Consider the following 144,179-nt stretch of genomic DNA (forward strand, 5'->3'; position numbering starts at 1 on the left):
CAAGAAAACAATTTTCTGAGATGTATGAGTGGTAAATTGACTATATGTGGATCAAATAAAGGGCACGATCCAGTAAAAGTTAAGCACTATGTTTCATTGATTTCAATTGAGGAAGAGTTAATAGGAGCCCAGAATCTATATTCCCAAGATCTAATGGAATTATTTTCTTTTTACATTATACAGTGTGAACAGGCTGTGGAATTTTATAGCTGTTTCAGTGTCAAGAACATGAGATTTATCTTACTTAAAAAGTAATTACCACATCAGTAACATGGTAATTATTAGAACAAGCAAGGGTAATGATAATGCCTACAGTTTCAATTCTCAGCCCTCTGCAGTAATATTTTTATAACCTGGGTCTATAAACCTGGGTTTATTGTACTGGTAAACAAATACTGTAATAAAAAGTGAAAGCTTGAATACAAGTAGAAGTATATATGTTCTCTGTCTTAATTGTGTTGACATGAGGTTGAGATTATTTTCTGCGGCAAATTGTTTGGAGTAGATTCTAGCCATATGAGAGAATCTGGTCAAAACATTTTGCCCTCTTTATTTACACAGTGGGATCTAGGGGACCTTGGCTGTTTCTATGTCCCCTTGGAATCTATGGGTCTACAGTGCACAACTCTGCCTAATTAATTTCAGTGGGCCCTTTTAAGTCATTGTGACATTAAAATATTTAAAGGGGGGAAATGACTTTGGGAAGATCCACACCACAGGCATTAACTAATACAGCGGAGATTCCCTTTCTGCAGAGAATACTACGAACTGCAATTGGGGGAGCGGGGGACTATAAATCTCTAACAGTGTCTTATTAAACTGCATGATTTGGCAGTAAATACGACAGTTATAGTGGTGGAAAAGGAGGGATGGGCTAAGGAGCTCATTCTTTCTGATTTCAGTCTCACTGGCCTTTAATCATCAATCCATTGGGTGCTGTTCTGTCCCGTTCTGTCCCATTCTGTGTTTGTTTGTGGGCATCCCTGTGTTGGGTTGTCTGGTTCATGCCCCCTCAAAATTGTGTATCCAGGGCTATGTCCCCCCCCATGCTATGCCCCTGGGGATGTGGCTTTCTGGCAAGTAGGGTGCAGCTAGAGAGGTTTACCCTACCTGCAAGTCATAGGAACATAGAAAGCTGTTTTCTACCAAGTTAGACCCTTGGTCCATCCAGCTCAGTATTGTCTACACCAGGCATAGGCAAACTCCACCCTCAAGATGTTTTGGGACTGCAACTCCCATCTTCCCTGACCACTGGTCCTGTTAGCTAGGGATGATGGGAGTTGTAGTCCCAAAACATCTGGAGCGCTAAGTTTGCCAGTGCCTGGTCTACACTGGTTGGTAGTGACTTTTCAGTGTTTCAGACAGGCAGCTCTTGTACTAGGGATTGAACCTGGGACCTGCTAGTTGGGACCACTAAGGTACAGCCCTTCTCCAGTCACAGTGTCTCATGCCAGTGTTAGTGCCACTGCAACTAAAGCCTTCCGGAAGACAATCATATAAGCTTGTAGTTGGGCTCTGAAGATCTATCTCAATTCATTTTTCAACTGTTGCTAGAGCCTTTAGGAATGGCTGTCATCTTTCCTCAAACTGTCCCTCACTGAGCAGCTGGGAAGAGACATAACGCCATTTGGAAAGAGATAAAAGAGGAACAAAAACACAGCTGCAAGCTCCGGTTCTCTCACACGGTGCCACAAAGACTCAGAACTGCAGTAAAGTTTAAAGCATTTCCTGACTGTGCAGCTTCCAAAGCTTGATGCATTGCACAAAGTGTGAACCCAAGAAGCAAAACTTACTGTGTAAGGCCCATCTAAATTGGTCAAAAGGGTTTTCAGATGAATGCCATCACAGACTAACACTTTGCAGTTCAAGAACGTCTATGCATGAATTATCTTGAGAGCACATCATTGTATGCAACGCAATATGCTCTCCTTAGGCCTCTGACAGTTCTCTCTTATAGCTATCCATCAGCCTGATTCTCTCCAAGCCCCTGGTGTACAGCATATGTGCAACTCTCTGAGGCGCAACCTCTGCACCTGGGGCCAGAGGAACAGCAGGATGTTTGGTGCAGGAGAGGCCCAAACAAGAATAGCCGAGTACATTGCCTTGTACTTCACTGAGCCCTGAGAGATCTCTGTAAACTCTATAGAGAATTCCCTCCGTGTAAACAAAACTGCAAACTTGCATACCCTCCAACATTTCTATTAACAACAACAACAACAACCCATCTGATGGGTTGCCCCAACCACTCTGGGTGGCTTCCAACATATACAAAACATAGTAATACATTAATCATTTAAAAACTTCCCTATACAGGTCTGCCTTCAAAGGTCTTTTAAAGGTTGTGTAGTTACTTATCTGCTTGGCTCAGAGGTCACATAACTTCATACCTTCCAGAAATTTCCCATTGAAAATCGGGACGTCCTACCATACCCTCCAACATTTATCCAATGAGGGATGTCCTAAGGAAAACCAGGACGTTCCAAGATCAGATCAGAAATAGGGAGACTTGGAGGGTCTGAACATGTAGAAGAAGGAGCAGTGCCTTGCACATGAATATCTCTTGTCAAAATATGTTTTTGTTCTCATGTTTTTGACACTGAAATTGAAAATAGCAAGATGAGGCCAAGGTCATGTGTGCTGCTGTCGTGTATGTACTATGTAGAGTACTATGGGAGTCCAGCCACTTCATTTTACCACTACAGTTAGATCTACCCTGAAGTATACAAATAATATAAAGCTGCCCTGCCACCTGCTGAATTAACTGGGTCCTTACGCATTAGGTGAGGAGGTCAGAGTGAGAACTCTAATTGAGCTTCCAGTCTCTGCCTACTCTAGAACATTAGCTCACACTTTTATAGTACCTTGATGAAGAGGACCAAGGCTATGTACACACCACACATGCGAAGCACATTCAAAGCACCCACCCTCCAAAAAGGATCCAGGGAACTACAGCAAGCTAGCATGGTTTCCTGGATACTTTGCAGGGATGGTGTGCTTTAAATGTGTTTGAAATGTAGAGCCCAAATCAGTAGCATGAGGTGAGGAGCAGTGACATGTGAGAGAGGGCAAAGCAGCCATCCCTAGCTGTCTGGTACTGCCACAAAATGCTCATTCTGCAATTCTGGACCATGCAGATATATCTACTACAACAAAATATAAATGTGGTAAATATATTAAATTAAAATATGCCAGAATACTATCTTTTGAGGCTCATGTATTTGATATATGTTGATTAACTGTGTTTTTTGAGCCTTCATTGTTCAAGCTAGCAGAATATATATATTTTGAATTGCAAATCAGACCATCATAAGTCATAATCAAGAGTGGACCATTAAGTCCATTGATTTCAGTGGATCTGCTCCGGCTATGGCTTAATCAGATGCAGCCCACTGTGAGGGAACTGTAGACGTAAACAAATGGCAAAGAAATTAGTTTCTCAGAAAAAGAAAAAGAAATACTGGATAGAATGCAAGATTTAGTATGACCCATTTTGCGGAAACAAACACATAAAACACCAGAATTGCTAGCCAGCTTCTAATGTAACAACAGCACAAAACTAAAAATGTAAACAATATATGCAGTATATACAAATTATTTCCAAATTAAGTTGCTGGCATAGAAATAAGATATTTATTATTTATTTATTTGTAAAACTTGAGTTAATTTGTTCAATTTTATTGATATTTCCCAACATGAGGTTAGGATTTATTTATTTGCAATTTTTCCATGGTTACAATATGGAACAATATGGAACACTGTACAATACACATAAGCTGAACTTAACCTTCTCTAAGCTAACTGGCAACGTTGCTCTTCAGACTCTATTCATCTTAAATATACAGCAACATTTATCAGTATGGGGGGGGGTGTCCGCGTGCAAAGGGGACTGCAGAATAGGAGAGAGAAGGATGCATGGAAATGGGGGTGATCTGAGTGCAAGGGAGAGTTGAAAAAAGGAGAGAGGATGAAGGGGGTAACTGTGATAACTGTGTGCAAAGGGGGCTGCAGTGAAGAATAGGAGAGAGGATAAGGCATTGAACAAGGGTGATCTTTTGTGCAAGAAAGAGCCGAGGAAAAAATTGCCACAACTGTTTAAAATTCTAGTTCCATTTTCTATCATCTGGGGGTGATAAAGTTGGAGGCTGGATCTTCAATCAGCCTCTCAGCATGCTGTTGCAGTATGGAAAGTATAACCCTAGGAGGAAAACGACCATATTCGCTATAAGCAGCAACAGGCACTTTCGCTGTAGCAAAAGTGGAAAATGCAGCTTCTTCCTAGAAAAAGAAAAGATGGTGTTTTGTGGATGATAAAAAAATACCCCAACTAAATAAATGACTTGAAATTATAAATACAGTGGTACCTCGGGTTAAGTACTTACTTCCTTCTGGAGGTCCGTTCTTAACCTGAAACTGCTCTTAACCTGAGGTACCACTTTAGCTAATGGGGCCTCCTGCTGCTGCTGCGCCGCCGGAGCGCAATTTCTTTTCTCATCCTGAAGCAAAGTTCTTAACCTGAAGCACTATTTCTGGGTTAGCAGAGTCTGTAACCTGAAGCGTATGTAACCCGAGGTACCACTGTACATCTAGAACTCTAGATAATAACATTACAGCTATTTGGTCGGAGACAATTATCCTTTAATAGGTCATATGTTGGGCTGCCTTTGAAGGCTGTTTGGAAACTGCAGCTGGTGCAGAATTCGGCAGTCAGGTTGTTGATCGGGGTCAGATGATCAGAACATATAACGCCAATTATGGCATGACTGCACTGGCTACCAGTTAGTTTCCAGGCTCAGGTCAAAGAGTTGGATTTGGCCTATAAAGCCTTAAGCTGCTCAGGAACCCTGTACCTCAAGGGCCACCTCTCTCCACATGAACATGGCCCTTCTTCATCCACCCACTCCATGAGAGGTTTGGAGGGTGACAGATGAGAACAGGCCTTTTCATTGGTGCTCCCTAGCACAGCTTGTACAATGCTCTCGCCAGGGAGGCATGACTAGAACCATTTTTAACCTGTTATAGGTACCAGACAAAAACTTTAGTTTCCCCCCAGGATTTTGGCCTTCTTCTGAAAGATATTGTGGCCTATTTTAAAGGAGTGGGATTTATAGTCCTGCTTTTTGATTAGCTGTGTGTCTCCTATTTGAATTGTTGTGTTTTTAGGTTTTTATTTTATTTATGGGGAAAGGGGGCGCGCACACACAAAAACCCTTTTGGCACCACAGTGCAGAATGGCATCATAGGAATGGGTAAAGGAACGAAAAACTAAAAGCAATAATACACTGTCATTTTTAATAACAAATTGCAAAGTCTTTGGGGAGGGGATTTTCTTGGGAGGGGGAATATTAAAGACAGAGCTATATAGCTACCATAACATGTAGTGTGGCCATGATTTTCTAGGCTCATCTAGATTTTTCTAGTTCATCTGTCTCTAAACTTTTTATAGCAATGTGATTTTCAGGAGACTGTTTCTCAGAAAGAGCAATAATTTATAACAGAGGTGACTAATCTGGGACCCATGGGCTATATATGGCCGCCAGAAGGTTTTTTGTGATCCTTAAAAATATATATCCAAAAATGTGGTTTTTTATTTAAAAAAATTACTCATATACCATGACACACGTATCTTGAAAAATCAGCTTATTTTCAACAGACAAGTGAGATGTTCACACATTTCCACATTGTCATCAGTGGTGGACGTTGACGTCTCAAATTTCAGTGGTGCCCTGTGTGATGCTCAAAACCATCACCCCATGCCTCACCTCCCACCTACCATTTGATGTCACAATTGTGACGCCCCCTGTGGCATTCCAGAAGCTCTGCACCCACCTCACCAATCATGCTCCCCTTGATCTGCCTTATCTGTTGTGTCTGCTTTTGCCTCTATTGTTTTTGGAAAGAGAGCATTAGTATGTTTTATACAAAATGTAAAAGATCACATTTCATATATTGTTCTTTTAGAACATATTACTTAGCATCTGGAACTGCATATCTCTAAGAATGTGTCTCTAACTCCTAGTCTAGACAAAATCCTAGAAATCTTTTCATGGGCCAAATGCTTTGGATCAAAATCCAAAGGATGTCAAATATGTTTTTTTTTCCCCTCTCTCTGCCCTTTTTCTGGTTTAATATTCTTTTCTGGTTTAATATCTGACAGGCCTTTTTGAAAGAGATTTATTTTCTATAGCTCACTTAGGAGATACCGTGGCCAAAAGAAGTTTTCTGCTTCCAGGAACTGTTAATAGTACTGAATATATTGTTCATTGCGGGGAATCAAAGTGTACTGAAACCCACTGATTGCTCCATATAGAAATTTGGAACAGAAAATATGGCATGCTCATTTGAGAAAACTTGGCAAGTTTTTGTATGCTTCTTTTCTTCTGAGTTGTGTAAATTGACTTGGGGAAGTTCTGATTTGATTACTAGACCATCCTTATGATAATGTGCCTTAGGTGGGCCTGCGTTGCTGGAAGCTGGCACAGCCTATCCTTGAAAAGCACAGCAAGAAGGAACTTAATGAAAAGCATCTGAGAAGGCTGCCAATTGTGATGCATTCATCCGGCAGGACAGTCAGAGATCTCTAAATCAGTCTGCTTCTACTGTTCATCTGAGGGGGGACCACATCAATAATCAACATGCAAAACAAATCAAGCATAACAAGTGAAGCTGAGCCAGGGCTGCAACAGCATATGCCTCTAAAAGAGTAACACTAATCATGGGCTTAAAGATATGCAACTCAAGGTGGCCAGAGCTGCCAACATGATTTCCCATCATCTGAGATGCCACCATGGTTATGGCTTCACACTGAGTAGGGTTCACTTTTTCTGGCATAATGCTGCTTCCAGTTTCATTTACAGGCAATATTAGATGCCCTAGACCAGACCATGGTCCAGAACCCAGAAAACGGATGTCTTTAGCAATCTTCATCAGCCTGCAAGTCACAGAATTCATTGCCCCACTCAGGTCACCTAGGGCACTATGAGCAGCAAGGGCTTCAGATTTGTTTGGAGCAGTAATGAAGAGCAAGCTTGTTAGCACAGCCACCTTAGCAGCCATCTTCTCAGGAAAACCAATTCTTGTATTCCTCTGAATACAAACGGAAGTGCCAACAGTACTGATATGATCCTAGTGATTACATATCTGACTTGCTGCCCCTAAGCACTAAATTCCTGCCCAGGGGGAAAGGGAACTGCATCCCTTAAAACAGAATTTAAGATTGGAAAAATGTGAAACTGGGGGAACCAAAATTGACAGATTTGTCCATCCCTAGTTACAACAAAATCAATAAAGGATATTTTGGCACCTTAAAGACCAACTATTTTAAATGATACAAGATTTTGTAGGCTTGAGTCCATCTGGTGCCAAGAAATCTCATCCATGAAAGCTTATGCCAGCAGTAGACTATAATTCCCCCCAGCCTCAGTCACTATGGTCAGTGTTGGGGATGGTGGGAGTCCCAAAAATATTGGGAGGGCATCACATTGACTACCTCTGGCTTATGCCACAATAATAATAAAAAGATCTTTAATGTGCCACATAACTCTTTGTTCAAAATGGAAGGTGTTGCAATATTTCACTAATGAACAAAAGTTGCAGGAAAATTTTCTGAGAAGTCAGAGTTCTAGCATTACGTTGTAATACTGGTGTAACTATGAAGAATTATTTGTGCAGCACTTATCTGAACCAATACAAAAGGGCAAAAGTATTCTGTAAACACACCACCACATGATACATTCCTGGAAGACAAGAAGAAAGCAGGAATCAAAAGGACAGCTGCAGCAGGGTGAAGATCAATAGCAAAAAAAAATTTTGTTTGCTTCTCAGTTTCTGTGGAATATGCTTTTTCAGATCTTCATACTGTACTTCCCATTATATTTTACCTCTTTCTCTCTCTGATGCCATTTGTGTGGCTGCAACCATTTGATTTTGTTGTTGTTGTTAGAAACACCAGTCTCCCAAGGCTATATTAACATTTTATGAGGTTTTGTATTCCCGTGGGAGTAAAATGATTCCACAGTTCACCTTTAAAACAGAAGTCTGAAAAACAGTAACTTATAAATAGAAGTTTTGGCCAACCATGCTGTGTCTTCAATCAAGGTGTTTCATGAAAATATTTTCTATTCAAGCTGCTTGATGTTGACATCTATATTGTAGTTTGTTAAGTTGCAGTACCTTGTGAGGTCTGAACCAAGAAACTGTAGTTTGTGCACTATTTGAAAACTAGGTTATCAGGATCTGATTCTGGAAGATCCAGGCTTGATCCCAGTTACTTCCCAGAGAGTCAGAGGCAGCTGTTCATGGTAGGTCTTATATTACTGGTCACCCATTCCTTCAGAAGTAATCTGTCAAAGGCCACATGCCACTTGTATAGGATGAGAGCCCAAAGTGGGCAGTTTGCAGGATTGCATAGCAAACTTGCTCACTGACACCCCATATCTCTCCTCCTTTCTTTGCTCCCCCCTCCCTCTCTCCATCCAGTTTACATTCTCATACTGCCTTTCCCTCCTCCATTAACACAGATTACAAGTGACTGCTTGCAGTTGGCTTTCCTTCCATTGTTTTGTCCATTTCCATTTCCCCCTTTCTACCGTCCCACCTCCCCACCCCGGGCTTCCCCAACCCTCCAGTTTCCTGCCAAGTTTTTTTCGCCCAGCCTTATTGTGTAGCAGCTACATCTTCTCTACCTCTCTACCCCTATCTCTCACATTCACAAAACAGGAGAAGAAATGACCCCAAGGAGGTGAACTGGGCAGCTATAGTGAACCTGCAGTGTCCCAGAGAGCTGTATTAAATTAGACTGGTGGCAACAGGTTCCCGAGCACTGCACTAGGGCATGCATGTAATGGATCGGTTTTAGGACTTATTGGTGTGACCTTGACCATTTATGCTGAAAGTTGCTATGTGTTCTATGTTCTTGAGCAGACTTCTTGAATCCAATTGATCTTGGTTAATCAAGTCACATGAATATTGTCATGCAACCAGACAGGTTTCTTAGGGTCCTTGGAGATTATGGCAAAGAATATGCTGTCAATTGATCCATCAAAGATCCTATAGAGAAGAAGCTTGTCCCTTCCAAACATTATTTCTCTGCAAAGTTGTTTCCAAGCTGAACAAGTGTTGTAAGTCTGCAAATGAAAAAAGCTGATTATTTGGGGTTGCATTTTCCACCTTGCTCAGGATGAAAGTGTAATTCAGATTATTTGCAGCTGGACAGCTGGAAATACGCGCCCCTTCTACCAGCATCCTTTTCTTTGCTAATGCCTACAAGATGATGATACGTTTATATGTTTGAAAAGTAGACTTCTTTGATAAAAAGTATGTTCCACTGAAATTTATAGCTTTCACATGCAGACCAGATGAACTAGAAATAGCAATCTGGCAAATATGATCTCTCTCAAAATAGTGCTTGACTCATTCCGTGATTGTTATTTCAAGTTTCAAACCCCAAATATTTATAAATTCGTTTTTATTGTGCTTCTTGCCATATTGGTACGCTAGCCTGTGTACAGCACATTGTCAAAACAGCCAAAGATGCGTCTTTCAAAGTCCACACCTCTAAAATAGACACCTTTTTAAACTAGGTGTTTTGGGACTACAATTCCCATCATCCCTGACCCCTGGTCCTGTTAGCTAGGGATGATGGGAGTTGTAGTCCCAAAACAGCTGGAGGGCCAAGTTTGGCCATCACTGAGGTAAAGGCATGACTTTACTGCAATATATTTTATTTCTCCTATCAATGGGGAGCCTGGTCCAATCATGTGTGAATGAGTGTGAGAGAGCAAGCGTTCATCTCATTGTCAGAATCTGACAGGAAGAGATGGTGAGTGGGAGACTCCAAATTCACACTCGGAGAAAGGAGTTTGGAAGCCGACAAAAACCACTTCTGTTAAAATGATTTTCATTATAAAGGAGGAACAGAATAACTTTTCTCCGGCATAAAATGCCCTTACAATACCAAATCCTGTCTTGTGCAGTAAACTAATACTGCAGTCATTTCCCCCAGTCCAGTTCCTTAGGATGTTGTGACGTTCCCTGGCTGTTCCTGTGAATGTTATGTTGCTCCTTGGCATCGCTGCTAGCCAAATCTCAATTCACCTTACAGCTCTTCTCTCTCCCGTCATTATTTTTCCTCCCTGACTCTATCTACCACAGTCACACCTGGAACTTGGCTGCAGGGTCCCCTCACTGAATGTGCTTCACAAACTCACAGCAACACTTTCTTCTTCCTTCCTAGCCCACCCTTCCTGCTCTTCTCTTCTCTTCCCCCTTCCCCTGCCTAACTGCCCCATTGTCACTTTCCCAACATTCTGATTCCCTTGGCAACAGTTGCCATGACTGCCCAGAACTCTCTCGCCCTCAGCTAGTGTGTATGTATACACACACACACACACACACACACACACACACACACACCTATCCCCTGTTTTTCCCCAGGTGACTAGCCTTATGAAATACACGAAAACCAAAACAGAAATGTTAAATGTTCAATAAATTTGAAAATATGACTATACCTATGTCATCTGTCCCAGGGCATTTCCAGGTGAGGGTTTCATATTGCAAATAGGTTGTTCAAATGTCGTCACAAGAGTAGCTAGGGGGTGTTGTGTTAGCGTTGAATTATCTGCAGGAAGACTAAATCCAGATTAAATGGGGGAAATCCAGGCTGGCATTTTGATGGCAATGATATCATGTGAAGCCTACAAAAAAGAAAAATGCATGAGGTGTGCCTATCCCACAAGAAACACCCACCTGGAAGCACCCAGAAATACATTTAAAAGTGTGGCTTAACAAAAGTTTCCCAGGTTCTTTAACTGAGCAATTTCTGAGTCCAACCAGAGTGAGCTATTGATTAACACTCATGTTCTGCAACTGTTGCGAGCCTGTTTTTGTAAGCCTGACAGTTTGTTATCTGGATGTGTTTTGCTCATTAGCCTTAGGTCAGTGTGAAGGATCTTTCCAAGATAACAAAACGCACTTTGAAATCTAAAAACCTAAAAAATAGTAAGAGTAGGTTTTATCTCTGGACTCTTTGAAGAAAATTAGGAGAAAAGTATCATGAACAAAATGCGCATAAGCAGAAATCAGGATTTGGCAATCTCTTTTAGAGGTGATGGTTTTTTCCACTTCTGTAAGTTGCAGACCATAAGTAAATTATGAATTTTGTTCCTTGGGCACATTCTAAACACGGCAGCATTAGTTAAGAAGCTCCTTAAAGCAGTAGCGCAGTCCCTCGGGGAAGCAAACAGAACAAGGTTAACTTTCTTGCTTAGATGCTTTGAAGACAAAACTGCTTGTGTCGGCTGTTGCCCATGAAATCTCATGCTAAATTAAAACCAATTTGTCACAAAGATGCTGTAGTCTGCTATAGCACTCTGAAATCCCAAATACACAGGGCTGATATTTCCTTGCGATTTTGGTCAGCTCCTTGAAGATCTTTCGCTTCCTCTCAAATTATCCTGTCAATGCTATGGAACGGTTCACAGGCCAGGAAGGTCCCCGAAGATTGTTTAACGCAACCTCTTCCCTCAGGCAGATTCCTCCAAACATTCTTGGACGTTCCCATTCCACCTCATGATGAGCGTGGTGTATTATGAAGCGAAAGCTAGAAAGGTTCCCTAAGGCAGGGAGGCCTGCTTGATTCAAGGGATGCATTATTCAAGTACAAAAGTGCTTGACTAGAACATCACAGCTACTACTCCATTCTAAGGCAGTTTTTGTATGCCTGTTTTTTGGGGGGGGGCATGTGCAGCATGAGGACAGTCCACCGTGGCTCCCTTTTGAGAATCTATAAAACAACCATCTTGCCTGAGTGATGAAATAATCTTTTCATTGGCACCAAACTTGTGTTAGGGATATTCTGAGTCTGACAGCTTATCCTCACTGAGAGGAAATTACTTGAACCATTAAACGAATTCACCAAAGGATGAGTGCAAAAGAAATATCTTTCATGGGACTGAATGGAATCATTTTTTAAAAACATTGCCATCTGTATCACCCGAACTTTCCACAGCAAACCAAAACTGTTCTGCACATAATTATCTTGGTCTTAGGTAGGTGAGAATGGAGGTGGGAAAGAGGAATGCGGCAACAGAATGGCACATTGTGCTGTCACGCACATGTTTTTTGCTCCCTGGTAATCGACATGGCAGCAGGTGACAGCAACTTATGGCAGGCAATTAAAGTGTGGCTGCAGAGTGTCAAAACTGGATACCTAGCTTGCAGCAGTTATCACTGCCCCAGATTTGATCTCCAGTCTCTGAACTTCAAGAAAATAGTTTCCTTAAGTCCTAAGAAAACTGCTGCGTTTTTCCTTTAAATTCTAGCTTTGGAAGTGTGCTTACTATTCATTTATTCCTAGGGTCCAGGAGAATTTTTAACCATCCTATTTCCCTACTGCACTCCTATATTCAGTGTAGGTGATATCATTCAGTGTAAGTAGGAACAAGCAAAGCATTCCATGCCCCAAACAAGTTTCATTTAAAATAAAATAAAATAAAAATTGCTCCATAGATGAAACCAGGCCACATGTGCCCAAAGTTTAAACAAGCAAAAAGGGATATCAGTCATTCTAACCTGAGAATGTGGAAGTCCTCAAATATGGAGAAATTGCTGAGATGCTTCCAAGTACCATCTTTTTGTGGGGTTTTGTGATCTTTGCTTAGTAGTTTCCCACACACAGTCAGCTGTGATCCCACCTACTGCCTGAATGTGGCCTTCAACGGGGGGTGGGGGGAGTTTCCCACTACTAATCTATTGGCTGCAGGAGCTGTATACTCATTGCACCTCTTCCACTCTGAATTAATTGTAGAAAAGATCAAGCATGTTCGCATTAGTATTATTCTAAAATTCAAAAGCTCTTCAGAGAAGAGCAAAAGCACGTGATCATTCATGCTCCAAAGAATATGGAAATAGCAAGTAAAGACCTTAACTTTAATGTCATGTGAGCTGTAAACATCTTCTACAATTAGCCACATGCTTCTTCTAGCTTACAACTTTAACTCCATGGACCCATATTTTGCCTTTTTCTTTTAAGACTCAGTTCTAGTATGTTGCAATTTAGGTCTGAAACTGAGGTCAGGGGTAAATATCACAACTAAAAGAGAGAGGGGAAATAAACTCTCCTCAGCCCTTTCAAAAGCTTAAGTAAGTTGAATTGTTTTCACCTGTAGCAACAGGAAGGTAAGGAACCAAATGAATTCTGCTGGGAAATCAAAATCTGGGGGCCACCACAGAAAAGACTCTGTTCTTGATGCTGCCGACCTTTCTTCAGATAGTGGCATCTCTTGGAGCAGAGCCTCTCCTAAAGAAATCAGCATTATGGTTAGGTTTACATGGGGTAAGGAGACCACATGCAGCTAAGGTTGTTTAAGGCTTCAAAGATCAGTGTCAGGGATTGAATAGCACTCAGAAACCAACATGAAGACATCAAATATCATTCATCACCAGAGGTATGTACTCAAAATTTTGGGTTCCTATTAAAAGCCTGTTTGCTGCTCGGGGGGGGGGCTGCTGTTTTTAAATGTTTTTCAAGGGCAGTCCTGTGTAAAGTGCATGTTATTAGAAAAAGGATTTTCTTGCTGGTCAGGTAGGGCTGGGGGTAACCCTGATCTGAAATCCTGGAGAGCTGCAGGAGTGTAGAAAATACTGAGCTTGATGGATCAATGGTCTGACTTGGTGGAAGGCAGCTTCCCATGTTTCTCATTTTAATCATTCTCTATATACATACCTTGCTTTGCATGAAATCTGTGTGTGTCAATTATCTATTCTTGCATTAGCCTGCCCTCTTGTGGTATTCTTAGCTTCAGAACTGACAACTCATCTGGCAATTAGGTTATATCCTGATACACTTTAAAATCAATGTTCATTCTTCTTTCTCCAAAAGCTCCAGGCCAAATTTTCACTGACTTTAGAGCCCTTCTAGCAGGTGAACTGATTAACGAACTCAGCACTAATACAGATGTCTTTCCACCTGAGCTTCAGGTGGCCTCTCCACCTTCCTGCATTTGCATGTTTGCTCAGGTTTGTTGGTTTTGGTTTGTAGTCATAACTACCTTTTCAATAGTTAGTAAAACTGCTTGGGGGCAGGGGGTGAACATGTCACATCACAGGGGTCAGTCAGCCAGTGTCCTGTGCAATTGGCTTATGTTGCAAATAGGAAAAATCAGATTTCTGGGTTTTGGTCCTGAAGAGAAGACTACAGTTCCTCTTCTGGTGTCCCACTCATGTGATGAAAAAAGTGGGGAGAGATCGCAGCAGCCCCCACTCATAGAATAATATGTGCACATAGTCCTCTATTGCATGAATGGCAAATATGCCACTGACTGGGCACCTGTTCACCTATACAAAACCAGCTGTACCTTCAGGTGTTTGCATGGGGCCTCCTGTCAGAATCAGTACATGAAAGGAAAGGATCCATAGGGTCATTAATCTTGTGAGCAGGGCCCCTGAAGGGGGTGGTACATATGTGTGGAATATGGCAAGTGGAATTTCTCAGTGGGGTTAATAACTCAAAGTTGTGTATGTCATGCACAGCCTAAGCCTTCAAAAAGAACACTCTCTTTTTTGTTCTCGTAGTAGATGTGTTACTCTCTTGCAGAAAGGGAGGAGCAAATATCCCCATTTCCTTCTGCAATAGCATTTATCTTCTTAATCTTGGTAGAACTGATTTTTCTTTTGTTTCAAACCCATGACGATAAAGTACATAGTATCTCAGACATTTAAAAACAACGAATAAAGTATCTAAACTTGCATACTGTGTAACAGTATGTAAAGCTACTTTTGAATATCATTCACTAGCCAACTACCAGACTGTGGAATGTGACTAAAATAGATTTGTTCCTGTCCTGCATTTGCCAACACAGGTGGGTGGATTAAATTATCCTCTAACTAGCAAGACCAAGGAGCTTTCCAATAGGTCAGAAAAGGTTGCTAAGAGAGTAGGAAGCTGTCCAGCTATAGAGTCACATGGAGCTGAGACAGATAAGATGGTACACCAGGATTGTCTATGCACCACTTGCATTAGTTCTGGCCCAACTAACCCTGCCCCTCAACTCCTTCCTGGAACATCAGCTGGGCCCTGATCAAGACAATGTGTTTGGCCATTGCCCTCTTTCCCAAAAGTCTTGTTCCTTGTGGTCTAAGACTCTGCTTGAGCACCCTTTCATCTCTTTTCTCAGGATTGTGGGGATAATTTGGGGATGAGAGGTGGAACCAACCAGAATGCATTTGCCCCCTAAAATCTGGAATCCCTACAAGTGTGGCACTTTCCTTGGTGGTATATGAGGAGGTTTATGAGTCTCCACTGGCCCCCTCTTGATTCCCATATAGGAATTAGGGCCAACAATGGGACCCTCCTCTGAGCAGGAAGATCTTTCCCGGATTTAGTTGTAGTTCCTGTAGGGCAGAGGTGGAAACTTTTTCCAGCCTCTTGAGCAACCTTGCAAGGGCCATATGCTAGTAGTGGCTGGGGCCATAGGCAAAAGTGGGACAGATATGGCTCTTACATTTATACAACAGGTTGTACATTCCCAAGGCAGAGGTTTCCATGTACACTCACAACTCTCCATACAAGCAAGCAAGAGGCTCAATGACACATTCCAAGCAGGAAGCCAGCATAGCTCAAGGACATACTCCAGCTGGGCCAAAGCTGGTAAGGGATTAGGGGAAGAGGATGTGACATAGGAAGTGGGTGGGGCCTAAGGAAAATCCTGGGATTCAGACAGAAAGTTTTAGAGGATGATGCTGGCCCCCCAGGCCTGAAATTCCCCACCCCTTTAATAGAGCATTACCATTTTGCTGTCATCAAAGTTGGTGGTAACACCAAAATTGCCCTTTACAGTGGTACCTCTGGTTACGTAGTTTATGAAGAATATTTAATGCTCAGATAAGCCTTGGCATCCAGCCCGCTTCGGCTGCGCAGTTACCAGCCAGGCCTCCGGACTTCAAAGGCCACATTCCAAAGGCTCTGAGCAACACGCAGAAATCAGCAGCGGCCAGAGAAAGCTGCAAACTCAAGTGCTTTCCTTCAGTGTGCTTATATAAAGTCCACTCAGGATCTTAGCAGCTAAAAGCAGTTTTATTTAAGCAGAAACTATCCATTGTCAAACAGCATCGTGAAAACACGTCCACTCTTCTCAAAAGCGAAAGTAGACGCAGGATCTCCCCCCTCCCAACTTGTAGGCAGGGCGTACACTCTGAGCTGTTTAACCCTGTAAGCTCAGGTTCTCCTCACACTTTATTCGTTCCAGCGGTCCGTTCTTAACCTGAAACAGTTCTTAACCTGAAGCACCACTTCAGCTAATGGGGCCTCCCGCTACTGCTGCGCCGCAGCCGCATGATTTCTGTTCTCATCCTGAAGCAAAGTTCTTAATCCGAGGTAATATTTCTGGGTTAGCAGAGTCTGTAACCTGAAGCGTATGTAACCTGAAGCATATGTAACCCGAGGTACCACTGTACCTTTTGCTTATGCTTTTGCTTTTGCTTTTGATCAATTTTATCTGTTTCCATTTTATCTTAAGTTGTTTTGAGTTTTGTTTTTTATAAATAATAATAATAATAATAATTTATTATTTATACCCCGCCCATCTGGCTGGGTTTCCCCAGCCACTCTGGGCGGCTTCCAACAAAACACTAAAATACAATAACCTATTAAACATTAAAAGCTTCCCTAAACAGGGCTGCCTTTAGATGTCTTCTAAAAGTTTGGTAGTTATTTTTCTTTTTGACATCTGGTGGGAGGGCTTTCCACAGGGCGGGTGCCACTACCGAGAAGGCCCTCTGCCTGGTTCCCTGTAACTTGGCTTCTCGCAGCGAGGGAACCGCCAGAAGGCCCTCAGTGCTGGACCTCAGTGTCCAGGCAGAATGATGGAGGTGGAGACGCTCCTTCAGGTATACTGGACCGACGCCGTTTAGGGCTTTAAAGGTCAGCACCAACACTTTGAATTGTGCTCAGAAATGTACTGGGAGCCAGTGTAGGTCTTTCAAGACCAGTGTTATGTGGTCTCGGCGGCTGCTCCCAGTCACCAGTCTAGCTGCCGCATTCTGGATTAGTTGTAGTTTCCGGGTCACCTTCAAAGGTAGCCCCACATAGAGTGCATTGCAGTAGTCCAAGCAAGAGATAACCACAGCATGCACCACTCTGGTGAGACAGTCCGCAGGCAGATAGGGTCTCAGCCTCTGTACCAGATGGAGCTGATAAACAGCGGCCCTGGACACAGAATTGACCTGTGCCTCCATGGACAGCTGTGTACTTCTGTCTTATCAGGATTCAACCTCAAGCTGTTAGCTGCCATCCATCCTCCAACCGCCTCCAGACACTCACACAGGACCTTCACCACCTTCACGGGTTCCGATTTGAAAGAGAGGTAGAGCTGGGTATCATCCGCATACTGATGAACACCCAGCCCAAACCCCATGATGATCTCTCCCAGCAGCTGCATGTAGATGTTGAAAAGCATGGGGGAGAGGACAGAACCCTGAGGCACCCCACAAGTGAGAGCCCAGGGGTCAGAACACTCATCCCCCCACCACTTTCTGGACACGGCTCAGGAGGAAGGAGCGGAACCACTGTGTAACAGTGCCCTCAGCCCCTCAAGACGGTCCAGAAGGATGTTATGGTCGATGGTGTCAAAAGCCACTGAGAGATCCAGCAGAACTAGGAAACAGTTCTCACCTTTGTCCCTAGCCCGCTGGAGATCATCAACCAGTGCGACCAAGGCAGTTTCAATCCCATGATGAGGCCTGAATACCGACTGGAAGGGATCCAAATGGTCCGGTTCTTCCAGGCGTGCCCAGAGTTGTTCAGCAACCACTTACTCCTTTCCCCACCTTTCCCAAGAATGGAAAATTTGAGACTAACAAATGTAATAAATAATAATAGCTCATATAATCTTCTTTTTCTCAGTAATAAAAAAATAAAACATCAGACCTGTTATCATTACAGGTACACACTTGTAACAGGCCTGTATCTATAGCTTTTCAAAAGTAGCTGTCATGTTGAAGAGAGGAGAAGCCTATTTATTTATAAAATACATCTAATACATAATAAAACCATGTGAAATATTGTTAATTATCTCCCCTCCCCCATGGTTTCCAAAATGTGAGGAGAAAGTGACTTTTTGGTCTCACTCATCTACTGAAATACAGAGTGCATCCACTGAAGTCTCAGCGGAGTTAATTCCCTCTTCAAATTAAATTTAGCTTAATCCAATAAAGAGTGACGCGGGTGGCGCTGTGGGTAAAACCTCAGCGCCTAGGACTTGCCGATTGCATGGTCGGCGGTTCGAATCCCCGCGGCGGGGTGCGCTCCCGTCGTTCGGTCCCAGCGCCTGCCAACCTAGCAGTTCGAAAGCACCCTCGGGTGCAAGTAGATAAATAGGGACCGCTTACCAGCGGGAAGGTAAACGGCGTTCCGTGTGCTGCACTGTCTCGCCAGATGCAGCTTGTCACACTGGCCACGTGACCTGGAAGTGTCTGCGGACAGCGCTGGCTCCCGGCCTCTTAAGTGAGATGAGCGCACAACCCTAGAGTCTGGCAAGACTGGCCGGTACGGGCAGGGGTACCTTTACCTTTACCTTTAATCCAATAAAGAGTTTTCCAAGGAATATTCTCTTTCTATATCAGGATGTTGGTTAACATTGGCCAAAGAGGTTAGGTCTTTTTGTATAAATAATATGTCCCTGGGGCATTGCTTACATTCCAGTTTAGTACCGTGCCATCAACATAGTACCCAGAAACCTCTGTAATTGGATGAATTGAGCAGTTTTGTAACACCAAGCACTTAATCTGGTTTGATCTATGCACATAAACATAGCCTTGGAAGTTGCATATGATTTAATTTTAGCAGGAAATTAAATAGACACGAAGAGCTCATCCTTTCTGGGAGTGCTACAGTCACTTCTCAACATCATCAGCATAATGACGTGAGCGCTGCTTTTCTGTTGCACAAGATCCCTGAACAGAGCCCTTCTAGCCGCTTCTCAATATGTGCAGAAAAGCCTGAATTGTGGCCATACTGACTTCCAAATATCAAGTAAAAGATCCAATATTAAATATTAGTTCCTATCAAATAGAATCAGATACCAAATGTCAAGTGTCAATAATCAAACCCTGACAACATTTTTTTTTTAAGCCTGATGGCCATTATAAAATTACTTTAGGCTATATATGAATCTCTGAGAATACTGGTAAAGTTGTTTGGTATCCCGGTGGTCCTAATCAGAGAAACTTGAAAACCAGATCCCAGTTTGGGAATATTCCACAGCCTACAGCATGCTCCGTTTCTCCCTCCTCTCCACATGAGCCTCAAGCGATTTTTCACTCTATTTTCTTTGCATGGAAAAGGATCTCCCCTTGCTCTCCACTGTCAAAGCATCTGCATTGGGGATTGCAACAAAATCTAGGGAAATCTGCCGATTGAAGTCCCAAGTGACAGTATGGATAAGATATACAGTAATTTGCGCACCCTGGGACCCTTGGGTGAATGATAGATTATAAATACTTTTAACAAACAACATCAAATTAAATAATTAAATTCAGCTGCTGGGCATGGAAGCCATTTTGAAGTTTCCACTCAACTAGCAAATTGCAGGCAAAAAGTTGGGCTCCACGTATTCTTGGTGGGTCAAAATAGGAGCAAACGGAAAGTGCCCAATAGACTCATCCTTTCATACAAAGTCTGCTGTGAGCCAAGATATCAGTGAAAAACTGAGGCATTTCCCCTCCTCACTTCCACTTACATAAGCAAACCTAAGTTTGTCACAATTGCAATGTAGAGCTGCAGCCAATCAGAGCACCCCAAACACAGAGCTGAAGCAAATTAGGTCACACTGCTGAGCATATCTGTGTGACGCTTGTGTTTACAAAAACTTATTTGTTTCATTTGTAGTCTACATTTTAGGTGTTGTCAGAGACTGAGATCTCCTGAGAATAGCTTTTTCCTTAGAACGTGGGAAGCCAGCAGATTGACCATTGAATTTCACAGGGTGACAAGGCCACTACTCTCAAATGTATTGGCTCTATCATTGAGCTTTGCTTTGACAAATAACAACAGGAGTGATTCTCCATGTTTTTAGCCTTTTAATGATTTCCCCCCCTTTTAATTAAAAATGGATCAAAATGTTCAAAAGCATGGTTGAATTAAAGTCAATAGTCAATATAAACAGAAGTCATTTCCCTTCTCTTAAAACATCTTTGATACATGCCATGAAAGTGTAATTTACTGAAATGTAACTTGTGCACCTTTTCTTTTTTTAAAAAAAAGCACTGGAAATGCATAGCAAATAGGTATTTTAAAAATGAAGAGCAGAGCAGCTGCCCCCATGAATCTGAGAAAATTGTAATAACATTGCTTACTACAGGAAGAACTTAGATTTTGCATACAATATGAAAGTGTTCTGTGTGGAAGAGCTTTGTGGTACCATTAGTAACATGTGCTTAGCATTTACCATGGCAACTGCTACTTCAGTAACAAGGAGCAAGTGGAGATCTCCTAGAATCTAGCACACAGGTTTTTGTCAATTTCCTATATGCCTGTAATGTGTAACTAACGGCTAACTTCATTTTGTACTATAAACAAAGAAGAAAAATCAGTTAAGGAGACTTGGGGGAACTGCAAGATATACTTGTAACACGTGTCTGGACTTCGTTGCTCTGTGTGGAAACTTCAGGAGAGCAATAGCAAAACAATCCAGCCTCTCCAGAGAGAGATGGGATCTGAAAGCCACATTGGCTCAGGAGAAATCCACTAAGAATTACATAAATTACATTTATTTCTTTAATTTGCCCCAGCAAAGTGGCTGTCCTTTCAAAGTCAAGCTGAGGGTTAAAAGACAAATGGCGTGCTTTTGCTGCTGCTTATTCAACGACTTGCTTCTTTGTCTAACCATTAGGAATCACTGTCATCTACAAGGATTCCCAAACAATTGTTTGTGTCTACCCCTGGATGTTCTCTGCAAGCAGCTTTAAAGTATCTGCAAAACAATGCCAGTTAAGGTAAATATTTGTGGTCTCTGTTTCTTCTCCCCAGTGATCTATTTCTTTGTTTCTCTCTCTACACACACACACACACACACACACACACACACACGATTTCCAATGAGCTGAAATGTTTTGAAGGCTAAGAGACAGTCCTTCAAATTCGGGTATGTTCCTGAAAGGACCAGCTGCTCATCTTGCCACTGTGGAAAACCGGCTTCTGCACATCCTTTTCCAACTTGGTACCCTACAGATGTTTTGCACTACAACTCCCATCAGCCCCACTGAGCCTGCCCAAATGGCCAGAGATGATGGGAGTTGTAGCTCAGCAATATCTAGAGAGCACCAGGTTGGGGAAGGCTACCTTAGAGCACAGTTAGCCAATGGGATGTCTTCCAGAGAAGGAGCATAGCTCTTAAGGGGAAAGGCTATAGCTCTGGGGTTGGTGCATATGTAATGCATGCAAAAAGTCCCAGGTTCAATGTAATTTAGTTGTCAATATTTGTTTTTAAAAGTATTACTAGTTTTATCTGTGCTTTATTGATGATTGTTTTATGTAATTGTTAAAACAATTTTGTGGATTTTGGCTATGATTTATCAGTAATTCTATTATGCACATCACTTGGAGGGTTTTTTGATTAAGTGGTTTATGAATCTAAATAAGTAAAAATAAATCCCTAGCATGCTCAGTGAAGGCTGGAAAATACTCCTGCCTCAGACCCCAGAGCAGGGGTAGGCAACCTAAGGCCTCAGGGCCCAATAGGGCTCAATCCAGCCCGCGGATGGCCCGGGAATCAGCGTGTTGTTACATGAGTAGAATGTGTCCTTTTATTTAAAATGCATCTCTGGGTTATTTGTGGGCATAGTGGACCGGCCCATGGCTGAAAAGGGTTTCTGATCCCTTCCCTAGAGGGCCATTGCCAGTCAGGGTCAACAGTTAGAGGGTTCAGAGTTAGAGGGCTCATTGGTCTGACTTACTGTAAGGCAGCTTCCTATATTCAGATCTTGTTGGACTACAACTTCCATCAAAACCTCAAACTCACATTTCCTTTGTCCCCAAATAGAGGAGAGAATTTTGGATGCCAGCTTTGCAGAACAGAATTTTCTTTGTTGCTTACCTCAGCTGGGGGCGGGGGGGGGGTGTCCATCACTAAACCTATTTTGCCACTTGCAAATAGGTTGGGGGATTTGGAGAGCTGCAGAAGTAGTAGTCTGAAGAGGTGGCTTTGCATGGGATGGTTGATCATGTAGCAGCGTGTTTGCGGTCGTCTCTCTCACAGCACAAGCCTATGCGTATCTACTCTGACGTAGTTCGATGACATTTACTCAAAGCTAAATTTTATAGGGGACGTGGGTGGCGCTGTGGTCTAAACCACTGAGCCTAGGGCTTGCCTATCAGGTTGCCGATTCAAATCCCCACGACGGGGTGAGCTCCCGTTGCTCGGTCCCTGCTCCTGCCAACATAGCAGTTTGAAAGCTCATCAAAGTGTAAGTAGATAAATAGGTACCGCTCCGGCAGGAAGGTAAACAGAGTTTCTGTGCGCTGCTCTGGCTCACCAAAAGCAGCTTAGTCATGCTGGCCACATGACCCGGAAAAACTGTCTGCGGACAAACATCAGCTCCCTCGGCCAGTAAAGCGAGATGAGCGCTGCAACCCCAAAGTCGTTCGCGACTGGACTTAACTGTCAGGGGTCCTTTACCTTTAAATGTTATAGGGTTACAGCCTCAATCTCTCTATTTCTTACATGTGTCTACACCTGCAATAGAGAATATCTAATGCTGTAGGTATCCGTTATACCGGAATGCCTTTCCCCACACTGACTTGAATACTGTATGTTTCTAACTTGTACATAAATGAAAACTCTTTTCCCTCTGTGTTAAAAACAGCAAACTTTTTAAACTGGTTTAAAAAAAAGCAATAGTGCCCTCTAGTGATTTGCCAAGCACTGAGGAGAGCTGTGTAATAATGCATCCCAGGGAATTTAATCTAGGGCCATAAATGGATTAGAATTTACTGATTTGTTGCATAACAGATAGCAGGACTGTGCAATTCTCACTACACTGTATCTTTCATAAATTGCAGAATATCACTGTGATCTGTCAAATTACAATCTGTCTATATCACAGTCCTGGTTATTCAAATCAGTTCTGAGAACACTTACAAATGCTAATCTGAAAGATTCCCCCCCTCCAAATCCATATATGAAAGGTATTTCACTCCTCATAAATTAAATAAGATATATCAGCTGAATCTATTTTGTTGGAGATGCAGGAAATTAAAAGCAGATTATATCACATTTTCTGGAGATGCATCAAAATAAGAAATTTCTGGGGCACAGTCCTTAACACAATACAAAGAATAGACCATATCAAGAAATCCAAAATATTTACTTTTTTGTTTAGTAAAAACAAAAGTGAGAGACATAGACTTGCAGGTTGTTTCCAGCTTACTTCTGAGAGCTAAGATATGTATCGCACAATTATGGAAAGAAGAAAGACCCCATACATGAAGTCCTGGGAAATTGTTTTGTTAACCAGATTGATCTACCAAAGGAAATAATCAATTAAGCAACAAGAAGATAAATACATGAAAAATAGGCACTTTAAAAAAAATACTAGAACACAGAAAAAATTGTGCTTATGTGGAAATCAGAAGTTGTTCCTGCACTATAAAAAATCATTGTGTGTTAATTTGGGCCTGGTCTCCTCCATCCCAATCCTAAATACTTTACACATGATTTTTAAAGGAGCATTTGTTCATGTGTGCACATACGTAAACTGGAAGAGGAGAAGTAGTAAAATTACATACAGGAAAGTTGGTGACATTTCAAAGATTCTTAACATAATGATTATTATTTGATTATATTTCATAACTCCTATGTAAACTATATCCAATTCAAAAAAATCATGCTTGTATGAGATTATTTGCAAACCCTATAATTAATGTTTCTTGACTGCACTAGTTTGATTCACTTTCATAATTATCCTTGGTGCTTCATAATAATTAAGTATTTAGAATAAGCGGCATATGTAAAATTTAGAGAGTTCATTCCAGAGATTTTGACACCCCTGTAGGGAATGAGACAGTGAGCTGGGTTGCCAAATCTGCTTCTCTAGCCAGCTGGTGGGCTGGACTACAATGTAGATTCCTTGTAGTTATTTAACAAGGTTGGCGATGATGGCGGGACTTTTCTCTTCAGCACATTGAAGATTTCTTGCCCTGACTGAGGATCTGAAAAAACTAGGAAATGATGACCTTTAAAGATGAAGCCCAGACCTGCAAAATAAAAAGGACCAATTGGATCAGATATTGCCAAATCCACATGGCCTGATTCTTCCTCATCAAAAATACCTCCCTCATTCCCCAATCCAGTTAATTCCCACCCCCCCCCCTCCTGACTAAAACCCATCCAAATACTTTACATTCCCTGACAGTGATGATGGCAGTTTTAGTTCTCCTGTTGTGCACCTTTCCCTGTTGTCTACCCCTCTGGAGCAGCCAAAACAGCACACACTACAATAATAGCTCATCGGGATCAGGCCAATAGCCCATCTAATCCATCACTCTGCTCCCAGAGTGGTCAACCAGGTGCCTATAGGATAATGGGAAGCCTGCAAGCAAGACCAGGGTTACTCTTCCCACCTGTCATTCCCAGCAGCTGGCATTCAGGCAAACTGCCTCCAACAATGGCGGCAGAATATCATGCTACTGTGGTCCATGAACCCCTTCATTCAGAGGGTCCATGGCATGTCCCTTAAAATACAATTGAAAATCGTACAGCATCCTGCTACAACAGGCAGTAGTATTGAGTGTCTGCCAAGAATCTCGGCAATTTTCAAGTGGTCTATAGAGGAAAGTTTGGGAAACACTGGGTCAGACCATGCTTATTGCAAAAAAAGATCTCTGTTGCAGCAAGGCATGCTGGGATGAAGGAGCAACAGCTGTTTTCCCTCTCGAAATATAAAAGCCAGCAGAAATTTGGCTTTGCCACCAGCATTAACTAGAGCCCAGCAGAGAACAGAAGCAAAGAAAAATGGAGATATCTTTATATTAGCAAATCTGAAGTTTTAGGTGATGCACTTTTAGGTGATGCACAAGGCATGGAATATATTGAAGCCAATTTAGGGTAGTGATGTGTGCTGAGCATGTTGTTCTTTCCCCTCTGGGACAAAGGTCTGTCATTAGGCAATAAACTGAAAGGTGGTGGTCTTAAACTTTTGGAGCAGCTGCTTTTGATATTCTCTAGTATTCCAAATGTAGCCATGGTGCATATTTGTTTATTTACTGTCTTTATAAATTGAGCTCAGGGTAGTTAAAGTCACAATATACAGTCAATATAAGTGCAAATGTAGCGTATAGGCAATGTACCTTTTGCAATTGCCACATAACATCATTTCCTGGCCAATCCTTCAGTGTAGCAGCACCAATGTTCTGCAGCTCCCTGGCTTTTAGGATTAGGCAGGTGCCTTCATTGTATTGTTTTCCATGTCTGCTAAAAAGGTTTTTAAAGGCAAGTCTATCCAAGACACATAATTTATGATGCCTTAATAGCAGGATTTCCAATTGTGCCTTTAAGGTATGTCTTTTAATTACAGGCTGCCTTGTTGCGCCACAGTCCTGTAGAAAATAACAGATGCCCCATATTTGCACAGAACAGTGGCGTAGCGTGGGTTGTCAGCACCCGGGGCAAGGCAAGTAATTTGCGCCCCCTAACCCGTGGATTTGCGCCCCCTAACCCGTGGATTTGCGCCCCCTAACCCATGGATTTGCCCTAACCCCAGATGTTGCGCCCGGTGCGGCCCGCCCCCCCTGCACCCCCCACGCTACGCCACTGGCACAGAACAATCCAATGCCACAGATTCATAAAAAAGCCCTTTGTTGTTGTTCCTTTCCAAAATTCTGATCTTGTACGCTGCAGGATCCCAATGGCTTCTAGCAGCTTTCAGCTCAGCGGTCTATTAAACCCCCACCAAGTTGACTTGTGTATGAATCATTTTAAGCACCATTATGTTGATACAGCACAGGGACAAGGCAGCTATTTCATAAAATGTTAATGTTTCAAAGGCAAGCCTGGATAGGGGCTAGAGGAGCTTGTCACTATTGAAAATAACGATTACCATCAGCCTAGGGCAGGGAAGTTTCACACCCAAGAGCCATACTGGAAACTTAGTTACTTATCATCATCAGAAGAGGCCATGGCAAGATTGCCACTTTTTGTTAACGTACCAGGGAAATCTCCCAGTGCATCGCTTGCTAGCTGAGCCCTCCAGTTGACTGGGAGGATAAAAGGGGGCTGATCTTGCCAAGCCAAATTTATGCTTGCTCTTATACAATATCAGGAGCTCATATTGCATCCATTAATTCCTTTTCAGCATCTCTGGACTGCTTTTCAGAGAAAAACCCAGCTGACATAGAACATAAAACATTGCACGACTACATCCTGTTCCACTGCAATGCAGCCATGTTAAACAGCGGTTTCAAACATCTCACAATCCAGTCCAACACCCACATAAAGCTAACTAAGCCACGGGGAAACCATTTTACAACAAGCGTGCAGAGTCCTTGTCAGACATGTTCAGTCTGAAGAGGGCTTCTAGATGTGCTGATTGCACTCAAAAATCCTAGCCATCCAGAATCCTGTGTGATCACAGTTCATGATTATGAGGAGGTTTCTATATGTATTAAACCAAAGCGATATTGAGACATTTGCATGTAATGTAAGACAGACCCTCATGTTGGGGTCAGGACTTGCAGGCACAGTGCCTTCTCCCCTCTACGTTTTAAACCACTGGCAAACTGGCCCAGTTCATCCTGAGATCTAGTGTGTTTTGTGCTTCTGGTCTTGGTCTTCAGTCCTGACTTGTTCAGTTCTGCCTCCTCAGGTTGCGTTTTCTCTTTGGTCCCTACTCCTGGCTCGTTGTACCAAGCCTGCCTTGGGTTTCCATTCTGTTCTGGATTGCTCTTTAGTCCTGACTCCTAGTTCCCAGTTACGGGCTCAATCCAGACCACTGTCCATGCCTTGACACTTTATTTGTATGTTCTAAGCACAGGAATACAGGGAGCTGCCTTATATGGAGGCAAACCATGGGTCAACCTAGTTCAGCATTGCCATTACTGACTGGAAGCAGCTCTCCAGGGTTTCAGACAACAAGCAGAACTTCCTAGGGATTGGACTTGGGAACTTCTGCATGCAGAACTTATGTTCTACCACTGAGCTATTGGTCTTTCCCTTATATCAGATCAATAGACACCAGAGATACCATTAAAATAATAAGAAACTATACAGGGATAAATATGGCATCAAACCATTTCCTGCCATGGTTTGAAACAAAGAACAGCTGATCAGAACACAGGTGTTCTTTGAATATCCTCACTGTGTGTGTTTTGCTGACAGTTATGAAACTCTACAGGCTCACAATTTGTTGGTTGGTTGGTTGGTTGGTTAGTAGCCCACAAAAGCTTACATCATAATTAATGTGTTAGTGTTTAGATACCACAATAGGTATTTTGTGTTGCCTTATTTCATGCGTTATTTTCTGGGAGTAGGGGGCCCTATTTTGGAAATTGCACCAGCTCCCCCCCCCCCTTTAATCTAAATCATAGTTAAAAGTAGACCGAGTGAGATCAATTTACTTTAGTGGATCTATTCTGTTTTAGTTGGGTGCAACCAATAGAATATAAACTAATATGGTACATGGCAATTCAGCAATTTTCTGTACTCATGGCTGTAGTGTAGATCCACCCTTTTTTGTGCCAAAAATGTCCTATATTTAGGTTGAAGAGTCCAGAGAATATTGAAACAGCAACCTCCTTTCCACCATACAGATCTAAACTTACTTGAAATAATTTCAGAAAGTAAAAAAAAAAAAAAAAAGAGTTTGAAGTAACAGAGAAGAAACTCCTCTGTTTTGCGAACTTATTGCAAAGAACAGTGTTATCCATGAACACAAGGTGGCAGCACAGCACTAGCTTTTCCTCTTTTGAATCTATTATTTCAAAGGCCAGCAGAAAAAGAAAGTGCTTTCACTAGGGACAGACAATGTTCAGGGTAACGTTAAACACATGTACGTGCTCAATCTGCACAAGGTATCTAATGTAAATTGCTTTCTTGCAAAGAGCTTAGTGTCTTCTTATACACACACAAAAAATGCCTCTGGCTTAGTTGGGAAACTTGGTTAATTCTTGGCAAGGTGACAGATGCATAGCTTGAAGGAACTTCTTTGTTTATCTTGAGATTATTAGGTTGAAAAAAGACATGCCTGAGCCCTGGGATCAACAGGCAACAATGCCTTGTTTTCTGCATAAATATAAAAGTCAGTTTGTCTTGGTTCAAGGCTAATTTTTTCTTTGTGGAATGATTATACTCTGTTTCTGCTTCCAGCTTTCCAAAACTCATAGATATATTGCAAAGCTTTACTAAAATATTTTTTGCTACCAAAGGCACAAAATAAGAGGTTAGAGGATGTTTTGAAATCCACCCTTTCCTGAATCTATGTTATCTTCAGCCTCCCCTCGATTCCCACAGTTAAAGAGAAATTACTGGAACTAAATGATAAGTCCTAATTAATTTGTATTTTGACAACGTATGAAGCTCAACAAGTACTCTGGCAATGGTGCAAAACCTTGGTCCAGGAAATGCTGTTTTTTTACGCTAAAGCACCACTCTGAATGATAATGCTGCTGGAATATTTGGGATTTGTTCAACTGGTCTTAGTCCAAACCAGATTGCAGTGCCCTGTAGGTTACTCATTATCTCTTTACCCTTGAGAACAGTATGGTCAAAACTCTGAGGCTCGTGGGAACGTGATCCTTGACCATAAGCAAGTACCAGCCCATGGGACATATAATGTTGGGAATGTAGTTTTCCCTTACATTTATGATCTGTTTGTAAAAGGAGAGCAAGCAGGCCCTGGTCACACATTTTCACTGGTGGCCCCAGGGCTGGTAAATAACCTCCCTGAGGAAACTCACTATGTAACTGGACTTCGTAACTGTAGGCATGTTGTTAAAACTTTTTACTCTGCAGCTTGTTGGTGTTTGGTGGAAATATTGCTCTTGTTTGCTGTGTTTTATTTTATTACTCATTAGTGCTGGTTTGATTGTACACTGCCCTGGGTATCATTCTTTCACAGAAATGTTATAAATAATATAGAGAGATATATATACAGGGTGGACTATCCTGACCAGTAAGGGGGGGGGAGAGAGAGAGAGAGATCTGGGATACATCCACTTGACTCCACTAAGCTCTGCCAGCAGGGTGTGCGTCTGAACTACAGTGGCATGGAGGCAGGGAGAGGAAGAGTAGGGCCACCCAAGGATCTGCTGGATCATAAGCCTGGAGTTGGCACAGCAAAAAAATCAGGGGAGGAGGCTTCTGTCCTAGATGGCATGAGCAGTGGGGCTTTATATATGGCAGTGGCTCCACCATTTTGTTCAGCCCTGCTGCTTGTTGGCCTAGAAGGTAGGATTGCCCCCTTATTGTTCCCTATAACGCTAGATCCCTAAGCAAATACACATCCCTGAGCTTACGTTTAGTGGTGCATCATCAGAACTCGCTATGCATTGGGTCCATCTATTTTTTCAGCCTCTAATCTATTTCACTTCTCTTCACTGCGTCACATAACTTGGTGTGAGATTTGGCAGAAAAATAGAACCGCAGCCTAATGGCCAAACTGCCCATTACATGAAGCACACTGTTTAAACTTTCAGTTAGGATCTGCCACTTCATCTCCTTAATGAATGCAGGAGGGCCATGGCAGAATTAACCTCCCTGCTCCACCATTTCCTGCTCCCTCTCTAAAATTACCCTCCCTCCAGGTGCTCTTTGCCCCGTAAGGTATTGATGAAGCAAATAGCACATTCTAGATGTCTTTGTTGGTGGTAAAGAAACTGGAGGGAGGATTTAACCCCCTTACCCCACATGCCACGACCCCATCTAGTCTTGACCCAACCACCCCCACCCCCTTTTCTTACAAAGGAGAACAGGCAAGTCATAAACATGTGTTGCACAAGGACTTTATGTAACATGTAGTTTGGCCCTATGATGGCTCTCTAGCGTCATGGCTAACAAAGATGCTGAGGAATGTGTGAGATCTGCAGAGAATTACCCTCAACATCCTCCCATACCTTTAATCCACAGCTGCACTCCAAGAAATATTACCTGTCTGCTTTTGTTTTCCCCCCTGAGTGGGATCCATGCTCTTAAGTATCCCTGGGTTTCTATGCAATAATAATGAAGGAAAGAGGCCTTTTAAAGAGGTCTCCAAGAAGCAAATTGGGTGTTGTAGGAGAGAAAATGGAAATAAAAATATAACAAAATGGATGAGAGTCTCATGGGTAGGGGTGTGAGAGAGGGAGAGGGGAGGGGTACCGGTAATTGAGGGAGATATTGAAGGAAGGCTTCAGGAACGAATGTCAACAATGAAGATCTCATCACACTGCTCCAGGGTCCTGCAGGGCTGTTTTCCTTTGGAGTTAATGGTGATGGTGGTTGTTTTCTTTTGTATGTTTTTTTGTTTTGTTTTTGCAGTGTGTGATATGCTTTTATCTGTGCTTGCATGGCAACAATACTTTTTATGTGTTAAGTTAAAATTGATCTTCCCAATGTGCTTGCATTAGTATTTTGAATGCTACAGTTAATATTCCCTTTACATTTTGGAATCAATACCTTTGGAGGTGGGATGGGACAAATTCTCCATCTCTTTTTGTCTTTCAGAACTTTCATGTACTGTATGTTACTGAAGTGCCAGCTAACTGGCTAGGGCTGAGCTTCCTGGATGCTCTTGGGGACAAGAAACACTTTCTGAGGGAGTGGTGTGAGAAGGCAGCCAATGATCATTCCCTCCTGGGGGCACTCTTCCCCATCTCTTTGAAGCCAAGTGGAGAACTGCATTGCTAGGTGGGTGCCAGTGTTGATACTACCTCTCTTTTTTTACATGGTTATTATTGATGTTGCTGTTGGGAGAGCAGATTGTACAGTAGACTACTGAAGCTGATGTAAGCTAGGTCTCATGGCAGCTATCTTAATTGTGGTGTAGGCCTAGCCTGCACATTGTTTGATTGTGTAGCCCAGGGGTGTCTACTCCACAGGCTGTATTTAGCCTAAGTGACATGTGGTGGTCCCCAAGACCTCCAATAATGCAATGTTTGTGGTGGCAAAAAGAGAGGGGGGAGGAACCACTCTGCTATTGACAGGCAAGGTGTGCAAAGGAACCCTCAGAGGTTTTCAGAGTAGTTAAGCCTCAGTATTTGTGGCTGAGAAGCCAATAACAGAGTCGGCTTGAAAATCATAGGTCTGTCACCTGTTGCTAGTTTGGTTTTGATATCCCGCTTTATCACTACCCGAAGGAGTCTCAAAGCGGCTAACGTTCTCCTTTCCCTTCCTCCCCCACAACAAACACTCTGTGAGGTGAGTGGGGCTGAGAGACTTCAGAGAAGTGTGACTAGCCCAAGGTCACCCAGCAGCTGCTTGTGGAGGAGCGGAGACGCGAACCCCAGTTCCCCAGATTAGGAGTCTACCGCTCTTAACCACTACACCACACTGGCTCTACTACTGCAGTCACAACAGCTTGTATCAGATACGCATCTCAGATAAGCATCCTGCCCCCTTTCATGGGAAAGCTGTGGCACCGTTTTGCTTTACTGTGGGCTGTGATGTGTTACTTCCACTGAGTCCTTCCTGGGGACAGTTTCTTTCTTTTTCTTTTCCTTCTCATGCAGAACATTTTTTTAACTAGTAGCCATTGAGAAGGGTATATGGGGTGTTGAGAAGGGGTAGTACCTCTGGTGGGGGACTCATTGTGCTCCTTCTGGAGTAGTTTGTCTGTCTTTGGTTCCCACCCTGCACTCAACTCTCACCTGCGGCTCCTAGAAGCTGTTAGCATGTGACAGAGGCCACATCCCAGGAAACTGCTTTGACCGGCTGACTAAACCAGTTGAGGGGTAGCCAGTGGGTCTCAAACCCTTGTTCAGATAGGGGCTTCCCCTGCATGAGGGGGACATAATGTGAATAAGTACTACTTCAAAATGAATTACTTGGACCTTGAGCAGTTCCTTGGCTGGAAGGCTCAAGGAGCTAATCAAAAAGCTCATTGGTCTAGAATGGATAGTGAGGGAAGTCAACTCAATATGTGTATGCATGGATTTGTGTGTGTATGAGTATGTGTGGCGAATTTTTATTCCGTGTGTATGCATGCACAAGTTAGAGTGAGTGCATGTTTGGTGGCCCAAACCACTTTGTCCTAGTATGTGGCCATTCTTGAATGCTGCCCTTGGGCTGAAAATATTAACCACACCTGGCCTCATCAGGATTTTAGGCTGTGTACTTCAGTGGAATATTGTAATTCTATAGCTAGATCTGCTCTGTAAGTCAAACCCAGTACTTTTGATAGCTTTTGGATGAGACCCATATTGCATAGGGATAGAAACAGCACATAACTTTACCAAACAAAAATCAAAGCTATAATTTCCCTCCCTCTTTTTATTTTATTTGATTGTAAACTTATTATGATTGGATCATATTCTTACATCAGTTTGAAAGTCAGCCCTCTTTTCAATTAATATTTTAGAGTAAGTCACCATGGAGTAAATTCTTCTCTTGATCACTGTTACAGGGGAAGGATTCATTCTGCTCTGGGCTTACTAAAACACAATCATCCATTAAAAAGTTATTTGGTTTTGAATTAAGTTACACAGCTCAGGCAGATTCAATAGGTTTATTATGGGCAAAGAGAACACATATTGAAGAGTTTGTTGAAATTAAAAACAGACTTCCAGATGAAAATCAATTAACTTTTAATGGTTAAAAAGCTGTTTTGAATAGTTTCAAAAGAATGCAAGACATATCTTAAAAATTAGAATGAATGTGCATTTTTAGGTGGCTAGTGCTTTCTGTACTGTAACAATAGCTTAAAAATGGCATTTCAAAAACCATAACCACAGAATGCGAGACTGCTTCATATCAAGGCTATTGGTGCACTGTTTGCTGAGAGAGAGAAAAGTTTACAAAAGACATTGATAGAGCTTTATGTTCTTCTATGGCAAATCTGATATAACTTGGTTGACATATTGTATGCTGAACATGGAGACAAAGATTTAACTGCAGTAGGCTTGCTTGGTCTCAGAGTGGGCAATTGCTTGCACCTGAAAACAAGATTTAAAAATAATCCTAAGCACTGTGTTTGTGGCACCAGAACTGACCCATCAGGATTTTTTCCATAAAAAAGCTTCATCAGAAAGAACTTGAGCCAGTTTTGTGTTGAAAGGCTGATAGAAATCTCGTAGAATTTCCTTTGTGATAGGTAACATAGGGCCCAAATTGCGATCTTCAGGCCTCCTAGTGTTTGATGCAGGACTTTTGGTAATTAGAGCTTCTTCTTTTTCACTTAGAGCACCTGTAGTAAAATTAAGAAAAGGAAAAAGATAACCACAAAATATGCTTGTATAGCTTTCTGTTATGCATTTCCTCAAACATTTCCAAGTTAAGTGACATGAGATGTATGAACGTGGCTTTTGGACATTATAGCTTGTTGTCTGAACAGGAAGCATGACTTCTTGGCAGTGCCTGAAGCGCACACTATCCCTTTTATTAGGACCAAACTATACATGGCATGAAATGTTTGCAAGAATTTACTATACAAGATTTTGGTTTTTCAATTGTTGTTCTTTTGTTCTTTTCGGCTGGTAGGGATAAGCAAGATACAGCCCCATGGAATGTAGAGAGGAAGCTTAGCCTTTTCTGTACATGCACCAAAAATCCCCCATCTGCAACTGCTATTGATGTCAATGGAAACTTCTCTGCTAGGGCTAATATAGCAGCTTTGGAAAGAACGTATTTGAAGAAGAAGAGCTCTCTGCTGGATCAGGCCAAAGGCACATCTAGTCCTGTGCCCTGTTCTCACAGTAGCAAACCAGATGCTTGAGGAAAGCCTAGAAGCAGGACTTGAGCACAACAACACTCTCCCTACTTGTGATTCCCAGAAACTGGTATTCAGAAGCATGCTGTCTCCAACAGTGGAGATAGAACATTGCCATCATGGCTAGTAGCCAGTGATAGCCTTATGCGCCTTGAAGCTGTCATTAAGGACCTTCTTCAGTGCGACTCCATTATGTGAGGAAAGGGTTAATTCTCCCCTTCTCTTGCACAATGGCTCTGGTTATGTTCACTGTGGCGTTTGCCCTCCTAGGTGTGTGACATCATACTGGGTTCATAAGGAAAGGGTTAACTAATTGTAAAATGACTAACCAATGGGAACCCAAGGGGAGGAGTTAGAGTTAGGGTGGTTGAGAAGTCAGTCTGGAGTTAGAGAAGAGACAGAGAGGATAAATCTGTGGGTTGGGCTAGTCTGATGTGAGAGAGTGAGAGAATCTGTTAAGAGGAGTCAAACAATTGATAATCAGTCAGTAGGTATTAGGAAGGTATAGGCCGGTAAAGAAACTAAAGTTAAATAACTGACAGGAATATTATCTGAGAAACCATAAACTTGTTAATGCTTATAAAATAAACTTGTTTATTTGGTTCAATTTTAACAACTGTCTGGACTCTGTGTTTTACCCAAGAGTAACAGGTTGGTGGCAGCGGGGAAGCGAGCACAGTGGTGGCACAGGGATCAATAGACCGTTAAACGTCTGGGGACCCTGTGTGATCACCACATTCACTTACATTCCCACTCTCATACTATTTAAGGAAGGGAATTCATGCATATTGAATGCTTGCATGCATTTAACCCCAGAACATTGTTTGCCCCTTAGGAGCATGAGCTTGAGATGCAGAAATAGGGGTTCTAGCCATTTTGTCCTACTTGAGAGTAGGCCTATTGAAAAGAATGGAGATAATTAACTTTGGGCCTTTAATTTCAGTGAGTCTACACTGAATAGAACTTAATTGGATACAACCCTGGGTATGTTAGTGCAAAGGGACCATGTGAAAACATGAAGAGTGTGGCTCCTGTTTCAAGCTGTAGTGTACAAGCCATTCTAAGTAAATATGTGTTCTTTTCTTTCTTTACACAATGTAAAAAAATAATAATTCCCTGCTGGTGCTGGATTGTTCTAGCTCAACACTCTAATTCCCACATATTAATACAAGTTTAATGCAACTGTTCTACTCCAGGTTATGTTCTGTAGTATTTAGACAGTTTTTAAATACTTAAAAGTTAACTGCATTTAAAACATAAGATGATTCCGTCCCCCATGTATCACTTAAATCATTTTGCATTGTAAGCAGCATGAATTGTTCATCTATTTTTAAAATGTCTAAACCAACCTTCATCCAAACAGAATAAATCCTTATGGCTGATTGTTTTCTTGGAACAATTTAGCATAAAATAATCATGAACGTACATTCTTTCTCCTTTTTTCTAAAAAGTTATCCTCTTATGATGGAGCTCCTGATGTCAGGAAGCATTTATGTCACTCATGCATAGAGGTCCAGCACACCCTCATGCAAAAATGATAGCAATTCACTTTTGAAATATATTACATGCTTCAAACTTTTGATGATCTAAAGCAGAGGTAGGCCACTTTGACATCTGGGTGGAGCGGAATACAAGCCCAGGAATCAGCTCCACTTGGGAGCTCCTAAGTGCAGCAGTTCCCAGCAGGACTTGCATCTGGTGCCATTTAAACAAAAAACACCAAACCCCAAGTCCCATTTGTAGGGGAACAATTGGAACCACACTCAAATGCTCCCAATTGTTCCTTTGCAGCTGCAGCTTTCCCTTACCCACAGATGACAGCAGGTGGACACGGCGAAAGAAAAAATGGCCTCATGGGACAAATTAGAATCCCTGGTGGACCTAATTTAGCCTGTGGGCAACGGTTCCCCATGCCTGATTCCCAAGCCTGACATAAGGCTGCTATTTAGCATAGCAGCTCATGTTGATCAGTTTCCACATAGAAATGGTTCACTGAAGGCCATCTTTGATATAGATAATCACTAAATTGCTCCATATGGAGGGGGGGGAGTGTGCAGCCATAACTTGATGCAACTGCACTACTTCATAGGTCTGTACATCTGCCAGTTCTTACAATGAACATGCAACATTCTTAAATGCAATATTCTTATACTATCTGTATAGGAAAGCATGTGGCAAGTGACCCAAAGGTAACATGAACCTGTGGATTAAAATTAATTTAAAACAGCATACCTCTTGGTTAAAAGACAAAGAATGCCTAAATTTAAGCAACTTGTTTTTCTTTAAGTTTGAATATATGTGAGCTAACTACAGAGCAATTACCTGGGACTGTCTGAGAGCAGATTTAGGAAGGGGGCTGAAGCTGAAGCCTTAGAAAAACAGGGCAAATTCATTAAATGTGCTTTAATCAGAAAAGTCAGAAAGTTTCCTACCTAAATCCAGAAACTGGAACACCATGTGCATAGTAAACTTAACGTTGGATGCATGATCCTCCAAGCGGAGAACTAGTATTTGATCTTTATTAAAAACTGTCAGCCAGTCCAAGAGAAAAACAACATACAGACCAACCTGGAGCCTTACCTAAAAGAATGAAAAACAAATAAATTATTGTTTTAAGAAAACACTCCAAATGAATTGGCCATGGCAGACAACAATAAGTGAGATTATGCAAGGCATAGGTTTATTGCAGGAATGTGACATACTCGTGGGTCACCATATGTGCTATAGCAGAGGACTCCCATTCCTGAAATTAGACTTTGGAAGGTTAACTTCTTACCTCCGCCTCTGCACCCATATTAGGCTTGAAAAACAGCAAAAAACATTTTTAAAGCCTAAATGGAGACGGGGAGAAAGTGAGTGTGCATGTGTTGTGCATACTTGCAGGGCTCATGTGTACAGCTGCAGCACTTCCATTGTACCCACAACAGTTTATCTGGTTTGCAAGTGTGCCCACGGACCCAGAAAAGTTGGCAACCCTGGCCTACATGCATCAGGGAAGCCCAGCGGGGAGGTGATAACTTCTCCCTCAGCTGTTATGCTGCCCTCTGATACTGGAGGCAGCATGCAGCCACCATGGCAAACAGCCATTGGATTTGTCTAATCCCATTTGAAAGCCATATCTTGTGGCAGCAATTTTTTTATCTTAAGTATGCATTGTGTGAAGAAGTACTTCTGACTTTCCAACATTCAGCTTCATTGGATAATCTCTTGTTCTAGACCAATGTTCTGAGCAAAGTAGAAAAATACCCCCATCTTCATTTTCACTGTGCCGGGCATAATTCTATACACCTCTATCATGTTCCCCTTTACTTCCCTTTCCCTCCAGACTACAAAGACCCAAATGATGTAAAGGTTCCTCACAGGGGAGAAAGGGGATAGTACATGAATGCACCCATTAATGCTCTAGCTGGGGGCTCACTTGATGGAATGCTCCTTTCTTACCAAAGATAAGCAGTTAAATCCCCAATTTAGAAGAAGATCCAGCCTTTTGTCTTCTATGTGGATGGATTTATTTTTAAGCAGAAAGACTTTGTCATATGAACCACCAGATTCAAACACAAGTTCATGAAGATAGTGGGGGTTTTTTTGGTAGGTTTTTTTTTGTATTTTTGTATTTTTTAATGTATTTATTACATATTCTAATATGTGATAATACCAGCTTCATGAAATTCTATTGTCTAAGAATCATATCAAGTGAGAACTGAAATGTACGTACGGGCATGGCATTGTTAATGGTGTTGTTGTACACACAGGCTCTCAGGGAGTAATCTGCCAGGCAATTTTCAAAGAGCTGCAGTGATTCAGCCACTTTTTCATGGAAGTCTTCTACAGATTTGTTAGCATTTGCAAAGTAAAGATAATCAGAATACAATCTGTAAATGAAATAACACAGGAACAATTGAAGCACAATTGCAGCTAAGCCATCCAACATCATCATCATAATAATAAACCAATAGCTATTGTCCAGGCAAGAAAAGAAAAGAAAAGAAAAGAAAAGAAAAGAAAAGAAAAGAAAAGAAAAGAAAAGAAAAGGAAGAGTGCTATTTGTATAGTAAGGCTGTGCTTTAATTTCTTGTTTATTCCAGCAGAAGTCTCACAGCTCCATTCCAAAGAAAATTAAACTGAAATGCCAGGCTGATCCAAGTTGCCTATCTGGCAAAGGTATCCTACAAATACCTCACCTTAGTGGGGCATACTTCCAAACATCTTCCCACCATCTCTCTGGTCATGCCAGGGGTGTCAGATGAGAAAAAATATGACAGGAACAAGATCTAATAATACTATTACTTGTCTTCTCTTTGCTAACTTACCATTTTTATCTCTCAAACCAGCCATATGAACCACACGATTCAGATCTTGACCCCATATTGCTCCTTGTAGACTATATTCCTTGCTGCTCTTGTTCATTCCTGTAGCTTTTGCTACCACTTTTATATTGATTATCCCAGTCTCATGGTCACTCTCATTAGTCTTGCTTGCTTATTAGTCACTCCTTTCTTCAATTCCCCATCTTCAGTTATCTTACTCTCAAGCCTCCCTCACCTCCAAATAACCTTCCTTCAGGGTCTTCTTTTCCAGTCCAGTGTCCACTGAACACTCTTTTTCAGCCACCTCTCCTCTGGTCTCACTATCTGTTGATTCCCTCCTGTTGTGGCCTCTTTCCTGACCTGTGCCTGCTACACAAAGTCACACTCAGCCCTAGGAACCACTTTGACCTTGGAATTTTGATACACTTTACTTCAGCCCGCTGTCACCTTTTGTTTTAAAAGATGTTTTAAGGTAAAACACCTGCTAGCAGCTTCAAGGTTGTTTACTTTGAAAGATATCCCCCCCTTCCTTTCATGTGACGAATAAGAACTCTATTGATTTTCATGAGAAGGAGGAAAAGAGAGTGCAGCAGAGATGTCAGAACAGCCAGAGGTGGGAAAGGAGGGTCTCACTAACTGCTGCGTCTCTGTGTGGTATGTTAAAACAACAGAGCCATGTACGAATGGGAAGCTCTGTCTGTAGGTATAATGAAAACAAACAGAAAAATGTGCCACTCCCAGCTTATATTTCACCGACAATACAGCCGTGCTGAATATTTGGCCGTGCTGAATATTTTGCTGCCTTAGGCTGTTTTACTGTGCATGAAATAGTTGGCTGTGAAACTGGAAGATATGAGAAAAACAGGAAGGATGGAGCCAGCCGATTCATTAAATGCGGCACTTTGAAACATAAACAATTTCCCCCCACTTTCCCTGCAGAAATGTGTGTGTAGAAGAAGGTTAGAGCTCACTAAAACCACATTATCAAAAGAAATCGAGAAAGGTGAAGTTTGCAATTTCTGCCTTGAGTAACATCAGTGCTAGCTAATAGCGCTTGCTATCTAGGTTAGACAGGCGAGAAGGTGGCCAAGAAAGTGAGCCAAAAGGATGGCTGGCATATGCGGCTCATTTAGATGGCTCTTTCTTGCCAACACCATTTAATCACATTCTCTAGATCAGAGGTGGGGAACCTGTGGCCATCCAGATGTTGGTGGGCTACCAATCATGTTGGCTAGGGCTGATGGGAGTTGTGGTCTAACAAGATCTGGAGGACTGCAGTTTCTCTATGCTTGCTCAAGATGGCAGGAAACTTGAACAGATAAAAATAAACAACATGATCATACATATCCATTCCAAAATAGAACACGAGTATGAAATTCTGTCTCAGAATTAAAATCTAATCTTATAGGAGGGCAGCAGCTTTCTGTACTTACATAACTATGAAGTTACCACCTAGAGTTTAGAATCAAGAAATAAGAATTGCAACTAAAGCTAGTCACAACTGTGATAGGGCAGAAATCACTTTGCGTGGACAGGCGGAGTCCCCAGATCCCGCGCGGTCCCCCCGTCATGTGGAATAACGACTCAAGACAACGTGCTATGGGATTAAATTGGCCACAACTTTATTAAATTTCAAATGTGGGTAGACCTTGGCTCAGGCATTGGGCGTTCTCCCTCCCCAGTCCCCAGCCGGGGACCTAGGGAGCATCAGGGTTATCCAGTGGGGGGGGGGGGATGGGCCGGCTCTGGAGAACATATGTTCAAGCAGAGATAGCCGCCCCCGTAACGCCGCCGCCGCAGGGGAGAGCAATGACGACCTTTCGGCGTACGGTCAAAGCCTCCCTTCAGAAAACCCCTTTAACGGGGAACCCTGGTATCGCCGCCGCAAAGAGGAAGATGGACAAAAGGATTCCGCCCAAGGCCTGATACCGCCAAAGTTGTGACGTTTTGCTACGGGAAAGGCGAAACCTGCCAATGCAGGGAAATTCCTTTCCGGCCCTTTAACAGCGACCTTAACGTAGCAGCGCCCGCATACCTGTGAAGAAAAGTTAACCTGCAAAACCTGTGAAGAAAAGTTAACCTGCAAAATAAGACATTAACTGAGGGTGGGTAGGGTGGGAGAAGCTCTGGAGCCAAGTGAGGATTCCCAGGTAAGATCCTCCCTCTATTGTGTGGGCAGGTAATCCCTCCCCTACCTGGCCTGGTCTCCTTGGCAACGCTTCCCCCAGGTGGGATTGGACAACTGACTGAGGTAGGCAGAGACCTCCAGGTATCCCACCTGAGGGAAGGCAAAGCCAAGCCTATGCTGTTGGAGCCGCTCCAGATCTAGGGGCTGCACGCGTCCACGCAAAGGGCGCCCCCCCGTTTTAAGCGGGGAGCGGTCATTAACATCTGGGATAATCTAGACATATGGCAACCCGTGCTGGGAGTGTCATTTAAAAATAGCTCAAAAACTTTAAAAAAAAAATATGGGGGGGGGGGGAGCTTAACAACTTTTCTGTCCGGACTTTCACTTTCTGAAATATGGCAACCCTAAATTGTGATTATTATTATGCAATGCTAATCTTTGCACTTAAGCGAAATATTAGCTGTTATGGGTTTATCTTGATACCAAGGGACATTCCTCAAAAAACTGGGGATCTGTCATTCATTTTGATTATAATCAACTTCAAATATGTTTCTCTCTGTGTGTTTTCTGTTGTTATCACTTGTCTGAATATTAGCAGAACTATGCCCAGCACAGTATGCTCTGTCAATGGTCTATCAGTTATACTTTTTTAAAACAAAAACAATTCACTAAAATGTATATCTTAAAAGACCAATCAGATTCTTATAACCAATTTTCCCATTGCAGGAAACTCATGCCTATATCTTGGTTAAGTACAATGACCTTTAGAAAGGGTCTTATCTCCTTCTCCAAACCCCATAACTGAAATCAATCTCCTTTCTGATGACCTTTTCCTGAATAGTCTGTTTATGTATGTGTGTCACAACAGAATCCTATATATGTCTACTCAAAATTAAGTCTCAGAGATCAGTGGAACATACTCCCACTTAAGTATGGATTAAGATTGCAGCCTTAGTTTCTCTTAGTAGAACATTTCTCCAAAGAGGGAATGAAATTGATTTTCCCAAGAGTTGTTAGAGATACATATGTCATGATTGTATGTCCAGATAAAATATGGTTTATGCGCAAGCCTTGAGCTCTCAAAACTCCCCTCCCTCTGCATGGCCAAGAGGGGAACTTTGCAAGATTTTGCTCAACTAGGGAACCTGGTTCGCATTGACTATGGTTTATTTAAGCAGTACAGCTTCAGAAACCAAGGTTTCAACTTCCTATGTTTTTGAGGCGTACCATGATTAGAGTTATACCACAGTCCCTGCCTCAGAGAAAAGGAGGTTAAAACTGTTAGCTAACTAAAGGGTTGATTAAAATGAAAAGCTTAGGAAGTCCTTCCCCCAGATGCAGGGGAGAAGAGATGGGAGTGTGCAAGGCTGAAGCACACCCTACACGGTTTAGTGATTAAACTATGGTACAGCAAGGGAACTCCATGTAGACAGTGGAGTGCCCACAAACTCCTTGTCAAGAGATTCTCATATTGTAATGAAATCTGTGTAAGTTGTAGGATATTTCCTTATTTATTTATTTTGCTTTGTGGGACATCTTTATAAAAACCAAATCTTTGCTGATGAGGATTTCAGCTGCTCTTGCTACTTATGGCTCACTTGATGCTGTTACCGACTGCCATAATCTATCACAATTAAGTGTAGGTGCACATGACTGCCTCTTCATCAGAAAAGATTGCAGAGGAAATGGAACCTAGCATAAAAAGTGGAACCATTTCTTTCAAGCACAGTTCCATATTTCAATTCTATCAGCATAAATACTTGTTCTTGATGTGTTCCCTATGTTAACAATTTTACGGAAGCTGTTTAATGATAGCAAAAATGAAAGGCTGAACCAGGCTTTAAATAAATGTTCACGGGTGGTCACATGGGCCTGCAGCTCTCAACAGTGTGACTGTTCCTCTTTCCTCTGTGTTGTCATGGTACAGAAATGTGTTTTTCCACAACTAAGGAAACATGCAGCTGCATGGTAGCTGCCTGCTTGTCTCTCTAATGCCAGAAGGAAAAGAGAAGGGGAAAAAAGGCATCGGAAAGGAAAAGTGAGTGAGCAGGCATGCCATAACACAACAGTCACATGAAGTGCTAGGGCAGCAGAAGAGCAACTGCAAGTTCAGCTGCCATAGTGTTCTGTTGCATTTCTAAGTTTAAACTATTAAATAAATTGCTGTATGAATCCCCTTGTTCATGCAGATTCTAGAAAAGGAAAATATGTGCACTGCAGCTACTGCTGGAATATTAAGGGGAATAGCACCAATGAGGAATATCTAGGCATTACCACAACCATGGCTATTGTATTCTCTTCCAGCACCCAAGATAACTCAGATTCTCTTTTGGCCAAATACTAATATCTCTGAAGATATTTTACAGCTGAGCTACGTGATTCATCATTATAGAATTCCATGGCTCAAAATGACTGGAAGTCAGTTAGTTTACAGGGGGAAGCAATGCTGCATATCAGTGTACAACTTTTCTAGACATAAAACACATATTTAACTCCAGTCCAGTTTAGGACTCTTAGTTTTCCTTTCTCCATCCCTACAGCATTCCTCTAAAGAAAACCCCAAAACTATTAAATAAATAGTGACAATAATGTTGGTGTAACCTCCCTTAGGTTAGGATGAAACCAGCATGTGGGTCTTTACTCTACCCATCAAATATTTACATTATGGCAAGGCACAGTTATGCTACTTGGCTGTCAGGACTAAAGACTTTACAATTCAGCAGTACATATAGGGTTAGATTTATCCCGTGGTGAGAGAAAAAGCACAATCTATTGTAATAGAAACTGTATCCATTACAAGTGGACAAAATTGGTATCTCCCAAGTTAAGGGGTATATTACGATATGAGACAGACACTAAAGCAACAGCTGGTGAATATTAGAGTCATATTGCACAGCATTTCCAGATCATTTACAGAAGAAAGCCACTTCATCCAGCTCTCTTGCATACAATTACCATCTGTTAACATTCAGAGGCCACAAAATATATTTATCAAGTCAACAGTGCACTGTCTACCATGCAGGGGGCCATGAGGTGACTTGGGCAATGGGGAGCACTACTGTTGACAGCTCTTATTCTATGTCATGCTGCTGATGAGAATAGAATTCTAATAAGGAAAACATTCACATCAGGAGGTAGTGTGTTTTCCCTATGGCTATCTTTCAAAAAAGAAAAAAGAAATTAAAAGCCAATTTACATTCTAATATTTGATTTTTATATATGTGGCCATGATGCAGGAAATGCTGGTGGCACTGGAAACTGATTTACCACCTTTTCTCCCATTTTGTAAAAATGACTGATCTGGAAAGAGGCAGAGCCTATGGACACAAATCAAATGAGACAAGGCAAATAATCTATGAGCCTGATCAGATTTTACTTCGTCCCCTACTTCCCACTGTACCTCCTTTTCACAGGGGGGAAATGAATGAACCATAAGTTCATCCATTTATTTGAATATGACATGACTAAAACTTCTTACAAGGAATTTAATGTCACAATGGGCCAGTTTAAGATTTACATCTTCCCTTGTGTGAGGAAAAGAACATGTGATCTTGCATGAATCCACAGCTCTCCCTAAGTATAAGCTGATCAGAAGCAGCATATGAACGGAACCTTTAAATAGGGATAAAAGTTATCATTTCCCTACAAAAATAATCTCATTCCTAAATTCCACAAGTTACTATTTTCAACCAGTGGTGCAAGTAATTATAGCCTCTTTAATAGTTTTATACCCCGACCCCCCTTCTCTTCAGATGCTAATGTGTATTACTTCACAATGTGGTAAGCTAGCCCTCCTATATATAGAGTCTCTCTTGTTCAGTCTGCTGAGTTTGACCTTCCAGCTCTGTTCTAACCAGCACCACTGTGTTAGAGATGAACAAAAATCCCCATGTTCCACTTGAAAATCATTTGAGTTTTCCAAGCATTTCCACTGAGAACATTTTATTTTCAAGTACTCGCAAAAGCCTTCGAGCTTTTGTGAATGCTTGAAAATAAAATGTTCACAAAAATCCAATGTGCCCATTGAACTCAATACAGACATGATGCCTCCATTAGTTTTAATAGACAGATTGAAACCTGTTGTGTACCGCAAAATGGCAGATGAAGGACAAAAAGTGGTAACAGCTGGGAGCAGCTCCTGCTTGAAATCATGGAGAGGTGTTATCAGTCGCTGTCAACAAGACTGAGCTAGATGGACCAGCGGTCTGATATGTTAATGTTTCAACAGGCAGATATAAACCTCTCAAACACCTGGCAGGAGGGCAACAAGCAGTGCACTATCTAAGAAACTTTAGGACTATTCCTTGGGAACTGAAGCCAGCACATTAAAGCCTTGGGGAAGAGGGGAACAGAACTATGCAGGAGACTTGCTCAAGTCACCTTAGAGAAAAGCATATCTTTGAAGCAGCAGAATAAGATTCTGATCCTGCAACTGTAGTATTCTCATTGCACAAAAGTAAGCAACAGTGAGTAATATTGCAGTGGTAGGGAAGCTTGCTTGTTTCTTTTTAAATACAAAAAGGGGAGATATGTGCCATGAGGCTAGAAAGGAGGAGCACATAGACTTGTGGGAGACAACTATGTGCTCCCTTGCACCACTTTTTCTTTTCAAATGCCTGTATAGCATTGTGGTAGGAATGGAGAAGGCATGGAAATCATAGCTGACAGAACCAAGAAAAGAACCACAATCACAAATACAAATACACCTTAGAGTTGGGGGTCCCAAACTATGGTCCATAAACTTCACCCAGATGGTCTGTGCATTTGCAGTTGAAGATGACATATTCATCACATTAAATACAAGTATTGATTTTTGAATTGTACTTTTATTGCTTCTTTTGTTTCACATTTTGCATTTTATTATATTACAATCTGAATCCTATGGCATTCAAACTGCAATACAATGAAGTACAACATATGAGAAAAAAGAGCAATAAAAATACAATTAAGAATCATATAGCATCTAGCACAGCACATTTCAATTGCTACAACAGGCAGAAAAAATAATTAAGTGATCCACCAAGACCCTGGGCAATCTTCAAGGGGTCCATGGGGTGGAGTGTGGACAGTTTGGAAACCACTGCCTTTGAGTGCATAAGCTCACATCAAAAGATGTGGCTGAGTATTACAGATGATATTTTCCCTTACTATCCTTGCCTGGGGCCTGCAGAGCAACATATATTGCTTTCCAATATATGTTGCTAGCCTCTGCCTAAAATATACACAAAAGAAGAAAAGAACTGAGCATGCCTTTAGTAAACTGAGGAAACTTAAATATTTCCAGGAAACAAATGTTATTACTTCAAGCTAGAAATAAGCAATACTTTGACCAAAAAACCAATGGAATAACAGGTGGGGGTTGGGAACTGAATTTCAGCTGTCCTGCATTCCTCAGATGTCCAAAGTTCTTTGTAGTTTCACCTCTTTCTGCCGTAACAGTAAAAGGATGAAAGTCATGGAATCCACTCCTAATAATGATTTATATACAGTACTCAGAGGAATGGTTGTTTGAAATTTAAAGCTTTGTTCTGATTTATCCCAAACTAATTATAAAAAGCAGACCTCAGCACTAGTGGGCCTTGCCAGGATGTAAGAGCACCAAACGCCAATGCCAAGCCTGGATGTGGTGACCTTAATATAATATTACTATTATCTGTCATTTTACATATGGTGAGACGTCTTTTGAATATAGTTAATGAGACCTCAGCTTAACCATATCATCAAGGCTTTTTTACTTAAATCCTTAGGAAAAGACGGTGCTATATTGTTCCATAAAACTGTCTGTACCTGTTGCCATGGGTTCTTTCAGGACGAAGAGCAGGACAGAAATGTTACGAATAAATAATAATAGAATACCATGTGACTGTTGAAATAAATCACTTTACCATTTTAAAAAGGTGAGAATTGGACCATGCAATACAAGGCAAACAAAACAGGGATATTAAGAAGCCGGTGGAATCCTGTGAAGAGGGTTAAAATATTTATTCCCGTATTACTGCTAAGGAGTACATGTCAGCAAAGGCTGAAGAACTGTGTTTCCTTTTCTTTCACTACAACTTGGAGTGGACTCTTGACCAAGGTACACACTACCTTGTGCAGGGGAGGAAAACCTGCTGACCTTTATTTCCATGCCTTATAGCAGATGGGCTACATTTGCCTTTTTCACACTGAAATTGCCCTAAGCAACTGGGATCTCCACACAGTTCTCGGTTTCCATAGTTACCTGCATCTCTGCTAATGTCAACAAGATGAAAGATTATCTGTTATGGGAGTTTTACTTGTTCAATTTTACAACTTGTATCAGTTCAGATTGCATACTGTATTAACTCTTTCCCAGATCATGCTCAAGAATTAAAGGCATTCAAAGTTTCTCCAATATATGGAAATCAGGATTGAAAATGTGATTAATTAATTCAGAATGGGAAGTCAAAGCTACCGGAGACTGTAATTCACCTTATTCTGAACACTAAGCAAAACAAGGAACATTCGTCCTTTGGTCCAGGGCTACATGCCAGTGGTGGGTGTGGCTACTCCACCCTCTCGCATGCACACACACATCTTCCTAAGGTAAGCTAAATGAATTAGCTGACAGGGAGAGGCAGGTGTCTTACTGCCCCCTCATCAAATGATCGATCTGATAGTGAGGGGGCAATTTGCATCAGGGCTGGGTGGAGAGGTTCAAACCTCTCTGCCCTCTGTCGTACCATGTCTACTTTAAATTTTCTTTTCTGTATTGCTGTCACCAATGTTGTTGAAGTCTTGGGGGATTGCATCAGGCTACTGGGCTACAGGTAAGCCATCTCTATTCTAGAGCTTCCTAAAGAATCCATTTCTACACTAAAAACACTATAGCTTTCCAGATTGTATTAGCCATATTAAAAACAAGTTTTTTAAAAAAACAATGGATTCAATGACGTGGTATGAGTGTTTATGGAGTCGAGTTGCGGTGGTGAGTTATGCTGCTCTCAACTTACCAATTTTGAGGGCAGCTGTCAACCATCCATGAGAACAAATAAAAAGAATAAAATACATTTCTTTGATACTATGTAAATATTGTTTGCTAACCTTTCAACAGGATCCCTAAGCATAACAATCAGCTTTGCATTTGGCTGGAAGGCATGGATGAAGTCCTGTATTAAGAATGGAGGCTCCCCTTCTGTACTGTTGTCATAGAAGAAAATCCAAGCGTTGTTGTCCCACATTGTCGAAGCACTCGCCTCTCCTAGGAATGACAAAAAGCTGCATATCAGTGTCACTCTAGATGACTGGCTCATTCTGACCACTGTTGTAAATGCACTGCAGGACCAGAACATTAAATGAAATATGCTAGGTCACTTCCTATTCTTGGCTATGGCAGCCAAAAATACACTTCTTAATAGTTGAGGGAGTTGGGTATGTCTTGGGCAGAGACTGAAAGGAAATACAATTGAGATTCCTGCATTGTAGGTGGTTGGATTGGATGATCCTCGGGATCCCTTCCAACTCTACATTTCTATGATCTTCAAATATCTGAAGGGCTACCACATGGAAGAGGGGGCAAGCTTATTTTTCACTGTTTCTGAGGGTAGGGCCCAAGCCAATGGTTTCAAATTACAAGAAAGGTGATTCTGACTAATCATTAGGAAGAACTTTCTGACAGTAAGAGCTATTCAATAGTGGAACAGACAACTTGAAAGGTAATGGACGCTCTTTCAAAGGAGGTTTTTAAACAAAGGTTGGATGGCCTTCTGTCACAGATTCTTTAGCTATTATTTCTGCATTTCAGGGGGTTAGATTAGATAACCCCTTGACTTCCCATCCAACTCAGAAATTCCATGATTCTATTGTTTCATCATCTCTCTCCCCCACCCCATAGCACCACAACACGAATTAATGTTTGTGAGGAGGAGTCTATATTTAACCCATGATGAATTAAATGCTGCTGCATTTATATATCAAATGAGAACAGCACATTCCAAAATATACCAATTTTTCATAGACGCTAAAAGCATACAACATACGATGAAACTGCCTACTTTCATTAAAAATGGCTCTTTAATGTCCTTAGCCAGAGATTAATGGGGAAAAAATCATGTTGTGCTTTCATAAACCATTCTGGTAAATTCATCATAATAAGGATCAAAAATAAATAAACCCTGTCTAAAATGCCTGGAGCTGCAAGGGTAATGTCTTGTGTAGGGCTTCTGAAACCTCCATGGCTTCATCTGGCAATATAATTACAACCCAATAAAGATTTGATTCAGAGATGTTTTTGACTGTAAAATTACTTTCCCTGGTAAAGTTAGAGGGATGTTTATAGTTTTAATTATATCTCTCCTTTTTAATCATTTGACGTTTAATAATGTGGCTCCCTAAGAAAATCTCAGATTTTCATATTTCCTATAGATGGATTCTTGACTAAATTGTATTTTTAACAAGGTAATAAAAAAAAGTTCATTATAATGAGCATATTAATTCAGATGATTTCCTGTAAACTTTATTAAGAAGAGGCCATGTAAACATTTTCCTTAACAAAAAGTTCAGCTCCTTGCAAAGGCAATTGCTCAAAAAAAGTACATTAGCCGTTTGAATTAGCATTCTTTCCCTTACAAGAGACCGATAAAATAAAAAATGTAGCTTGTATGTGTCCTTGATAATAAAAGTCCAGAAAGAGCACTTGAGGCACAATATTTGTTTATAGAAAGAGCAGTGAACCTGCTCATATCACAACAAAATAATGAGGCCTAATAGCTTCTTGGTTTAAAAAGTCAGGATATGTCAATAATGTCATAATAACTTTCGTAGGTCACAACAGCTTAGACTTTCCCCAGTCTCAGTAGACAGTAGAATAAGTTGGTCCCTTGAAGGAAATCCAACCTATCCCATCTCTTATGCCTAGCAAATGTTTATTGTCACTATATTTGGTTCCTTTATGTAACTAAACAGCAGCACAGCAGGCAGAAATTACAGGTGGAGGTTCCTATTAACACCACATCTCCATCCCATGAAAAGTTTTATTTCCTAAAGTTTCCCAAGGCATTTCTGGAGTCTGAGCAGACTTTGTTTCCGACCTGCTGATGCCACACTTGCAACTATCCTGCGCTGTCTTCCAAAAAAACAAAGTGCTGTTGCTGAATTAGGGTGACCAGATGCAAAAGAGGAAACCTGTGCCTTTAGCTTTGTGTAGAAACAGATATTTCAGCAGGTATAGCTTCTCATGCAAACTACACCACCTGAAATTGCCTCTCCTACCCAACCATTAAAGGTGCAAGGACTCTGTCCTCTTTGGCATCTGGTCAACCCTGCACTGAATGGATCCTAAGGGAAACAATAGAGCTAAAGTCCCATATACGTTATCTCATATATTCTTCCATGCCCATCAAGTTAATCAGATTACTTATTTGCTTCATATGATGTCATTTGCTGTGGTTAAATCAGTGGGACATAGTGATGGAATGCATCTAGATTTCACTAGCAAATGAAGGTATTTTTTATTCACAAAGTTTTTGCCCGATTCTGCATGTTTGTATTTCTTTGTAGTTATTTTTTATTTTAGATGGACACCATGTTGCATTGAACACTATATTGTTGCCAAAGTGCTATAAAGTGTTATAAATAACTCAATAATATTAATGCATTTTTAAACAGCCTCTATTTACACTGAAATCAAGGTGCAAAATTAAAGATTTATAATGCTCTTCTTTTCAGACAGATGTTTGCTCAACTTTTCATTACTAGTTGAAGGCACACTTTCATGATGCATTACCCTTTTGCCAACAGAAGTTGTTCTAATAAAATGCCTTATCCACATTTTTGCTATCGTATACTTAGCTTACCTTGCTAAGATACAGAGGAGATTAGTGAACTCTTATCTTAGTACAGATAACTACCGGTGTTATTAAAGCAAGTCTCATACCAGCAACATAAACCCCTATAAGCAGTAGTTTCTGTACCAATAATTATCTTGTTGAAGTCTTTTGCAGTGTCCCCCTGCAACACACTCTGAATCTGATGAGCAGCCAAGTCAAACAAGTCCAGGTAATCTTCCACTGGGTAGCGATCATGAAATCCATCCCTCAGACGAATTATCCCTGAAAGCAAAAATAAATAAATAAAGTAAGCCTGGAATCTACAGTGGTATAGTAGAGATGTTTACTGCTCTGCCTTTTGGACTATTTGGTGGAAGACCCTGTTCAAATAGCATAATCATAAATAGGATACGATAGTTATTCAATTATACTGATGGTTCAACAAGGAAGTAACATGAATAACTATTTTCTTGCATGGTAGCTGCAGCAGGAATACTGCTTGCATAGAAACAGAGCTCTCAAATAACACCTGGTATTGAATTAGTGGACACATAACATTTGGGAATTTCTTTTAATGAAGTCAAAAGAACCAGGACAGAGACAAAATGGCAATATAGCAAACTGGATTTGATGTGATGTGGTTAAGTACCATCAAAAGAACTTATTTTCTCCAAATTATAAACTACTGCTGTGAAATGTTCTGAAATTTAAAGAACTGATTTACTCTCAGTATATCAATATTTTTCAACTTACTTTATAAAACACTATATTCTATTATTTTTTCAAGTTCTTTTTTATTGTAAAATTAACAGTAATAAAACATGTCCAAAACCCTAAATAAATAAGGATACGATAAAAAGAGTCAGAATGGTTGCATGATTAATTTCTACATAATCTATTCCATGTAGCAAGTTCTTTGTAGTCTACATGTACATGAACATGAATAAATTGTTCTTATTTTTTCTTTAAGCCACCTTGAGTTCCTGTCAGGGGAAAAGGCAGCACTATAAATAAATATATAATTACAATTATACATATGTGTGCATAAATACGGACATTGATAATTGTGTATTTATTTCACATGAGTGTAAATACTATTTACATCCTGGCCACATAGTAACAGAAGCCACCTTGGTGCTTGCTAGGGAAGCTCTTAGTGACAAATCTAAATGGTGTAACCTTATGAAGAAGACCACAGGATGACATTAAATAAGGAAGTGCTAATTAGCATGGACTTAACCGTCCAGGGGTCCTTTACCTTTAACCTTTGTATTATAGAACCGGCCCAGTAAGCCAGAAGCAGACAGAGCACAAGGAAGGTCCAATAAAATATTTTATTGGAAGATTCTTATAAAAGGAATCTCTTTCTCTTTCTAGATTATGGTTGTTTCATTAGGCAGAAAAGTGCACGAGAACCATGAGTCAAAGAAAGTCTGCCTAGTATCTTCTATACTAAAGCACAGTCTGCCACTGTAGAAATGAATGAATAAGGAGATATTAATAGGTCAGAGCAAACTACAAAGACTTCAGAGCAAAGAACCGGGAAATGCAACCAAGAGAATTATGTAGAAGGCCCAGAGGATTCTGGTTTTAACCAGGTATTTATTATCATGCCAGTGTTTGTGAAGCTGCTCCAAAATATCTAGGTCCTGGCACATCTAGGCCTGATGGTGAATAGACTGGAGGCTGCTATAAAGATGTAGACTGGGTCCTGGAGTCAGGCAAGGAAGTGAGTACCTGATTCATATTGAGCAGGCTGCAAACTTCACAGTGCTCCTGTACATAAGCATGGTATGGCCTGCATGCTTTGAATTAGTTTTTCATGGCCTCCTTCCTTTTGGATGCTGCTGGAGCAATAGCCCAAAGGACTTTATTTGTGCTGTGCCAGGCACAGTAGGCATAAAGGCCTCTTGCTTTTAGTGTATAGCAGTGATGACATCAATATACCTCAAAAGGCCTTGGAGGTCTCTGGACAGATAAAACAAGGCATGGCATGGTGGGCAACCCAAGCTGTATCAAGCTGTATCATCACTGCATTAGAATTTAGTAGTTCCTCCCAATTTTTATAGGGTGCTCTGCCCTGTCAGAACTCCAAATCCACAGCTAAATGCCAAATATTTGCAAAATATGGAAGCAAGCCTACTTATAATATAACTTGGAATTCTGGGGGAAAGTGTATTTTTTGCTATTATGTTAATGAGTTTCATGTTCTTATTTTGTGTTTTTATGTTGTAAGCCACCCTGTGATCTTCAGATGAAGGGTGGTATATAACTTTAACGAGGAAGAAGCAGCAGAAGAAGGCTGGTTTATGGGTATTCTTCCATGCTGTTACATGTAACTTGTTAGCATGCCTGTGTTCCACTCAGAGTGGCATACATAGTCTTCTCGGCCAGATGGCAAAGCCCAGAGTTTCTCAGCTTTGGAGATGTACCTGCCTGGTCCTTTCAAATAATTCTAAAACAGTTGTTGTTTGCATTTGGCCTCAGAACATGGAATTTTATTTGAAATAAATTCAGAAGTTGTTTTATTGGGCCAAGTATAGAACTCGTATAAGAGACAAACCACAAAGAATATGCTTGAAAGAACACTGCACACCAATTAAAATCCCTCTGAAATTAGTTCAGCTCAATTTTATTGAGTTTGCTGCTTCAACTGCCTTAGTAGAGGAAACCAGCTGTGCCAATTTAGTCCATTTCAACTAGAGGGACTTCACTCATACTTGAAGGCATTATCATATATAATCTGAAAAGCAGTGGTTTCCTATTCAAACCAATTTGCAGACAGAAGAAGCTCTGTTGTGTATTCGTTCTAAGGCTTTATCTGAAGCAGGGGGAGGGCGTACACAACTGAACCTATCCCCTGTGTGGTATAAACCTCAGGCTACTAGGCCATCTATATCACTAATCATAAGCCAAAACACTGGTGTTAAAATCCATAGAGGCTAAACTGTTCCCTTGTGTCTTGAGACATACTGAGCAGAACCAGACTGAAGTGACTACAACCAGGCTTGGCAGGGAGGGAGCTCAGTTTTCAATAATAAAAAAATAATGAAAACATATTCTCTACTACTTTGATATTTCAAGATTTGAATCCTTGCAACTCTTGAAAGCAAATAAAAATAAATCTGTTTCCTGAACTAAAAATCCTAGGAAACCCGTCAGCAGAATGGTAGCAGGGTCAGTGTCAACATCCACGGGCAGAAGCCCAAGGATTCCAGGTGCTGACGCTGGTCCTGCTTTCATTGTAATTGCTTCCAACCCTCACTCCTGCCAAACTGGCACTCAAGCAAGGTAGATATTAGAAACTGTTGTCACTATGTCCTTGAATGAGCTCATCATCAGATGGGAACTAGCACTAAGTCTGTTCACCTTTCAAACCAGGCCAATACAGACTGTGGAGTCAAGCTCTGTTATAAAACACTATGCAGCTGAAGCATCTGGGCAGGCTAATCACACATGCCTGTATTCTAAGATAGCTCAGTCGGTAGAGCACGAGACTCTTAATCTCAAGATTGTGGGTTCGAGCCCTGTGTTGGGCAAAATATTCCTGCATTTCAGGCGGCTGGACTAGATAATCCTTGCAGTCCCTTCCAACTCTATTATTCTATGCAACTGGCACCTTTCCTCCAAGGGAAAACCCATGCAATCTGCCTTATCCTTGTGGCTGCATCATCCATATACCAGCCACAGGCCCAGCACCAGAGTTCCATGGGCAGCTGCCCATGACATGAGCCCTTTGCTTTGGGCAAATGAAAACCACTGACACTGCAGCCTTAGCAGCTGAAGCACCCAGCATATTAACTCCACAGGGACCTCACATACTAAGAGGGGGCTTAAAACAGTGGAGACTAGCAGAACTTGCTCACTAAACTTCCCTCCCTTTTATGATGCTGCTGCATATACCTGTCACTTTCAAGGGGTGAGAGTCCCTGGGGGCAGGAAACCAAGAGCCCGACTAAACCTGGTATTGATCAAGCCACATGGAACTGTCAAAAAGAAAAGCAGCTCTCATGTTACTGCAGGGCACTGCCTGAAATGGATTTTTAGCATCAACTCCTTTACCTAAGCCAGAGCAGGTATTTTGAAAGAACTACACAAAAAGGCAGATTTGTATAGACACCTGCTTATGACCAAACAACAAACAGTGCTACCCATACTAGGTTTTTCTAGTTGATGACAGATTATAAATTTGTGCAATGTTAAGATTTCAGCACACAGCTGACAAGCAACCTGGGCATTATATAGATCAATTAATTAATATTAGGGCAGGCTATTGTTTATACCAATCCAGCTGATAGGCTTCTCTATATTAGGCTGCTGATTTGGGGGCTTGTTACGTGCACTTCCAGTGTGTATCCAAGGCAATTTGCCACAGATACAGACATTAAGGCTAGACCTATTGGTTTCCAGCATTAGGTCTACTGCTAACTAGGGATGGAGAAACTTAAAAATGAAGAGATGCTGCTTCCAAAGGAAGATTTAAGAATTCATTTCTGCAAAAACAGCTCTGCGTCAGATAAGTGTGTTTACTCACCAAACCTTTTCCTTGTCCACCAGTGAGGCTCCTTAATTGCTGAGAATCTCACATCAGGATGTAACCTGAGCCTATCATAAAGGTCTGTTGTTCCACACTTTGGCTGGCCTATGATGTAGAAATGGGGAAGGCAGCGTAGCCGGTAGTGCTTCTCCTTGTAATGATACAAATGGCTCCAAAACACCTTTCTAAGGTAATCAAATATTGTCCGAAAACGTTTGGAATATAACGCATATGAGTTTGTAGCATAAGGATCCCTAGTAGTGTTTCCTTTGTATTCTTCATACCAACAAGGATTCTTGCTGTTTGGAAGAAACTTGTTAGGAATTACGGAAAACATCTGCAAAACAGAGAATAAAAGCTCTCATTAAGGCAGGAAACAAAGAACATGGTAGTACTTCTGGTTATGATAATCCTATTGTTTACACATTCCAGACATTTTAATGTTCCGATAGCCTATGCTGTTGCACAGATATAAGACCAGGAGGATATGTAGAGCTGGCAGAGAAGAGGAATATATTTGTAAAGCCCAGCTCTTAAACACAAAAAGAAGTGATATGGTTATCTAAACCTAAATATTGCATCTATGCAGACTTCCATAGATAGAATTGTATTTTAAGAAATTAATTCCTAGAGCAGATGGAATTCATCTATGTATAACAAAATTATAATGCATCAACAGAAGGAATAATTTGAGAAAAGCAGCACACACTACATAACACAGCAATTCTCTACAAAAGCATACCACTCTATTAAATATGAGGGGGGGTTGGGAACCTTTTATAGCTCAAGGGACTTCTGGGACCCACATGCCAGTGTTGGGTGGTACCAGAAGCAAAAGTAGATGGAGCAACAAATGTGAATTTTACCATTGTACAGTAGGCTAGTTTCTATACACATTCACACACACACTCTCTCTCATCCATCCAGACAAGCAAACAGCATTATGAAAGTTCATGGATACATTTCCTGCAGGGAAAGGGATTCAAGAAGGGTGCAAACCAGGACTGGTGGGGCTAGAAAAGGGATGTAGGAGGGACAGGCAGAGTGACCTGAATGCTGCATTGAGATCATACACCCCTAGACTACAATCAGAAGGGCCAACAGGATTTTCTGGGTCCAGTATACTGTATATGGATTGGCCACATTGACCTACTCACAAAAGAGACAACAGATTTGTATACATTCTGTGTGATAAAATGTCTGACAGCTAGAATGTGAGTATCTTTCCCCATACTTGCACTTAATCTGTTGAATTTTTGCATTCCACAAAGCTTTCTCCAATGCTAACCCAAAAGCGAATCCTAGGCTGAAATCATGTACTACTTTTACCTGGGAATAATCCCCATTAAATATGAAGAGACTTATTTCTGTGTAGACACTGTACAGTACTTCATTGTACCTGTAAGTTAACTGCAGAGTGAATTCTTAATGAGAGTCTGGTCTTTAGTTCCTGCACAGTAGGAGACATATGGAAGACTATTTGCAACAGTTTTCACATTTTGCTTTTGCCATTTCTGCTTTTCATCTTGTTTTAGCATGGGCAACTGAGAACAGAAGACCTGATGCTACAGTTGTAGAAACTGTCACCCTGAGCTATATCTGTAATGAGTTTGCACAGCGATTCACACACTGCTTCCAACATGGTCATATCCCTGCACAAACGTAAAAGAAACGCCACATAATGTTCTATAGTATCATCAAGCATTCTGCCACCTGGGCGTCTGACTTCACACAGGTCACTTTCATGTTGCTTCCACTATAGCATCCTACAGAAATAACTGGACCTAGTAAAGATACAAGTTTATGTTGTATAGGTTTACGATACTACTGGACAGTATACCAGTGGTTTCAATAATAGTCATAGATTAATTTATTGGATGAATTATAGGGTAAAGGAAAACCAAGGTGAATTTTCAGAGTCAAAGCAATAACAGAAATCCTTGGGAGATCACAAAGTGACTCTTGTGGTTTATATGGAACTAATTCAGAGATGTATGGAGTGGTTGGGGACATAGGAATCTTCCTTATACCAAATCAGACCATTTTTTCATCTAGCTCGCTTCTGTCTCTACTGACTGACCGCAGGTCTCCAGGATTTCAATTCCCAGGCAATCACTCACAATAACACTAGTTCAATGCTTATCTAAGTGAACCAAAGAGGTACAGATTGAGCTTCACTTGATATCGCATAGGAAGGATATAGTTCACCAATATTAATAGTAAACCTAAACAGTCACACCTAAGAAAGTATCTCAGCTTGGTATTGTGAACACTGGAAAACCTGGCTGAAGGTTATTGAAATGTGCAAGTCCAATAAGATTAAGCAAACTGGAAGATATGCATGCAAGGAAATAATAATTAGGAAACACTGGTTTAAATGAAGATGAAATACACAGATCAAATTAATGTTCAGGTTTAGTTAATAAAACTGTACCACTTTCATTGTGAAGAAACACTGACTTCTAGTTGTTTAACATAAATTCTATATCTTCCTGAAATCCCTCAGATTTTAGCATTTTAGAGTCCTAAAAGTCTAAGGAGCAGATTGTGCTTCAAAGTGTTCATATGGACCTTTAAGCGTGTCTCCATCCAATAATTTTCTCTTCCCACATACTCCCAAACATCTGTTAACACTCTACATTCCTGAGCATCTACAAACTGCATATAAGAAACCTTCTTGGAAGAATTTCCTGCTTGGCAGGGGGTTGGACTCGATGGCCCTTGTGGTCTCTTCCAACTCTATGATTCTATGAATTAGACTTATCTAGATAAAGTATTCTTAGACCTTTCTGTGTTCACTCTCTTCAGGTCTGATTTACCAATAGCAGTGGCAACCACATCTCTGTTTCCTGTACACCAGTAAAATTATGAGAAAGCATGTAGTGATAAGCCAGTTTTCATGTCTGGTATTTATATAGCAGCAATTGCACAAATTAGATGCATGCAAGGAGGAAATCTTAAAATCTCTTTCCGTGATGGGCTTTGTCGACATGAAAAGAGCTTTTAAGTTCTCATACTTGCTTACTAGGCTCTGGGAGGCTCCCTCAAGATTCCATGGGGCCATATGAAATCTCATGAGATTCCATGGAAGCTCCCAGAGCCTGCATGAGACCTTCCCACAACCCAGTAAGCCTGGTTTCATGGAGGGCCAGGCCCACTTGCAACACCAGCTTCAGAATGGTAGGAAGCGTCACACTGGGGCAGTTTTGGGATTTTTCTGACTATACGCAATTTTGGCTTTACTCGCAACCCTCCAGAACGGACCTGTGCAACTTGTGAGTCTATTGTATATACAATTGATAAAAATCACTTCATTTAAGGGTCTGATCTGACCAGCAGAATGTCTATGATCATCCAGCTACAGTAACTACCTCACTGTTTGATCTGATCTTCCCATATTTCCAGAGGAAACATAGAAAGCACCACAGTGGCTTTCCCTAGGCTCCAACATGTGTGTTCCAGCTTCTGAGACTATCTATTGTTCTCAATCATATCTACTACTGGGTCATATCAAAAGCATGAATGAAGAGATATACACCTATACAACTGATAGGGAGTTCCAACACCTTGCTAAATGTCAATGTTAACCTAAACTGAAGTGCATCTGCCTTGATTCCTCAGTGAGTGTTAACTTAAGAGTGCATTGGCTTATAATGGCATCACTGTGTTGGTGTTGAATAGATACTACAGAGAGTAATGGTCAAGGTTACCATTTTTTAATAAATAGTTCTCCCTCTTGTATACTCACATGCATCTCTTGTTTCTTCAAATCTTCTAAGTCTGGAAGATGTCTAGTTATAAACTCAATGTTTGTAGTAATGGTGTCAATAATTACTTTAATGCTTGGATAATCCTTTGCATATGAAATATTCATTTTAGATGTTTGGTAATGGTCTTTCATATCACAGAGGCTCTCATTGTCCATTAAGTTTGAACTGCTAGTAAAAGCTCCATATCGTAGTGCTGGCTGCATCAGCAAGAGGCCACGTTTAGCTCCAGTCAGTATATAGGATGCCATCACTAGCATCATTATTAATAATCCAAACATTAAACTGCATAGTTTTCCTTTCTTCAAGCAAAACAATCCAGTCCAGCTTTCACTGTGATAAGTCCTTACTTCTAGCACTGCAAGCAAGTTCATCTGTTTGCTATCCACGTGCAACAGAACTTTATTTTTATCTCTGCACAGAGAAGGACACTCTTTAATATTGTGAGTTGGCCGCTGGCACTTGAAACATTGTCTGTGCAAGTCATTTGATAACAATGCTATGCAACGTTGAATGCAATGCTTCATATTAGTACCATTAAAGAATTGGTGTAAGGAGCCATTTCAAATGGATGAAAGTCACTTTCTACGAGCAATCAAGAAACTTTGTCAAATCAGTATATTTTTTTAAAAATAGATGGCAACTACTGAAAATAATATGGCAATGTATTAGAGGCACATTATACTTGATCTCGACATACAATTTTTTTTTTTTAAGTTGATGATGATGAGTTCAGGTTTTTCCCATTGAACAAAATGAGGAGAGTGGGATTTCACTGTACAGAGTGAAGAGACACAAAAAACAAAAGGAGCTCATTGTCCTTTCATCAAAATTAAAAAAATTTAGGTATGTGAGAGAATAGATTCTTCTTGAGATTTAAATATATTCCTTTAAAATGTAGGTTCCAAGACAGAGAAATGATCTGGAGTTCTTCATTTTTATAATCACTTCAGAAGATTCTGTTGTGTAACCTAGAAGAGAACAAAGAGAAAACGTGAATAAAATTATCTGTCCAGAAGTCAGATCAAAGTGTTACTCACTTTATTAGGCACTGGACTATTAACCCTGGTTGATGAAACTATGCTAAATTTCATATTAAGCGGAAAGGTAAATTCTGAGTACTGGGAATAAGTATAGATGACTTGAAAATGATTTGGACAGGAACTTGAAGGACTAACTACTTGCATGAACTGGCTGAACTACTCATCCCCTTTTGAGGTGGTATCTATCCAGTGCCCCATCCTCTGAGGTGAGGAGGATAGCAACAAAAGTCAGGGCCTTCACCAAACCATAAGGCTTCCCCCCCCCAATAATTTAGGGGGGATTAAATTTCTGCTTTTTGCTTTGGTTTTTAATAGAATCTGGTGCATGCTTCTGAACTGAATTTGTTGTGTGTTTATCTGCTTGATTTTTCCTTGATTGTTTTGAGGTATTGTGAGCCATCTGAAGAATCCCCGTGATTAAGAGGCAGGATATAAATATTTGAGATAAAGAGATAGAAAGATGAGGTACATGGAAGGGAAAGGTGGTGAGCGTGTCAACTGACAATTTTATGCTGGGATACTCTGAAGACTATGGTACAGATTACAAATAAGATTAAGCTAAGCAATCATCTGGGTCAAGATTACCCAGTGGGACATTCTAAAGGCCAATCTAATGGATCTGTGGGGCAAGAAAGCTGTTTGGAAAGGGAGCAGCATCCGTGGTTTGTGTGAAGGCTCCACAGGCAAATTTTGAGCAAAGAATAATACTAGCACAGTGTATTTTTGAGTAGCAAAATCCACCAAGTTTGTATTGGGCAGGAAGAAAAAGCCATGGTTAAGGGTTCAGGAATACAGCAGCCCCTAGAGATTCTCAAAAATGAATTGTGGCCACAAATTGATTTCTGTTTTCCAGTCCTTGCTTGGACATACTCATTATTAACCTAAGCAACAAAGGGGTAATAAGTAGGATACTTCTGGAGAGAAAGTAATTGAATGTCTCTCCTTTTCAAGATCAATAAAGAATATTAAGCAGCAGCACCAAAAAAATGCATTAAACTGTTGCAAATAAATTTTAATACTGTGGAGGTAGCATATTCCAAGAATTCAAGGGGAAATGAGAATATGGCTATATCAGACCAGTGCATTAACCCTTTCTTCTCTAATGTGCAGTTCAAGAAGAAACACTTGGACCTTTAGATATGTATAGCACTGGGATTTTTTTCTCTTCCCAACCCCAGGAAACAGTTGTGGTACTTGTGGTAAATCCAAAGTCTCACTGAAGCGCACAGCGCCAGCAGCACAACTCTTTGAAACAGAGCCTTAATTGCTCACATTCTATTAAATTAAAATTTTGATCGCAATTAAATTTCAGCAGGACAGAAAAGCCTCTGATTCCATTATGACATACCGTATTTAAAGTATCTATAGCATCAACTAACATTTTGTTTATATCATGAAGGATTTCAGAGATGTAAACATTTTGACCAATCACATTTTACAAAACATAACTGAAATTATGTGTGCTACAAGGAAAAAAAATGAACCAAGAAATCACTGTAATGGAAAATTAAGACATGTACATTAAACCACACACTGCTACTGCTTAGGGATGCTATACTCTACGGTTTCATTCAACATTTATTAAGCACACCAACCTGATCCCCACTTCCCAGATGAATACATAAGATTGTAATGTAGTTGTTGCATTGTCTTCTGCTGCTTTTACAGGAACTCTACAAGCTGAGTTAATGGCAAATTAAACTTCATTCTTGATGAGGCCCAGAAGCCTACACTGATCAGTAACCAGCTCCTTCAGCCAGACCACACCTCTGACTCATAGATGTTTCTCTAAAGGTGGCACATGTAGGGAACTGTATTAAGTTGCTAATGCATGCATTAGAGCAGGCATCCCCAAACTCGGCCCTCCAGATGTTTTGGGACTACAACTCCCATCATCCCTAGCTAACAGGACCAGTGGTCAGGGATGATGGGAACTGTAGTCCCAAAACATTTGGAGGGCCGAGTTTGGGGATGCCTGCATTAGAGATATCCTTCCGTTTTCCATTAGGGATACTGTTCTTGGCTCAGAAAATGTATCAAAATATGCATTAAAATGTTTAGATGAATATAAGAATATGTTTAATTTATGTCAAAATGCATATAAAATGTGTTTTAGGAGACTATACGGACAGAAATGCATGTTTTGTTGGGGAGAAAACGTCAGTAAATGTGAATTTTCATACATTGCTTTAAAATGCAGATTGACATGTAAACAGGGTGGACTAGATTTAGGAATGGGCTTATGGATGCAAAATACACATGGACCAGAAATAGACATCCATCTATCCCCAACTCTTGAACCACAGAAATAAAATGAAAATTGTGCACATAAGAACTTAGTCTACAAATAGGGTTCCCTATGCTGGCTAATTGGCTATGGAGTTTGAATCATATGTTTGATGACAGATAACCTTTTGAGGGACACCTAAACAACTTGTGCAAATACCAAGCTTTTTTCCTCCATGTTTGTGCCAACTCTTGAACACTGATTGGACCCAGATCTTAATAACTAACACAGTTGTAAGTGTCCCTTTACATGAGACGGTGATCAATAAGGTAGTGGCCTCTCAATCAAGACATTATTGGAAGTTTCTATGCCAGGTACAAAAGTTGTTATTCACCCAAACTTTTAGTTAAAGTAGTGCTCCTAACTTTGTCGGAGTAAGATCAGTGAAATCTCCAGTCCAAGCTCACGAAGAATCTATTTATATGTTATTTGTAAACCTCCTTTCAAGACTGCATTTTTCTGATTCAACCAATTATTCTGGTTCCACAGTAGCGAGAACAAAGTTTGCTAAATAGGACACAGAGGAAATCAGATAAGATTCAATATGGTTTATAGAATACATGTTATTAGACGCCTGCATTTACAGGTGTTTTTGACTTACAGAAAATCTTTCCGTCTGCAATTTGTCCAAAAAAAAAAAAAAGAACACAGCATATAAAGAACACAGATTCATGTTATCATTGGCACTGGAAACAGGTACATTCCAGTTTTTACTTTGTAAAACTAGCAAATATATAAAAGAAAATTACTACCATGAAGTCTTCTTACAATATACCAAACTAAGTTTTCAACTACCAGTTGCTGCTTCAAGTGCACAACGTTTTCTTATACAGTTCTTATGAAAACCAGCTGAGTCCCTAAGGGCTTAACACTGACTTACAGGCATAATTACTGTATGTTTGAAAAAAGTTTGTAATTAAAATCAGCAAATGACAGAAAGTGGAGCATTTGAACTGCTTCTTGTGCTGAGCACCGGCTTCTGTCTGAGTAGAATTAGAAGACCCAGAAGGAGCCTTCAGAAATGTTCAAAAGCATTATTAGAGATATATGTGCCAGTACATAAATAAGAACCTTCATATAACAACTCCTGAAAATAAGTTTCAAGTTTCAATACGATTACTCACATTAGTAAAAGGAACACATGGATGGGTTTTAATGACCCTGCAGGCTTTAAACTAAGATGTTAAGAGAAGTGAAAGAAAAGAGAATTGCAAAAATAGTAAGCTGACTTCAGAATAATTGCATAATATGATTGTGGAACATTTAAATAAATGGGATGAATTATTTAAATAAACAAGACAATTATGTGATTCACATTTTACAAGGGTTTGTTTCACTGTGATCAAGTAGTATATTTGCCCACCAAGAACGATGAAATACTGTAAACTGCTATAATAGTTGGAGAATAGGAAATTACTCACCCTTTAAAATTAACTATTAGCAGCAAACTTTACATGCTAAATATCATGGTGTTTTAGTATACAACACTTGCAAACCGTATGTAGCAATCCCAGCAGAAAACTTTAATAGCCTGAGAACACGATGAAGGAAGAATCCATTGTAGCTGGATTTATACTAAACTGAGCATTGCTGCATCTTGCATTGTGTGCACATTTGTGTGTGAGTGGCTTGTGCAGTTTATTAAAAATAGCCCAATCAATTATATGCAAAATTATGCTGTGTGTGTGTGTGTGTGTGCGTGTGTGTGTGTTATAAAAGGACCAGGCCACATGCAGTACTACATTTCTGAATAGTAATTTTGCAAATATTAATACATACGTAGATATTAATACATAAGTTTCTGGGTAGTTTTCCAACAGCACTTCCCACAACACAGTAAGAGAGTAAGAGTAGCCAGTAAGAGAGACACTGACAGCCAGTGCAGGTAAGTGGTTAGAGTGTTGGACTAGGACCTGGGAGACTAAGGTTCAATTTCCCACTCAGCCATGAAACTCATTGGGTGACCTTGGGCCAGACACTACCTCTCAGCCTAACCTACCTTCCACGGTTGTTGTGGGAATTAATGTGGAGAAGGAACAACCATGTATGCCAACTTGAAGTTTTTGGAGAAAAGGAGGGGAATGTAAATGCAATAAAGGATGTTATCAGATTACCACAGTACAAAGCTGGTACATCAGCTATACCTGGTGAAATATGCTATAGGCCACAGAAGTCAGTTGGGCAGCACCACCAAGCTGCAAATCTAATGGAATAGGGTCATCTAAACACTCCTTCCCAAGCCAGGAAACCCCCTAGGCAGCAGCAGCAAATATTCTATATTTTACATACTGAGCTACATAACTGTTCTTGATATTATGTTTTTGTACACCTGAAGAAACAGCTGTGACTTCAGAAAACTGGTCCATGTCTTTCAAATGGGAGGAAGACCAGAATAGAGCTATTTTTAATGTGTAAAATGTCAGTGGGTATCTGACTGACTTGGAGATGGAATCCAAGCAACTGAATTCTCACCCTGATCCATCAGCCTGCTCTGAACTTTGTCTGGAGCTACGAAGATGCTATGAATAACAATTTGTTAAAGAGGAGATTTGGAATTTCTCTTCAAGGCCCATCAATGCAACACTTGTTAGGAAGCTCCATTCTTGAAGCCAGACAAAGCTTCTATGACTGACATTAATTCTTATTCTTCTAAAAATGAACTGTCAAAACTATATTAAAGAATGCAGAGCTATGAATCTTGCATAATGCTTCTAAGCCTTGCCCCCATTCCCCACACAAGCAAATTTATTGTGACACTTCATATGGAAACAAAATGAATAATAATTTATTAGACCTCTACTGGAATTTATTGGAATGCTTTGAAAGGTATTTGCATTTGACGAACTATACCATTTGAATGTGCATGCAATGCAGTGATGATAGATGGCATCGATAGTTGGAGTTTGTTTCAATACGGATCTAATTTGTGTCTGTAGTTCCTAATTCAGATACGCATGTGGATCTCCTTAGCTTGATTAGAGTGATTTCTTAAAAAATGAAACATTCATATAGAATATTACAAACCGGTGTGAGAGCCCCCGTTAATTACTACACTAGTAGAATAATGCAATATAACAGGGAGGCAGTACATGTCCAAATCTCTCCAGCTGTTTTGAACTACAACCCTCATCAATCCCACCCAGCACAGCAGGTGTAGTTTTGGTGATGACTGTTGTAGTCCGAAACATTGAAAGGACACCAGGCAGGCAAAGACTGACCTAGAAAGTGATTTATATTAATTTATTAGGTTTGTGAAATGCTCTTCCAAGGGAGGCTTGCCTGGTACCTTCATTATACACATTTCGGCAAAACCATTCATTTTCAACCAGGCCTCCGCCAGGAGAAAGACAGGTGAAATGTGTCCTTGTTGATTCTCCTTGACCTCTCAGAAGCTTTCAACACCATCGGTGATGGTATCCTTCTGGAGCAGCTGTCCAAGTTAGGGGTGGGTGGCACCACTTTGCGGTGGTTCTGGTCCTACATCTACAGGTTTGGTAGTGCATGTGCTGGACTGATGTCTTGTCTCAGTAATGGACTGGATGAGAGTCAATAAACTGAGACTCAATCCAGAGAAGACTGGGGCACTGTTAGTGGGCATTTCCCTAGACTGGATGGAAGGTTCCCCCTCTTGATGGGGTTACTCCTTCTGAAGGACTGGATACACAGCTTTTGGATCCTCTTCTGTCACTTGAAGCTTGGATGGGCTCAGTGGCACAGAGTGCCTTCCATCAGCTTTGGCTGGTGTCCTATCTGTGCCTCTATCTGGACAGGGATAGTTCCACCTTCTGCTGTCTATGCTCCGGTAACCTCTAGGATAGAATATTGCAATGGGTTATACATAGTTCTAGCTGGGGCTGATTGGAATTATAGTCCAAAACATTTGAAAGGCACCAGGTTAGTGAAGGTTGATCCTGAAACATTTGGTTGGCCACTATTTTATTTAATGCCAGACCATATGGACTTTGGGCTGTTCCAGCAAGGAAGTTCTTATAAAGCATGTCCTTCTAGCCCATTAGTGTGGAAACTGTGCACTCAGTAGGACCAGATGACTGCTTCTCCAGCCCTTGCCTTCAGTTCCTTTAGCTACTATGTGAGTGTTATGTATTTATGAGATGAAGCATTTATTTTTTTTCCTCAATAGCTCCCACAAGAATAGACAATTCTTAATTAGCTCAACTGGTGCCCTTTGCCAGATTTCAAATGTACTGTTTGTCAATAGTTTCTTAACAATCCTATGCAAGGAATGCAAATTTTATTCATGCCTTATTGTATGACATGTCAACTCAGAAATATTTGTGCAATTAATATTCCAGTCTGTAGTATTTATACTACAGATTGCTGTGCAGAGGTCCCTTAAGTTATACAGTAGTCATCAACTGCTCTCTTGGAGTAGCAAATGTTCTCCATTTATTAATATTTTCCCCTCAAGAGCTACTGTGAATTCAGTGTGATAATAAATTTACAAAAAGTATATGAGTAACTAAGTGAAAAGGTTTCTCACAGCTATATTAGAGTATGAATAATGAATTCTTTCAAGTTCAAATCGTGTGACCAGAATAAATTATGTCAATTAAATAGAATAACAAGTTTGCTTGATTAGTGTTATTCTGGTTTCAAAAAGGAGTGGAGGAACATGCAAGCTTGTTTTTAGTACAGCTGTACATCAGAAGTCGAACAGAATCCGTTCAACTTCCAAAACATTTGGAAACCAAGGTGCAGCTTCTGACTGGCTGCAGGAAGCTCCTGCAGCCAATCAGAAGCCGCAGAAGCTGTGTCGGATGTTCAGGTTCCCAAGAACATATGCAAACTGGAACACTCACTTCCAGGTTTGTGGCATTCGAGAGCAAAACGTTCAGGATCCAAGGTACAACTACATTCTTTAGTATTTCAATATTATTTTCTGAAGCCAAGAAAGCAGATAAAGACAATATACTTGGGAAAAGGGCAAGAGCAGCGGGTTTCTCTCTCAATGCCTGATACAGAAAGGTGGCTTCACCTTTCTACAAAAGTGGCGAAAGCTCCTCGTCCCCCACCCCAATTTCTCTGAAATTTGCACAGTATTTTTGTGAACTGCTTTTTCCATTGAAGGACATAGCTGAGAACCAAATCTGGAGTGGCAGTTGTCACTGGTGATGGAATTTGTTCACATTTGTCTATGAATTCTGAAATATTTAGGCTCCTGATGTAAGGCAAAGCAACATTTGCTATCCAGGGAACTCTTCTGTTATAAACCTACATTTTCCTTTAACCAGACCGAATTTACCAACACATTCCTCCTCCCTCTTGCTCTACCCCTTTAAACAAATTTTGATTGATAGGGCAGTCCTCTATTGCAACAACAGTGCTCTCTCCATTTGTAATTCCAGCAACTGGTATACAGAGGCATACTCCCATATCATTTTACACAGAAGTAAGGCCCAATGAATTCAACAAGTCTTACTTCTGAGTAGATATGGTCAGGAGCACACTTGTTAGGCCCTTTCAGCCATTTCTTCCCCTCAGCATTACCTGGTATCTCCTGCTGCTACCAGCCAGCCAACTCCACCCTACTTCCTTGCCTGGCTGAAGCTCCACAAAGAAGACCCAGAACGGGGCCTCTACTGCATACCCTAGCCAGCTATAAACCCACTCCCCTCCCTATGCTGGCCAGAGCACAAGCACCCTAAAGATGGCTTCTATAAAGGGCATGTTTCTAGATTACATTCTCCTTGACTCACCCCTTTCACTCATGATCATCTGGGCTTTGCCTATACAAATAGCAGTATTTCACCAGAAATTTAATCAGTTCCTTAATGTATTGAGCACTTTGGTGTTACTGTTTCACTCCAGCTCTTGGCTCCTAGTGTGCTATGCAGCTTTTACAATCTTGTGTTAGCTTCATTTCTTCAATGTTCCTGCCTCTCCTAAGCTCTTTCTGTGTCAGTTTCTTGGACTTAAAAAAAGAAATCAATAGTAACAGAAGTAAACAATAACATTCCAAGATGGTAATCTCAGCAGCCATCCATCAATGAAAGCTTTTTAAAACAATTTTTTAAAAAGATGCTGGCAAAATGTCAAAAGGGAAGTGTCCAGCAGATTTCCTTTAGGAGTATGTCCCACAGTGTGGGTGCAGAAATAGAAAGCGGGGGGAGGAATCTTGTTCCTTTGCAGTGAAATATGAAAGAGAACTTCACTAATCCCAGGGACTGGGGAGAGCCATATGATAAAAGGTGTTCTGATACCAGCTATTAGCTCTGACCTTTTTATTTGGTGAGCTACTAATCTGTATTGTGACAATTTGACCACATAACAATAACTTCCCAGGCCATAACATGCAAAGGACACTAGTGCTAGTCCTTCATGGGTAGAAATTGGAAGACCTGAAATTGGTATTTTAAAGACTGGGTTTGGGTTTTTTACATTTTCCAAATTCCTGCCTTAGGTTTAGAGCATGGCATAGCACTGTTCTGCCAGTACTTACTGTGAATAAATAAGCCTGATATTTAACATGTATGACAATAAACTGTGGCTTGAATGTGGAAGAAATTTCACTGGCCATAGTATATGTGAAATGCACACATGGATAACTTGTGAAATATGTTCCTGGAGACCAAGCTGAGTGAATACTTCTCAGAAAAACAATTCTCTCTCTCTCTCTCTCTCTCTCTCTCTCTCTCACACACACACACACACACACACCTAGAAAAAAAACCTGCTTCGAAGAATACTGTCAGAATATTTGTGAAGATTGCCATCCACCATACCCCGGCCGATGCCTCTAGGTCCAGGGCACTGTAGAGCATGCAAAATCATGACTCAAAACAATTGCTGCCATTGCCACCTAAAGAAGAGGAGGAGGAGGAGGAGGAGCCAGAACCTTAGGGAAAGAAGCTGTGCTATTTCCATTACTAATTTACATCCAAAAAAACTGTTAGAGAATTTATCATCTCCCTGAAAAAATGGTGAAATGGTCCCCCCAATGTCTCTGTTCACAAACAGGGTGGAGAATTTCAAGAGTCATTTGTGAACAGCTCTAGACCAAATCCTACAATGAAGGATGTCGTCATGTTCTGTTGTAGTACATCATCAGTATAATGGATGCCAAGTGTTTGGGGCCCATTCCAAGATGCAGGAGCAGCTACAATACATTCACTGCACTTTACAGAAGACCTCCCTGATGGCGTTGTCCATTCCATTCCACATGTACCCCATTCAAAAGTATATGGTTCCCAGAAATTCATCCATTCAAAAAGACCTGAGCTTTTTAAAAATTTGTCTTCCAAAGGGGGTGGGGCAGAACCAGCCACCACCATTTTAAAGAGTTTAAGTGCTATTCAAGTTGCAACTTCTGCAAATGAACTGCAGGAATAATAAAAGTGAGCTGTATATGGTGTTTTTTTTAAATGTGATGTCATAGATCAGTAGACCAATACTCAGCTGAATGTTTAAAGTACTGGGCTTCCCTGATTAACTTTTTGTTAATAAACTTTGTGTGAACTTGTAGCTATTTACTTCTGAGCAATCAACAGTCTGCCAAAAAAAGAAAATCAATTATATGAGAAATCACTACCCTCTGTGACCGTGCCACAAAAAGGCTTGAGTAATGGTTTTGAAAGCCCATATGACATGTTATGCTGGTCAGTGACCTTCTCCAGCTAGAGCACTCTGGCTCGATATAAAACTTCTCAAAATTCAGCCGGGGGGGGGGGGGTGGACATTTGTAACATGTCTGTCAAACAGTTTCCTTGAAGGCAAAACTAACAGCTAGTGGAGTTTTAAGACGGCTATTAAAAAGAACATTTGGTAACAGTCAGAAAATATATACACAGCCTGCCTAACAGTTGTTCAGATATAAACTTGCCATCACAGTTAAGTTTTTACAAAGGCTACAAAACACATCATTTTTACTCAAATAATAGTTTTATGGATTGCACTGTAACTTGTTACATTTGTCCTAAACGATTCAGTCCAAATATGTTGAAACCTACCATCACTGCTGTATTCAGTGAGAACAGGAAACCATCTGTGTAAATCAGCATAGCTTCATAGTTATCAAGAGGGAAAACAGCTATTTAAGTCTGCTACTCAGAATCATTGTTACTAAATTAATTCCTTTTAAAGGAAGCTACAGAAGTTTCGTTTCTATTACTAACTACTCTTGCTTGCCACAAATTCTTATTCAGCTGTGCTTCTCTAGAACCCATTCCTCTGTTGCTTGGTTTTATTTTCAAAAAATATACTTCCTATTAGGATATAAATGAGTACTTTTAATGGCACACCCAAAGTCAGAAAGGTCAGATTAAGTGGAGATTCAGCTTGAGTTTTTCTAACTAATATCAGGCTTATAAACCTCTGAAATTGAGCTCTAGATTTTCATGCTCTGAACACTCAAAATGCACTGTTGTTGTTGTTGGCATCCTCCTGTCTCAAGAGACAATGGAGTGAGTTAACAGCATCGTAGGGACCTCCCCAGGGTGCAAGCCTGGTCAGTGTGTATGGAGGTCCTGGGCTGCCTAGACGACAAGGCCACTGCCCTTGGTCTCACTGATGTGGTCCAAAAGAAAGCAGAGCAATACGTTTGGCACCAGCTTGGCTGCAGGAGCTGCTGGAAAGAGGCATACAAGGTGCCATCCAGCTGTTTTAGGGACTCCACTCTGAATTTATGTAGGCTTTGCTCCTTAGCCTTTTCTTCTCTCAAAGATATCCCACAAGGCAGCAAATGTTTCTTAGGGCAAGAGTTTATCTTCTCCTAGAAGGGCTACCTTTTCAGGTTGATAAACCCCATTTGCCCCTCACTACCCTCTGCAGCAGAAAACTGCCTTCTTCACAATTGGATCCACTATTGCTCTCATTGGCTCAATCCACCAGATTGAGCCTATCTTCACATGCAGGAGAATCATAGAATTGTAGAGTTGGAAGGGACCCTGAGGATCATCTAGTTCAACCCCCTGCGATGCAGCAATATGCAGCTGTCCCATATAGGGATCAAACCTGAGATCTTGGTGTTGTCATAACCATGCTCAAACTAAGGTTTTGAGACCCATCAGCTACCCTTACCTGGTTTAGCCGGTCCGTCAAAGCTGCTGTCACATGCTGACAGCTTCCAGGAGCCACAGGTGAGAGCTGAGTGCAGAGTGAGGACCAGAGGTGGACAAACTACCCCAGAAGGAGCATTGTGTGTACTACCTCTCCCCACACACCCCAAAATGCACTAGTTCTTAACTGTTGCCCTACTCCCTCAGAGCCTCAATAATGGAACCTTCTGTGGCAGCTGCCATATCAGCCTGTGATTCAGGGTGATTACATGTCCCTTACACAATAGCTTGATAGAGTAATTAAAACTCACCCAGGATACCAAAGTATAAACCAGGCATAGGCAAACTTGGCCCTCCAGATGTTTTGAGACTACAGTTCCCATCATCCCTGACTACTGGTCCTGTTAGCTAGGGATGATGGAAGTTGTAGTCCCAAAACATCTGGAGGGCCGAGTTTGCCTATGCCTGGTACAAACTAAGTTAACTGACCCTGGCATCAAAGGTACATTTTAAAAAATAAATAAAACTTTATTTTTAAAAATTAAAATTAAAATTAAAAAATTAAAACTAAACATTAAAAATGCTTAGTGTAGTACATATTCACCTCTTGCATTATTATTTTTTTCAGCTTGCAAATTCATGAAAGAGCACAATTGGCACATGCTGGTAAAAATGCTCAAAATTATGTGTGTTTGAAAATATATATAGACTTTCTGCAGCCACACTGAGCAATCTTCCCAAGCATCCCACGCTACCCTGGAGATTATACACTAAAACTAGGGGTTGGGGTTAAAAACACATTCCATCTGCAATCTCACAAAGACAGCTTGGATATATTGCTGCAACAAATTCATAACAAACCATACATTTTTACAGCACAAACTTTGTGTCTGTTTAAATAGTGCTGAAAGCTTGCAATATTTCAGTTCCTCTTCAATGGAAACTAAATACACCACAGGCTTAAATGTTATAATATGCTGTTTATGGTAATTAATTTTCACTCCCTACTCATTGAAGTATTCAACTGATACAGAATGACAGCTAGAAAATGCACAGAGACCAACTGGAAACAAATTATGATACAAATTATACCAAAGTAATTTGCATATTCATGAGTTTAGTACTACCGAGGGTTGTGCTGCTGTTTTAAGCAAATCTATCTCCTTTTTTGGAATGTAACAGAATGATAGATCTTTCAAAAGCCAGATTAAACTGAAATGGACAGGAAATGGCACAACTGATCCATTACAAAAACACTGTGAAGTTGCAATACTTTCTGAAAGGTCACTAAAATACTATCACCTACTTGTGATATATAATCTCAGAACCTGTTATTCCTATACTCTGTGATTATAATCTCCATCAGTATAGAAGAAAGTGGTCTGGGGTGAGCGATTTTAGCAACTATCCCTTGTCATGATCAGATCACCTCCGGGTAAGATTTAGATTTTCAGTGGTTTTCCTGCTCTACGGAGCTGGGAGACATATTAGAATGGTTCATCCTTGGAAGCTGATGGAACTAATTGATTTTCAGATGGCTCTGGGGGGATTTTCTGGCTGATATAAGTGGCACTGCTGTTGAAGTCTGGGTTGATCTGTGGAATACACAGATGACCTGGGCCATTTACACAATCACTCATGAGCACCCTTCTCCCGCTTGATGTAGCCTAACAGTCCCCTTGGTATACCTGGTATACATCGGGGAGAGCAATGAAACAAGCTAGGATATGGCTAGAAAACAAGTGGAGGAAGAATGCAACTGAACACTGGTAAGAACCCACTACTGAGCCTACTCAGTGGCAGGGAAGGCAGCAAAGAAGCAGCACTTCACTGTTTCTTTGTATGCTCACTATGCCATTCAGTAGTATGGGGTCTTTTAAAGTCTATGCCATTCAGTGGGCAGTATGGGGTCTTTTAAAGTCTGGCCTGAAGGAGGGGGAAGAACCAACAGTGGTCCACTGCAGGCCCATGCAGGGCAGGGTGGGGGAAGCAGGTACACTTGTCTTTGGCATCAGAAGGCTAAGCTGCCTGGCAGACACTGCCAGGGACTGGCTGCTTTTTTTTGTTTCTAACAAGACTCCTGCCATGGACCTCACCCAAGCTCTGCATGGGCCAGGCCCACTGCAAATCTTTTGCAAAGCATTTTTAGAATAAAATCACTTGCATCTTCTGAGACCTATTATAGTAGGTGAATTTCAATAGGTATCTAGAGCACTGTAGTTCTCAAGTCTCCAAACACAGTTCCTTAGGAGAGCTAAAGGACATCTTCTATAGGAACTGGCACAAATATAACATTCCCCCCTTCCTTAACTCATTTTCATATGAAAGATGATTACTTCATTTTATCTGAGCTCAAAGGGCTTCCACTTGATCTATACCTGGGTTGGGCCAGTGGGTGGGAAATCAGTGACCGATATATACATCCAATTAAAAGATTTGAAAAATGTTGTGCTTACATGGAGAAGGAAGAGGGCCTATAGTGTTTAACAAAGGGTGGAAATTGGGGCACATGGTTGTTGTTTTCTGGAAAAACTTTTGGAACTTAGAGCAGCTTCATATACTGCATATTGCCTACACATATATTTTCCCGTGTGTGGGAAAATACACTGTTGTGTATTAAAATTGCAAAAGAGTCTATTTTCCTGAAAGTATATGTGTCTATAAGCCTTTGCATTTTCTATGCATCCTTCCACAGAACATACTACCTTTTCTATATTCCTTCCGAGTCTTGATTATTTACTGGCCTGTTGGTTTTTGTATTCCTAGACTGAATCCTATTATTTTGCCTCTTTCTTGCTTCATTTCTGTGGACCTCCTATTGTGTTCTAGACTAGAATCTTTGAAGACCTGCATCCCTGGCACTGTTCTATAAATGTTGCAGGTGCATATGCAATGCTGTCTTCTTCTACTTACAGGTTCCAGTTGCATTGTTAAATCTTTTTTTTTAATTAGCAAGGAAAACAGCAGTGGGACCTATGGACATTGTTTTTTATTTGAACCTTGGAGACTAGATGGTGTATGCTTTAACCCCGCAACATAGATCTAGATCCTCCAAAATGCAGAGCAGTTTTGCTCATTTGCATTAGCCATTAAGAGAAGAACACTGGGAGAGGGTATTAATTCCATTTTTAAAAAAATAAAATTCTGAAGAGACAGAATTATCATTCATTAGTCTCAAAATAAACCATTAAATTGTTAAGAATAAAGATCAGGAGACATCTAACTAGGGATTTTTAACCTAGACTGACTTCATATGATATGAGTTAATGAGCTGAATACATAAACTTTTAATAGCTGGGGAAATGAGATAGCATTTGATCTTAGAATCATGCCTTTTACAAAGATATCTGTGAAGCATACAATCCATAGCTGCCATCAGCTCTTGAAGTCCTTGGGCAATTTTGAATTGACAATTATATAGACACCTAGTCGTACATGATAGACTTCTTATCCCTTTTCTTCCTAGCATATGTACATGAAGTCCAAACACAAGTTGGACAGAAAGAGAAGATATTACAATGAATTTCCATTTTTCAACTAACTGGATTCCATTTAATTCATACAAGAACAAGATGTAACAAAAATGATTAGCTTTGTAAGTGATATAACAGCACCAACATGGTATTGGTAGTACCCATGATTTGACATATTGTAATATTAGCTTTGAACAATCTCTTGTGCTCATTTTGCGTTTTTGCTATAAAAACGTTAAGTTACTCAAGGCATTTCCTGACCTGAAGAAACAGTATTTTTTATAAATCTTCCTCTCCCCCTTTTGGAACCCTGAGCTTGATTTCTATATATGCATAGGTAATTAGCATTCTGTTTGTCTGCAATGCAATGAAACTCAGTTGAAAACTTAGATACTGTAATGACATTTAGTAAACATTTTCAGGACAAAATTACATATTTCAGATTCAATCACCACCTTAGCCTCTACATGCACTTCAAAGTGGTGTGGTAATCCAAAAATAGAATGCAATGCCAGACCTGCCTTGAAGGTCAGAATTAAAAGGTGAAGTACATGCTCAATACCCTTTCCATATTTGTGAAAAATGCAGTTTGAACACACGATCCTGCCTTATACCAAGTCAAACCACTAGTACACCTAGTTCAATATTGTCTACTCTGACTGGCAGTGACTCTCCAGGGTTTCAGCCAAGAGTCATTGCGTGCATGCAGAGCATGTGTTCTGCCGCTAAGCTTTGACCTCTCCCCAATTCTGCATCCATTCTTAAGACAAAACAAAATTCAATACACTACTTCCCTCAATGTTGAATAGTGAAAATAAAATATGGTGTGCATTTTTAAGGCACCATACTCATTCCAGCTATGAACTGCAACATAAACTGGGACAGCTAATTGCACCACAAAGCAAAATTTCACTTAAAGACAGAGATCACAGTAGCCTTATTCACATGACAGGATAAGCCTTGGTTGCAGCTTCTGCACATTCACACAGTCTAAGTAAGCCATGGTTTTGCTTACCATGTTGTGAGAACCTTAATTTTCCATAACTGCTTGGCCTAGGCATGTCTTTCCAAAGGCACAGAAATGAAGCATGTAAAATATGTTGTAGTACGATATATGTCTTAGAGCAGGCGTAGGCAACCTAAGGCCTGGGGGCTGGATGCGGCCCAATCACCTTCACAATCCGGCCCACGATGGTCCAGGAATGAGTGTGTTTTTACATTAATAGAATGTGTCCTTTTATTTAAAATACATCTCTGGGTTATTTGTGGGGCACAGGAATTTGTTCATTTTTTTTTTTTCAAAATATAGTCTGGCCCACCACATGATCTGAGAGACAGATTTTTCAGGCCCACGGCTGAAAAAGGTTGCTGACCCCTGTCTTAGAGACTAACATATTATCCTGAAAGCTGGTAGGCACATTCAGGCTGCAATTTTATGTTTATGTTCAAACATGAGTTTATCCTGCCTCTCCCTGCATCCTGCAACACACACCTATTTTTAAAACAACTATCAAACATTTCTGGTCCTAATGTCACCTTCTACAATTCTCAGAACACTTGGGGGGGGTAGGCTTGTTCCATCAGAAGTAAACCCTCTGGATGAGTAACGTCATTTACATGTGTCTAATTAAATGTCTTTACATGTATGGAATAGCATTATGAATTAAATCTGGGCATGTCATGATCTGAAGCTTAAGAGAGATGACTTTACAGGACAATAAATGCTAATTACAGACTATTAATATTTTGACCTCTTCCACACTTAGTGCAGCTGAATAGAAGCCAGAGGAAAAGCTTCACTAATTCTGCATGGATTTTAATGAGCCAGAAAGATTCTGGCTTGCCCTTTTGCTGAAAAGACAAATTCCACAACAGCAGATCAGGTAGAGTTATTTTGTCATCAGTAACTAAGCCAAGGCAAGCTCATTAACGTGTTTTTAAAATGATTCTTTTCCTGTGGTGTTAACCACTTCACTCTTATTAATGCAGAAAAATGTCTACACCAATACAGGCTTGTCAAGTCTTTTCCCCCAACCCATGAACCTCTCCAAGAATTTTGAGTGACGCAGCAAAGTGATAACACCAATTTCCCAGCAGCTGCACTGACTGCTTATGTGCAACCAGGCCCCAATCAAGGTGTCAACTTTGAACATACAAAGCCCTGATTGACTTAGGACACAAGCACTTGATGGAGTTCCATGTCTGCCAAGCCAGCCTTGTGGCCTGCAGAAGAGGCACTTCCCATCAAAAGGTATGGCTCATTGCACTGTGACTTGTGTTAGGGCTATCTCTTTGGCGGCAGACTATTTGTGCAACTTCCTCCCTCTGAAGGCACAGCTGATGATTTTGCACTGTCAACATAAAACATATATTCCCTCCCTGGCATTTGGCCTCGGCCAGCGAGGGCAGGGCAGGATATATATATATATATATATATATATATATATATATATATATATAATATTGATTTATTTATTTTTACTTTTATTTTTATTATTAGTATTAAGCCGAGGCATGGCTACTTTAATGTACACTGCTGAACTGTTTTAATGATTGGAAACTGTGTTTGTCATCTTGCTTCATTTAATGTTTACGCCATACTGGAATCCTATGGAATGAAATTCAGTCTAGAAGTACCATCAATCAATCAATCAATCAATCACCATGGTTTAGCATTATTAGCTATTGTGATAAGCCATACAATAAAAGCCAAATCATACTAGATGTTTTATACTGTATGCTGAATTCCAAATGTGCAGACATGACCCTTCTTCTCCATTCTCTTAAAAAGGTATGGTTCATGCTCTAGTTCAATAGCAGACAGTAGGGCAGTGTAGATAGGGCTATATTGCTCACCTGCCTTTTGAACACAGAACATCAGTTCCTGTGAGGGAAAGGATAGGGGCAAGGTTCAGGGAGCTCAGGGTGGTGCAGGCATGGCAGAACAAGGCTCATATTTACTCTGCTGCTGCACCACACTGATCTCTCCATACCTTGCCCCATCTCCCTCTCAGGAATCAGCACTGACACTTCTTGTTTGGAAAGCAGGTGCTCAATGCCACCCCCTACCTGCACCACCCCACTGACTGCTACTGCCTTGGTCATATATCACCTACTAATATCTTCTCTCGGGACTTGAGTAGTCTCACCTTGGTCACCTCACATCTGTCCAACACTCCAAAATATCCCACCTTTCACATTGCACTAATTACATGAAGATCCTCCTTACACTGGATTCCAGTCCATTTCTAGATTCAGCACAAGCTACTTGTCTTTGCCATTTGCACCTCACAGACTCCATTTGTCTTGCCCCCTTTTCTCTGACATTTTGAAGCCACAATGCCCATGCTCTCCACCATGCCCTGTTCCTTCAAAAGACTCCACGCCTTCTCTCGTTTCCTCATATACTTGCATCTGCCTCCTAAAACACCTGCAGGATGCCACCTCTTCATTTTTTGAAATCCTCCCTCAAAACCCACTTTTCATGAAGCTTTTGGCACAACCCCCTAAATCCCCATGTTCTGCTGCAAACTGGCCTGTAAATTGGTCTGTAACTAATTCTAAGCATGTGACGCTGAAACAGATTGCTTCACTAGGAGGAATTCAATACCACAGTATTACCATTGTTTCCTCAGTGCAAGCAGTTCTGTTTACCAGATGAAATGGACTCTCCCCCCTCCCCTCACATGCTGTTCAGAGGGTGTTCACATGTGTACCCTCGAACCAAAATAGGGGCGCATGGGGGAGGAGAGGACGGCAGCCCTGTAGCACTAGCAGGACTTGTGCCACTGACTCCTGATAGTACCACTATTTAGTGAGCCCAGCCCACTGTTTACCACTGCCACCACTTGCTTCCCCCTTCCCTTTATAGCTTGACTTTTCTGAATTTTAGATTGTAAGCTCCTCTTTCCCTTGTACTCTGCAAAGTGCCATGCACACCGATGGTGCTGTATTAGATGGTCTGAAGATGCAGAACTTTATGTATCTTGTGTTGGGAGTGGCTCAGAACTTACAGGGTTAAGAGTTCTGAGTGATGACGCCTCACATTCTGAGGGCGGGTTTAGAACACTGGGAGTGGCCAGTATCTCTGAGAGAGAGAGAAAGACGCACGCAGTGTGAGCCTAGTCGCACACGGAGAGAGTCGACATGGGTTGCGTCTCACCGGGAAGATTTACGATGTGTTGATCTGTACGAAAATAAAGACTTTAAAGATAAGGAGACTGCTGTGTTTCAGCCTGAGTTATTACCACACGACAGAACGTTCCTGCTTCTGCTTCTGCTGTGTTTACTCTGCTGGAGTCAAAGGTCTTTGAGAAAGGTCAGAGCCGCGCAGGGAAGTGTGCCGGACCCCCGGACTAAATTGACTCCGAACAGGTTATGGAGGTCAGCATTAAAGATAAGCAACGTTCGTGCGTGTGAGAGGACTGCAGCCAGAGGCCAGCCGATGAGTCGCTGGGAAGTGAAACTGCAGGCAAAGAGGCTGAGGAGCAGCCAAAGGCCAGCTAAGGAGTAGCTGGTGCCAGCCAGGAGTTCGCTGGGAGGAGCTGAGATCTGCCGGACCGGGAGGTACTCGTGAGTAGGCCGGGCCCCGGGGGAGAGATGGCAGACAGCCATGAATCGTACTCCGTCCCTTTTGAAGAGGCAGACGGGAAGGAGCCCTGGGAAGGTTGGCAGGCACTGAAGAAAGTGGGAGCCACACCAGAGGGGGCTAGACGCCAGGCTGAGGGACGCCCAGAGGGGGCCAGATGCTGCACAGACGCTGCAGGGGCTGAGGAACGCCCAGAAGGCCCAGAGGGGGCTGGGACTGTGTTGGAGGGCTGCCGGAATGCCCCTATACGTGAGCTGCGTGCTGGAGAGCGGCTGAGAAAAGAGGAGAGCTTTGCACCAGAGAATGGGGGTGCAGGCCATTCCAAGAGTCTTGAGAGTGCCCACGCTGTTTGGCAGGAGCTGGAGGGGGTTTGCAGAGAAACCACAGCAGAAGCCAAAAGCCATTTTCCCAACGGCAGAAAAGCCTCGAGGAGGAGTGCTGCTGGAAAGGTTGGGGGGGCAGAGAAGACCAAAGGCACGTTTGCAAAGTTTTCCACTAGGAGATGTTTTGTTTGTGCCTCGGCTGAACATCTGCGTCGGAACTGCCCACAGAGAGTAAGCGAGCCAGGGCAGGATGGTTCCAAGGTCGCTTCCCATGGGAACCAGGCGGGTTTCCATGGCAACAGAGGGAGCAGGCGTGGGAAGGCTTATCAGCTGACCGCTTCGATGGCTGTTTTGGAGAACACCTGCAACGAGAGCTCCAAGGTCGGGAGCAGCAGGAAGTCAGTTGCTAAGGCAACAAAGAAGGACAGCTCCGGTGGGGGGAGAGTCCTATGTTGGGTTGTTGACTCGGCTGCGAATGCCCATCTGGTAACAGCGCCACCTGATGGACAAATGTGGAACTGCAAGGCTGTTTCAACTGAGAAAACAGTTAGATTTGCTACAGGTTCACAGGGACGTGTAACCCATGTTTCTAACATGTTTGTCTCTTTTTTACAGGCTGAAGTGAGGGTTTATGTTCTCCCTGAGATAAAACATTGCCTGCTATCTGTACCGTGCCTTTTACAGGAGGGATATTCAGTGAGTTTTGAAAACAATGTCTGTACCATTTCCAGAGGGGGGAAGCAACTGGTACGTGTTGAGAAAAATCAGAACAACCTTTTTGTTCTGGAATCACCTCTAGAGGGAGGGGGCACACTCATGTGTCGTGTGCTTGCGTGTGGCACAAGAGAATGTCACATGGGTCCTGTGAGGACGTCCAGATGTTATCAGAGTGCACCAAAGGTTGCAAGGTAAAAGAATGTGGTAAACCTTTGAATTGCAAGGCTTGCAGGAAAGCCAGAAACAAGGGATTTAGCCATCCCAGGGTGGAGAGAGTAACCACAAAGCCTTTTGAGCTTGTGCATGCAGACCTTTTAGGTATGCCACAGCCAAGTCTGGGCAAGGCCAAGTGGCTGATGGTGCTGACAGATGATTTTACTAGGAACTCCTGGGCTTTCACGCTGAAAGCTAAGGAGGAGGCAGCGCAACTGATCAAAGATTGGGTTGCAGAGGTGGAACAGAGGTTCTCCACCGAGGTGCAAGGTTTCCAGTTTGACCGTGGTTCTGAGGTCACTGGGTCTGCTCTAAAGGGTTTCTTTCGCCAGAGGGGGATACGTCACAAGGTGACTTCTCCTCAGAAGAGTGGCGTGGCAGAGCTTAGGAGTAAAGCTCTGGTTCGAGCATCCGAGATTTTACTGGATGACTCTGGTTTGCCTCACAGTTTCTGGGGGGAGGCGGTAAAGACGGCCAATTTCACGATGAACAGGTGCTACAATGCAGTGGTAGGTGACACCCCATATTTCTTGCTCAACGGACAGAAGCCACAGGTGCATTTCTTCCGTTCGTTTGGTTGCAGGGCCATGGTGCCTGTACCAAAGTGGTTGCAGCAAGAGGGTGGTCCAAAGTACCAGGAAATGATCTTCTGTGGGTATGAACCCGCGACAAAGGGGTGGAGATTTGCATACCCAGAAGGTGATCAGACCAAGCTTCTGGTCAGCAAGCATGCTGAGTTCAAAGAGCAGCAGGGAAATAGTTCAAGGCGCAAAGTCAGCCATGACATTGTCTCAGATTGTCTGTCTGAATCCGAATCTGAGCAGGAGGGAGAGCCAGATAATGGTGATCTGGTCGATGATCAGGATCAGGACCAGGGGGAGGCGTCTCCACAGGTTGTGAAAGGAGTGTCCAAGAGTGAGCCCTCATCTCCTGTGCGCATAATGGAGAAAGCTCACAGACGTGTCAAGTCAGAGGGGGAGTCTGATGAGGAAGACGCACTTGCTGGCCCCAGTGGGTCAGGAGAAGAATCCCAGTTTGTGCCCAGGCGGTCTTCACGGGCAACAAAGGGAATTCCACCTGAGAGGTTTCAGGTCACAAATGCGTGGGTTGGTTTCGCACAGTGCGAACCTGAGGTTTGTGAGGTTCAACAGGTGCCTAACAACGATGCCAGGAAGGGGCGAAAGGCAATGGGGAAGGTGTTGAACACTCAGAAGTCCTCTCAGAACGTGATTCGAGAGGGGGTGTTGGGAGTGGCTCAGAACTTACAGGGTTAAGAGTTCTGAGTGATGACGCCTCACATTCTGAGGGCGGGTTTAGAACACTGGGAGTGGCCAGTATCTCTGAGAGAGAGAGAAAGACGCACGCAGTGTGAGCCTAGTCGCACACGGAGAGAGTCGACATGGGTTGCGTCTCACCGGGAAGATTTACGATGTGTTGATCTGTACGAAAATAAAGACTTTAAAGATAAGGAGACTGCTGTGTTTCAGCCTGAGTTATTACCACACGACAGAACGTTCCTGCTTCTGCTTCTGCTGTGTTTACTCTGCTGGAGTCAAAGGTCTTTGAGAAAGGTCAGAGCCGCGCAGGGAAGTGTGCCGGACCCCCGGACTAAATTGACTCCGAACATCTTGTTCTCACAAATAAGGACTAACTGGTAAATGAAAATATAGAATGTAGCTGGACAAAACCAGTCATGTGATGACTGAAATTGTGACTCTGAAGAAGGCAAGAAAGGGAAGAAGCCTTGTTCCCTTTCTTTAAAATAAAAAAAAGCTGATTTAATGGAGCTGGGGAGTGGCAAGAAATAACTAATGTGAATCGAATTTAAAAGGGAAAGGAGTTCAAGAAAGTGTTTCGTTTCCCCCCTGAAAGAGACACATCTGAAGTCACAGGGGAGAACAGTAACATTACTGCTGAAAAGAAGAGACAGCTCAAGCAAGATCCATGTTCATCCAATATCCAAACAACAAACAGCAAAGGCATGATATAAAAAATGACAAATAATAGCAGAAAGGCATTTGCAAACACATTTCTAAAGTAAGCAGTTAAAGTCACTGGTCTATCATGCAAAACCAGTTTATTATGAAAAGAATAAACTTCAGGAAGCCTCGGGCTTATGTGCTCTTATGTTTCTCTTCCAGTACAGTCACAAGGAACAGTTCAGAAGTGTTCACTTCCAGTTTTGCTTAGGCACACACATCATCAAACCCAACAAAGCATGTTTAATGTTAACTAGTAGTTGTTTCAAACAAGTGAATAGATTTGAAACAAATTGTCACATCTTTAAACAACCTATAGTTTAGTGCAACATTCAGCATGGCCAGTGTGGGGCCTATAATGGTTATACTTACTACATTTTTGGTAACATGCGTAGTTGCAGTGGCCTCATTCACACTAATCTCGGTTTCTGTAGACTCACAACACTTAAAAGCTACCAAACCTCTTAGCACTAAACATACAATAAAATCAAACCAGACACTGCAACTGCATTTCTATCTAATCTCAATTGAGCTGAACTAAGAACGAAACTGGCTAATAATAAGTTACTTCACTTTAACTCATGCAAGAGAACCACTGCACTGATATGCAGAAGTGTAAAGCCAAACACTCTATATATTACAAAATAGTAAATGTCCTGTCCTGTATAGATTTTTTTGTGAACATTTTTGACAGGTTCAAACTTGTCTCCTTCCCGTCTGACCTTTCCTCATAATTGCTTTAAAATCAAAGTATTACTCTCTCACTTTGAGTTGTCCATAGTTATCCTTAATTATTTCAGCAGGTACCCAAATTTATTGGCTTTATAGCATTGTGATGTCATCACATTCACCATATAATTCCTGATTGGGCTGCACTACTCACCCATGTGAGTAAAAAGAGCAACAATCAGAAAAAAGAGTGGCAGATAATGGAAACAACAGTATCAGGCTCTGGTGAGGTTATTACATGGATATAAAGTGACAGAAGAATATCTTCAAGCATTGTGAAAATTGCTCTACTCTTTTCTTTTTAAAATAAACTTTCACTATACTTAGCTGAAACATGGGATATATTTTAAGCTACTATTGTCAACAGTGTCGTTCTCATTGTTACTTAACTCTCCACTTCTGCAGAGCTAGCTTCAAAACTAACACTTGTAATAATTATAGTCCCATGTACCTCTATTATCCCACTTTATATGAACTCGTTTCTGGAACCCCTTGAGAGACTACTTCCTCGAATTCCTTCCAAAGCATACAATTTATGAAGCAATTTAACATAAAACATTTCTCAAGGTTCCAAAGATGTTTTCCTTACAAGAATAAAAAAAGGATGTGGAATGATGGATTTAATATACTTTGTGATTGCTTCACTTTTGAAAGAAAATTAATTCAGAAGTGACATCAGCGTAAGGTAGTTACCAACATGGCTGCAGCAGAACAATTCTTTTAGCTTAAAAAGTGAGCCACCAATTGTTCACTTCTTGTAGCAAGGTGTCCTCGCATGTGGGAATGCATCTTGCTCCAAAGTATGAAGTGGTATATATTGAAACCGCTGCTAAAATTGAACTCCCCCTACCCGCCACTACCTGTTTAATTAGGTATTGTATCAGATGATGGTCTGCTTCTAAGTTCATATATTCAGAGCCAAACTTCATGCTGGCAATAGACCCTGCTCTTTAATCATGGGTCTGCCCTGGTAACTTGAATATGGGGAGATTTACAGTGCAAATGGGAATGTAAGTCATGACTCCTATAGAGACATTTTGGTGAAACTGGTCAGAGGGGAAAGATAAATGGGACAAGAATGTGGATTCAGCTAGGTCGAGGAGCCCAGTGGTCATGGGGGAGGCTATGCTCTTGGAAATACTGAGCTGTATCTTGGGGAGGAGTACAATGGCAATAACTGAACCAAGTAACATGTATACCAGTGGCAATAAGGACAGCATGTCAGGGAAGCTGATGAGCCTTTCCCCTCATCACACATACTTATACAAGGCAATACTTAATGCTAATCCTACTCATTGAAGTTAATGGACATGAGTAACTAACATTCATTAATTTCAGAGGGTCTACTCTGGGCACTTTGTTTGACTACCACTCTCTGAAACCATCCCTTCAGCCACTTTTCTTCTGTCCGCTTCTAGCACTGGACACCAGCAGAAAAGGTACAAATGACTTCAGGAGACAAGCCAGAAGTGTGTAAGCAGCAGGTGGAGAAAGAACAGCACTATCTACACACTTCTTGATCTATAAATCACAACTGCTGCTTTACATGTAATTTGGCACATGTACACCTGCGGTCATCATATGCATTTTGACCTTGAGATTTTAGCAGCAGTACATTTAAAGATATATAATTCCTTAATTTGCTACAGGTTTTACCTATCAATCCCTGTAGAGTCAGTTCAGGCTTAATTCTAGTTGTACACGTTAAACTTAGACTTTTGTAAGTTGTATACTTTTTCTATTCATTACTCAATCATTTTGAATCCATGCTTACCAAGAGGACGTGTGCAAAATTGGTAGCCCATGCAGGGTATACAAGTATCTAATTGTGGCACTGATGTGCATCACCAATTTGTGCAAAAACACCATCACTCAGCTATGCATAGACATGCAGAAACTAGCTTCTTCATATATTTTCCACATAAGTAGATCAAGAGGCGTGTCTGTGATATTGTTATAGCAGAGATGGGGAAAGAAACAGGGTGTTCATTCATCTGATATCCTAGAAACGTGATGTTTCATACTGCTCACTTTATAGATATATTATCTGTCTTTTGAAAGATATCTTCACCAAAATGTTCTGTCAGTTATGGCTTATTCTTCAGCAATTATCAACATAAAAATCTAAATATAAGGATATGATTTAAAAAAACTGGTGGTGTTGATTACACAGAAAAAGAGCAAAGGCTACAGCTAAGAGACAAGGACCTCTGTCATGCTTACAAATATCTTTGCTACAAATCAAATGAGAATTGCTTTGAAGGGAGGGGGAGGAATAAAAGGGCAGAAAGGAACAGGTGGGACTGATAAAGAAGAATGGCAAAATACACCAGCAACATAGGTATCTACATTTTGCTGCCTGAGGCCTGGAACACTGTCTCCACCACCACACTGGTATCAGACTAGGGACAAGAGGTCATATTTCTGCAGGCAGCACCCCAGCTTAAAGGATGCAGGGCAGGCTTAGTGGATACAGAACAGCCATATTTGCCAACACCTTGCTGCAATCCTCACCACCAGTATCTGCTGCCTGAGGCAGTTGCCTCACTCTCCCTAATGGTAGGGCCACTACCATTACCTACTAAAACTGATATGTGGAAGAGTGAGCGCCATTTATCCTGCTAAATGCTGGGAAAGACTGGCGTTGGCTGCTAGTTAAGATGTCCCGCAGCACTACTCAGATCAAACCAAAACTACACTAGATAGATTACACAATCGACCTGTAGGAAGCTGAAGTAAGCTGCAACTCTTCTGTTTTGGACAAACCTCCACAACCATGAATAGCAACCCCATTCCAACCTTATGAGTGTCTTTCTTGGTGGCCAGTCCCTGCATCCTTTTCCTGAACTAGGTAACCCCTAATGTCCTCAACCAACCTGACACAAAGGTAAAAAATATTGCTCCTCTTTCCTCTCTTTCTTGATCTTCCCCCTGAATCCCCGTTTGATTCCCTATATTGATTTCACAGTCCCTTCTCCACCACCAACCATAAAATCTAAAGCTAATAAATGTGCCCACAGTCACGTTCCCTGTTCTTTCTTTCAAACTCAATTAAAAAAAATAACTAAATTGCCCAAAGGCTGAACGAGAAATAGAACTTCCCATTGGGAGCACTTTTCAAAATAAAACCTATTCTAAAAGCAAATCACAGATTATCAAAGTCCTCAGGATTCAAAATCAGAAGTGAGAAAGCGGATTTTATATTATCCAAATTCTGCCATAAGAGCACTGGGCATAACACATGCACCATAGCTATAATTCTTGATCTATGGCATCATTAACAAATTATGCCTTCAGATATGAGAGAGTTGGTGTTTGAGTTTGTATCCACCTGGAACCTTCTTGCGGGGGCAAGGTGTACAAATCTAGCATAGAAAGTACCTGATGTTCTTCCAATATCCTGCTCCATTTTGTCTCTTTCTCTGTTCTATTTCACCTGTTTCAAATACTTGGCCACATGGAATTTTAAACCCAGTCATAAAGCTGTATTTTTAAGAATGCCACATTGTTCCTCTTGGACTACTCCAAACCAGGTTCCCACCATTTCTTTGTGCTCCTCTGTCAAAGCTTACCAACCCAAGCCTGATCACAGCAGCCCTGTATGGCAGCTCCAAGAGGACTGCCCAAAAGTGTAGAATTACTGCTTCAGATTGATGTCCACTTATTTGGGATGAGCTACCATTTTTACGTTGAAGCTTGCCTGTCCTAACTGATGTCTAGAAAAGGCAGGAAGTGGGCTTGTATAAGTCCCAATTGTGCCACTTGTTCCCAACACTTGCAAGACACAGGACCATGCCTTGGCTCTTGCAAAACGTAAAGAGGACATCCAAATCCACCACTTCTGCTCTCTCAGCAACCTCCCACTCACTTCACAGGCTTAGCTGCAGCTGAAGCAGGGAATTCTTTTTACCTTGCATTTTGGAAAAAGCACTTTACCAACAATCAGTTCTGGAGCACTATGTCTATAAATTAATGTCCCATTCCTTAGTGCTGTTACAGGCAGATCTAAATTATGTGCATATGTTTTCCACTGTATATAGTCACCATGGCAGGGCACAAAAGGTGAGAAGCTGACAAGGAGAATTATTAAAAGAAAAGTGATGAAAAAGAGAGAGAGAATGTCAAGAGTGATATGTCAGCAAATCCAGGTGCCACTTAGTGAAACATTTTAAAATCTGATTTATAAAACCATAACTTTGTTGAAGGACCTGGCACTTTGAGGATAGAGATTAGCAAATGGCTGCAAGGAAATATCAGCCTCCATCATGGGCTAAGTGAATCCTAGCTGTTCAGCCCCACCCCTTGCCTCACATGACCTCAGTGGGTTCTGCCACCTAGCAGGCAGAGGAGGTAAAAGGAAAACCACAGTGAAGGCCAGGGGTGCCGACTTGCCTCCCATATTGAGAGGATGTGGTCATGTGACATGTCATGTCACATGCTGCCATGTTTGCTTGTCCCAATCACAGCCCAGCAGCTCAGAAGCCGGGCTATGGCTGGGACGAGTGAAGCAAAGATCTTCCGCACTTGTCCCAGCCACTGCCTGGCTCCTGGGTTACTGGGTGGAAACTGGGGTTGTGGCACATGGAGGGGTGTCAGCCCTCTCAATATGGGGGGGGCACAGCCGTCTGCCAAACAATACTGAGGGAGCTGAAGTCCCCAAAGCTGCTAGTGAAGGCCAAGGATTAGAACAAGAAATGCCACCTCCATAATCCTGGCACCATAGGGACACATGACTAATATTTCTGTTCCTGATTCCAGACATAAATGTGATTTTTAATATTCTGAAAATATAGCAACTTGTGCAAAACAATGAGTTGGATCCAGGTTAGCCATTCTGGCAATAGAAGGATTCCTTTTGTGTACTATTTATGAAAGTCCCTGAGATACAGAGTAAAGGCTCCCTGCTAGAGGAAGCATGGAAGCAAATGTCACCAATCATTCATTGCCCCTGTAGCTCCCTGAGCTGCCTCTCATTTCATCTCCTACATTTATCCCACCTTTCTACTGCGATAGAGCCCAAAGCAGCATACATCTGGATTCCACATATGGACACATATGCAGACTTGCTTAGCTTCAGTAAGGTGGCCTTCTCATGTGCCTTCAGACCACCCCCTAGAATTTGACCTGCTCTTGAGTACCCCCAAAGCCCTACTGAAGATGTTAATGTCCGACAAAGTGAATGTGGGCATAATATGGAATAGTGTAAGCAGGTGAGCTTAGCATGTTTATGTGTGAAGCTTAATTAAATTATTATTTAAAATGCTAACTAAATGGCATGTATGGCCTTAAATGGGAATAGCATTTACTCATTGAGTAAATACAATTTCTGTAAGTTAAATTTTTGAACATATTACAAACTGGATCTCAGTCATGCAACTCCAATTAAAGTCAACTGAAGATATGCAACAATAATCCTGATTAGAACATTGAGTTTAGGAATTTAATTAATCTAATACCAATTTCATGTTTTCAAAACACTATTATCTTTTCTGAGAACTCCTACATACACAGCAGCTGCAATTTTCATGCTGACACCACTAGCACAATATTTTGTGAGCAAAATGTGAATATTTTGGGAACATATACATCTTTGCTACTGTTTTTTTTCATATGGGCATGCTAGTTCTCTTCAAATCATATACCCCTACCAAAACTGGAATCTTGAACTCTGGCACCAAAGTCAAGTATATTTTTACACACTAAGTAATTAAAAGTGGAACCCTGCAACAAAATGCTGAAATGTTGAGAGCTTCTGTTAAGGTTTCAAGCCATGACTTTCCATCCCTACTTTCTCATATTTTTGTTCCCCTGCAGTCAAGCAGCCAGCATTCCATGTTCACAGACCATGCTCGGTCCTCATTGGACTGTTCTGAGGGCATGATTGCCATTTGAACATGTGTGTGGCTTCTCACCCCCCACCCCCATTTTGGGTTTCTTTGGGGTTTTTTGTATGTGGAAGGTGAGATGAACGTACTTATGCTCCCAAATACATTAAATTATTTAATTTCTCTATGTCAGCTCTGGGGAACAATAAAAACAGCTTATTGTTGTGATCCAGGAAGCTATTTATCTAGAATGAGATGGTACTCAGAATGTCTCTGTTCTCCTGCTCTAGCAGCTTCAGTGTATTCTTCCCTCCCACCAAGATGTCAGTTTCCACCCAACCCTCTTCATCTCTCAACCTTCCAATCCATTGAGCTATCATGGGGCTTTTTTGAGTAATTTGCTTTTTGGGATAAAAAAATTCCTTCCAGTAGCACCTTAGAGACCAACTAAGTTTGTTATTGGTATGACCTTTCGTGTGCATGCACACTTCTTCAGATACACTGAAACATAAGTCATCAGACCCTTATATAGAGTGAGAGGGTGGGGAGGGGTATTACTCAGAAGGGTGGTGGGAATGGATGATTGGCTGATAGGTGTGGTAAACGTTGATGACTGTTGACGACTGTTAACAACTGTTAACAACTGCAATTGGTCTTTCAGGAAAAAGCAAGGGATGAGATGGCTAAAAATAGCTTTATCATGTATAATGAGATAAGAATCCAATGTCTCTATTCAGACCAGGTCTCTCTTGCATATTGGGAATTTTTCCTGCAATTCTTATTTACTTGTGAGTATCTCAAACTTACCCCTAGTCTTCTGGTATGCCTCGCCTGTCCATAATTAATGCAGTTAAAACTACATAAGCACAGGAAGACTCAATTTGGAATTAGTATAGAAATTATATTATATTATATAGTTAAAACAGCAAAGTTGTCTTTAAACAGTTCAACCAGAAGAGGGAGAGAGGTCTTAGCTATTCAAACTTACTTAAAATACGGTAGCTTCAAGCTTAAAATAATATAATAAATATCTAAATGTTAATAAAAGCTCTACAAATATCATCCTCATGGAAGGAGATGCAAGAGGTTTGCCACTAGATACTGAATAACTGATGACCTTTGGGACGTACATCAAGAGTAACAGAGGTAAGTTTTGGAATAAAACAGGGGAAACACTGTCTGAAAATTTTTTAAAGTTCAAATAAATGCATGATCTCTAAACCCATATGAAGATTCTCAAACGACAGACTCACATTTTTCACTTTTTTGAATTAGAACAACAACATGGTACAACATGTTCTCCATCTCCAGCTTTGCATCAATATGCAAATTGTGCAAAACCACATGGAACCAAAATATGCAAATTAACAGCCGGCCTCATGGAATATCCATTCAGTGCTGAATGTTCCTCATTCCTGAAAGAGGGAACAATCTTTCCACTTCTGATTAAACACAAAAACAACAGTTATTTCCTTTGCTCACTGCTGATGTTAACTAGAACCATACTAGGTGTAAAATCACAACTAGTCCTAAATAAAAGTGCAGCAAAAACTAAAAGTTAGTGCAGCCTAATGTTATAGACACTAAGATATGAGCAGATTTGTGAGTCATATCTTACCTCAGTCATGAACTCAGTTGGTGGTGATGGTAGTAATAAAAGTGATGATGATTATTATGATGATGATGATAGTAGGCTGTTGTACAGATTATCATGTGTAAATTAATGCAAATCAAGAGGTGAAACATTTCCTGGCCTATACTCTTTAAGGCAGAGATAGCTAATAAGGTACCCTCCATGTAATTTGGACTACAACTCCCAACAGCTCCAACCTGCATGACCAATAGTCACAGAAGATGAGAGTTGTAGTACATATCATCTGGAGGACACCACATTGGCCACCTCCAGTTTAAGGCTACAGGTGGGAATTACATATCTAAATGTACCCTTACCAAAATAAATAAGTCATATGGGAACACCAAAAAATTGCATGTTTTGGACCCACCTGGGCTAAGCCTTTTTCCTGACATTTTCTACAGAGCAACACTGGTGTGGCATGTAACCAAATAATTTTATCCATGGTTGTTCCCGTACTATGGCTCAAGGACAGCCACTTTAATGCCCTCCACGTGTTGCCCAACTCCATCTCTCAATATCCCTAACCAATGCCCATGCTAACTGGGGCTGACGGGAGCTGGAGTCCAATGACAAGTGGTTGTTGCTCTAAGTGTTAGTCAGAACCAGACCAGATGGCTAGTCTTCTTATCTAAAGTTGGGTTCAAAGGGAGTTAGTTGAACTTAGGTCCCAATAAAATCAATGGGGCAAATTAGCATCATCTTAAATCTCATTGCTTCAAATGGAAACTAAGTGCAGTTATCTTGGACTAGACCTACACTTAGGCCACTTTTATGTTTGTTTAAAATAAATGGCCTTTAAATGTGTAGTCATGAGCTCTAGAACCAGATATTGAAAAAAAGATTTGCTTTTCCAGATTCTGAAAAAGACAGAGCACTAAACTGTGTATTGTATGAACAATACGGTACACCCAAAATTGGTACACCCAAGCATTGCCGACTTTCTAAACATGCCATGCTCATGGATTCCCAATTTCTGGCTTTGAACAGATTTCAGACTCTATGGCTACACCCTCTGTAATAATGGCTAATGATGTGCAAAGTCTCTGTGTCCTTCGAATATACACATCCCTATTTCCTTTGGTAGCACACACTGGATTTCAGTAAGACAAGGGTTTTACCTACATTCTGCTACCTTTAAATGCTTGAAGTAATACTGTACTGACTTGTTACTAATTCCACATATATTATGTGTTGTGGCTATATTTTTATTGCTCTTTCAAGATACAACAGGACAAGGGACCATAGCTTAATGGAGTCACATGTGCTTTGCATGCAGATCAATACTTGGCATTTCTGCTTAAAAGGATCAGAGAACTGCCAGTGTGATGCAGTGGTTAAGAGCAGTGGACTCATAATCTGCTGAACAGGGTTCGCGTCCCCGCTCCTCCACATGCAGCTGCTGGGTGACCTTGGGCCAGTCACACTCTCCGAAGTCTCTCAGCCTCACTCACCTCATAGAGTGTTTGTTGTGGAGGAGGAAGGGAAAGGAGACTGTTAGCCACTTTGAGACTCCTTAGGGTAGTGATATAGTGGGATATCAAATCCAAACTCTTCTTCAAATGATGGGAAATATCCCTGGCCAGAGACCCTGGAGAACTGCTGCTTGTCAAGGGGACAGCACTGAATCAGATGTACAAATAATCTGACCTGGTAGAAGGCAACTTCCTATATTCCTAATGTGTAAGAAATCTTGATTCAATTGCAAAGTGCATAATTCTACCACTCTAAATTGTGTAGATATTGTGAAATGATTCTACATCCTAACATATATGCAAATATCTTTTTTAAAGGTATAACTGTTCATTAACTAAAAATCATCTTGATAATTGCAACTGTGTAACAGAAGCACAACATTATTGTGGTACTTCCAGCTGATGCAGACAATGATGCGCTCTGTCTTTATCTTACATTTATCTCCCACCCCCACCCCTAATAACTTTAAAATAAAGGGGATCGAATTAAACGAGAAAAAACCTCCTCAGGGATGAGTATACAAATGAACACAAAATATTTTAGAACAGATTCTGGAATGCTTTTGCAATTTACAACCCAATGTTCCAGTGCTGGAGGATAAAAGCCTGAAAGACTAGGAAATTATTGTGCCCACTTAAAAGGCTACTATTAAGTAACTATTAAATCCTGGCAGAAGCTTTTTATACATTTCATTGTATAGTGCCAGAATGAGATATCTCCAAATTGTAGCTTGTGCCATCCAAAAATTATATATTATTTAGTGAGAACATTTTGATGTGCTAAAACTGTGTTGGATAATTGTTAGTGAGTGGCTGTGGAGGAGACATTCACGGAAAATGCTTCAATCATAAAATTACTTAAATTTGATTTAACAAAACTGAATTGCAGTGACATTCAGCTAAAAGCTACTCATAAAATATCAAGAAACCTAAAAGAACAGTTACAACACACTGCTCTTATGCTTTCACTACCTTGCTGATAAAGACAAGCACTTTACTCTTGCAGTGGCAGCCCATGAGGTAGGGCAGAAAATGGTAAACAGCCACAGCCTCTGAGTGGCTATAAGAGGGGGAAGGAGCCCTATGAATTTGCCAATAACCTTAGGGGAACCAAGGCTGGTGGCAATTTAGGCAGCACCCTATACACCAATGAAGAGGTTGTTGCTGGATTACAACTCTCATAGTCATGCGCCTTCGGCCATGCTGGCTGGCACTGATGGGAGTTGAAGTCCAACAACATTTGAACGGCCACAGGTCCCCAAGACCATTGGACCATACAATTTCAGGGTGCTGCTGGCTATTCACCAGCTGTGCTCTTGTGTCATCTTGCAAAAGACACTTCCTTCCTCCAACAGATGCTCATCAGAAAGGGTCCAAGCTCTCTTGCCGTTCAGTCTCTACCTGATATTGGTCACTGGTGTTTACTGCCCCCACCTTATCAGCTGCCACTGAATCCATGATGTTTCTGAGACACATAGTACATCTATAAATTCATCACACATTATCTGCACACAGACTTTAGGTCTCTGTAATCAAAAGCTGGCCATAGCACAGATGGAGAACTCCCCCCCCCCCCCCGCCAAGTAGGAATCCCACAATAGTTTGTACCCACATCCTACAGGTAAAGGTCCATTCGTGGCCGACTCTGGGGTTGCAGCGCTCATCTCGCTTTATTGGCCGAGGGAGCCAGCGTACAGCTTCCAGGTCATGTGGCCAGCATGACTAAGCCGCTTCTGGCGAACCAAGCAGTGCACGGAAACGCCATTTACCTTCCCGCAGCAGCAGTACCTATTTATCTACTTGCACTTTGACATGCTTTCAAACTGCTAGGTTGGCAGGAGCAGGGACCGAGCAACGGGAGCTCACCCCATCACGGGGATTCGAACAGCCGACCTTCTGATCAGCATGTCCTAGGCTCTGTGGTTTAACCCACAGCGCCACCTGCGTCCTACAACTACTTAACTAAATAGTACCTGGGAAACAACAGCAGCTGTAAATTCTGTTATGGAAAATGACCATCTCTGATGACTGGGGAAACAAAAGACATATGGACTGAGATGAAGCAGAAAAGTGGCATTTTAAGTGTTACTGCTAAGCTCTGTAGCGAAAAGTGAATTATGCCATCTATCAGACTACATTGAAAGCTAACACCGTATCTGGCTTCTGAAGTTAAACATTGTAACTGCACAATATGTATTTTAGTTACTGCGGTGGACTTCTTACTGGACTTACAGCTGCATACTCCTACGCATCAAAAAATAACTCTCCACTTTTTTTCTTTTTCACCCTCTGTTGTTTCTTTCACTCCGTTCGCTTTATCTTTTTATCCCACTTTGTTCTATAGCATGGGACTACAGACCTAAGCTACAAGTGATCCTGATTAGTATCTTCGTCTGTGTATAGGATACAGAAAGCTGTCTTCTGGATGCTTCCACATGGCAGTTTATTGTGGACTTGGTTTGGCTCGTGCTCAAACGTTTCTCACAGTAATGATATATCGCTATCATCAAAATGCCAGCCCATACTCCCTTGCACTCTCTGCATCAGATATAAAGGTTTCCTTGCTGGGTCTTAAAAGTCAGGTGAATCCGGGGGGTGGGGGGTGGGTTTGAATTAAAAAATCAATTGGAAGCCTCATCACTTCATCAACTCTGAACCAACCTCAGATAATTGCTGGAGATGTGGTACTGTGGGAGCAGGTCTGTACCCATAGGCAGACTGAGGGGAGCATGACCGATTTAGTCGTGCTGGGTCTAGAGCTTCAGGGGCATCACAGGGGCACCACAACTATTATATAGACTGGAAGGTGAGAGGCAGAATGAGAGGTGGGGGTGCTGGATTTTGGCATTGCACAGGGTGCTGCTGAAATTTGAGACCCCAAGGTCTGCCACTGCTGTACCATATGCTTTTGGGGTATGTGGTGATAGCACCATTGTGGAAGGAAACTTTGATTTATATATGCATGCCAAGATGCTTTACTTTGCACTAAAACAGCCATACCTTTCTTAGGCATATTTTCAGAATTCATTATCCAAAATGTTTGAAGACTTCCTTGCAGATTACTGTCAATATATGTATTTAAAATAGCCTTACAAAAGGCACTTTGGTTTGTATATTTTTATGCATCTCTGAGTCACCTGAAGCTCATGTTACTTGATTACACATCACACATCTAGCAATTCACTGAAACAGTTTAAAAGCCAATATAGTTTTGGAAAGGGGGGAGGGAAACACCTACAAGGGAAAACTGTCAAGTGTGACAGTGAATTCACTAATATGAACTCTTTACTGCTAGCCTGATTTATTCTGACTCATTTCTTCAACCTGAGATACTCTGTGTTTTGTGGTCTTCTAAATGTATGTGTGTGTGTATAATATCGAAACTATTTGAACAGATGGAGAATGTATTGCAAAAAGCCTTACAAGAGGTATTGTGGTGAATTATCCAGAACTATGTAAAATGGTTTCTGCCGTATGCATGTCTTGGATCCTTGAACCCTGTGAATCCTTGAATAACTGTGTAGTTATCTGAAATAACCTTGATATCAGCTGCTGAATCTATTTTAAAATTAATGGTTGAACCAGATTTGTTGGTTTTTTCTTGTTTGGTCAAAACACACATTCCCCACCGTAGGAAAAACAGAGGAAGGAGAAGTGGAATTGCACGATGTGTTCATATCATGAAACGCCAATGTCCAAAAAGCACACATTACAAGGTAGATAAAAGTCAGCAACTCAATGCAAAAACTATCATATTTTGAACCAACATAGTTTATTGTCAAAAACTGGCAAAAAGACATTGCAGATTCCACCTACTGTTGTTATCAAATCTAGAAGACTTAACAGAAACTGATGACATCTTTTTTCACAGCATAAAGGAAAGAACTGCCATGCATGCTTTGTAACTATACAAAGTTAGAAAGAGAAACAGTTCATGTTCACTGCAAATGTGATAGAAGATCATAATCTGGATAATCTCCTCAGTAGTGGAATGGCTGCCCCAATTTAACTGAACTATTCATTTTTCCTTGTACAGGAAATGGTTCTGTTTTCTTTGTCAAGTTAGGAATCTACAACTTTTAAAACTTAAATTCTGACAATATGTCAAGGAAGACTTCAAGGGCACACCAGCCAGTAAGCTAGTTGGGGAGGGGGGAATTCTATTTTAAGCAAGAAAAGAACAGACACTACTCAATACAATTCCACACAAATGCAGTGCTACAAAGTTCAGTGCAGCATAGGGATTAAACAATATAAGGATACTGAGGGAACTTCATTGTCTTACACTCCATTTCTGAGCATGAGTCGAAGTGGTGATGTTTATCTTTAACACCACATATGGCTTAGGACACAAGTACCTGTCGTGACATCTGCTCCCATTCAAAACTGTCCATGTATTGTAGCTCTGCTCAAGGTATCCTTGCCATTCAAGGCAAGGCTATTGGGTGACCACAGATTGAATCTACTCAATCTGAATACCCTCCCCAGGGAGACCTGACTGGCTGCAACATGCTTACCTCTCAGCACCAGGCAAAGTCACTTGTATTCCCCAAGGCTTTTAGCTGTATTTGTTTATTGTGTTGTTATTTATTTTATTGTAATTCAGTTTTGTATTTTATCACATTTTTTGTGAACCACACTAGAAACTTTGATGAATTATATAAGTATTTCGAAGAAAATAAGCAACTTATGTGATTATGATTTCTAGTGTGCAGATAGCAGGGATGGGGACAAGGCAGCACCTTTGTTAAATCAAATGCTTGCCTACTGCACTGGTGTGAGTGCTTCTCTACCCTTTGAAAGCAGAACACATATATAGCAAGTGAGATGTTAGCATTACAGGCACACACCATACGTTTACTTTTTAGCCATTTTCATCCATTCATTTTACCTTTCCTAGATCCCAAACAGTTAATTCTCTAAAACTATGGCCATTAGAATTGGTGTGTCTTCTCAAGAACTCATTCTTCTTAAAAGAGTCACAATTTTTCACAGCATTTCAGGAATGGAAGGGGATGGGAGATATCTGCCAATAATTTTCAGGATGTGTTTCTTAAGAGTAATCCCCGGAAAGTGCAGTATACATTTGGCTTTTCCTCTCAATGTCCATGATAATAGCATCATGGATCCCACCCTTAACCTCACAGGAAATAACATTTACCATCTGGCGCAAGTTTGCCTTCACATAATAGCTATGTGAATGGCAAAAAAAGGCACAAACCTAATCTGCTGGCACTAAACCAAAACATTGAGCAAGCCTGTGCAACTAATACAGCCTGTGCCCTGGTTATATTAAGTGTGTGTCTCACACACCATGATCAATAACATGTCAAAAACAGGAATGTAATTAATGAACTTCCATGTGTCTTCTGAATGCTAGAAGGCTGCTTTGTAAGCTCATATAATTAGTCAGTTAGTTAGAGCTTTCCCCATCACTCCCAGCAAAAATCGTTCCTTTTTGCCTATTTTTATGTGATTGCATATTATTCTTGAGAAAGTTCAACTACCAGATCCTTACATACACCAAAGGAAACAATGCAGGCAGTCATAAGATGACACAAGATGCCCTTCACAGACCATGACACAGTACAACTACAGAAACAACTCAATTAAACTTGGGGGAAGACATGAATAGCACTAAGAGCAATAACAGCTCTGGGAAATGACACCCAAAAAAAAAAAAAATCAAGAGAGGCCTTCTTGGTAATTTTTGTACTTACCAAGCAGAAAGTCAAAGTTAATAAACAATAGGACTGCTTATGAGCCTCACAATCTTTGTCAAATCATTCAACATTTTGAACACTAAACCCATCCTAATCTCAAGGTTGGAGCCCCATATTGGTCAAAAGATTCTCCATAGCAGGTGTTGGACAAATGACCCTTACAACCCATTTTCTAGGCCACTTATCTCAAGTAATGAAATAACATTACAGTAATATTAAGGTTAGGGACGCGGGTGGCACTATGGGTTAAACCACAGAGCCTAGGACTTGCCGATCAGAAGGTCGGCGGTTCAGATCCCCGTGACGGGGTGAGCTCCCGTTGCTTGGTCCCTGCTCCTGCCAACCTAGCAGTTCGAAAGCACGTCAAAGTGCAAGTAAATAAATAGGTACCGCTCTGGCGGGAAGCTAAATGGCATTTCTGTGCGCTGCTCTGCTTCGCCGGAAGCGGCTTAGTCATGCTGGCCACATGACCCGGAAGCTGTACGCCAGCTCCCTCAGCCAATAAAGCAAGATGAGCGCCACAACCCCAGAGTCAGCCACAACTGGACCTAATGGTCGGGGGTCCCTTTACCTTTACCTTTAATCTTGAGGCTATGTTTTATAGCACCTTAGAAGTTCACACCAAAACTAAGTAGCTGGTTATCTTCAGAGTATTCCTGTAGTACAAGGAAAGGCCTATTCAAGATAAAATATCCACTTAATTCAGTAAGATTTTCTTAATTTAAAACAGGGTTCATACAGAAAAGGACTATTCACCAATACTGCTGTATACGCCAATAATTTTTCAGGAGTCGAGGCTGATGAAAATAGTTATTACAGGGACAAATGTTTCTCTACATGCAATACAAAATGTTTATACACAAACCTACCATTTTAACTATTAATTAAAAATGTGTATTTTAACAGAACAGGTTGAACCAAGATCAAGGAGCAAGATGGGAAATACAAAATAATCTGCAGATTAGACTGATATCACTTGTTTTCAGAATGATTCGTCCCTAGGCAATGCCCCAGGGGTTTTGTTTGAAGCACCCCTCTCAACTTAAACATTTTGAAAAAATAAACTCTATGACTCTATGATTCTATGATATATGCTTACAAGCACCTAGGGGAAAAACCACACTGATTTTATAACAGTTCCAACGAACAGCCAAGCAACCTTGAGTTACCACCCAAGTATGGCATTAAAACTAACTTGACTAAGGAACATCAGAAGTAGACCCAATTGACTCTCATGACTGCTAGGAGAAGCGCACCTACTCCCTTTATCCAAAATTACGGGTAATTATGCCTTGAATACACAACAACAGAAAAGTTAGCACTAAGGAAGGTAAGAAGTGAGAAGTTTCAGTTAAGTTAGAAGTAAATGTAGAGTAGGAGTAGATGACTTGAATCAAGAAAAAGCTAAGACTGAAAACGCATTTCTAAAGTGCTTCCTTTTATCATGAGAGATAAATAAAATTAATTTTGAACACCATATCATGAATCATAGTTAGCAGGGCAAAGCAGCATTCCCTGTAGTGTTTGAATGAAATGTTGTACTATAATTTATTACAAGAGATACAAGGAAATCAAATGTGTTTGCTTTACTAAAGCCCAAGCAATTAAATGGATATTCTCCATGTTTCAGTAATGATGATATTCAAGGAATCTAAATAATTATGATTTCCATTGCATTATTATTTTAAAACTATTTTTTTCCAAGAAAGCATCCTTTAATAAATGCAATGTGGAAAAACTGTTTTTATGGGACTGCCAAGAAAAACAATTGTTTCATTAAGGTTAACAGATTTACTTTCTCAAGGATCACTTGCACTTGGAACAGAAAGGGCAGATTAGAATCATCAACCTTTCTATAAACACAACAATGCTACGAATTAGCTGACAGCCTGACAGCATGATCCTTCCCCTCCCTATTGCCATTCTGAAGCTGTGTGCTGCTTCACCAAGGGCAATGCAGCACACCCTGCCAGTGTACACGTGGTACTCCTATCCCACACATTCAGCAACCCAACAGCCAACATGTACTGGGAATTTGAAGAGAATTGAGCTGCTTGATGGTTGGATGTGAAGGCTACAAAGTTATCTGTGAAGCACTGAGCATAATCCACTGTGACCCCGCATAGCCAACCAAGCTCAGGGCAGGTAGGAAGGAGGGAGATTCACATCAGATACATGTACATATGAGTTGTGGCACACCCTCCCCACATCTTCATTATGCAGTTTCCGGTAAATACTTAAAATGCACCTCTTTACCCTGACACTTTAGGTCACATTATTTTTCAGATCGCAAGGTGTTTTAAAACTGTGTTTCAAGGTTGTGAGACTTCTGGGTTAGCACCATCGGCAAATGGCGGAGTTCCTCCGATTGGGGGAACGGGCTCCGTGGAAATTGGGTCTGTCCACCGCGGCGAAGGTGGGGACCCGCTAGAAATCCCAGGCGGAGGGAGCCTGGGAACGTGGGGTTCGGCAGAGCACCAGGAGCACCTCCCCTACTCGTGGGGAACCCCAATTTGGGGCTCCGGAGCGAAATGGGGTGAGCAGCGCGGTGCTGCGAACTGATTGCTATTTTCACGGAGGGAAGCCGCACAGCCATCGCCGGAGAGCGCTGACTTTTTCCTGTTGACAATTGGACTCTAAACAAGTACCCGTGAGTAAAAACGGAAAATTGGATCAAGAAATACTTGAATTAGGCCCCGAAGCGGGAAGGTTCAAAACAGGAAGTCCGCCTCCCGCTTTTTGTAAATAGACTGAAGCAAAAACCTTACAATCTAATAGCCTGGAAAGTTGTCTTAAAGGTTGGAATTTCCTGCATTTACAACTAATAAAACCCCCTTGGAAGCAGGTGAAAAGGGGGGGGGGGAATCTGACTGTTTAAGCCTGCAGGAGAGGGAGTAAAGGAAAATAAGTTTCCATCTTCTCAAACCTGGGAACAGGGTGTCAGGACAGAAATTGCCGGAGACGTCCATTGATTGTACGTGGAGCATTTTGACAGATAGTTAAAAAAGAGAACCAAACTGACTTCAATGCTGCCTTCTGCATTTTAAAGAAACAAAGTATTTGAAAATTGAAAATTGAAAGTAACTTTCTTTTGTTGGACATGTTTTAAAAAGATGGATACAAATAGAAATTGTGTCCCCTAGAGGGAGCTTGTCAATTTGTTGCTGCAGTTTACTTAGAGACCTCACAGCTGCGAGATTGGGATCGTGGGACCAGCCGTTTGACCTTGAATAGAAATGTGTGGGGAGGAAGTTTTGGTGTCTGCTTTTTGCAAGACAAATGCTTTGCTGGAGCAGTTGCATGAGAAGACGGGTTTGATGAAGGAGAAGTTGGACTTGATGACTGCTGTAGCCAGTGAATATGGATTAACAGGAAACATAGAAATTATGCAGTGACCAACTCAGGAAATTGGTTCGACTGGGCAAGTGCAAGGGCAGATGAAGATGGAGGAGGCTGCGATCGCACCCCAAGCAACACAAATGGAGAGATCCGAAGCCCTGCAGGAGCATAAGCCGCTGTTTTGGAAGACTGAATTTGGAGTGGGCCTGGGAGAGCCTGGAGTTAAGGAGGCTCTTAACTTTGGGGGGACTTGGAAATATGCTGACAACTATTTTTTGGATAGTTACTTTTTGGATTACAATGATGATGGCGGGGAGTGGGACTGTGGGGAATGGGCTAGTCTGATGAAGGAAGATGGATATAACTATCGGTTGGAATCCCCCAGAGACCTACTCCTCAAGGAGAAAGGGAAGAAATTAAGAAAGAAACCAACAAAAGATAAGGAAAAGTGTAAGCATAAACAAGAAGAAGAAAATCTGCAGAAGAGGCATAGAAGAGACTTAAGGGCCTCGGACATAAGATCACCAGGTTGATGGACTGGATGGAATGGACAGTAAGGACTGACATAACCCGAGACCAGGAAGAAGGGACGTTGGATAAAAATAAAAAATAAAAAAGCCTATAAAAGGAAAAAAAATTGTTTATTTTTGGAATTAGTGTAAAACTAATGAAATATTAGGGGAAATGTTGGAATGGAATTATCTGGCTTTAGTAGAAAGGATATAAGGAGTTATGTATAAATATGTTTTAAATTTTGAACATTAAGGCTTTCTTTTTATGGTAAGACAAGGTTAAATAAATCAAGGTAAATTGAATAACAGAATATGTCAAAAGATGGAAAGGATTTGCTGAGTTAACTAATAGGTTAGACTATCTAAATAAGAATTGAGAAAGACGGAAAGAATTTGCTGAAACAACGAATTAAATTAGAATACAAAAAGGGAGGTGTGAGGAGGTCAAAGAATTAAGCAAATGAAAAGATGTAATAAGGGATTTGTCTTTTTTTGTTGTTGTTGTGATGTATTTGTTTCTTTTTTTCTTCTTTTTTTGTCCTTTTTCTTGTACTTTTGAAACTCTGAATAAATATCATTTAAAAAACAACAACTGTGTTTCAAGGTTGTAATCAGCCCTGGGACCTTAGGGTGAAGGGAGGGTAATTGTAAGAGCTAAACATGCACAGGTTCTGCACAGATGCAAGAGAGATTATGTCATTAGTCTGAATATATAAGTAGGTTTTCACTGGATGGATTCTAATTATACTTAGACATATGCAGCTAAACATATATAAAAATAGCAAACTAATTGTCTGTATGCCAATCTAACGTTATTTTCTTGCCCATAAATCAATGGGAGTCACTCTTTTCAGATAAAGCACAAAGAGATGCAACTGAGGGCACTTACAAGTAGGAAGGGAGTGTTTCTGACACTTCCCAAGGTCACAGACCTGAGGTACAAATTCAGTCTTCCTCAAAATGATGTCTTCAGTACATTTTCTCCTAAAACTAAAGTCAATGGTTCCTATTGACTTCTTTGGGAGCCAGTAAAGGGTTGTCCACTGGAGTAATCTGTCCCCCCAGCAACAGAAATGGAGGGAAAGATTTATGGAGACAGGGGAAGATATTAAGAGAGAGAGATAAGTGGGGATCTACTTGTGAGTGCTGAACCAATCTGTCGCCCTGGTAATGAACACAATGAGAGCCAATAAACTGAAGCACAATCTAGACTGAAGCAATGTTAGTGAGTGGTTCCCTAGAATGAATGGCTAGGAGGTGGCCTGCTCCCGATGGGGTTACACTCCCTCTGAAGGAGTAGGTACATAGCTTGGTGTTTCTTCTGGAACCATCACTGTCTCATGAGGCTCAGATCACCTCAATAGTGTAGAGTGCCTTCCACTGACCTTGGCTGGTGGCTCAGCTGCACTTCTATCTGAACAGGGATAGCCTAATGTCTGTTGCCTATGCTCTGGCAACCTCTAGGTTTTAATACTGCATTTTAAAATAGTTCTAACCTGAGCTCAGGGACGCGGGTGGCGCTGTGGGTAAAACCTCAGCGCCTAGGGCTTGCCAATCGCATGGTCGGCGTTTCGAATCCTCGCGGCAGGGTGAGCTCCCGTCGTTTGGTCCCAGCTCCTGCCCACCTAGCAGTTCGAAAGCACCCTTAAGTGCAAGTAGATAAATAGGTACCGCTTTATAGCGGGAAGGTAAACGGCATTTCCGTGTGCTGCGCTGGTGCTGGCTCACCAGAGCAGCTTCGTCATGCTGGCCACGTGACCCGGAAGTGTCTCCGGACAGCACTGGCCCCCGGCCTCTTAAGTGAGATGGGCGCACAACCCTAGAGTCGGACACGACTGGCCCGTACGGGCAGGGGTACCTCTACCTTTACCTAACCTGAGCTCATGTTTGAGGATGGGTAAGAAAATAATTAATTAAATATAGTAGTAGTAAGTAGTAGTAGTAGTAGTAGTAGTAGTAGTACAGTGGTACCTCAGGCTAAGAACTTAATTCGTTCCGGAGGTCCGCTCTTAACCTGAAACTGTTCTTAACCTGAGACACCACTTTAGCTAATGGGGCCTCCCACTGCCACGAGTCTGTAACCTGAAGTGTCTGTAAACCGAGGTACCACTGTAATATATTTTCCTTCAAGCTCTTATTTTTCATGTCAATGCCTGCTGAACTTCTATCCTCCAGCCACCACTCCCTTTTTCTCCCAGCCACTACCTTCCCTTTCTTCCAAAACCTCTTCTTTTTGAGCTTCCTAGTACTCAGTCTACCTGCCTTGTCCAAACAGATCAACCTGTCCTTTGAAATGAGGTTTCCTCAGCCAAACCTGAAGTCACAGACAACTTCCCTCAGCAGACAGAATGTATATGAACATTCTGTGGCATAGCATCTGCTCAGCCAAAAGGTACTAGGGGCATCATTATCACCTCAATAAAGCACACTGCAATCATGTTGGATGAAGCTAGTAAATTATTATTCCAAATAATTCTCTCCCCCCCCCCAAAATAATAATAATCAATCCCTGGTGTTTTGTCACAACTGCTGCTTTGGAATTTGATGATGATGCCTTTGGCTGCCAACTGAGAACTACTATCCTCAAAACAAGCAGTTTTTTTCGTCAGCTGGAACTACTGGGCATTCTATAATTATAACACCACTTAGCAATTATATAGTATTTTCTGAGTGTTGAAAGTAGAGGTGGATGGATCAAGCTATTTCCAGTTCATGTCACTTTTGTATGTGTTCATCCACAAATCCTCTCTGTCCCATTTTCACATTAATCTGAGAGCTTTCCTTTGGCCAGCATGAAAAATTACATTTAAATGTGTATTTTGAGCATATTCTCTCACAAAATACACATTTCAAGTGGAACACGGGCAAGACTGAATAGGTCACTGTTCCCCACCAACTTGATAAGCAGTTTTCATCAGAATCTCCTGTCCTCAGTTCAATTACTTATATTTTAATCTGTTTTATGTCATCAACATATTAGTAGACATGGAAAATGCTCTCTGAAATGCAGAAACTACAACCAATATTTTGTTTCTCAAAACTACTATTACCGTATTTTTCACCCTATAGGACGCACTTTTTCCCCTTCTCCCCGCTGCCTGCCCCGCAAGCTCCGGGGACAGCCGGCCCCACAAGCACCTGGGGGGGAAATAAATTTTTTTTCTTTATTTCCCCCCCAAAAAACTTGGTGCGTCCTATGGGCCGGTGCGTCCTATGGGGCGAAAAATACGGTACCCTAATGTTGAATATTATTTTCACAGTGTTTCCACATTTTCTGTTACTTTCTTGTCTTCCCCAACAAAGAACTAAATGCAAAGTTATCAATATATCAATTATATCAAAAGCCAATGTCAACAAAAGCAGTACATGCAGAAGAGAATTAGTCAAGTTAACTAAAACTATTTGTAAATGCATATTTCTATCAAGTAAGAGGTATATTTAAAATGTAGGTTTTATTTATAATGCTTTTGAGTTATACAGTTTCATATTTTTCTTTGACTGCTTGAAATATCATAGTTGAAATTTCTTAATTTGCTCACTTGCTAGCCTTAAGTCACTTCTTGTTGGGCAAAGATAACAAAATCTGTTACAGGATTTTATATTGCAATTGGAAGCATTTTATAAAGCAAATTCAAAGTTTTAACCATATTCTTATTTCAGTTAAGGTATAAAAAAGTTGGTTTTGATGTTAAATTTTGTATCAGTTTCTAAACAAGGGCTGGAGAACCTTTATCAGCCTTGGGGCCACATTTTCTCATGGATAACCTTTCGGGAGCCATATGTCATTGGTGGCTAGGTCCAAAGACAAAAGTGAAGGAGGCCAGAACCAAAAGTGGTGAGAGCAACAAATGGTGATTCTCATCTTTGAACATGACTACATTCCAGTCATGCAAAAGTCAGCGGTTCCTACACCCACAGACCTCCAGCTTCCATCCAGACAAGAAAGAGACATCACCATTTCAAGGATGCTTGACAGTCAGGCAAAAATACTCAAGGAGAATGAAGAGCAGGGCCAGTGAGTACCATGGGCTGGAGAGAGGGGCATGGCCTAGGAGTCCCAAAGGCTGGACAGAAAGGATTGTGGGAGGCACATTTATCCACACATCCAGCCTGAAATTCCTTACCCCTGTTCCAAACTGTACAATTACTGACTTCAGACATTAGACTTTGGCTCCATGTTGAGTATATTTATAAACACTGGAATGGTTTTCAGGATACCCTCAGGGTCCAAGCACAATAAATACTGTTGTGTTCAGTGACCTTTATATAAGCAAAGCATTCTTTTCAGCATGTAAATTAATTTTCTTCTCTTGGCTTGTAACAAGCCAAATGACTATTTTGACTCAGTGCCCAACTGTAGGAGAAAGTAAGATAGTGGCAGAGAGTAGAACTGAAACTTTTAAGATATCATAAGACAGCCAGTTTTGAGCAATTATATTCAGCACATTTAATGAAAACTGGTAATTATAGTGACTGGTGATTTCAGGAATTCCCCTCCGTAATTACGGTAAGCAGAAGACTAATGTTGTTGAATGAAATGTTTGTCTACAGAAATGAATAAACAAGCACATCTCATTCTGTCATCTCTCCAAAATATTTACTCTTCATGAAAAATCATTGCTAACCAGTAATGTGCAAAATTGAGTCATTCTTTGATTATCCCAGATTTACAAGTTGCCAATGGCTTTATATGTCAGAAACAAGAGATATATACCGTATTTTTCGTCCCATAGGACGCTCCGTCCCATAGGACGCACCTAGTTTTTTGGGTCGGAAATAAAGGAAAAAAATTTTTCCTTTATTTCCCCCCAAAAAAGCAGGTCGGAGAAACCGAACCAGGTCGAGGAACAGCGGGATGGCGGCGCTGCGCCTCCCCGCTGTCCCCCGAGCTTGTGGGGCTGGCCGATGTCTGCCCAGCGCGAGGGGCGCTCTGATTCAGGGCGCCATACCCGCCGGGCGGCAGGCTGCTATCCGCAGCATGGGGAGCCCTGCGGGGAACTCCTGCAGGGCTCCCCATGCTGCGGATGTGTTCCCGAAGCGCCGGGCGCCCTGAAAGCAGAGCGCCCGACGCTCCAGGAAGCAGGCTGCTATCCGCAGCCTAGACATCCCTGCGGGACCTCCCACAGGGCTGCCTAGGCTGCGGATGTATTCCCGAAGCGCCGGGCGCTCTGCTTTCAGGGCGCCCGACGCTCCGGGAAGCAGGCTGCTATCCGCAGCCTAGACATCCCTGCGGGACCTCCCGCAGGGCTGCCTAGGCTGCGGATGTGTTCCTGAAGCACCGGGCGCTCTGCTTTCAGCGCGCCCGGCGCTCTGGGAAGCAGGCTACTATCCGCAGCCTAGACAGCCCTGTGGGAACTCCCGCAGGGCTGCCTAGGCTGCGGGTGTCTTCCTGAAGCCTGGAGAGTGAGAGGGGTCGGTGCGCACCGACCCCTCTCGCTCTCCAAGCTTCAGCGAAAGCCTGCATTCGCCCCATAGGACGCACCCAGATTTCCCCTTCATTTTTGGAGGGGGAAAAGTGCGTCCTATAGAGCGAAAAATACAGTATCTTAGATATGCTTCACATAATGAAGATAACTCACTGCTATATAAATTCAGAATGGATATTCACTGACATTAGATCTGAAATTGTTGGAAGAAGTATTGAAGCCATGGTTTATGAAATGAAATAAGTGACAGTATTCTTTATGTGAAGACTTCAAGAATGACTTTGCTAAAGATAACAGTATTTGTCTTTCAAGCCTACCAATAATTATGATGTAAAAGGTCAGATGTCTACAGAACAAAGTATCATAATAGTAAAATGAAAACATTTTTCACCAATATAGCAATGCTGAAATTTAATGGTGATTAGATGCTTAAAGTTTTTGTGTTGCAGTGGTACCTCGAGTTACAAATGCCTCAGGTTACAAATGCTTCAGGTTACAAACTCCGCTAACCTGGAAGAGTTACCTCAAGTTGAGAACTTTGCCCCAGGATGAGAACAGAAATTGTGTGCCGGTGGCGCAGCGGCAGCAAGAGGCCCCATTAGCGAAAGCACGCCTCTAGTTAAGAACAGTTTCAGGTTAAGAACGGACCTCCGGAATGAATTAAGTTCGTAAGTAGAGGTACCACTGTACATAAGAACTTGTTAATGAACTCTGAAGCCAGTTTCAGCAGCAACAGACAACTATTAAGTTCATCAGTTTGATGTGAATATTTCATTGTTATCAGAATATATTTACTAGTTTTATCCCCATAAACACTTTTCCTGGAAGACATATCTATCTTGATTTGGGTTAAATGAGGGTGGCAGCAGGAAGAACAGCCAAGCCACACTTGAGATACAAGCTATTTCACAATTCTTTCCTGACAAATCACCATAAAAATGCTGGAATTAGCCAATCAGCAATTCGCAGTTTTATAGTGCTGAGCCCAACAGGCAACCCAGCGAGGTGGCAACAAAATTGCATTATCTTAGTTATTATGCAACTCTTCTAAGGCCTTGCTTTCTGACACACAACATTTTGAAAGTGCAATTGTTTTCTTTAAAAAAGAAAAATCAAGTACCCCTTTCATTTCACAGAGTGTAAATGCTGAGTAGCACAGCCTGTCTACTGAATTAATGGATGTGTGTATTAAGAAACAGACACAATGCACTGCACGCCTCACTGTTATTATCAATAACTTAAGAAGCAGTGAGAAGGGCAATTTTAAAACTCTACTTAAATTTTAAAGGTTCACATGCCAAATGCAAAACATTGTGCCTGCTTTTCTGACTTTTCAATGCTTTTTTCCCCAGGAAATTGCTATCATGTGTTGCTTTACAGGAGAAGACGGAAATGAGGGGAAAGTTAAAAGCATTTCAAGTTCATCACCAAGTTGTCGCTGAACACTGACTACCACTAGCAGAAAGCACGAACCAATGACTGACCAGTGTCTCTGTGTCAGATGAATCCACAAATCATCTTCTCTATAGATGCTGTGGCCGATATTGTCATGGCAGAAAGCTTTTTGGCAAGCAGTCTAATCAAGCAACCGAATGATACTATGTGAAGAAACACAGCTCTCCACAAACTGTGCTAATGTATAAAGGCCACTTATAGACACATTCACCAACTCAAACACACATGCATTCATATATAAATGGGTCCATACAGATATTTCCATATCCTTATAATAGAACCACTTGTCAGATCAAACGATATGTTAGAATGATTATTATTTCAGATAGGCTTATAAAAGCTGGCATTCATTCAAAAGCCAGAATGATTTAGCAAAACTTCATCCAAAAACGTGTGTATCTCTATACACCCTCAAGGCAATAAAAAGAAGTAAATGCTTCCAGTATGTTTCGTGCTTGTTCTAATATATAGCAGTAAAATATAGTCATATAGGTTTATGAAGCAACGAGGGCTTATATGATCCTGTTTAAATATATGCTACTGCATTGACAGAATGCCTAATCTACATGCTTCCCAAGGATTTTACACAAATACTATCGACCACACCACACTCCTGTACAAAGAACTCCTACAAGCAGCCAAGCCTGCAGCACGCCAACTCAGCATTTGTGAGTGTCAGGACAAATATCCCAATCACGACTGTGCTTCTGGTAACTTGCCATGTGCATGCATTATTCCTTTGCTCCCGTCCCTTCTTATCATACTGGTCTAATATACCTTGGAAGTCCAAAGAGAGGGCAGCACTTATCAGAGCCCTATAGCCTGCCTTGGATATGGCTGGTGCTAAATAGATGTCAGGAGTACAACTATCAATGGCACTAAGCGGGCAGGAGAAGAAAGGCAGAAAGAGCCAGTGCATTATGACAGAGTTCTGCCCAAATAACTCATCCATGTTCCTTACAGCACCCCAATAACCCTGTTTGGATGAGTGCACGGTTATTCTAACGTCTTTTAATTTCTGAGGATTTCATCTACTGCATCTCCTTAGCCTGTTGACTGTCAGCGTGGTATAGTGGTTAGAGGGCACCCTGGTTAAAATTCCTGCGCTTCCTGGGTAGCTTTGGGCAAGCCAGTCTCTCAAAAAACCAGCCTATGGGAAAAGGCTCTGGAGGAAGGGAAATAGGGGCTAAGATCCTACAAAGTGCCTTCAGCTCCTGGGAAGGAGGGCAGAGTACAACCAAAGAAGCAGGGGCCAAGTTTCCTTTTGTTGCTACACCTGTGCCAGCCTGCGCCTCCTGCCAGGAGGGTGCAGAGACGACTCCCAAGGCGCCCCGGGCGTCTTCAGCGCCTCTTCCCCACGCCCAGCCGCCCGTGGCTGGCTCCGCTTCCCTCCGTGCCCCTCGGGCTCTCCAGAGGGGCACCGCGCGCTGCCACCTTCCCGGGCAGGTCTGGCGCTCCTACGCCTGCGCACTGAGGCCGAGCCCCCCCCCCCTCCTGCGCACCCCACCCCCTCCTCGACTTGCTCCACACAACTTCTTCCCACAAAGTGGAGACGAGAGCCGGGGTGGAGCCCCTGTTCGCGCGGACGCCGGAGCTCTCGCCTGCTGCCCCCGCTCTGCCGCCGCTGACCTTGGGGCGCTTCCCCGGCGGCGCCGCGCGCTCACCAATGCGGGTCCCAAACAAGACCCGGCGGCGGGGGGGCGGCACGTGCCGCGGCCTCCTTCCCCTCAACTTCTTTCCCCTCAGCGTCGCCTCGTCGAGCCTCCACGGCCAGCATCTCTCGCCGCCCGCGCCCCGCCTCGCCTCGCCTCCACTTACCTCGCTCTTGTTCGCCCCTTTCTTCTCCTCCTCGCACTTTCCTGACGAGGGGACGGCGGGATGGGGAGGAGGAGGAGGAGGAGGAGGGTCGAGGAGTTCGCTCCGCTTCGCAAGCAGCGCAGCCTAAGCCTCCCGGCTCCGGCTGGCGGCGGTGCTGTCGCGCCTCCAGCCGCTTGTTCGTTCGCGAAGCCGCGCTCTGCACCACACGCCGGGCAGCAGCTGAGGGGAAGGAGGGGCGGGGCGTGAGCCGGAGCCCGAGGGAGGGAGGGAGGGAGGGAGACGTGGTGCCTCGGACCTGCCGCCTTCCCTCAGCGAACGGGCGCGAAGCTAATTGCCTGCTGTTACAGGGAAAGCGGCGGCGGCTGGGGCTGCTTCTCTCGCGCTCGTTCCGGGTTGAAAGAATGAAGGCGTTTCAGGCGGTTACCGGCGGCGGCGGCGAGTGCCACGAGCCGAGCGCCAAGAGAGCCCAGCCCAAAGCTGCGGGCTGATACTTTCCGAGCCCGCGGCCGCCGCTCACGAGTCCCCAGAGGACGGGGAGCGAGTGAGTCTCCGCGAGGCTAAAAATAAAGAAGTTTGATTAAAGTTCCTTGGCGCTCTTCGGGGCAGCAGTAGCAGCAGCCGCAGCTGCCCAACCCAGGGGTGGCACCCTCGCCACAGCGCCGCCGCGAAGGGAAGGAGAGGAGAGGCTAGCTTGGACCCTTACTCGAGGCGCCGAAGACCAGGCTCTGAGGAAGAAAAGCAAAGGCACGTTTCTCCCTACGGAGATGAGATGCTGGGAGCCTGGGCCAATCCAGAGTTCCCAGCGCCATATACCTCTTCCCAGCGCGTGTGCGAGGAGATATACACGCCGCGTAACCTAAGCTGCTGCTGCTGCTGCCGCCGCCGCCTCCCTTCTTCTTTTCAAGTACTTCCACTCACCGATTGCAATGTCAAAATCCTGAAAGAGGTTTCGTTATCTTTGCCTGAGGAGAGCAGATCTGAAGGCTGCTTCACCTGTCACAAGATCCTTACTGAAAAGTCGGAATTGGCATGCAACCCATGCCTGCACTATCACATGTGTATAAGATGTTGCTGAACGGCCAGGCAACAACAAAAATCACCTAAGTGTGCTGCTGTCATATGCAATGATCTAAATGCAGCGTGCAGGCGAATTATTTGTGTAGAAATGCTTGTTCGGTGCATTTGGCAGTTGTGCAGGAAATGCAATGGGGTACAAGGTATCTTAGGTTGTGCAGTGCAAAGAACAGAAAAAGGAACACTTTTTTGTTTGTTTGTTTTAGTTCAACCAAAGGTATGGCCAGCCCCATCCCATGGGCTTGGGATGGTAATACAGCAATTCCTGAATTCTCTGGCTCTGCCTCTCTCCTCTGAACCACCAAAAGTTTGGACTGAAATGTCTTACACTGCTTCTGGAAGATGCCTGGCTTTGTCAAGTTTCCAGGGTGTGAGAAAACTTAAAACTGAGTGCACATTTTGGAAGCAAAACCTGAAAATCCATTCAGATGTTATCTTTACTCAACAAATAAAAGAAAGTTCATCTGAGAACTGCCTTTTCTCCAAATTACACTCGTTTCAGTTAGAGCTGTTGATTTAGTAGCAGAGTTTCTTGATGATTAGCCCTCTTTAACAATTCATTAATTGAGTGATTCAATATTACTTTGCCCCCATATTGAAAAACAAAAAGTCTCTCAGCTCCACTCACCTCACAGAGTGTTTGTTGTGGGGAAGGAAGGGGAAGGAGAATGTTAGCCGCTTTGAGACTCCTTCGGGTAGTGATAAAACAGGATATCAAATCCAAACTCTTCCTCTTCTTCTTCTTCTTCTTCTTCTTCTTCTTCTTCTTCTTCTTCTTCCCTGTCACCCTCTATCTGAATTTGCATCTGAACAGATGTAAAAGACTAGGATTGAGGTTGAATCCCAACAAGACAGAAGTACTGTTTCTGGGTGATAGGAGGCTGGCAGGTGTGGGGGACTCCCTGGTCCTGAATGGATGTGCTGCTGAAGGTTCAGGTGCACAGCCTAGGAGTCATTTTGGATTCACAGCTGTCCATGGAAGCACAGGTTAACTCTGTGTCCAGGGCAGCTGTCTACCAGCTCCATCTGGTACACTGGCTGAGATCCATATACTAAACAAAGGAATCAGTAGGCCTGAGAGAACAGCAAGGTTTGCAGAAGTGTGAAATATCCTTAGAAAAAAGCCCCAAACAGAGAGACCCTAACAAATGTTATTAAGGTCTCAGTATGCTAAGTGGCCACAGAACATTGGGGAGAGGCTGCGGTTAGTGGCTTGAATCCCGAAAAGAGGGTATTTCACACTCTAGTATTTTGTTGTAGGTGCCATTTGTCATTCAATAACAACCAACTCTTGATCTTAGATGAATCAGCCCAAGACACACATCAATGACTGCTCTAAACTGCATCCACTATTTCCAGCAGTATTTATTAAAGCATTAGTTTACTAATTTTAACTGTGTGTAAAGGAAATTGAAAATTCCTACCGCTTTCTTGTATGTCATTTATTTATTTTTAATGGCTAAGGCTGCAATAATAGGTTAACTACAAAATAAGCCCCAGTTTGACTTATTTCCATAGAAACATGCATAGGAATTAGTTAGAAAGATAGACATCCCTGTGCTAACTAAATCTCCTTCATCAAGACCAAGCAACATGCCAAACTATGGCCTTACAGACTAACTTCATTGAGCATCCATAGACCATTCTGGATGCTACTCTCCTGTGCTTGCAGTTTGAAAATAACTTTCAGAGCACCTGAAGCTGCCTTTGCATGTCATATCTATTCAAACAAGCAGAAACCTTTGCTATTTTTTCCTTGTTTCTCTACCCTAGTGGTAGGAAAAGTGAAATCTGCAAAATGTTTATTTAAAATATGGGTGATCAAGTGCAATGGCTTCCAACCGGTTTGTCACGTAATGGACCCCTTGCCTTTTATTTTATTGTATTAAATTTCTACCCCACCTTTCAGTGCCCAAGGCAGCTTCCATATTAAAAATGCAAAAACACATTAAAAAGTAATGAGATAAAAACAAATACACCATTTAAATCATTAAAAACAGCTGCTAGAGAGGAGCATAAAACAAATGGGTCAGTTTAAAAATACATACGTTGCCACAGCAGGTAGCACATGTTAAAAGCATGGCAGCGGGGGTTTTTGAGGGTTTGTTTTTTTAAAGGTCTTTGCCATCCTCCAACACTCCCAAATGATTAATTTTTCAAGGAGTGTAAATCCCCACCCAGCATGGGCCTTCACTTCAAGCCCAGTTCAGATCTTCTACTAGGTGGAAGTATTTCTGTCTTACAGGTGTACCTCTGTTTATCAGCTCAGGTCCTTTGCTACAGAGCCATCAGTCCAATGGGATCTTTTGATTATAAACCACTTTCTTATTGATGAATACATATGTCTCTGTCCCAGTGACTCCCAGCTGCAAATACCATAAAATGTGGTTTCTTGCATTGCTTTAAATTCCTGCTTCAGGGATTACCGTTTGAAAGCAAAGCAAATGTAATCCTTATAAGAAACAAGATGTCTCCATTCTGAAGAAAATCAATTCCATTTTATAATTTGAAAAGCACAGTAACAGCATGAAAGATTGAGTAAAAGCACAGAAGTGGATGTACTTGTTATGAAGAGCATCTGATCCTAGAAAGTGAGACAACACAAGGCTTTTATTAGGCCATCTATTCACTCCATGCTTCTGTCTAACCATTTGAACTTTGGGCCTTACCCAAATTCTTGGCCCAGTTTTGAAATTGTAAACCTTCTGAAAACCCTTTCCAATACTACTGCTGAAGAACCCCTGGGCACTCACATCCTCCCAACATATGAGTCGGTACTGCTTCCCACTCTTTCCTAGTAAAGAGCAGCAACTCAACTGTCAACTGTTTGCCACTCATCAGCTGAGAGTATCAGCTCAACACTCCCCTGCAGCTTCTTTCAAGGAAGCATGTCCACCACCAATGAACCAGTGTTAGAAACTCAGGTGTATAAGCTAATTGCCAAATGGGACCTTAGAGCTAGGTTACTGTCGTCACAATGGAATGTCTAGGTGCTATTTCATTTTGCAGTAGAATTTCTTCTTATTCTTATTTTTATTATTCGATTCATTTCTATACCACTTTATATTTTAATGGGGGGGGGGGACTCAAAGCAGTTCACAACACACTGAAACAGCAAATAAAACAAACCAGAATAAAAACAAATTCAAGCTTCAAGGAAAATATTTTAGATCCTTCTCTAAGTGACATTTTGTTCCCCCTTTATTTACTTACTTACTTACTTACTTACTTACTTACTTACCTACCTACCTACCTACCTACTTAAATTATATAGCCCCACAGCAGAAGTACTCTAGGCAGCCAGTGTGGCGTAGTGGTTAGAGTGTCAGTCTAGGTCCTGGGAGATCACGGTTCAAATCCCCATTCAGTCATGAAGCTCACTAGGTGACCTTGGGCCAATCACAGCCTCTTAATCTATCTCACAAGGTCATTGTAGGCATTAACTGAGGAGAGGGGTGAACCATGTACTCCTTGGAGAAAAAGGTGGGATACAAATGAAATAAATAACATTTTCTGCTGGACCTGCACCAGTTGCAAAATGTGCCTGGCACCTTGGGAATTTCAAGCACTACAAATAACTCCAATACGCTTTCAAGGAAATTCAGGATCTACCAGACCATAATTTGAAAACCACAGTGTTTATCAAATAAGATCTATTAACAAATAACTATACACATAACAGAACACCACAAACTTAACCTCTGGCATTAGAGATCACTCAAAACAAAGCAGTCTAACATTTCTTCAAAAAGCAGCAGTTCAGTGGAAAGCAAAGCACAATAAAAGTCGATTGTGTCACATGCTCAAGTTGTAGCCTACCAGTCTGAGTCTTTTGCTCCTTAGAACAAAGCAAATCACTGTTAATCAGAGAACATATGTTTCAGCCTTGCCAACAGTGCAATCCTATACTGTGTCCACTCAAAAGTAGTCCCACTAAGTTCAATGGGGCTTACTCCCAATCTATGGGATCTTGTTTCAGGAAAAGGCCAAAATATCTTTTCTGTAATTCAAGGAATCCTGAGCCTTCTTTACGTGTTCTTCATAAGCGTGTGAGAATATAGAGTCTCGGAGTGCAAGGCTGCATATAGCAGCCCATGGCCAGTGTTTCTGTTCCTGCTGGTTCCTTTGCATGTTGGGTAGGAACGTCTGAAGGGCGATTCTTTGTATGGTAGCCAAACATGCTTAGAATCACCCCTGATAATGCAGAGTTCCTGATCACTAGAAGGACCTAAGCACACTCACTTGAATCCAGGTAGAAGATACCTTCAGATTTTTTGGGGCAATGCAGAAAGTTCAGGGATGAAATGGATGGGACCAGAATGCTGGGATGGGGCTGGCACACACCCCCACATCCCCATCATGCTTTAACACACTTCTGAAAGATGCCTAAAGAGGGCTGTAATGGATATAATGCAGCACTGAGATATAGAGATAAATATACTTCTCGATAGCCATAGGATAGAGTGGGTAGGGAAGCAGACTTTCAAAGCAACCCAGAAATCTTGATGGAAACAGCTGGCTCCATTGAAGGCTCCTAAGGCTTCTCTTTATGCAATTCACAAGTCTGACTAACATTAGTTCACTCTACATAGGAGGCGAGAACAAGAGGAATTGTGCGGCCCAGCTCCATTATAACTATTTCTGCAATGGTATGCATAAAAAGGCATTTTACAAATTCTAGCATATTTTCTTTTTTAAAAACCCATTGCTGCAGCAAAGAGTTTAAAACTCTTACCATTTTGCTCACAGAGAATGTGAGGACTCCTGCCTAAATTTGCACATCAAGTGATTGATAAAAGTACTCAACCATCTCACATATTGCCCTGGCTCCATGTAGCAACACTTTGCATTGGTTTTTCAGCTCCAGTCCTGTTTCTCTGCAGGCTGGGGTGAGGACGGGGCCAGTAGGCACTTTCAGCTTCCTTTCCTAACCACCATCACTCCCTGCTTTCCTTATATATTTCATTTGCACACATTTCCATTCCTCTCTCTCTGCAGGTTTAGAGGAAAGAAGCTGATGCTTTACAAATGTCCAATACGAATTTGATGCATGATGGAATTAGTGCCATGGAATGCCGTTGAAAGAAATGAATGAGGCAGCAATGCCAATGTGGAAATAAACCCTATAATCATTCACAGATCCCAGGAAGTGACTGTAAAAGAATACAGCGGAACTGTATGGGAGGGAGGCAGCTATGGAAGCAGAGCAGAATGAATGATTGAAGTGCTCCCGATTCTCTCTTGTCATTTCTCGCAATAACTCTTTCTGCTCAGACACTAGTCGCTCTGTTTTTCACAGCATTCATCCTACTATTCCATCCAGGTCCTTGCTGCTCTGCGCAAACCTGGAAATCTTCTTCCCCATAGCTTCATTCTTCCCATCCCCTCATCTCTTCCTCATTGTTTTCCTCTTGCCCCTCCCAAAATCACCATCCCCTTTGCCAGGTGGTAAAGCGTGTTCTCCTTCATGGAGAGCACGTGTTGCGGTGGGGGCCGCCAGGACACTCCAAAGTTAGGGGGCGGGCTTATTGATCGTTGGCCACTGGTGCGATTGGGGCTTCCCTTGTTGTTGGGAAGAAGTTAATGTTGCCATTTATTGATTGACAGCCAGAAATACTAAAACTCCTTGCACGAGGCTAGGGCTTCCTCTTTTCGCCCATGCATTGGATTGCCCATCCCTCCCTCCCTAGAATAGGGTTGTTCGCTTTGACCTTGCTATGCCTGTCATGGGGTCGTCTGCTTTGGAGTGGGGGCCTGGTAGGAATTTTGTCCATCTGGCTGATTGGCTGGGGCCATTTGGTTTTTACCTACTGCGTAGCAAATCGTCACAACTTGTAAGGTTCGCGGTTAGGCATTGGTTTATGGTTTGGTTGGTTGACGGGAAGTGGTTGAGTGCCTGCCCTTGGTAGGTTGAGTGCCTGCCCCTCTAATGCTGCTGCTGCAAGGGATTCCATTAAAGGAATTGGGGGCTAACTATTGCTTGTCCACTCTGTCAAAGGGGCTCGGGCCATAACAATGAGCTCCTGGTTGCATTTGGGGTGAGGGCAGGTTCCCTGCTCCGTTGCTACCCCCAAGTGTATTCCCCTATTCTGACTTTCGCATCGTGCAGTATGTCAGTCTGTCCCCCATGGTGGGGGCAGATAGTCGCAACCAATGCCTAAGCAACCACTCACAAAATTTGTATTTTAATAAAGTTGTGGCCAAAATTATGCCAAAAATCTTAAACAAAAATTTCTGTGTGATGTGTGAGTTATTGGGGTGGACCTGGGGACCTCGACACGCAAATCTGCAGAAACATTTCAGAAACCTTTTTCCAGGACGCAGGGCAAAATGAGTTTCAGTCATGGGGTGGAGATTACCAGGTACTGGTGGCAGAAGTGGGTTCCTCCCTTCAATGTTGTTTTGCTACCACCACAAACGGGACAAAATGCTCGATAGCATGTAAAATACATCATCAAATTTATATATCCTCACAAACAACTGAGAGTGAGTTGGCTGAGAGATTGCCCAAGCTCAGTCACTGAGCTGCAGAGATGGGTATGGATTTGAAACCTGAACTTTTTCATCCCATCTCATAAAATGCTGTGCACTGTACAACACTGATAATATCACTGCTTTGTTTCCTATTATAGCATTTATCTAAGAATCAACATTTTAAGTTAGTGTTTTGCTTAAAAGAATCATTTGCAATAACTGCAACTCCCACAAATTCAGCTTTCGTCCTCCTCTGGTTATGTATAGTTCTGGGTGGATCAAGATCAGACGAACTTTGTTTGAAAAGTAGCTGCCACCTACTCTCATGGTTTAAAAAAAGGTTTAAATGGCAGGATCAAATTCACATTTACCACAGTGGATTTTAAGTGTACTTGGGTGGAATCTACACACATATTTTAAAAAGCTGTGAAAATGCTTTTTTAAAAAAACATTTTGAAAAATATATTGAATTTGGCATAGCTCACTTTCACCATCTAGTTTCACATTTGTATATGGCATTTCACAACACATTTAAAACGTTTATTTTCAACTGTGTAGTCGAGTTTCTTGTCTCTCAGTAAAACACCTGACTGCGACACTAATTAAACCTGTAATTTGAAAAACTTACATTTTTTTCTGTTCCTGCTTTGAATTAGATATGTTGCCTCTTCAAAAGAAGGGTGTGCATCACAGAATAAATCATGAACATGATTCTTCTTTAGAAAGCAAGTTATGTACACATATTTTAGCACACACTTTCTGATTTATTTTTTAAAAAATAATGATGATATAAAGTCTATTTTCCCTAAATCATATTGGAGCAAAATATGTAATACCACTTAAGGTTGTTGGTACCAATCCTGGGAACATGTATTTAATTCTGTTTTGCTAGCTATATTACTTTCTTCCTCCAAACAGCACAAAGCAGCATCAATTATTCTCCTTCCTCCCCCTGCCCCAAACACAAACCTACACTTTTTCCTCTCAACACCCCTGTTAGGTGGTTTAGTCTGAGAGCTTCATGGCTGAGTAAAGAGTTGAACCTTGGTTTCCCAATCCTAATCCAACATTCTAACCACTACACCATAGCAGGAGAGTGAATGATCATCTCCCTGCCTAATAATCCTTTTGTCCATGCATACAACACCTTTGCTCCTCCCTTCATGTAAGCAGGCAAACCAGTGGAGAAGCAATAATTAAAAACCACAGAATGAACTAGGATGTTAAAGCAGTTTGCAGCTGGTTTATACTGGCATGCTCTAAAGTCGTTAATCAGTTTCAGTGAAATAGGAAACTAGAGTTAATTAAAGGGTTCCTGGGCTAGATCTACACTGATTTGTAAAAACGCTATTAAAGGCTATTTTAAAAAAGTTATATAGCTCTCAAAGCAATTTCCCATGCCGACGAATCACTGCTGTGCAGTGCCTCTGATGTCACATTTTTATAATGCATTTTAACGTTATAACCGACCACTGTGGATTCACCCCTGGTTTGTTTGCCAGCTTGAATGAAAGGGAGAAGTTTAAGGGTTGAGCACATGGACAAAAGTATCATCCATATCTCAGTTTATTAAACCAGGATACAATAATCCCAGTGCAGCTAGTGACTCTTTAATTTAAATTACTTACTAGTAAGAAATCCACTTAAGAGAGGAGCCACCTTTTGCAACTCTCATCTAAAACACCCAGTGTACACATTGGTATCAGCAGTGTACTAATTATTAGTATGACCATCAACATTTCATTTGTATGTACAGTATGCTGCCTTCCCATATATCAAAGCATGCTCAAGGTGACTCACAACATGAGACAATTTACATAATTGCAAGCATAACAAAAGTAGTCTTAAACAATAAATAAAACACATCAAAAAGTACACAACCATAATCAATTTCCACATAAATCGTTCTATGATCTAAAAATCAATATACAAAGAAACCCTAAACAATACCTCAACCAAAGTAGCCTCAGCTTTTGTAGCTGGAGTTGGTTAGGGTCCCACCACCCACAGCCAGGTGGGAAAAGGCCAGCAAGGCAAGGAATAGGTCTCCCAGGACTCACAGCAAATATGTGAGTAATAATGTTAATTACTATTTGTTATTTCTGAAGTTCATAGATTAACAAGGTACTGGAAAATGAAACAAAATTTAAGAATTTTTTCTCAGACTTACAGTTTGAAACAAGAGACACTCAAGAAAAGGAGAGGCGTGAAAAGACAGAGGAGAGATACCAATGTGAGAATATTTCAGTGAATAAGTATGCTTTTAACATTTAAACAAATTAACAGGAGCCAGAGAACTCCATAGAATCCTTGCACTACCATAGATTCTTAAGGCAAACTAATGAAATCCTTCTTAAAAAGGGCAAAACAATAATCAGTTTGCAATATGTCTCTGCTGCTGTACAGCAATTGAAAAATGTTTCATAATCTGTTAAAATGTTCCAAGGAGTAAAGTCTCATGAATCAGCCTTTTCTGTAACACAAGTGACTAAAGTTGAGCCATAGTTTGAATTGATTGCTAAATGCCAATGATTGCTAAATTAAGCATTGCTTTATTGTATTTTCTCATTATACTTACTATACTTATCATTTTTTGTGCTCAAAGAAACCTCTACAATATGTAGCAACCTGTTCTGTGTCTGCTTCTTGAGAGTAAAGAATGCACATCTACATGTTCATGCACACATGCATGCAAAGGTCATGAACCTTGATAGATGTTGCATTAAATCCTGAAAGAAACCCAAAACACCACATTCTACTTATTACAGATTTGTGATTGAATTACCATGGAGGCAGCTGATGATTTTCTGCATGCCTTGGCCTTAAATTATTGTCATTTTTTAAATTGACAATTTTATCTTTTTTTGTAAACCACTTTGAGGTTTTTGTACAAACAAGTGGCGTAAAATTTCTATGAAATAAATATAAATAAACTAGGCATGCCACTAAACTTTTCATTTGAGTAGCAACTTTTGTTTTTTAATTGCTAGTAACAATCACGGAGGCATCTTTAACATAAGAATGGCAGGGAAAGAGAGTTGAACATCCTCTCTCAGCAGGTCACATTCCTGATACACAAACACACACTTTTCTGCTATTAGCAACTGAATAAACAAAAATCCACATCAGCAAATATGTTTAGCATCACAATAACTTGGCCCTGATTGTGGCTTTGCATAGCAGTCTGTGTCCAATTTGTTGGTGCTAGGAACTGTGGGACTGACAAAGCATTGCAATAATATAATCCTGACAATAGTGGACCAATATAAAAATATGTATGACTTGCCAACACAATACTATAACACTCAGTGCAGCATTGCAGTACTCAGACTAGCATCAAGCATCTGAAAGTGGCTCCTTGTCCAAATGGACCACAGTGATGCCATGCAAGGGCACTTTAGAGAGGCACCTCCACCTCAGAGTAGGGGAAAGATAGCAGAGGATAGATGCTATCAGTCTGATCTGAGACCAACACACATCTGCATCAGCCAGTGGTGACATTAAGTGATTAGAGCCAAGTTTACTAGCAGCTGCAGCAGCACATGCCATTCACTTTCTTGCAACCTGTAAATTAATATCAGCCTTCACCAACCTGGTGCCCATCACATATTTTGAAGTCAGACTCCAACTCTTATCAGTCCCAGTCACTGCTGACTGGGGCCAATGGCAGTTGTAGTCCAAAACATCTGGAAGGCATCTAGCTGATGAAGCCTGCTCTGTATGATTAGGCTGCCGGAGGGTGTTTTCAAAATTACACATTTCAGATTAATTATCTTATGTGAATTAAGTTGCCAAGGGATAAGTGATTAGCATAGTAAAAAAAAAAAAAATGTAGATTCAACTATTTCGATCTGTATTCTTGGAGAACTCTCATTAGGTTGTTTGTCCACAGACACAAGCATACTAATATGCTTCAGGAAAGGAGAGTATCCCACCTTTAAACCAAATTTTCATCACACTGAATGATGGCTAACAAATCTAGCACAAGAGAGACCGAGAGACAGCGAGAAAGGGACAGAGAGAGATTGTTTTTCTTCTGAAAAGAAAATAACAACCAAAGGATTCATATCTCAGATTTATTTGTGGAGCAGAAATGAGCAAAGTGAGAATCCCTCAGGTGCCTCAGCCTACCCATGTCTCATTTACAAGCCAAAATGGAGCCTAAGAGCCTTTCAAATGCTATGATGTACACCAAGGAAATAACTTGCCGTGAATGAAAATTGTTAATATATTGGAAGCAGTCCAAGACCTACGTACGTTTTGGTGCTACAAAAATTGAAAGAAAGGGAATTCCTGTCTATCTTTCCTTCTCTCAGTACAGTTACACAGCACTGAGGCAAATTATGCCCACTACTTATGCCTCACTCAGGGAGAAATGTAATAAGCAAACTCCAGACAGGTTACTAGCCTTCTTTCAGTGGAAATGTTTTAAATCTTAAAAACCAGATTTTTCCCTTACAAAATTGCCCTTGGGAATTACATTTGTAGGCTCGTAAATTCTGGACTGAATCCTGGAGCCTAGATATTCAATCCAAACTCTGTGCAAGTTTGTTCTAAACAAAGGCTGAGGCAAAACGCAACAAGGAAAATCCAATATGAAATCCATCACTTGTTTTTAAAGGGCTTTCACTTTCCATGATATGGTGCTTAGTTTCATGCTTTTATTCCTTATTCATAACAATGACACTAAAACCGCAACTCTATACACGACTACTCAGAAGTCAGTCCCATTGTTCCCAGGTAAAGGGCTATAGACCTGCAGCTTAAATAATTCCTTTGACATAATGTTTACATCCTTCAACAACTTGTTGATCAGCATCATTTCTTTCATAGCCCTCACTGAGAGAAGTTATACATATTTAGCCCTTTCTAATCTTTTCTCATAAACCACTGTCCTCAGACCCTAAATCATTTTTATTGCTGCTCCATGAATTCACTTCAATTTGTCTGTCTCTTGCAGGCAATAAAGTTCCCAGAGTAAAATAAGACATACTTGACATAATCTCATCACATCACTATAGACAGGGAGCATTATTTTCAAGAGACCTTTAATTAATTATTAGAATTTTATCAGTGTTTTAGAATTATAGAGTCAGTGGGAATTGATCCAGAAAGCTTCAAAGTGATAAAGATGGCATAAATGCTGTAGAGATTTAAGGGCTCCGCTTATATTAAGGAACACTGCACACTCCTTTTTCAATGGCATAAAATACTATTAAAAACAAAAATTTAATGTGCAAGTGAAGAGATAGGAGCCTTAATAACTTCATTAATAGAAAAGCCCATTCTTTTCTTTTTTTAATCTCAGTTTTAAATCTGATTTAAGTGATTCTAATTATTATGTGCTGATGGCATCATTACAGACTTAAGTGCATAGACTTATACCGGCAGTGGCCGTGATCCAGGACCATAGAATTGTCAGTCAATCAAGGAAAAATTATCTGTTTAAGATTCATCACATTATCATAACTGACTGCTTAATACAGAGCTTAATGTACTGGCTCTTCTCGCCTCCATTTTAACCTTTCAAAAGGTTAAGCCGAGAGAACATGACTGGCCAAAGATCATGTCTGAGTGGGGATTTGAACCCAGCTCTCTCTAGCAACACGTATACAACACAGGTGCTCTCTGTTATTTCTGCAGGTGGAAACATAAAAGGAAACGATATGTTTTCTCCTGTGAAGCTAACAGTGGGTTTCATTACAACCAAATGGCATTTAAATGTTGTGAAACATTCATCTTGTTGCCAAAAACCCACTTGTGAGATTTCTGGAAGCACCCTTACTTACTTCTTAAGAAATATCCCAAAGAAATTGAGAATGACCATCTGAAGGAATATCGATAGTTACTATACGGAGCTACAATTGGCACCAAATCAACACAGGCAGATAGAAATTTTGTGGTTGCATATTCAGGATGGTAAGACTGAGAAATGCATTGCTTGAGCTCCATCTGGTTGGTACAGTACTCTTCCTGCAACTATGGCCAGCCAGATGCCTGCCAGGGCAAAGCTGCATTCCTCAAGGTTCAAGAAAACCCATTCCAGATGTTCAGTGGTGGCAACATGACATATCAGCAGCCCTCCTGAAGCAGATGTGCTAATTCCATTGGATGCTAATTCCATTGGATGAATGTAATGAGCCAAACTCTTGCTCAGCTGCTTTGTGTCAGTTAGGATCACTCTGGGCACCAGCAGAAGGAGTAGTTGCTATGCAATGTATGATTATTACATTGTCCCTAGATGTAGCATTAGTCCAAGAACCAGAAGCAATGGTTGTGAAGGATTTCCTGACTAATACATGGAATGTTTTGTAATAGCCAGAGACCTCCATTCAGACATAGAATCATAGAATTGTAGCGTTGGAAGGGAACCCAAGTCCAACCCCTGTAATGCAGGAATTCTACCCACAGCTGTCCCTAGGTGGGCTCGAACCATCAACCTTCTTGTTAACAGCCAGACACACTGGCCCATTGCACCACAGAATGTTCAGGGTGCTTACTTGCAGGACTCTTGCTCAGCACTAGAAAAAAGGAGAAAGACTCTATTTCATTCTATTGTCTTCCTCTGGCCTTTTTTTGCTTATTCATTTATTATTTTGAAGCTTTTTTTGTCCCACGAATCAAGGTGACTAGACAGACTAAAATGAATAAAATTCCTTAAAAACAAAAACTAGAAGTGGTTTGTGGGTTGGGGCAGACCCACTACACTAGCATCCCAGTCGTTGGATATTTATTGCTTACTGGAAAGAGGAGGAGAAGCGAAGAGCTCTGCATGGTGCAAACACATTGGTGGAACCGACTGAGTGCTCCTGCATCATGTTGACATGCTCGCCCCTCCTGCTAAGCAAAAGCAACCCATCTCCTGGCAAGCTAAAGAAGAGCTCTGCTAAAGTGAATTGCTTCCACACAAAACCCCCCACCCCAATATGCATTCAGATTAATAAGTTCATAATATCCTACATGAGAAGCAAAGTTGGCCCTGAGCCAACAAAAATATAAACCAACAGTTCCCTCACTGCGAGAAGCGAAGCTAAAGGGAACCAGGCAGAGGGCCTTCTCAGTAGTGGTGCCCTCCCTGTGGAACACCCTCCCACCAGATGTCAAAGGAAAAAACAACTACCAGACTTTTAGAAGACATCTGAAGGCAGCCCTGTTTAGGGAAGCTTTTAATATCTGAAGGACTATTGTATTTTAATATTTTGTTGGAAGCCACCCAGAGTAGCTGGGGAAACCCAGCCAGATGGGCGGGGTATAAATAATAAATTATTATTATTATTATTATTATTATTATTATTATTATTATTATTATTATTACAACAGCCTTTTTTTAAAAAGCCAGGTCTTCCGCAACTTCCTGAAGCAGTGTGGTAATGGAGAACTCACTTGTCTGGGCATCAACCTAGATTCTACTTTTGTAGATCCGGGAGAGGTGGCTAAGATCTGGGGGGGAAATAGCCATTTCTTTTAAAGGCACCTCCAAACTCCACATCCAAAGTAAGAATAGTGATGGCCAAGGACAATTATGAGAACATCAAGACTGTCTGTTAAAAAATAAAGGGGGGAGCATATGAAAGCCTAAGGATCTATTCTTCCATCACTGTCCAGAAATGGTACTTACAGGACCAGTGAAGAAGAAGCCTAGCCTGTCTGATGCCGAGGCTCTTTTCTTAAAGCACCTAGATGTGAGCCATTTGTGGACCCTGGCCAGCCACATGTACATTGAGAGACATTTTCTCCAAAAGCCTGGAAGGAGGAAGGGTGCTGCAGTCTCTTGCTGAAGCTTTGGGAACAGGATGGTGTTACAAAGGCAGAGGAAACCAGCTCAGATTCTTGACCCCTCCTTGCCCCAAGGTGGTTTCTAGTATGAACAAGTCCTACAGATGGTTCAGCCAAAAACATTTTATATTTTGTTGCTGTTAATCAGAGAGAAGCGGTCTGAATAAAGCAATGGGTTTTGTTTGTCTGTCTGCTGAACCCTTTACATGCAGCAACTTTCCTTTGGCCAAGTGAGCATGGCAATCTCAAAAACAGTCTGGGGGGAAAATTACGCTGCCAATTTTCCAGCAGCACACGTGTGAGGGTGGAGTGACCTTTTGTAAATGCTGCATGTTCAACAGCACAGCCCTTGCTTTTTCAAAAGGCTGTTTGCAGTGGCTTTGAATGGTTTCCCAAACAGGTGTTTTCCTGCACTTCCAACGGGAAAACTTGCAAGGGATTTAACAGAATGAAACGGGTTTGTCTGCCTTGCTAAGTCCATCACAGAAACACAGAACTTGGAGACCATCTATTCCAGTCACGTGCTCAGGGCAAGATGAGCAGTGCAGGGTGCAGCTACAACATCCTTGAGAGATGGAGATACAGCATTTGCTTAAACGCCTCCAGCAAAGGAGGGTCCCCCATTTCTTTACTCTGCTCTATTCAAACAGCTCTTGCAGTTAGGAAGTTTCTCCTGATATTTTGCTGAATTGTGCTTCCCTGTGATTTCCACCCATCGGTGATCGGGAGCTGTGTATCACTACCTATCTTTTGCACTGTGCATGAATGAAATTTAGTAAAACATCATAGACAGTTTCTTTTGCTTGCACATAAAGCATAAACACTTTTGTTGCACACTTTATTTCCACCTCCCCTACCTGCTCTGCCCCCCAGGCAGCAAAAACCGGGTAGGGCAAGTAGGAATCACACCAGCCAACTACTTGCCCTACCCTCCTTGTTATGTTTGTGGAGTAAGGGCATGTAGTTCCATGTTTACAGAGGGCTTTCATTTAATCATGTAAAGCAGCTGAAGTTGGCTTCAGATTGGGAGGGAGGAGGGAAGATATTTAACCCTTTCCTTCTCTGTTTTCATCTGTTCATTTCATTCCCAATTGAGTGTTGTTGTTTTCTCTCCATGAGAAACAAAAGGTTTGAGAAGTGCAAATTAGGTGGTTTGTCATTAAAAAGCAAACCAAATTTAATGCCTTCCCCATCTCTGCTTCTCTGTAAGGGCCGCCCAAAGCTTTGAGGTCACTCCACATGGGATTGATACAACAACATTCAGCTCTGGGGAGGAAATATACCACAGCAACACCCAACACTTATGTCAGTAATACAGCTGGAAGGATACACATGGCACTCTCTCTCTCTCTCTCTCTCTCTCTCCCTCTCTCTCTCTCTCTCTCTCTCTGTCTCTCTCTCACCCACACTTTTTTAAAGCAATACAAAATTTGAGACGTGCAGCTTTTAAAAAAACATTTTGTGGAATAATGTGTTCCACTCATTTGTGCAGCCTTTTCATTTCCACGGAAATGTAATATATGTGAATGTACTTAATCTTGTGCCCCAGGTAAGGAATTGTAGGTCATTGGGCCATTTTGTGTGCACTTCAGTACCCAGCATAATTTGTCCTTCCTAATTCATTTATTATTCCTCCCCATCTCCTGAATACAAAATGCTGCCTTTAAAATTTGATCAGAGATGTATTATGAGTTGTCCTTGAATCGCACAGCTTATCTGCCAACCCACCTCCTTGCTACTTGCCTATCTTTCCTTAACCCCTTCTGCCCACACTTGTTCAAGTCATAGCTATGTGGTGCATTTTATATATTACTTTGTATTGCGACAATTTTTGTCCTGTATTTTTTCTGCCTCTTTTTTCCATGGCTTGACTGCTGCTGGAACACTCTTCCATTTATTTCTATGAGGGATCTGGAGATTTAATCCCAATAATCAAAAGTCCTCTAAACTAAATCTTGGCAAAATGTGCATTCCATTTCTCAGGTTCGATGCCAATCTTCCTTTCATAAGCCACTTCATAAGCCCAGTCACACCCATGAGCTGTACACAGGGCCAACCCTACCATGAGGCGAGTGAGGCAGCTGCCTTGGTAGGCAAATACTGAAGGGCAGCGAGTGGGGAGAGTTCTGTGTGTGCATTGCAACCTGTCTTGAACCCACTAAATCAGGTCACTGCCCTTAGGGTGAAGTGGAGGATGTTGAAATAAGATTCAACTATCTGCTGAGCTCCTATTAAATATCTTCCAGGACAACACACACACACACACACACACACACACACACACACACACACACACACACTATTGTAACTAGACACTGGAAGGACCTATCAGGAGTGAACATAGACCACTGCTACCAAAATGTATGGTAAACCACCCTCCTAGAGAAGTTAACCAACAAACTTAAATTAGCATGGGGACAGGCAAAGGAGGATGCCTTCACTCTGGGGGCGGAGAGCAGGAGGGAGGAGGGCTGGGCATGCTGATCACAGGGGCATGGTGCACATCCTGGGGGCGTGGCGCATCGCCTGCTGGGGCATGGCACCCAGTGCTGGCGGGGGGGCAGCCTCAATGGCACCCTGCCGGGATCATGCTGTCGGGGGTGGTCCGCTCCCCCCGCACGCCTCTTCCTCCGCCAGTGCTTCACCCCAGTATGGTTCCCATTTATCACATACACAGCACAACAGGACAATGACCTACCCCTCCAACAGCAAACAAATCAATATAGCTAATCTGACCCAACAACCTAACCTCACACATAGAAACAAGCCTTTTCTCTGCTCCCAGCTCACTTCCTGTATCCAAACCAGGTAGAGAGAAAAGGGCTTGAAGCAACAATTTGTGGAAAGTGAAGGCACAGCAAAGGGAAGATTCAGTTTCCCTCTCCTATATGCTCCTATGATTCTCCCATTTTGTATGCAAAAGATGGTGGACGCATACAAAAAAATGCCCCCATTATATGCCACCCTGCCCTTCCAAACAGCATAGTCACCCAAGAGCAGCTTTGATTAAATAGTTTCATTTTGCAACAGTTCCCTGAATACTATTTCAAGGATGCATTTATTGAATACCTATTAATTTTTGACACATCTTTTCAATCATGTAGTCATTTCTGGATATCATTCCTCGTTGTCATGAATTGTGTTTCTTTAGAATATTAATAGAAACATGGGAAAGCAGCCTCTTGTTAAACTTTTTCTCAGAGAACTGCAAAATGGGATTGAGAAAGAATTTAGGGGTGTTGGGGGTTTTGCCAGGGCGATTGTGGGAGAATGGATTAAACCATAAATGCCTAATGTTTTGTTGTTGCACGGACAGGAGTGCTGTTATTTTTCTATCAATAGGCTGAAAACAGTAGCATTGGCTTATTTGTATATGCTATGTGTCAGAGCTGCCCGAGGTCCCAGCTCACAAAGGACCAACGCCGCTTCGTTGTTAAGTACGAAAGTCTTTACTGAAGTTCAGTTTCACTTCCAGAGCCGCAGTGTGCAGCTCTACGTCTCAAAGTCTAGACCGCTGATGCTCCGTCTGAATCTCCTCCCCCCAGACACCAGTTTAAGACTCTAGCCTTGCTCCGCCTCTTCCTCTGTTCTTTCCGCCTCTGGTTCCGCCTGTCCGTCGGGGTCTCGCCCTTTCTAGACTCTTCTGACGCTGAATCCCCTGAGCCTTCCCCCTCCCTCCGACGGGCTTTAGGAGCTGGTTCCCAATCCGGGTCTCCTGCTGTCCCCCGCGCCTGTACATTTGAACTTGGCGCGCGCGCCCAGCCAGCAACTTTCCTCCTGACCGTTTCACTGCTGCTGTCACTGCTTCCCCCTTCGGGGAGGCTAGCTGCAACTGACCTCCCCTCCGTTCCCCCACTCTCCGATGGAGGCGTGGTCAGCCCTGACTCATCTTCTCTCCCCGCTGGAGGAGACGCTGGTCCTGACACCTGTGACTCTTCCCCCCCACTACGCTCTGGTGGGGAAACTGGTCCTGATCACCCGCTGCTGCTTTGGGGTTCCCCGCTGGCTCCTTGTTTCTGGTGCGTCCCCCCTGGCACCCCCTTGCCCTGACCATCGGCGCCCCCTTCTGGGAATCTTCTGATTCGCTGGAGAAGCTCATGGAATCTCTCGGGTCACTGTCATACTCCCCTACGCTGCCTCGGATTCTTCTCCTTCGCTCTCCATTTCCTCTCTCCCCTGTGCTCCTGCTCCCGAGCCTCTGACACTATGTATGAGAGGGGCCTGGCTCTCATTTAGACTGTGAGAGGCCCTGGGTACAGACTAGAGATGTTCATCAATCATACCACCTTGCTTCAGAAGATAAACCTTGGTGACTGTAATGCCCTCTTGATCCCTGCCATCTGGAGAACAGCTGCATCAGCAACAACACCAGCCCTGAGAATGACAATTTCTCAGGCCTACTGACACCTGAGGGTTATTGGTTGCCCTGGGACAACTACATTCTCTAGGCCTACAGGTATTGCAGAGGTCCTGGAGATGGAAGGGAGTGAGGAAGGAGTCTTCTTTTTTTCCTGCCTTCTGTCTTTGCTGCTCGAGGGAGTGGGAACCAGCTAAGTGGGTGGAAGGGAGGGAGAGATGGTTAGTGGAGACTCACAGCAGGATTTTGGAGGAGGGTGTGACTGGACCCTGCTGCTCTGCTAACAATATAATTTGGGCCATTAGAGACATTCAAAAAATTAAACAACTAGTTAATCCCTGGCACCTCCAGATAGGATTGGGAAAGATTCCTGCCTGAAACCCTGGAGAGCTCCTACTAGTCAGGCCCCAGCTGCACTATATATTTACAGCAGTGTCACACCACTTTGCAGAACCAGGGCTCTCCCCAAAGAACCCTGAGAAGTCTACTTTGCCATGGGTGTTTAGAGTTGTTAGGGGACCCCTATACCCACGACATAGCCACAATTCCCAGAGTTCCCTGGGAAGAGGGATTGATAGTTAAAACACTCTGAACATTATAGTTATATGAGGGGAATAGGGGTCTCCTCAACTTTCCAGGATTGCTTGGGGAATGACGTTTAAAGTGGTATGATGATGTTTGAAATATATGCAGATGGGCCCTGAATATGGACAATACCAAGTTTGATGGACCAGTTGCCTGATCCAATAAGTTATGAAGCAGTTTCCTACTCTTAAGGTGGGGGAGGGAGCCTTAGCTCAACATGCAGGAGGCTCCAGGCTCAATCTCTGGCATCTTCCATGTATGGTGGCTAGGAAAGCCCACTCTCTCCAAGACCCTTGCAAGCCCTTCCTGCACAGAATAGAAAGTCCTGGGGAAGATGGGCCATTGACCTGACTCAGTATAATGCAGCTTCATGTGCTAATCCAAACTTAGTGGCTGAAAGAACAAAGGAGAATTGAAGGGCTCCTGCACAGTGGCTAATTTCTTGCTGAATCAGGCAGCCTGGTATAGATCCAATTTCTGCAATTCCTCAACCTTGCATGAGAAATGGCAATTGCTGAACAGAACTTTGAATGCAGGGATACCCTGCCTAATAGACGGATGGGATATTTATTCCAGATATTAAGCAGCCAGCCTCTCCTGCTTCTATTCAGCCAAGCTAGACATTTGGTCATCCAAGGGAGGAGGAGGGGGACGGGGAAATCAGAGCTGTAGTTGCTAGGCAACCACAGGATGTGCTTTCAAATTACCCTCAGACCAAAGTCAGCTTTCCTTCTCCTCTGAACTTGGCAAATGGTCAACCAGGTCCAGTTCCTCTGCAGCCCCCGTGAGCAATGCAAAGAGGGAAATTGGAATAAGTGGAAGTAGGGAAATGGAGGTCTGGCATCACAGGGCAAAGGAGGCGTATTCCTTTCCATCCTGCCTGCCCCCACTCAGACACACACAATAGTTCAGTGTGTTTCTTTGTGACTGCCTTGTGTTTGGAAAGGCAAGTTTGATACAAATCAAGATGGAGGCTGAGGCTCTTCTTCAACCGCAGACTGTCTCACATGACTCCTTCCTTTTTTGTTCACCAGATGTGTGATGTGCATTGTCTTGCCTTTTCTTACTTGTCCAATGTCAGCATAACTTTTAAAGGACAGAAAGTCACCAGAACTTTAAGAAGAATCCAGAAAATTGGCTTATATAATGACAGAGGTTTATTTTCTGTTACAGTTTTAGCAGTTGATGCTTTTCTCTACCCCTATATTAAAAAATTGCCCTCTCTGACATATGCTCATCTCTACTATTCAAGATACAGGAAGTGTGTTGGTCTTCCAGCTCTCCCCCTATGTTGTCTTAAAATGTTCTTGCAGGGTATTTCATGGAGCTTGTCATTGGTTGAGACAGGAAGAAATCTGAGGCTCCTTTTAGACATTGAGTACCATAAAAACACAGATACTGAAGGTTTTTTAAAAGATCCGTGGCCCTGCATATATAACTACTGTTAATTTACCTTAATTTATAAAAGACTATGGTACATATGCATAGGTACATAGGCACTCATTAACATCAGCAGTCCACGAGGGTCTGAACATGATTTGAAAAAAGAGAGTAAAATCAGTTATTATGATGTCACAAAGAAAAAAGATTTTGGTTTTATCTTCCTTAGTGAGCTATCACTATATATACTCACCTAATATCTTGATATATAGACTGCTAAAAGCCAGCATATTTTTGGAATCATCACAACTATCTTTATTTTTAATTGTGATTTTCATTAGGGTCCAATAGCTATTCTTCATGGGACTTCTTTTTCTTTCAAAAGCATTGCATTCAACCTCACTGAATGAACACATTTGTCAAGAATCAGAGTAGCAAGAGGTTTTCTTAACTGATTTGCATTGAGGGAAGTGGTTGGTTCTGCAGCCACAATACTGAGAAGTATTGCAACAGTACTATAAAAAGAATAAGGATGTTGCAAAGTTCAATCTAAGGGCCTTAGTCCTTTGTGTCCGAAGGAGTGTAGTCAGCTAGATTTCTAAGAAACAGGACCCACGGTGACAAAATTTCCATGAAGTGCTAAACATGGAAGTGCTAAACTTGTGTATTTTTATGACTTTATTCATAAACCATATACAATTCAGGTGGATATGTAGAGGTTTCAGAGAGACAAAGTAGTTTTTCTAACCTCGGGCAAGATATTACGATTGTGTCAGATCGCTTCCTCTGTACAGTGGTTGACTTGCAGCCAAAATCATTGTTTTGCTATGCATGTTCTCAGATTCCCAGGCTATGTAGTAACCAATGTTCTCATAGAACCAGAGATTTTCCAAGTTACTGGTGCAATTCAGCTGAAAGCCAGGGTGACCAGAGAAGGAGGAGAAGGAATCTTTTCTAGCTGCTGTTGTATAGACAGAGTTTAAGGAGCTGTTGAGTTCCTCATCTCCTGCATAAAATGTTTCACTTGCTCATATGGTATTTTTCTGTGGCACAGTGTTGAAGGACCAGCTAGATCAGCCTGCCCATGAAGGTTTCTTATAAATCCAGTGGGATCCTGAATGCCTTTGAGGAGTTTCCATTTGGCACGGCTGGTACTGCTGATGGTACTCAATCAGTTCTGGCTGGAACTGCATTCCCTGTGAAGGAACAGGTTCTCAACTTGAGGATATTCTTTGATCCAGCCTTGTAAACATACGATATACATACAGATTAAACATAAAGTGTCGGACACATTTGCCTGCTCTCATCAATCTTATTTATTTTATCTGGTTGTCCTCATGTTCAGGCTCTCACAACTTAAGTTTGCTAGAGTGCTTTGAAGATGACAATATTAAAAGACTAAGATACAAACAGAAGACGGCATACATGCAATTTGCCTTTCCCAGTACAGTGACTCTTTTTAGCTGTTCAGTAATTATGGCTTGCAATGTTGCATGGGTGGTGTTCCAATCAAAGATGACATGACACTTTGACACTGATACTAGCTTACTATCTGTTTAAGTTATCATATTAGTCCTCCTCACTTGTCTTTGTCAAGAAACATGCATTGTGCTCTGTTCCCAGCAATGCTTCCTCCCTTCCATGCAAACGTTAACATAGCTGTGCCTGGAACCTTTCAGAAACAATTTCCCAGCCCATAAGTGAAATATATCACTTGCTTCCATCAGTAATCATGTATTGAATGTGCTAAACTCACAGTGCCATGCCTTCTTTTGCACATTATTGCAACACCCATTATCTAAACTCCAATTAATTTTCATGCAATTGAATAGTTTCTTCTTTATGTTAATGCTATTGGATTATATTTTTTTATTAAATAAATAAAAATAAATATATTTTTAAAGAAACTTCAAATAACTTTTTTTTAGGTACCTAAAATGCATTATATATCATCCTGGTAAACTACAGTCAGTTTTAAACTGCATGAGCCGATCTCCATTATTTATTTATTTATTTATTTAGTAAGTAAGTAAGTAAGTAAGTAAGTAATGCCCAGACCACTCTTTACCAAATAGTCACAGGGCAGTTTACAAACTGAAATCATAAATACATAATATAAAACTTTTTAAAATTGGCAGAGCAATCCAAACTTGCCATTGTCACAGCTCTGCCAAGCTTGCACTACATCTGCAGCCTGGCCACTCATGGCAGTGGAAGGTTGGCCATGGGTCTTGCTGATGGAAACTGGAGCCCATCAGTGGGACCATGGGTTAGGCACCTGCCTTGGTGTCTTCACAGGTTGATATGGAAGGAAGCACTTCTCCAAGTACCTCCAAGCACTACTGGTCCAGTATTGTCATTGCTGCCTACCTCAACCTGGCGCCCACGCTATGTTTTGGCCTACAATTCCCATCAGCCCCAGCCAGCATGACCAATCTTCAGGGATGATGGGAGTTGTAATCCCAAACATCAGGAGAATAGCAGGTATACTCTGACCAATAGCAGGTTGCCAGGGGATTTCCCACCTCTGCTACTTCAGACCCATTCAGTTGCACATGCCAGACACCGGATGGAATTCAACAAAGCACTAAGGAGATTGTTCCATCAGTGCAACCATTACTGTTTGCCCAGTGGAACAATCTCCCCTATCCTCCTCCTGCACACTGTTCTAGGAGTTCTCTAGGCCATCCAGAGTGGATTTGTGGGAGGTGCAGGAGTCCTTGTGCTGCCACAGGAGTAGAACAGTTGAATCTGAGCATTGAATCTTCTCTATTAAAAACATGTGCTCTGTCACTGAGCTATAGCTCCCCACTCCAGCAAAGGTGAAGTAGCCTGTCCTCCTTGATATCTGGTCACACTGGTAGCCACCATCTCAAAGTAAATGAGGTTGATAAGCAATTGAACTTCTGTGCTTAGTATCTTGCTTCTGTATGCTTTGTGAAGAAAGCAGAGCCAAGAAAACTTCATACACTTATGGTGAAGCTCTCATCTGCCCTATAATTTTAAATGTTTGCAAATTCTAATGGTTGCCTCTTTTTAAAAGCACTGTGTACCCGGACTGTAGGTACAGAAATACACTGGGTGATGTCTGTTTATGCAGTTTAATTAATACCTTTTAACATTTGCTGTGAACTTTAGTGATATGCTTCTCAGGTCTCTAAGAAACTGTTCAGAGACATCTAAAGAATTTGCTGACATAAAAATTGCAAAGAATCTGTTTATTGTCAACTTACTGAAAACCTGATATTAGGGGTTGTGCTAGGATGCTTGGGGGGGGGGGAGTTGGATGTTGCCATTTGTAAAATGGCTCGAATTTTTAGCCCTCTTTTAATCACAATCCCAGGGTGAGGTACAATAAAATAGAATTGAAGCTACACATCTCAATAATAATTCATAAAATCTGGAGCAGGTCAAAGCAACAGCAGAAGCAATAACAAGAGCAATACCAGAACCTGGTTAAACATCAGCATCCTATAAAGCAGGTGTGGGGAGCCTTGCTTGAATATATGGACCTTTACATAAGGATGTAAGAAGAGCCTGATGGACCAAGCCAATGACCCATCCTGTTCTCACAGTGGCCAAGCAGAAGCCTGTAGGAAGCCCACAAGCAGAACCCAAGCACAAGAGCATCTCCCCTGCTGTGGTTTCCAGCAACTGGTATTCAGAAGCATACTACCCCCAACTGTGGAGACAGAACATAGCCATAATGACTAGTAGCCATTAGTAGCCTTATCTTCCATGAATATGTCTAACCATCCAAGTTGGTGGGCATCCCTGCCACTGTTGGGATGTAAACTGCGCTGGGCTTCTGAATCAACTTGGAAAATGCCAGGCGGCTGCGTTCTCCCCCGCAAGAAACCCTCAGGATGATTCATCACTCTTCTGTCCCAATGCGCTTCTGTGACACACATCCGAAGATATATGCACGCAATACTGTAGCAGAGTCCAAGCAGCAGAAATTAGGCATTTGAGGTGTGGAAATCTAGGCTAATTTATTATGTACAAAATCAAGTGTTACAGAACAAGAAAACATGGCCCCTCTCTCCTTCTTCTTCTCCGAGAGAGAAGAGGAAAAAACAATAGTACAACATAACGGAACGGTGTAACTGAACTTCCGTTCTCATGACTCCAATAGTACGGAATGTCGACACAGACTTGTGATGAAAACAATCACACATCCAGCAACGGGAGGAATGAAAATCCCAACAGCCACCTGTAAACACAATGTCACAATTGTTGATGGCATCCACCTATCTTGGGAGACAACAGGAGTGTGCTTTAGGGGGTGAAGTCAAACAGCTGGAAGGTTGCAGGGCCTGTTATGGCTGTAGAGACCGATGCGGGAGAGACATGTTTTGTTGCAGCTGGGGCAGATGAAGCCATCCTGTTGTGCTGCCGCAGATTCACCACAGTGTTTCTTCTATCTGTGCTCCTCCCAGCTGTCATTTCTTCTCTGGTCACTGCTAGGGAAGACTGTCTGTCTTCAGGCAAGGGACTCCCACATGGCAAGGCTGATGTTGCCAGCCTTCATGCCATGTTTGCAGACATCTTTGTAACACAGAGCTGGTCCACCAATTGGCCTGGTGCCTGACGCCAACTCTTCATACAGCACATCCTTGGGGATTGTGCCATCTTCTATTCTGTGAATATGACCAAGCCAGCGTAGATGTCACTGAGACAGGATTGTGAACATGCTGGGAATGTGGCTTGGGAGAACACATCTTTGTCCTACCATGCGATACCCAAAATTTTCCTGACACAGCAGATGTGGAAGGCATTGAGGCATCATTCCTGGTGGTTGTAAGTTGCCCATGACTCACTTCCATAAAGCAGCAGGTTCAGCATGTAAACCTGGTATACCTTCATCTTGATACTGGACATTAGCATCACATTCTCCCATACCCTTTTGGAGAGGTGAGCCATTACTGTAGCTGCCTTGTCAATTCATTTGTCCAGCTCAGCATCGATGGAGAGGCTGCTGATTATGGTGGAACCAGCCAGACAAAATTGCCTACCACCTCAAGCATGTGGTCACCAATGCTGATGCGTGGAGTGCTGGTGACATCCTGCAATTTTTTCCATTAAAAATTCAATTAGTTCAATTTCATTTCTGACACTAATATATTAAAGGAATCACTGAAAGATAATGGAATTATTCTACAAGAGAATCTGGCCCAAAGGTATTTCCATTATTGCACACATGAAATCATTACATACAGATACTCATTGTATTCTTTTCACAGCTAACAAAATGATCTTCACCCAAATTTTCACATGCGATGTGCGTACTGAAGACAGGGAGGGAGAATGCCACAAATTCTATTTGAATATGAACACTTCTCCCAACATTGAATTTTCTTTTGTATCAAGGTTACTTCTGACTTTATTAGTATTCATTTTCATTTACACTATTGCAAAGTCGTTAATGTGATAAGAGTCTTCCTATCTTTCTCAACAATGCGTATTCATTGAAAGCATGCACAGAGCAAATTGGTAAGATGATGGAACATGGCAAAGTACAATGCAAAGGAGCCTCTAGGAAAAATAATATGGATTTCTCATTCTTTTCAGCAGCTTCAGAGGAGCCAAGCAAGATAACACCGAACTGAATTCATCAGAATTTGCAAGTGTTTGGAATATTCAAGCTGCCCATGAAAAAGACTTGAATGGGGGGGGGGTCTTTTTCTAGGAGACAATGGCTTCCATGACTTTCAGGGAGAACCTGCCCTGCAGTATTATTTCATTTAAAATGTTACTGCTTGCTTACAAATAAGAGAATGTGTAGGAATTAAGGATTCATTAAGTATTACTACAACTAGACTTGCTCTACTTTACTCTGTTTCAGAAGAAGGTTAGTTCACCACTCTTGTCAATCACATTCAGGCTTGGGGCAACTATGAGGAAGAGTAAGCAGTAGATGATGGGCAACATTCAATATGGTAAACTTCCAGTTACATAATTTATTTTTATTTTTTATCTTTCTGATTTTCTGATGCAGGCACCAAGGTGTCTTGAGCCAGCCCTGGTCATATTGTAGATACAGCTTGCAAATTTATCAATGCTATATCAGCTATATCATACAAAACCAAATTAAACTAGGAAGCAGGAGAGGAATCCCTAACACTGCTCCGTAGCAACCAAGAGATGACAAATGTGGCAAAGTAAACAGCATCCAGAAGGAGATCGTGAAAGGGGCAGACTCTCTCGCTATGAATAGACAAAGGATGGGGAAGTGTCCACAAGGAGAAGGCAAAGCACGGAGGAAACATTGCCTCTAAAACCACTAGATGGAAAATTCCCTAAACCCATTAGCCTAAAGCTAAGCATTCAGAACGTCATTCTTTACTGCTTAGATGAAGAGATGGGAATTGACTGGGCAAATCTTTTGGAAGTAAATATTTCCTGGATCCTAGATGCTATTACTGGGAAATCAGATTAACATTTATCAAACAATGCCCTCCGTACAATTATCTAGCTCTTTTAAAACTAATGATGCTTTTTGTTCTCCAGATTTCAGCCTCTTACATCTACTTTATGGGCTTTATCTGTGACATGATCCTCTATAATGAGTGAAGAGCAAAGAGAACCTCCATGGCATGATTGGTGGTGTTGTACAGTTCAAAGTAGATTATACTGCCGCTAATGCAGCTCAGGCCAAAGCATAGTTGAGCCTGGATCCTTGTGATTTCAGTGAGGCCAAATCAGTTTAAATGTGATAGCTATGATGTAGATAAGACTATTAAAATGTCCCTATAGCATCAGAGTGGGAATTACCTTCGTCTGATGGCACAGCTGTAGCACCCCATGCCATCTGCTCAGGTCTTCCCCCATGAAATCATTGCCCAGTAGGCCGGATGAAGGGCATGTGAGGATGGGCTTTTTGAATGGGAGAAAAACACTGTGGAATGAAGCTATGGGAAAGTGGTTCCTGACCAATGCTGTTAAAAGGGTCATCCAAGTCATGTAAGTCATGTAAGAAATTCAGCAGCCTTCAGCTTCTTTTGAATATTGGTACAAAGGAAGTGCAGCTTCCTTCTCTATACTGCAACAAAGACTGATCGATTTAAAAAGATCTAGGCCTAAAGTTGCTCACTAATGAATAGCCACAATGATGAGCCATTTGCAAATAATGTAAGCAGTTTCAAACACTGCTGCAATTAAAAGATGCAATATCTTGGATCATTATTCTTATTCATTAATTTTTTGCTTTGGCTTCCAAATAGCCAATCTTCATGTCAAATATTTCCATAATTTGTTATATTCAGCTCTTGTTTATGGAGCTCTAAGGCAGGGAAATGGAATAGCTTTTTAATTTATGAACATTTTTATTATTTTTCCCCCAAATATCACATCTAATGTATTACTATCTCTAAATTCATTTTAAATGATACTTTGAGGAGATTACATTTTAAAACTATTTTAATGCAGGGTCATATTCTTTGAAATGCTGATTCACATTTATATGACATTAAGCATAAGATGGGTGGGTGATGCAGGTGAATAGCTTTTTTAAAAATGCCTGTATTGTGTGTATCCCAGATGGCTAGCCTTCTGAATTCATTTCTGCTTTCGTATTACAGGTTCAGCTTTCGTTCTCCCCAGTACAACCAATCTTCTGTAGACATTCTTTTCAGTCAAAGATATAAAACAGAAATGGGCTTTGGGGCCAAACTACAATTGATGTTACATGCATGGTGGGTTTTTAAAAATGGGAATTGCATCAACTGGTGGATCTGATTGTTAGTTGGACCAGAACAGGTATGGTGAGGGAATTTAACCCTGCTTCAACCTGGAGAGAAATACCCTCACTAAGTCATAGAATCAAACAGTTGGAAGGGACCTCAAAGCTTGTATCTGCATTGGGAGGAAATCCCTGATTGTTATCCCTAGTTTGCCCAGTGGTTGCTGGGCAAATGGGGCACTACCCCACCAAGCTGGGTCTGCCTTCAACCAGCCCCACCTGCTCATCTCCTTACTTACAGCCTCTAAATGGGGAGACATTGCTTGTCACTTTCCCTGTGCAAATTGTAGCACATTGTGAGAATGGTCCCTGGATATTTACTGGGTAAGGAATTTTGTACTTTACCCAATAAGAGATGTATGCCCATGCCTGAATGTGGGGACGGGGAAGCAAAAAGATTATTGAAACAGCATAACCAGAGCATCACTAAAGAGAAAGCAAGCATAATAGGTGTTGTCTGCTTTTACATCAACAGCAATTTGGGTTACTCTGGGGCCCCTACTCTGCATCTTTTTAACAGGGAGTATTTCAGCCTTCAAATATGTACCATTTTGATTTGCTAGTTGCATGTATATACATGCTAGTCAGCAACATCGACCATGCTGTAAAATTAATCCCTGTTTCCCACTCCAAGTGTATTATGACAGGAATGATGCTCCATAAAGATGAAGTACCACATGTTGTCTTGTACAAAAAGCAATCTCCCGGCAGTGGGAGAAACAAAAATGTTTTGCTCAGGCATGTCCAAAACTTAGATAAGCTGACAGACACAACATGTTAAGTTTGTCCTTGGTGTTTTCAGGCATTTCTGACTCTGCCCAGAACAAAGAAACCATGAAGCATTCTCCCATGCAAGATACAGTTCAGTGAACTTACTCTTTGCCTTCATTACTGCATAGTTCTCAGTATTGAACCAAAACTTCTCAGAAAAGAATTTTCTGAGAGTGTTATCTCCCTCACCCTGCAACTGGAGAAGAATTCCACGACCCAAGAGAATATACTGTGAAATGAATACCCCCGCACCATTTCACCTACTGCACTTAGGATGGAGGATTTCGGGAAATGGTGATCTTGCAACACATGCTCCTTTCAAATTCCCAGAAGCTTAACAGCAATTCAAACCCCTGAAGAAGAAGAAAAAACATGAATAGTTTTGGGGGACATTTTTCTCTCCCAAGCTAAATATCACTGTATCTCAGGGAAGTACAGTATCCTCAAGACATTGTGCTATGTAAAAAAAAAAAAGGACATTTAATGAAGCAATCCTAACTCCCAGCCAGGAAGCTGTGGGGTTGGACGAGCAAAACTGCCCAGCCAGAGCAGAGGGGGCATCCTGTTATTTACTTGGTTTGTGCTGTGTCAATTCCAGGCTCTAATGTCTTTTCACATGCAGTAGCTGGCTATAGGCATGGGGCAAACAGACCAGGGTTTGAAAATCAAACAGGTATGACTTATTAAAGCTTACCGTAACATAAAATGTTTGTTTGCAGATTTGTTGTATAACAATACTTGACTGCTTAAATATACCGCAGCTGCTGTAAAGAAATTACTTTCACTTCACTGATGTTACTGCTGCTTTAAAAGAGGTGTCTATCTCTACAACTAAACCATTAGCCAATTACTATATTTAGCTCCACCGCAGTTAAATCACTGACTGATTACATCACATCACCTGAAGTCTTCTGTCGGGTCTCTTCCCCACAGTTACCTTACAGACTTTACAGAGAGTTTTGCACTGGATTCAACATAATAGTTGCACCAGCAGGAGCCAACACAACAAGTCCCTGGAACATTGAGCATTTCCCAGTCTCCTCCCCATTCTTGTGTCGCATCCCCACTTTGTTCGGGAGGGAGCCAGGAGAGTTTAATAGCTTCACTTCCCAATAATAATAATTTCTCTCATCCCCAACCATTTTATAACATGTTGCTTCTCATCACTCACATTTGACTGGGACTCACTTTTTGCTCACTCTTACTGTAGAACAAAAGAAGTGCTCAGAATAAAAAGTCCCTTTCGTCTACTGCTGCAAAAATGCATTTCCTAGCCTATACTAGTGCTGAGACCAGGATTAAACACAGGAGTAGCATATGAGTTCCCCTTTCAGCGTTATTTGTGTAAAGGCCCGGTAGTTATTTTCTGATTTCACTTGTAGCGATCATTATCCTGAAGCCAATTAATGGATATGTCAGGATTTGCCTGTTCCCCTGTTCCCTTACTCTTATGATATATGTACTTACCCTTTGGCTGTGGAAGTGCTCGCCAATTGACAACAGCAGTTTTTAACATTACTAATATATTCCATGGTGCCTATTCATAGAACGTCTCTTGACAGGCATTAGTAACCATGGTAGTTTCCTAACAGTAATAGAGCTGCTATCAAAATGGCTCTGAGGCTAGAGTAAGAGGCTAATTTTCAAAGGAGTGCAATTTATTCATATCACACTGTTGCTGACATAAATTAGTTTACATCCTCCACATCAACTGGGTAGCAGTAGCAGATACTGTATCAGCATAACGCACCATTCTTTCTTTAGTTATTTACAAAATGTATTACTAGTATTTTTATTAGAAATGACCAAGTGGGGGATGTCAGGAAGCCAGTGCAAATTTTAGTATAAGGGGAAACAGTGTACAAGGGTCCTAAGAAAGGGTGAGGATTGTTTTTGTGTACGTATTTTGTCCAAAATAAGGTTACCAGATTTTTTTCAGTTAATCCGGGGACACTTTTCAACTTCAATGGATTTTGCATGGAGACTGATTTGTAAATCCGGGGACTGTCCCCAGGAAACAGGGATGTCTGGTAACCTCAGTCCAAAACCAGGAAGCAAAAAGCAAAAGTCAAAGTTTCACAGGTATGAGTCACACTAAGACCCTTCCCAACTTTGTCTCCATTCTCTAGACAGCCTCCATCCAATTTGCTGATATCCTGCAGCAACTGTGATGTCCATAACTTTACATAGTATTCCTGAAGAAGTATGGCAAAATAATAATAATCCCTTTTTATTTAAAAGGTCCAAACAATGTATAAAAAGGGGGGGAATCTTAGGAAGCTAGTGATCTGGACTATTACTGTTGATGTAGCTTACAATTGTGTTAGACTTTTAGCTATCACATCACACTGCTCACTCATGTTTAGCTTTTGGTCTAGTAAAATACATTTGAAATGGAGGGGGCGGACTTCAGAAAACACTTGGATAGTAGATATCTGTGATAATTAGCACACTGATCCAACAAGAACAGAGAGGGACAAATCTGTTTCCAATCTGTAATCTTATAACAATGCTTCTTCTTTTCAGTAAAAGGGTTTTAAGATTATCCCCTACTTCAGCGATGACAGACTCTGTATTATGTTGATCTGCTTGATCCTTCGCATGAGCTTGTCATTACAGAACACATCAATTCCCTCCACGTTTGTAACTCTAGTTTGTACACCTTAAAACTCAGGTTTGATCTATCTGTGATAAGAAAGGATTGTATTCTCATGTGTGGGGAAGGGTATCCAAGTACCTATATTTCCATGTGTGTGTTTTTATACTTTTGTTGAAACAAATTTGGATTTGGATTTGAAATGCATAAATTCTGGTCAAAGTGTTAAGAAAGTTTTAGTGAGATGTACCAAGATAGTAATGACTCTGAATCCAAACTCATGCTATGTAAATTTATTAAAATAATCAAAGGTGATGTCCTCTTCAAATATTTACTCTGATCCTGTTTGTAACTGAAACTGAAATGGAGAACTCTTAGAAAATGAAATGATTTGGATACAGATTAACAAAGATAGCCTCCCATATAACCTTCCCACATAATGCCTGTGGAAAATCAATCTTCAGTAGGGTGTAAATGACTTGGGATAGCACCCATAATGTACAATGAAGGAAGTACTCTGCACCCACATTGCTTCTTTAATGGTGCAGACCTGTGTGCCAAATAGGAACGAAATGCACTCCAATATTAGGTATTCACAAGTAGTTTACAGTCATAAAGCTTTAAAGAGAGCCATCGGAACATGCTGCCTGCTGCCAAAAGATGGCGAACATTGCAGAGCATTGTCTGCTGGAGAACTTGCAGCTATGCCAATGCTTTTAGTTTCTGTTTAATAAATCAGTAGACATTTTAATGACTTGACCCGGACTCATCATTTCTTCCTATGCCAAAGGATCTAAGAATTTAATGAGCACAGATACATTATTCTTATCCAAGAACTTGGAGGAGGCAGGGAACATAGAGTTTGATTTTATGGTGGGCAAATGGTGACTGCACTCTGTTCTAACTCGGAGGCAAATTTAGGGCACCATGATTGGTTCCCCCTCACAGGGCACTGAACCGAGAGGGCACCTTCCAGCCTCCTTCCCAAAGCCTAGTAAGTGCTTGCTTCAGGAAGAAGCCTAGATAGTGCTTTCCCAGATTCGGGAAGGAGCTGGGAGGGCTCTAGGACCCTGTCAGATCCTCACACCTTCTTCACAAAGCTCAGTTACCTCACGTAGCCAGCTTTGGGAAGGCAGCATGAGGGCTCAGGGTTGGATGTCAAATTTCAGCCATGCACAGGGTGCCATATTGGCAAGGTCTGCCCCTGTCTAACTTCATGCTATGTGAATTTTCCAAACAAAGAAGCAATTTGTAAAGATGGAAAACAGGCGATAGATGCGCAGTCACTGAGCTTGGAGTTATTGAGAGGCAAAGGCCACGGATTGCCATATGCTACCACAGATGGTCATCCGCTGTCTTCGCCTCATAATTACTGACTACACAGAGCAAATCAGACAAAGCCAATCACTTGGCTGTCCAAGGGATAAGTTTGGCATTTAAA

The 144,179-nt window shown here is 41.7% G+C and overlaps 1 protein-coding gene and 1 long non-coding RNA gene across 5 annotated transcripts; both read right to left on the reverse strand.

Annotated features, from left to right (window-relative positions):
• Nucleotides 1-8,866: 8,866 nt before the first annotated feature.
• LOC310763995 lies at nt 8,867-10,267 on the reverse strand. The gene is made up of 2 exons (XR_014548950.1): nt 10,156-10,267; nt 8,867-9,122 (listed from the first exon to the last, which is right to left on the reverse strand). It is a non-coding gene; the product is annotated as an uncharacterized lncRNA (long non-coding RNA).
• Nucleotides 10,268-32,747: 22,480 nt separating this feature from the next.
• On the reverse strand, nt 32,748-110,965 carry CHST15 (carbohydrate sulfotransferase 15). Of its 4 annotated transcripts, none has more exons than XR_014548920.1 (8): nt 109,985-110,965; nt 58,394-59,383; nt 54,643-54,982; nt 50,253-50,390; nt 47,386-47,542; nt 37,601-37,757; nt 34,628-36,465; nt 32,748-34,134 (listed from the first exon to the last, which is right to left on the reverse strand). XR_014548920.1 is itself a non-coding variant. In XM_083616978.1 (8 exons), the coding sequence occupies exons 2-8, from the start codon at nt 58,937-58,939 to the stop codon at nt 33,173-33,175; spliced, it is 1,677 nt and encodes a 558-aa protein (XP_083473104.1). In that variant the 5' UTR covers nt 58,940-59,383; nt 109,985-110,965; the 3' UTR covers nt 32,748-33,172. The 4 variants fall into 4 exon arrangements, 3 of the variants coding, with proteins under 3 accessions (XP_083473104.1, XP_083473106.1, XP_083473105.1); XM_083616978.1 differs by having other exon boundaries at nt 32,748-33,363; nt 36,318-36,465; XM_083616980.1 differs by having other exon boundaries at nt 32,748-33,363; nt 36,318-36,465; nt 109,796-109,993.
• Between the last annotated feature and the right edge of the window lie 33,214 nt (nt 110,966-144,179).

Source organism: Podarcis filfolensis, assembly GCF_964270895.1.
Source record: "Podarcis filfolensis genome assembly, chromosome: 5".
NCBI lineage: Eukaryota > Metazoa > Chordata > Lepidosauria > Squamata > Lacertidae > Podarcis > Podarcis filfolensis.

Bases quoted from the DNA above. Each gene is read 5' to 3' on its own strand.
- CHST15 (XM_083616978.1), bottom strand. From the start codon at position 58,939: ATGAAGCATTGCATTCAACGTTGCATAGCATTGTTATCAAATGACTTG. The intron at 54,983-58,393 runs GTGAGTATACAA...TCTGTTTTGCAG, and splicing joins TGAAGAAACAAGAGATGCAT to ATGTTTTCCGTAATTCCTAA. The intron at 33,364-36,317 runs GTAGGAAACTTT...ATTTTACTACAG, and splicing joins GTTCCAGTTTCTGGATTTAG to GTGCTCTAAGTGAAAAAGAA.